This window comes from Biomphalaria glabrata, chromosome 5, assembly GCF_947242115.1.
Source record: "Biomphalaria glabrata chromosome 5, xgBioGlab47.1, whole genome shotgun sequence".
Lineage (NCBI taxonomy): Eukaryota > Metazoa > Mollusca > Gastropoda > Planorbidae > Biomphalaria > Biomphalaria glabrata.
In genome coordinates this window covers 556,256-688,961 of record NC_074715.1, presented here as the reverse complement: position 1 = coordinate 688,961, position 132,706 = coordinate 556,256, and the positions used below count along the sequence as shown (strand labels likewise).

At 35.2% G+C, this 132,706-nt stretch overlaps 2 protein-coding genes and 3 long non-coding RNA genes across 18 annotated transcripts in view; 3 read left to right on the top strand and 2 right to left on the bottom strand.

Annotated features, from left to right (window-relative positions):
- The first annotated feature begins 37,771 nt into the window (after positions 1-37,771).
- On the top strand, positions 37,772-43,567 carry LOC129926453 (26S proteasome regulatory subunit 7-like). The gene is made up of 4 exons (XM_056030580.1): positions 37,772-38,186; positions 38,759-38,868; positions 40,096-40,192; positions 43,262-43,567. Exons 1-4 carry the CDS (start codon positions 38,162-38,164, stop codon positions 43,486-43,488), a joined length of 459 nt encoding a protein of 152 aa, XP_055886555.1. The 5' UTR covers positions 37,772-38,161; the 3' UTR covers positions 43,489-43,567.
- A 2,318-nt stretch (positions 43,568-45,885) lies between these two features.
- LOC129926455 (uncharacterized) lies at positions 45,886-68,477 on the bottom strand. 12 transcript variants are annotated; one of them, XR_008778115.1, is made up of 15 exons: positions 67,914-68,115; positions 65,630-65,782; positions 64,665-64,809; positions 63,709-63,870; positions 63,033-63,139; positions 62,326-62,423; positions 58,110-58,161; positions 56,887-57,065; positions 56,442-56,595; positions 54,853-54,942; positions 53,919-53,971; positions 53,002-53,055; positions 51,841-51,898; positions 47,184-47,244; positions 45,886-46,657 (listed from the first exon to the last, which is right to left on the bottom strand). It is a non-coding gene; the product is annotated as an uncharacterized LOC129926455 (long non-coding RNA). The 12 variants fall into 12 exon arrangements; XR_008778116.1 differs by lacking the exons at positions 58,110-58,161; positions 67,914-68,115 and adding an exon at positions 68,361-68,477; XR_008778112.1 differs by lacking the exons at positions 58,110-58,161; positions 67,914-68,115 and adding an exon at positions 68,141-68,313.
- Positions 68,478-83,211: 14,734 nt separating this feature from the next.
- Positions 83,212-94,456, top strand: LOC129926484 (uncharacterized). 3 transcript variants are annotated; one of them, XR_008778163.1, is made up of 9 exons: positions 83,212-83,838; positions 85,510-85,727; positions 86,502-86,669; positions 87,436-87,606; positions 87,802-87,957; positions 88,995-89,083; positions 89,401-89,640; positions 94,057-94,188; positions 94,325-94,456. It is a non-coding gene; the product is annotated as an uncharacterized LOC129926484 (long non-coding RNA). The 3 variants fall into 3 exon arrangements; XR_008778165.1 differs by having other exon boundaries at positions 83,253-83,838; positions 85,510-85,644; XR_008778164.1 differs by lacking the exon at positions 83,212-83,838 and adding an exon at positions 84,402-85,192.
- A 2,373-nt stretch (positions 94,457-96,829) lies between these two features.
- On the bottom strand, positions 96,830-99,703 carry LOC129926155 (uncharacterized). The gene is made up of 2 exons (XR_008777810.1): positions 99,215-99,703; positions 96,830-99,089 (listed from the first exon to the last, which is right to left on the bottom strand). It is a non-coding gene; the product is annotated as an uncharacterized LOC129926155 (long non-coding RNA).
- Positions 99,704-119,658: 19,955 nt separating this feature from the next.
- The window catches only part of LOC129926467 (uncharacterized), a 232,390-nt gene continuing 219,342 nt past the window's right edge, over positions 119,659-132,706 (top strand). Inside the window, exon 1 of the mRNA XM_056030679.1 lies at positions 119,659-120,319. The gene's annotated coding sequence lies outside the window, so the exon portion shown is untranslated. The remainder of the gene's footprint in view (positions 120,320-132,706) is intronic.

Sequence of the window (132,706 nt, the reverse complement as noted above, 5' to 3'; positions counted from 1 at the left end):
GTCTTTACCAGGTTCAGAAGTCATGGGTTGTAACCTTCAGCCATTAAATCACCTAATTAAAGATGTAGTGAAAGAAGTGTATACTAAAAAAAAATGTATATGGGTTAAATACATTTTGTCGCATCATAACCTCAAAATGAATTTTTAAATTTTTTTTTTTTTTTCGACCACATTGTTCACCTGCGGTCACATCATTATTTTTCTTTTTTTTATGAAAATTAAACATATTGAAAATTTTTGCAGCCTATTACCTATGATATACTATCAATAAACTACATGTGAAAAATTATTAGTCTAAATTATACAGAACTTAAGATTTTGAGATTCTTGTGGACAACATGCACCTAAAAATACATTTTGAGAAAAACGCATTTAAAGTTTTTAAAATGATATAAAATATTTATTGCAACCATAAAAATGAAAAAAAAAGGGAATATTTACATAATATAACATAATAGATAATAAAAAAACTATTCATTAAAATGGTCCATTATTGAAGGCTAAAACAGCAAGGTATGTCGCCGTCCTTAGTTTTTAATGTTGCGAATTCTGTTTTGGGGCATCTTTGCCAAATGAGGGAATGATGGCGTTTTGTGTTCCCATTCTTGAACATGTTTTTAACAGATCTGTGTCTGTTATAGGAAATAACAGTTTTCCTATTTCTGATGTGATGGTCTGATTATGTTTTTTGTATGGCTGTTTTAGTGCCTCTGATCTCTTAAAGTGTGACACCAAGATGTAGTGCCATCAGGACACAACCTGTGGTTATGATCTAGGTCTGAGCTCATCATATGAAAAAATGAGCCCATAACAGCCAGCTTCATTTTTTTGAATGTCAGGAGCATTTTGGCGCAGAACTTTGGAATAGTTATTTGTAATTTTTTCAATTTTTGGCTTTGTAAGCCTATAATTTAGTTCTTTTTTGTTAGACATTTTTAAATTGTTCAAAGCATTAAACATTCTTTTTGAGATGTGGTTAATGCAGTCCTCTTTTAAGATTTCTACATCATATCCTGAGTTGGTAATGGCAGATGAATGTGATTTACTATCGCCATCACACAGCATCATGCCATAAACAAGTTTTCTGATGCCACAGAGTGAGAACAAATTTTGGATGCTGCTGCGGCCTCCATTGCATTTGCTGAGCCACTGAAGTTTTTTTTTGACACATATGCTTAGAGGCATCAAAATTTAGTTTGAGTTTGAATCACAAACACAGCAATAATTTGATAGGACTTCGGTGTCGATGACGAGTCCAGTATCAAAATCAATAACTGTGCCAATTCCTGAATGAGATGAGTGGCCCCTTTTATGCCAAGTCCCATCAAAAGAAACTGTAATAACAGGACAGCCTGTTGAACTTATTCTATCATCTGAAGTCAGAGGTTGTGAAATGTTTCTTCCATGCACAACAGCAGATGCCCTAATCATACATTCTTCACCAGCTTCAATTATAGCAGTGTTGACTATGTTAGCTAGATTGTTATAAGTATTTCTGTGCATGCAGGGCATACTCATAAGTCCACAAAACCTATCAAATTTAGAATGCGAGATTCCAGATTCTTTTAATGCAGCGACAGCGCGGACATTAATATCCAGATGAACATTATTACTTTTTTTTTAGGTCCAGTCAGGCCACAAATATGTTTCACAATTTAGGCATTTGATTTTAATCAAATGAGCCATGCCTTTTGATTGTGTGATGCACATGGTTAATTTTTTGTCGAAGCAATGTGGACAGCACAACAAGGACACCATTGTGGTCAATTCCATTGAATTCATCATGACGTATATGAAATCTTCAGGCAGCCTCTTATTGGTGTTATCAGCGTTAGTAATTGCAGTTAGAATTATTTTTCGTTCAGCTGCACCCAAAACAGAGCTGCAAACAAATAAAAAAAAATTAGAGGTTCTTTAAAAAAAAATTCAATAGTATGAAAGTACACGTCACATCTATTTATGTACAACATGAAGATTATTTTAAATTTTATAATGCATTTTAGGAATCATATATTGTATTAATCATCAAAAGTAAAAAATGTAAAGAGACATGTTACATGTAGATCTATATAACATGGTTCATACAACTTTTGTGAAAATGAATTCCAGACATTTTCCAGACATTTATCTTATGTTTTCCAGACTTACTAACAGTAAAAAGGATGGCTACCTGAGCATGCCATATGTGCTCTGGACTGCTGTATTCGTGATCTTGGGTTCAAACCCGGCCAATAACTAACCCCTGTCGTACTGTAGGAGGTTCGGACTAGGGTGTAATAATAATTTTCAATTATTAAGGAACATACGATACAAGGGGGAAAAAAAGTCACTAATCTTGTAGCACTTAGACTTGGGAAATTTAATAGGCCCTATATAGTTTAATAGGCCTAACTTAGTTGTAAAATCTTATTCTTAATCTCATAACTAGTCCAATAGTTTTATAATTTTATATAGATATTTAGTGGCTTAAACATTAGACACTAGTTAAAAAGTAAAGACTTATTTAGACTAGCCTAGGTTAGAGGGCCTACCTCTAGTAGGCCTATAATTCTATTGGAGGAGATAATTTTAAATAAAGATCTAGAGATAGATTAACTGTATTGAACTTGAAATTTAATTTGTAGTAGTGGCTTACTTATGTCTAATTCACAATAGGCCTATGCCTATGTGAATACTGACTTGTTTTTTTTAACGGGGTAAAAATTGATAATATTGATCTAAATCTATATCATAACCATACTAGATTATAATTATAGATCTATATGCTAAGTATGCTAGATCTAAATCTAGACTTAGATCAAGACTAAATCTAGTAGTAGATCTAGTATTCTAAGTCTTTTTAGTTTTTGAGTTTAGACTCAAGATCTATATTCTACATTGAATAGATTTGGGGAAAAAAAAAAAAAAGGGGGGGGGGGGGTAATCGTGCATAGATCGAGACTAAATCTAGTTGCAGACCTAGTAATCTAAGTCATTCTTGTGCTCTAGTCTTTTATCTTTTAGTTTAGACTAAGATCTAGATCTATATTCTATGTTGACTAGATATAATATAACTTGTTTTCTTTATTTAAATGGGGAGGGGGGGGGGGAATCGCGCATAGATCGAGACTAAATTAGGTACTAAATCTAGTAGTAGACCTAGATCTAGTAATCTAATTTGCGCATAGATGAAGACTAAATCTAATTCTAGACCTAGTAATGGAAGTCATTCTAAAGGCCTAGTCTTTTAGTTTAGACTCAAGTGCGCATAGACAGCTGCCAAATAATTAACCTAAAAAACTAGGGGCCTTCGATGGGAAGTTTTACCGATCTTATAGGCATATTCTATGTTGACTAGATATATTATAATATAATTTGTTTTCTTTATTTAATGTGTGTGTGTGTGTGTGTGGGGGGGGGGGTAATCACACATAGATCGAGGCTAACATTAGGCTAGTAGAAAACCTTGATCTATTAAGAAGTGGCGCATAGATCAAGACTAAATCTAGTAATCTAGTCTAGTAGAATTTAGAATTTAGTAGATCTAGTAGACCTAGAACAGATATAGATCTAGTAATAAAAGTCGTGCATAGTCATAGATCGAGACTAAATCTAGTAGTAGACCTAGATCTAGTAAACTATCTAAGTCGCGAATAGATCGAGACTTTTAAATCTAGTAGTAGACCTAGATCTAGTAAGTCATTCTTGTTGCCAAATATTTTTGGTTTAGACTCAAGATCTAGACTCTCTATATATATTCTATATTGACGTCATTGACGAGATATATTTGTTTTCTTTATTTAAAAAAAGAGGGGGGGGGGGTTTCGCCCATGCATAAATAAATCTAGGACAAAAACTTCCCGACCTTTGGTAGCCTAACTGAAATTTGATCGACCATCTAGATAATATAGAATAACACATCTTCTAATCATCATCTTTTTGAAGTAACGTCTGTATTATATAAGATAAGATAACAGCAGTCATAATAAACTAGTTACTAGTCTAGGACTAGATCTATTACTAAATCTGATTTAAGTCTACAGTACACCGTCTAGAAATTGGCTGGCATTTCACCGACATGCCATGGATTGCGCATGCTTTCACAATAGATAGATCTAGTAGGCCTATTAATGGAAGCCTCTATGCCCAACTAGATCTAGCAGCCTAGCGTTTTACCGGTTACGGCGCCTGAGGGCTGAATGACATCGGATTATTTTTTTTTTCAAATTCCAGACATTTAACAAAATTGCATCGAAAAGTAGCAATTTTCCAGACTTTTTAAAGACTGAAATCTGAATTTTGAAATTCCAGACCGCGTACGAACCTTGATATATCATATGTATTAGATCTTAAAAAAAAAAAAGACCAAGTTGAAGTCCTACAACTACATGATAATCTAGATTTAGAATCTAGATTCTAGACTAGATCTAGATGTCTAGATCTAGTCAATCTAGAATATCTAGTCATTCTAGTTCTATTGTGATCTATGTCTCTAATCTATACTAGATCTAAAAAAGGATAGATCTCTATGTTTGCAATCACTTTCATGATATTTATTTAATGTCTAGATCTATATATATATATATAGATGTGATTCATTGATATGATAAACACGTTGCGTTTGTCGAATTCAAAGATTGATGAAGCAAAGTGATTATCTCATTATTTTATGTGTAAGCACACGCTGGTCTAGTAAATAAAAAACTCTAGATTTAGACTTACCTTTGTAATTATGCATTTGTCTTTGAAGCATGTCTTCCTCTGGGCTTACAGTAACGTTTTTTCTTTCCAAACATATAACCTTTTGTTGGCATTTCTGAGTTTGAATAATGAATCGAGGCTTTCAAATGTTTACAGAAGAAGGACCGGTTCACGTCATGTGCGCATGCGTGTAAATTTTGTTGTCATAGTTACCAATGTAGCTTTGATAGTGCGCATGCGTAAATATGGCTTAGTGAGTGTGTATATGAGGATATAGGGAAAAAAAAGAGGTAGTGACGTATTTTGAAAGTTTATATTTATAGAATGAGAAACCATGCACATAATCGGAACTAGAAAAGTAGACCTTTGTATCGATACCATCTGTTAGGGATAAGAGCGTACATTAGCTTATCAACTTTAGCTTACAAAATGTTGATTTTTAACCAAAACATCAAAATTTTGCTTATACATCTACTTTTAAAATACAAAATTGATGTATAAAGCGCAGTTTTTTTAGTATTCTGATAGGGAATTCGTTTTCTAGACATTTTAAACTATTAAAATCAATTAATTTTAAAATATCGATATTTTTGACCTAGATCGATGTTTTCTCACTGTGCATCCCCCTTAAATACGCAGAAGTCCGATTTTAAAGATCCATCCCCAAAAAAAAAGCACAAGCCGATTTCAAATAGCCACTACAAATAACAAACAGGTCGATTCAAAACAGAAACTACGAATAATGTTCATATATGAAAAATGCACAAGTCTATTCAATCAGCCACCCCCAAAAGAGTAGAAGTTGATTCTAAATAACCACAAAAAAAAAAAAAAAAAAACAACATAGGTCCGATTCAAAACAGTCATTACAAAAATGTCGATTCCGAAAAAGCAATCACAAAAAAAAAAATGGATTACAAACAACAATTAATTTAAGAAATTTCTTGATTCGAAGACAAGCCTTATTAAGTCCTTAATTAAGATCATTCGGGAAATACCAAAAATAAAATACAAAAGCTTTAAAGCAAGCCTGCAGATTATCACTATAGGTTGTTCCAAGATTTCGAATCTGTCAACAACTGTTCTTACTAAGCATCTAGGAGGTAAAAAGAACCTGTGCAAGAAATTTCTTTTTAATAGGTGCGACAATGTAAGAGATTTCTTGGTTTTCGAAGACAAGCTTTATAATTTCCTTATTAAGTTGATTGGGAAATATCAAAAATAAAATACATAGCTTTCATAGCAAGCCTACGGTTTTTCGCAAATGGTGGTCCTAACGTTTTGATTCTTTCGAAACCCGTTCTTAGTAAGCATCTAGGAGTTAAAAGAAACCTGTGTACGAAATTTCACGTAAATAGAAGCGACAGTTTAAGAGATATCTTGATTTTCGAAGACAAGTCTTATAATCCCCTAATATTTATTTATAGTTGATTTGGGAAATACCAATAATAAAATACAAAGCTTTGATAGCAAGCCTGTGGTTTTTCGCAAATTGTGGTCCCAACGTTTTGATTCTATCGAAACCCGTTCTTAGTAAGCATCTAGGAGGTAAAAGGAACATGTGTACTAAATCTCACTTGAATAGAAGCGACAGTTTAAGAGATATCTTGATTTTCGGAGACAAGCCTTATAATTTCCTTATTAAGTTGTTTTGGAAATACCAATAATAAAATACAAAGCTTTGATAGCAAGCCTGTGGTTTTTCGCAAATTGTGGTCCCAACGTTTTTATTCTATCGAAACCCGTTCTTAGTAAGCATCTAGGAGGTAAAAGGAACCTGTGTACTAAATCTCACTTGAATAGAAGCGACAGTTTAAGAGATATCTTGATTTTCGTAGACAAGCCTTATAATTTCCTTATTAAGTTGTTTTGGAAATACCAATAATAAAATACAAAGCTTTGATAGCAAGCCTGTGGTTTTTCGCAAATTGTGGTCCCAACGTTTTTATTCTATCGAAACCCGTTCTTAGTAAGCATCTAGGAGGTAAAAGAAACCTGTGTACGAAATTTCACGTAAATAGAAGCGACAGTTTAAGAGATATCTTGATTTTCGGAGACAAGCCTTATAATTTCCTTATTAAGTTGTTTTGGAAATACCAATAATAAAATACAAAGCTTTGATAGCAAGCCTGTGGTTTTTCGCAAATTGTGGTCCCAACGTTTTTATTCTATCGAAACCCGTTCTTAGTAAGCATCTAGGAGGTAAAAGAAACCTGTGTACGAAATTTCAAATAAATAGAAGCGACAGTTTAAGAGATATCTTGATTTTCAAAGACAAGTCTTATATTCTCCTAATATTTATTTATAGTTGATTTGGGAAATACCAATAATAAAATACAAAGCTTTGATAGCAAGCCTGTGGTTTTTCGCAAATTGTGGTCCCAACGTTTTGATTCTATCGAAACCCGTTCTTAGTAAGCATCTAGGAGGTAAAAGGAACATGTGTACTAAATCTCACTTGAATAGAAGCGACAGTTTAAGAGATATCTTGATTTTCGGAGACAAGCCTTATAATTTCCTTATTAAGTTGTTTTGGAAATACCAATAATAAAATACAAAGCTTTGATAGCAAGCCTGTGGTTTTTCGCAAATTGTGGTCCCAACGTTTTTATTCTATCGAAACCCGTTCTTAGTAAGCATCTAGGAGGTAAAAGGAACCTGTGTACTAAATCTCACTTGAATAGAAGCGACAGTTTAAGAGATATCTTGATTTTCGTAGACAAGCCTTATAATTTCCTTATTAAGTTGTTTTGGAAATACCAATAATAAAATACAAAGCTTTGATAGCAAGCCTGTGGTTTTTCGCAAATTGTGGTCCCAACGTTTTTATTCTATCGAAACCCGTTCTTAGTAAGCATCTAGGAGGTAAAAGAAACCTGTGTACGAAATTTCACGTAAATAGAAGCGACAGTTTAAGAGATATCTTGATTTTCGGAGACAAGCCTTATAATTTCCTTATTAAGTTGTTTTGGAAATACCAATAATAAAATACAAAGCTTTGATAGCAAGCCTGTGGTTTTTCGCAAATTGTGGTCCCAACGTTTTTATTCTATCGAAACCCGTTCTTAGTAAGCATCTAGGAGGTAAAAGAAACCTGTGTACGAAATTTCAAATAAATAGAAGCGACAGTTTAAGAGATATCTTGATTTTCAAAGACAAGTCTTATATTCTCCTAATATTTATTTATAGTTGATTTGGGAAATACCAATAATAAAATACAAAGCTTTGATAGCAAGCCTGTGGTTTTTCGAAAATTGTGGTCCCAACGTTTTGATTCTATCGAAACCCGTTCTTAGTAAGCATCTAGGAGGTAAAAGGAACCTGTGTACTAAATCTCACTTGAATAGAAGCGACAGTTTAAGAGATATCTTGATTTTCGGAGACAAGCCTTATAATTTCCTTATTAAGTTGATTTGGGAAATACCAATAATAAGATACAAAGCTTTGATAACAAGCCAGTGGTGTTTCGCAAATTGTGGTCCCAACGTTTTTATTCTATCGAAACCCGTTCTTAGTAAGCATCTAGGAGGTAAAAGAAACCTGTGTACGAAATTTCAAATAAATAGAAGCGACAGTTTAAGAGATATCTTGATTTTCAAAGACAAGTCTTATATTCTCCTAATATTTATTTATAGTTGATTTGGGAAATACCAATAATAAAATACAAAGCTTTGATAGCAAGCCTGTGGTTTTTCGCAAATTGTGGTCCCAACGTTTTGATTCTATCGAAACCCGTTCTTAGTAAGCATCTAGGAGGTAAAAGGAACCTGTGTACTAAATCTCACTTGAATAGAAGCGACAGTTTAAGAGATATCTTGATTTTCGGAGACAAGCCTTATAATTTCCTTATTAAGTTGATTTGGGAAATACCAATAATAAGATACAAAGCTTTGATAACAAGCCAGTGGTGTTTCGCAAATTGTGGTCCCAACGTTTTTATTCTATCGAAACCCGTTCTTAGTAAGCATCTAGGAGGTAAAAGGAACCTGTGTACTAAATCTCACTTGAATAGAAGCGACAGTTTAAGAGATATCTTGATTTTCAGAGACAAGCCTTATAATTTCCTTATTAAGTTGTTTTGGAAATACCAATAATAAAATACAAAGCTTTGATAGCAAGCCTGTGGTTTTTCGCAAATTGTGGTCCCAACGTTTTGATTCTATCGAAACCCGTTCTTAGTAAGCATCTAGGAGGTAAAAGGAACCTGTGTACTAGATTTCACTTGAATAGAAGCGACAGTTTAAGAGATATCTTGATTTTCAAAGACAAGTCTTATAATCTCCTAATATTTATTTATAGCTGATTTGGGTAATACCAATAATAAAATACAAAGCTTTGATAGCAAGCCTGTGTTTTTTCGCAAATTGTGGTCCCAACGTTTTGATTCTATCGAAACCCGTTCTTAGTAAGCATCTAGGAGGTAAAAGGAACCTGTGTACTAAATCTCACTTGAATAGAAGCGACAGTTTAAGAGATATCTTGATTTTCAGAGACAAGCCTTATAATTTCCTTATTAAGTTGATTTGGGAAATACCAATAATAAAATACAAAGCTTTGATAACAAGCCTGTGGTTTTTCGCAAATTGTGGTCCCAACGTTTTTATTCTATCAAAACCCGTTCTTAGTAAGCATCTAGGAGGTAAAAGAAACCTGTGTACTAAATTTCACTTGAATAGAAGCGACAGTTTAAGAGATATCTTGATTTTCGGAGACAAGCCTTATAATTTCCTTATTAAGTTGTTTTGGAAATACCAATAATAAAATACAAAGCTTTGATAGCAAGCCTGTGGTTTTTCGCAAATTGTGGTCCCAACGTTTTGATTCTATCGAAACCCGTTCTTAGTAAGCATCTAGGAGGTAAAAGGAACCTGTGTACTAGATTTCACTTGAATAGAAGCGACAGTTTAAGAGATATCTTGATTTTCGGAGACAAGCCTTATAATTTCCTTATTTTAAGTTGATTTGGGAAATACCAATAATAAAATACAAAGCTTTGATAGCAAGCCTGTGGTTTTTCGCAAATTGTGGTCCCAACGTTTTTATTCTATCGAAACCCGTTCTTAATAAGCATCTAGGAGGTAAAAAGGAACCTGTGTACTAGATTTCACTTGAATAGAAGCGACAGTTTAAGAGATATATTGATTTTCGGAGACAAGCCTTATAATTTCCTTATTAAGTTGATTTGGGAAATACCAATAATAAAATACAAAGCTTTGATTGCAAGCCTGTGTTTTTTCGCAAATTGTGGTCCCAACGTTTTTATTCTATCGAAACCCGTTCTTAGTAAGCATCTAGGAGGTAAAAGGAACCTGTGTACGAAATTTCACTTGAATAGAAGCGACAGTTTAAGAGAGATCTTGATTTTCGAAGACAAGTCTTATAATCTCCTAATATTTATTTATAGATCTAGTATCCTATTTTTTCCGACATTTGGATATTTCCGGTATTTGGTTTCGCCCTTACCAATATAAACAACCATATTCATATTGGTTTACGTTCGATTGACGACTGCTGATAAAGTTTTCTGTACACTACGTGTGGACTTATTATTCAACTTCTAAATCTATATGTAGGCAAAAAACTTAAAAATAAATAGACCTTGTAGATTTGTAAATCTAGATCTAGAACTTATAAGACCAAGACTTAGCCGGCAAGCTAGGCTGAGAGTGAGAGAGGCCTTATTCCGGGCTATTAAATTAATGTGGCAATTCGATGATCAACTAAACAAATTATCATTTTTTTAGTCCTTGCCATAACTGATGTCTCTCAATCAAAACTTAGAAATAATTAGAAAAGTAAAGCCTATCAAAGCTTGCAATACACATGTGATCTAATTCTAGACTAGATCTATAGATTTATCTAGATTATCAACAGTTCGCTTTCAGTGGATCTGATTTCACTACTACTAGATCTATAAGTATAACTACTACAAGTTGTAGTACAAGATCTGATCTAGATCTATAGGAAAGGCCCATCAGCGAAATGGCATACAAAGCGAACACCTCCCGGTATTTTTTATCCATTCTTATTTATTTCAAAAGTAACTGCAGAACTAATAAAATGGTGTTACAAAGACATTTTTTTACATTTCCCACATATTCACTTTTGTTTTCCCTCAATAAAATAAAGCGTAGCTAAAGGTCAAAGTTGACATGTATGGAAATTTAATTCTCAAAACATTTCCAGATAAACGAGAATAGGTCCGAACTTAAGGCGATTTGCATATTATGCTTCTAAATTGACGAGGAAATAGTTAGCTAGAATAGCTAAGGCTATTCATTCCGTAGAAAAAAAAATATTATGGGGTGTTCGCTCAAAATGTCCTTTTTAACTGAAAACCTATTCAGCGAAACCCCTATTATAAGCTTAAAAAGCCATTAATAATAATTTAGTTACTGATTTAATCTGTTTTTCTTTTTGTCTTATCTATTGTTATTGTTTGTAAACTGAAATATTAAAATAATAGGCCTATTTTTAACCTTAACCCAACGTCTTCGATTTCGAAGATTAAGGATGAGTGCATCACTACGTGTTTCACATGACTACGCCCAGTTGCGACCAGCATATTTTCCTGCATTTTCTTTCCGTCTAAAATGTTTGACTCGCAGCTCTCCAACAGTCTCTCAAAGGTCATATGCTGGCAGCTACTTTCCTCTATGCCAGTGAGGGTGAAATGACGCTTCAGTTGATCTTAACAGCGCTTATACTGGATACGGGGGGGGGGGGACCTCTGTTTTGCCCTCCTCCTTTTTTTTTTAACTGTCTGGTTAACCTCTTGTTACTAATTAATGAGATAATTATGTGTATAAATGTTTAAAAGAAGTGCAGAATTAATTTTCACAGGGTTACCCCACCATTCTGAGATTAGGTTTTCAGATCTCCAACAGTTTTCCAGGAGAAAATATTCGATTTCAGGATAGGAAAAAACGCGAACTATATATTTAGTAATAAATATAAGAGTTACCATATAATATACATTTATAAAATTACAAGATCTCTCCTGAGCCTTTCGTCTCCATGCCCGAAAACCAAGCTGTTGTAGATCTGTCTCCATACATCATCAATCCATCACATTCGGGATCTGCCTTTGGGTCAATCAGCTTGTGTGTGTGGGGGGGATCGAGTTGATGGCGCTTAAGTGCACTGAACATAATTTCTTAAAAAAAAAATAGTTGAGTAACGAGAGTTTATGAAATGGAGAGTAGTACGACGTGGAGTAGCCTATAGGAAGGTGGCGTGATAGAATTTTGTAGTTTCTTTATTTCTATTAAGAAAAAAAATTGATCGCAAGTTTCGTAGGCTATATAGACATCAGTTCCAAGCAGAGAAAGGAGATGTGGAGCACGAGAAAGTGAAAACAAATTTAGGCTTTATGCCACAAGGAGGACAATAGTTATAATGCTTCATGGAAGAAGTTAGATGATAGAACTAATTGAAGCATAATTTCCTATATTTTAACATGCTATTTCGCTATTTTTTACGGCCTTTCGCTCATTATGACTCCCGCGAAAATTGCGTTAGCTGATTATGTCCGACCCATACTGCAAGTTGACTTGAATTATAAATTTAATAGCTGATATGGAAAAAAGAGTCAAATTTAGTTTTATAGCCCAATAGCTGAGGAGTCCGCAGATGTTTTCATTATAAAATTCTAAACTAAAAACTGGCACAAAAGCGTTCGCTATTGGTCCTATCCCATAGATATGTATAGATCTAGATCTAATTTTCTTCTACAAGATGACTAGTCTAGATTCTAGGTCTAGATCTAATTACCACTTTGATATTCACTTTGTAAATAAGACATCAACTACTCAGGTCAAACATTTGTTATTGTTGAAATAGATCTATATAGATCTATAAATAAATGTTAGCACTATTGTAGAAAAAAACAAACATAGAGTCTGTATAGATTTAGATCTAAATCTAAGTGATTTTTTTATCTATTTTTTTTTAAGAAATTATGTTCAGTGCACAGTAGAACCATCAACTCGTTCCCCCCCACACAGGCTGGGCCTGTTCTAATTCTATATACAATAGATACTTAATCTCTGGATATATAATATAAATAAAAAATAAATCACATTTTATTTTTTGTATCGGCAGTCTAGAATATAGAGTTAGATCTAATTTTTGATTTCTAATAAAAATGATGGTAAAAGAAATTATTTCGATACGACTTGAGTCTATTGACATTGCATTTATAAAGCTAGAATTTTTCAGAATCTATAAATAGTAAAACTTTCATTTTCTAAGACTTAAACTCTGTCCAACACAACATTCATCACATTTTATTTTTTTCAGATGAAGATGCATAGCGGGCTTCATTATATTGCTTTTGGAACAGAGCCACATACAGATTAATAAAGCCAGCTCTTTTGAGTAACAGGAAGGACTTGAAAACTACATATTAAAACAACAAGCAGCAAAGAAGAAAATTTAAGGCAAGTTGTTTTTCTAAATATTTTGATTTATTATTTAAAATGAACTTCATTGTTTCTTTTGTTGTATGCATAATACAGAACAGGCAAATTATGAAAATAATCTTGACTAGAATCTTTCAATCTAGATTAGATTTAGATTTAACTTTTTAGAACCGATTTCCACAGGGGATGGGAATGGGCAGGGTTTAAACCCGGAACCATCGGTAAGTCTGAACAGTCCATCACACAAAATGCATGACCAGGCAGATATCTTGATTTGAATTACTAAGATACTTTATAAAAAACAACAACTAGTTCTTGGCGTCCATTGTTATTCAAACAGTTACATAGTTACAAAAATTGATCTTGAAATAAAATGTTTTTTTTTTTAAATAAACAAGTTAACTTTAAAGACCTTACGATCTATAAGGCAGATGATGTAAAGGTCACCTGTTTCTGTGGACCACGGTTAACGAGGATGTCTTGGCCAGCACAATGAACAACCACCTTACTTTTCCCCAACTAATGTCAAATACCAATTAAACCTGGTTGGACTCAGAGGTATCCCAAAATTCAAAATACCAGTCTTTAACGAGATTCGAACCTGGTACTGCAGGTTTCACTAAGGGCCTCTTTTGAATGAATAGATCTACAATTTTCATACTAATAGATAAGATAATAATAATTAATATACAAACAATACTTCAATTCATTTCTTTTATTTCCACAAATAAATGAATGCATATTATGATTTGAATAAATATATCTATATATTAAATTATATAAATATTTCTCATTGGATAGCTTGGATATAATACAGGTACAAAAAAAAAATACACTGTCTCACATTTACACATATTTATATATAATTTAACTACTATAATTATGAATGTACACAAATTATTTTTTTTAACACACATTATTTCAAATATTCTAGGTAAACCAGCCTATTCTTCTTTTTTCTTCTTCATCGTTCTCATTGTTATGTTGGAGTGTTCATATGACTAGACCAGTACATGAGATGAACTGCGCAGTGGTTTCCAAATCAGGGAGCTCTCCATATAGTTTTCTTTCTATTGGGGTGATTTGGGGCCAATGTCTTATGCAGGCCTCTTGGTAGAGAGAGCAGTTTTGGAGGACGTGGTCGCCATTTTCTGGTGATACTCCACATGGGCAGATTTCACTGGTTCCAATTTTGAGCTTCCAGAACATGTGTTGTCGCATTCTGTTGTGTCCGGTCCTGAGTCGAAAGATTAGACGTTGGTCTTGTCGGGATAGCTTATAGTAAGCATCATCTTTCTTGTGATTTGGATGGAAGTTCGTCCATTTCTCATTTATTTTATCTACAATTAATTTCTTCATTTCTTCTGGATAGAGTGCAGAGTTTACTTGTGAGTTTGTTCTCCCACTCTTGGCGAGTGTGTCAGCCTTCTCATTTCCTGCTAGTTGTATGTGAGCTGGTATCCATTGAATAACAGTTTTTTTGCTGTTGTGGTTGAGCTTTGTGAGTGCTGTTCAACCAGCCTATGTATTAGCTGATATGTTTAAAATTCATCCCACAACTGCATCTAAGACAGGGGTGGGCAAATGTGGCCCAGCGGAATGTTTTATGCGGCCTGCTGACACCTACAGCAGACATGCCTATAGTCCCGCATTATGCGGAAATGGCCCGCAAAATCATCAAAAAAAGCTCACATGTTCCGCCGTTCCGCATTCACGATTTTTTGTTCCACCAAGTCTGAATTCCGACACTAAAAAAAAATTGCCATTTTATTATTATTTATTAATAGTGCGAATTGAAAATACTGAGTGCAAAATAAAATATATATAGGTCTGTGTTTATTGTTTACATTTCATCTACTTCCGGACCCGGTGTGTCCTAAATTTACGAAGAAATGGTTGAAGACTAGATCTACATCTAGTTCTAGACATAGATCTCTAGATCTACTGATCTAGTAGTCTAGGTCTAGATATTAGAATTAGATCTATTCTTAGAATCTAGTAAGTGCTAATTAGCCAAATATTTCATTCAAATCACAAATCCCTTTCTTTTCACGACAATGGCTCTACTACAGTACTCTACTAGAATTTACTAGATCTAGATGATGGCTAGATCTATCTATCATCATCTAGACTCTAGACCTAGACAATCTAGGAATCTAGTCTTAGTCTAGACTAGGCTACTAGATAGGTCTAGGTCACTAGACTTCTAGATCTAGAATCTAGACTAGATTTAGATTAGAATGAATAGATTTCAATAGATCTAGATCTAATCTAGTCTAGATAAAAAAACTAGATTGTTTTTTAGATTTTAGATGATTTGATAGATTATCATACTTTCATAGATCATGCTAAATAAGGCTATTAGATCTACTTTTCTTATTACATAGTCTAAATTAGTTTCTAGATCTAGAAGTAGGGCTAGCACTAGATAACTAGATCTAGAAGTAGGCTCTAGATCTATCTAGAAATAGACTTAGAAGGTGATAGATCTCTAGATTCTAGATTTCTATGTATCATTATGTAAATTTAGTTCTTAATAAGTCTATTATAGACTATAGATTTAGACATAAATATTTAGATCTCTAATATAATTATTATAATCTGTGTTCTTAGACATTGAGGACTTATTAGATATAGATCTAGACTAGTACTAGTAGACTCTTAAATTATTTTAGATCTAGAACTATATACAAGATCTAGTGTGACTAGAGTAGAGCCCTAGAATTAGAAAAGGATAGATAATCAAGTAGATCTAGAATAAACTAGACTAGATTTCACTAGATCTAGTCAATAGATTTAAACCTAGTAGTAACAAATAAAAATTATTTGTTTTTTTTAGTTTTTGTTCTTTAGGAGGGTTTTTGGGCCAAAGTCTTGTTCGGGTCTCTTGATTTAGAATGCACCATTGAAGGACATGGTCAGCATTCTCTGGTGATGGGCAAGTTTCTCTAGTCCCGACATTTAACTTCCAGAACATATATTGTCTCATTCAGTGAACAAGCCTTTTCCTTTGTGGAGACTAAACAAGCATTACTACTGGTCGATTTTGACTGACTGTAATTTGACAGCAGTCACAAGGATAAAAACTAGTAAGCTAGTTCCACAGTTCCGGAACATCATGCACGAGTGTAAAAAGTAAAATACTGCACATTAAGTACAACTGTATATTTGTCAGGATATTTTAATGTAAAATGACAACAGCAATTTGAAAAAAAAAATAGTAAAATTGGTTTAAATAATTGCTAACTCTTGTTGTAATTCCTTAACGTGAAGTGTGGGGAAAAAAAAGAAACGTGAATATAATACAGTGTAAATATGAATTAAAAGACATTCTACACAGTTAGCTTAGAGTGTCTCTATAAGTTGTATATAAATATGTGGCCCGCCATTCCCAATTTTTAAAATAATGCGGCCCTTGATACAAAAAGGTTGCCCACCCCTGATCTAAGATATTCATGTACTGTTTTGGATGTTATGTATGTCGACATATCCGATTTGATTTTCTGGCCCAATAAGGAGAGTCTCAGGCCCAAAAAATTTATTTGTACTTATGACAGGAAGATGACAGTAATAAATGACTGTTTTGAAATTTTCATTGAGAGACCTAGCAGCGTTAAAGCACAGGCACAAACCTATTCTTCCTATTAGCACAACACAGTAAAATATCTGATTGGAACTCATTACTTTCAATAAATGAATTAAAAGTATTTATACTAAGCTTTATAGTTTCTTTGGATTTAATAGCCTTTAAATTTTTATTTTTAGAAGTGATGTTGTTCACAAGAGAATCAAATTTAACTTTTTGTTTTTTAATGAGGGGATATCAATCTCAGAAACCTTAGTTGGCAACACTTTTTTAAGCTCTGATGGATTTATCCAGTAAGATAACAAGCCTGTAACTGTCTTACTCTCTTTTAGCCTGGTGTTGGCTTCCAGCATAAATAAAGTGTCTGCCACATTTCTTCTTCTTCTTCATCGTTCTCATTGTTATGTTGGAGTGTTCATATGACTAGACCAGTACATGAGATGAACTGCGCAGTGGTTTCCAAATCAGGGAGCTCTCCATATAGTTTTCTTTCTATTGGGGTGATTTGGGGCCAATGTCTTATGCAGGCCTCTTGGTAGAGAGAGCAGTTTTGGAGGACGTGGTCGCCATTTTCTGGTGATACTCCACATGGGCAGATTTCACTGGTTCCAATTTTGAGCTTCCGGAACATGTGTTGTCGCATTCTGTTGTGTCCGGTCCTGAGTCGAAAGATTAGACGTTGGTCTTGTCGGGATAGCTTATAGTAAGCGTCATCTTTCTTGTGATTTGGATGGAAGTTCGTCCATTTCTCATTTATTTTATCTACAATTAATTTCTTCATTTCTTCTGGATAGAGTGCAGAGTTTACTTGTGAGTTTGTTCTCCCACTCTTGGCGAGTGTGTCAGCCTTCTCATTTCCTACTAGTTGTATGTGAGCTGGTATCCATTGGATAACAGTTTTTTTGCTGTTGTTGTTGAGCTTTGTAAGTGCTGTTCTGAGGTTTTTAATATGAAGGGAATCAGAGTTTTGCAAGCTTTGGAGGGTTGTTTTCACGTCTGTTAGAAAGACAATCTGACTGTGAGGGGAACTTGGATGATTTGCTAACATGGTAGCAGCTAGTGCTAGTGCTTCCCTTTCTGCTCTGTGACTGTCAGAGAACTCTCCAGTTGCAATGGATTTTTCTAGTTTTCCTCCATCTGGCCATTCGATAAGTATTCCAGCTCCTCCATTTGTGGTGGCTTTATGGGATGAGCCATCCGTGTAAACTCTGATCCACTGATTGCTAGGGTAATTGGTATGTAGAAAACAGTTCACTATTTCCTTGAGCTCTGTTGGTCTGTAATCAGATTTTCTTTTTATGTTTTCAATATGGTCCCTTGTAGTAGGAAGAGGGCTTTCGTCCCAGGGTAGAGATTCATTATAGTGTATTGAGGATTCCAGAGTAATTTTTTCAAGTTGGTGTTTCTTTTTTAGGTTTAGAGATTCCTGTATGAAATTGGTCCTTTTGAGACGTTTTTTTGTGCCAGTTTTGTGGATTTTTGTTCTGAGTGGGTGCCTCTCCAAGGTTTCCAATTTAGTGAATTGGGAAAGGATTTTTATTTCTCTTCTTTCATCCAGAGAGATCAGGGCAGCGGTTTCCTCCATAGCTCTTATGGGTGTTGTTTTTATTGCTCCTGTCATTATCCTTTGACCAATATTTTGAACCTTGTCTATTTTTCTTAGGTTGGTTTGGGCTGCTGAGCCCCATGCTTTGGCACCATATTCTAGTACAGGTCTTACATAACTGGTATAGGTCTTTTTCAGGATGTTGTGATTAGCTCCCCAATCTGTGCCAGCTAATTTTTTCAAGAGGGATAGTCTCTGGATGCCTTTTCTCTGTGTTTTATCTATTTGGTTTTTCCAGGTTAGTCTCGGGTCATAGGTGACTCCAAGATAAGTAGGGCTGTCATTTTTATCTAAAGCTTCCAAATCTAATGTTAATTTTATTGTTTGTTGTTTTGTTGACAGTGAGAATATGGTATATGTGGTCTTTTTTGTGTTGATGGACATGCCCCAGTCTTTGGACCAATTATTGAGTTTATCAAGAGCATCTTGTAATCGAAATTTCGATGTTCCTACATATTCTTCTGTGCTAATTATGGCAAGGTCATCTGCATACATGCTGCTTTTAACTTTTCTAGGTAGGGTTTGATTTAGATCGTTTATGAATATTAGGAAAAGTGTTGGGGATAGGACTCCTCCTTGGGGGACGCCATTTTTTATACCCACTGTGTGGCTTCTTTGTCCTTGCATGCAAACTAAGGCTTTTCTATTATTTAGGTATTCCTTTATCCAGTTGTACATTCTTTGGGATATGTGATGCTGGATTAGCTTGAGCAAGAGACCTTGTTCTCAGACTTTGTCAAATGCTTTTTCTAAGTCAACCCACACATTTGTTGTTGGTTTCTATTCTCGAAAGCCGTCTTCTATTTCTTGTGTGATGAAGGCAATTTGATCTTCTGTTGATCTGCCTTTTCTAAAGCCAGCCTGGGCTTCGGTGAGTAGGTTATTTGACTCAAGGATCCATGTCTGCCACATGAGTGCAGGACTCACCAAGTCCAACTATACAAGAACAGTGGGCTGATAGAATAATACCATCTTCTTCTTATATAATACAGACGTTACTTCAAAAAAGAAGATGATTACGTCCTACGCGTCATGCATATTAACCAATGACTTAAATTCTGCCAAGTCCCTGGTTTTCCTGGCTAGCTCAGGTAACCCATTCCATTCTCTAATAGTACTAGGGAAGAAGGAGTATTTGTACAAATTTGTCCTAGCATATGGGACGAGGAATGTGCCTTTATCTTTGTGTCTTTCAGAGTATTTTATTAAATTTTGTTTTTGTATTTGAAGATTATGGTTCAGTGTTTTATGTATGATTGCTACTTTACTTTTGAGCCTTCTGTCCTGAAGGCTTTCTAAATTTAGTGATTTTACTAAAGGTGTTACTCTAGTGACTATTCGTTTGTTATGAATCTCACTGCTCTATTTTGTGTCTGTTCCAGTTTCTTAATGTTTTCTTGAGTTGAGGGGTCCCAAACGGAGGATGCATATTCTATTATTGGCCTAACCAAGGTTAAATAACATTTTAGTTTTATGTTCTTATTTGATTTATAGAAATTTCTTTTAATAAATCCTAATGCTTTGTTTGATTTTTTTGTAGTTTCATCAATATGTGGATTCCATGATAGTTTTTCATTTATTATAACACCTAGGTATTTTGCGTATTTAGCCTGTGTTACTGGTTTGCCATGAATAAGATAAGGGGAATTAATTTGTTTTAGTTTTTTTGTTACTCTTAACAACTGACATTTTTCTGGGTGGAAAGACATGCTCCAATTTGATTCCCATTTCTGTAATTCATCTAATTCTCTTTGTAAAATATCTGTGTCTTGTGTTGTTTTTATTGTTCTATATATTATGCAATCGTCTGCAAATAATCTGACTTTTGTTCCTGAAGTAATGCAATTTGGTAAATCATTTATGTAAATTAAAAATAGTAGTGGACCCAAGACTGTTCCTTGAGGTACACCTGAGTTTACTGTTATCGGTGTTGATTTAGAGCCATTTATTATTACAGTTTGTTCTCTCCCTATCAGAAAATCTTTAATCCACTGATGCAGTGGACCATTAATGCCGAAATATTTTAATTTTTTAAGCAAACTATGGTGGTGAACTTTGTCAAAAGCCTTAGAAAAATCTAGTAAGATAGCATCTATTTGTTCACTATTATCTTGACTTATTACTATCCAGGGCTGCAGTACATGCTAACCACTGAGAGTGAAGACCTATTAAAAAGAAAAAAAAATTATTTAAAATACCTGTACATATCAAGACATTGGTCTCATATACATGTAAATACCTTTGAATATCAAGATATTAACTATAATATAACAATATTTATTACTTACCTTTGCTAGTGGTTTAAAAGCCATAACATCTTGAACCCAACCATCTAGGAACTGGTTGTAAGCTGCTAAACTCTTGTAAGCCTGTAGACATTTTCAAAAGTAAAAATAGCAATAACATTTTAATAATAGATGTAGAACTCTTGTAATATAAAGAATTGGTTGGACTTCGAAGCATCCTAAAAATATAGAAATTCAAAACCCTAGTTTACACCAAAAATTCAATTGAGACTAGTGAAGTGCTTCAGCCGCAACAGCCAAAAGGTTTGGGCTAAGGTGTAATTAGCTTCAAATCTTAAAGAGCATTTGAAAGTTGTAAAAGAAACACAGATCTAGGACCATTAGATTTATCAACAAGTTACTAGTCTTGATGAGCCTAGTCCTAAAAAAAACTTTAAAAAGTCTTCAGCCCTAGACTTAGATCTAAACTGGATAGTAAAGTTTTCTTTGGTTTAGATGCTAGATCTGATCTATATAATACTAGTATCTAATAATAAGTAACTATTATCTGTAACTATAGTCCAAATATATCTTGTGCAGAGATGTGTTTAATGAGCGCCTAAAGGCAGCACTGAAAACCTCCCAGATACCCCATCCCCTCCGGTCCACCAATGAGATTGGACCATAGCGCTCTGAGCATGCTATAACTATAAGCATGAAAGTAGTGTTACATAAAAGCTAAATTTATTTATCTTATCAAGTGACCTAGAAGTGAAGACTAGATCTAGCTATATCTATTAGATAAAAATTAAGTTTCATATGCTTAAAATATGCAGCAACAGAGAGATGTAGATTTTAGATGTTATCTAGATTTTCTAGATCTATTCTATAGAGTCTAGATGAGATCTAGAATGATCTACTAAGCCTAAGCATTATGTAGGCTAGACTCTAGATCTAGTCACACTCTAATCTGAGACATCATCCAGATTTTGTATATAATATATCTATGATCTATGTAGCCATAGATCTACATCTAGAATACTAGACCTTGAAGGCTTGAGTAGAGAGTAGATCTCTATCACAATCTATGTAGGCCTACATTATATGTTACAACAATGTTGATCTAGCTCTAGACCAGTGTTTCTCAAACTTTTTTGTCTGCTGGCACAGTAAACAAACTACAAAAATTTCGCGGCACACCACAAAGAGCAACAGATGTTTTATAATAAAAAGGAAAAAAGATTTTGCCTGTTTTTAAGTATTATGTTTAATGTGAATGTTGTGCCTGTTTTTGAGAGCAAATGCGATCTAATCGAGGCTCCAAAGTCGACAAACAAACTCGCATTTCATCGTCTATTGTAAGAAGTCTCTCTCTTTTCTTAGATTTGATTTCAGTCAGTGCTGAAAATCCAAACTCACAAAACCATAAAGATGTAAATGGAAGAATTATTTTGATTGCTTTTAAATTGATTACAGGATATAACTTGTTGATTGAAATCCAAAACACATCCAGGCTTTCTCTGAAAACTTGACTTAAGAATTGCATCGTTTTTTAAATCATTGAGCTGCTCTTCTTCTTTAGTTGTAAAATTTGTAGCTTCATTGTTTCCAAATGGAGAGCTGACCCATTTATATTCATTACTTCAAACTGTTGAGAAGTAATGCTGCAATGCTGACTGCAGGTGTTTCAAAGTGTCCAGAATTTCGGGGGTGATTTCTTTATTTGAAGCACATTCATTGTAAGTACGAAAGCAGTCCTTTCGTGATTTTACTTTGCCACAAAGACAATAAATTTTAACCAAATGATTTTAGTTTTGAGGATGCAATGATGATGGTTTCCGATGGTCCTTGAAGACTTCAATTCAATGAATTTAATTTGTCAAATAAATCAGAGAGAAATGTCACCTTAACCCACCAAATCTCGTCATGAATAGAAAATCCAAAGTCTTTTTTTTTTTTTTTTTCAGCCTCCAAGAATGAAATCAGCTCAGCCTTGAGAGCCAACAAACGTTGGTGTGATACAGGAGACATTAGTAGTCTGAATCCATTGCTTCACAAAGCTCTGAGGAAAGTCAGAATGCAAGCGGTCGAGATTTGAGGAAGTTTACAACTTCAATCACTTGATCCAGAACAGACATCAAATATTTGAAGGCAAGAGCTTCTCTGTGGATCATGCAGTGAACAACTAATACATTTGGATTTTCTTGACGCACAAGAGTGAAGAATCCCTTTCTATTTCCCTGCATGGAAGGACAGCCATCGGTGCAAACGCTGACACAGTTTGTCTCCACTGTACTTTGAATAGCAAAATGTTTTCGTTCACCACTTAAAAATCTTCGCCTTTGGTTGTAGTTGGTAAGTCTTTTCAAAATAAGAATTTGTTGACACATTTTTCATCCTTTATGAACTGAATAAAAGCTAACAACTGGGCTTTGCACTAATGTCAGTGGATTCATCCACTTGAAGGGATCTGATGTTTTCGAAGTATTCCTTCGGTTGCCCTTTTACAGCTGGATGTTTTGTTTCCAAGTGTCTCTTCAATTTGCTTGGAACAAGCGCCTCATTCAACAGAGCTGAATTGCAGATCAGACAGAATGACAATGGAGAATCTTCAGGTCCTGAAGATATGAAACCATATCCGATGTAATCTTCTTTGTACCTTTGTTTGGTTCCATACTTTTCATTGAACGCTTTCGCAGTTTCATTCTTACCAACGTATTTCTCCATGGATAACAATGACTAAGGCTTAGTAATAATTTGTTATTATTAGCATACACATACAAAATTTACATGAAACACGTCGCTTATTATAATCGTTACCAATTCAAGAACTGCTGAGCGTCTGCTAAGGCGGCCTACATTTGAGTCATTATAATAATATATGTATAGTGGACAACTCCATAACCTGAAGAGCTAACACCCCTTTCCGTCATAATGTAGCGATCCACTACTATTACTGGTCGTTGCAAGTTGGGATGTCGTCACAAGGTAAAATAAAAATTTAATAGTACACAAACCTGTGTAACGCTGCACGTGTGGCATTCTGAAAACTCCTCGGCACACCTGCAAATCTTCGGCGGCACACAGTTTGAGAAACACTGCCCTCGACAATAATAAATATTGACTATTCAATCTGATTCTACATTTATGTCAAACAATATTATGAATATAGTAGTCTAGATATGTTAACTTAAATAGTTAGAATATAGATCTAGAATCTAGTCTAGATTAGTTATTAGTAGATCTAGATCTAATCTAGGTCTAACAATAAAATTGATTCGGAATACCTTGAACTCATCCTTTGTGATTGTGTAAGCACTTTCAGTAGAACAAGATTATAAGTGAAGAGATCTGGATAAGCACGCTGGACTGTCATTCGGACTTATCGATGGTCAGGGGTTCAAACCCTGCCCGCTCCCATCCCCCGCCGTCCTGCGGGAGGTTTGGACTAGGAAGTAATTATCTTCAACTCTGAAGGAACATCCAAAATAAGTAAAACCAAAACATGTATTTTTTTTTTTTTTTTTTTTTTTTTTAAAAAAAAAACACAAGGAGGGCAGCAAATCATTTTCTTTATTATGCTGGCTTGCTTTCAAAGTGTAAGAATTAGTATTTGTTTCTGAATATATCTTTCTTTGCTCGACTTATCCATGGTAAGTGCCTAAAAGCTTGTGTTGACTGTGCATAGAAACCAGATTTTTACCAACAATATGTCTGCCGTGCCCTGATCACATGACTATGTCTACCAACCTAAAGGTACCTGGTGTGATGGGGAAGGTAAAGGCGACTGGTTGTTGTGCTGGCAATCTCATTAACCATGGGCCACAGAAACAGATGACCTTTACATCCTCAGCCCCCTAGATTGTAAGGTCTGAAAGGGGAACTTTACTTTGATTTACTTTAGTGGGAAAAAAAAAGTTTCTTCTTCCCTTTTTTATTCATTAAACACTGTTTTCTTTTCACTCAAAGAACTTGTATGACTACTTTTAGCCTAATCAATTTGATGGAGGCGTGGTGGCTGAGTGGTAAAGCTCTTGACTTTCATACTGGGGGTCCCGGCTATGAATCCTAGTGAAGACTCGTCACCTCTGAGTCCACCCAGCTCTAATGCCCAATCCATGGTTCAACAAATTTAAAGATCTTACATGGCAGTATGAATAAAATGACAGTCTATAAAGTCAACTAAAATAAAGTGAAATTGTACAAGATATAAAATGGAAATATTAATTTGGAGCAAGTCACAACATTTTGAAATAGAAATGTACCAGCTACAACTCGCTAGATGCAGTGGATACCAAATCACAAAATTTTGAAATAGAAATGTACCAGCTACAACACGCTAGATGCAGTAGATACCAAATCACAACATTTTGAAATAGAAATGTACCAGCTACAACACACTAGATGCAGTGGATACCAAATCACATCAGTGTAACTGGCAACTCAGATGTAGACTTCTTGGACAACCAGGGAAGGCTAACACCAACCACCTAGCAGGCTGTGAGCTTCCATAAGCAAATTACATTTTGAAAAAGAAATTTACCAGCTACATCACTATAGAACACAGTGCTACATCATATGATTCAGCAGTCAATTCTACAGAAAATAGACAAAGTAAAAAAGTAAAACAAAAACCTAACTCCAAACAATGAAAACAACAACCTTCAAAGCAATGGAAGAGATCATTTTTTCCCTGGTTTCTCTGGACAAAATAAGAGAAATAATAATCCTTACTCAGTTTACTAAAATGGAAACCTAAGAGAGCTACCCACTCAAAACTTAAACCCACAAGTCTGGCACTCAAACTAATTGAAAAGACCATTTCATACAAGAATCTCAAACAAAGAAACACCACTTATAAAATATAATTTATGAATCAGTTAAACAGTGCAATGACTCTCTTCCCTGGGACCTAAGCTCTCTTTCTGGTATGAGACAGTATTGAAAACATAACCAAAAAATCTTATCACAATCAGAAAGATCTCAAGAAAATGATGACTATTTTTCTACAAATCTAATAAACCAATAACTAGTGGGTCAATTATACAGATGGATCATCTTAAGAATCCACCAGTAACAGAGGAGCTGTCTTATTCAATAAATGGCTCAATTAAGAAAGATTAGAAAATTTAATTGCCACTGGCGATCTCTCAGATGCACTTTCTAATGAATAAACATTTCTTTCTAATGTTTAAAAAAATCTGATGCCTCCTCTATAAAAAAAGTCAGGACAGCTCTTATAAATCTCAACAATAATAGCAAGAAAACTGTTCTTCAATGGGTCCCAGCACACTTTCAAATAGAGGAGAAGAAAAATCTGACACTGCCAAAATGGAAGAATAACTAAGCAGTCTTAAATTCCATGGGAGGTGCAGTGGCTAAGTGGTAAAGCACTTGGCTACTGAACCAGGGTGCATGGTTTGAATCCTGCTGAAGACTGGGGTTTTTAATTTTGGGATCTTTGGGCACCTCTTGAATCCACCCAGCTCTAATGGGTACCTGACATTAGTTAGGGAAAAGTAAAGGTGGTTGGACACATGACACCCTGGTTAACCATAGGCCACAGGAACAGATGACCTTTACATCATCTGCCCTATAGACCACAAGGTCTGAAAGTGGTACTTTACTTTTTCTTTTCTTAAATTCCACTATATCTGGAAGAGAAAAAGAAAAAAAAAGAGTAGTATAAACCAAAACCAAAACAGTTGTCACTCAAACATCAGGATTAAGGATGCATGTTACATTCTATCAGGACACGGTCAATGAATTATTTTTCACCTTTGAACAGGGCACAACATAATGAGGCAACACTTATTCTGGATGTTGAAACTAGTGAAAAGAACATGTGGCCTTGTTTTATCATGAGGCCCATACAAAATACTGGCCCCCAACAGTCCTTTAGAATAAAGATTGTATGGAAAGCTGCCTGATCTGAAAAGAATGGAGTTCATCTTCAATAAATATATATATATCTGAACCCTACAATTTATAATGAGAACACAGAGAAAAAAAAAACACAAACAGGATGTAATATTTAAGTTAAACTTTTGTCACACAGTCTCATATTTGTTTATATTGACTTTAATATTCACATTTATTCAAATAAAATAGCTGTATATTTTATACATTTATCCTTAAAATGTGGCACACTATTGGCCACTAGTTCAAATGTTTGATGTGTTTAAGGCTATATAAGGTTATAACTATTCCTTTGGCTCACATTGAATTAAAATCATACATTGTAATAATTTGTGTGTCTACATCCTCTTATTGTTTATTTGTGTTTTCAGGTGGCGATTTTATTGTTTACCATGAAGTTGTCTAATTTTCAAATTTTACTGACCAAGTTTTGTACAGTGACTGATCCATCTGCAGTTTCCGAACCAGTAACTGATATCTCAAAAAAATATTGCTTTACTGATGGTGTCTGGTCACCTCAGGTAATCTTTCTCTTTTTCTTTTAATATGTAAAGAATATTATCTGTATGTATTTTTTTATTTAGAAATGGATACTGTTTGTTTAAGGTGGATACTGTTTATCTAGGGTGGATACTGTTTGTCTAAGGTTGATGTGTTTGACCATGGTGGATAAAACAGAGCATGATCTTTGCAGAAGTTGTAGAACATTTTTCCACCATAGAATCCATACATTGAAATGAAAATGTTCAGATTTTATCCATGATCACCTGTCTGAAGATTAGGAACTAGATATAGGTCTTGAAGTATTACACTTAATGATCTATTTAAACAAATAAAAAGAACTCTACTGTTTAACCACAAATATTAATAAAATTTGGAAAGACCTTCACATAATCCTTGTTAATTTTTTATTACCTTTTCAATATGTTTAATTTGTTGATTTTTTCTTGAAAAATGTGTAGTTTTGGGTACTGGATAGACAACACTTATACCCACATTCTCATTATAAAATAATTAGTTTCTACTTTTGGACATTATGACAAATAATATAATCCGTTGGCTTTGTGGAGGTATCAAAATAAAAGGGAACTTGATTCAAGAAACACAAGGAAGGGAAAAGAGAAATCTATTATACATAAGTAAGAAGTAATGGGATGCACATTGGATATTAATTTTTAAAAAAGTATTACAAAAAGTAAAGTTTACCTTTCAGACCTTGCGATCTATGGAGCAAATGATGTCAAGGTAATGTTTCTATGGCCAGTGGTTAATGAGCAGGTCGTCATGTGTCCAGCACAATGACTAACCACCTTAATTTTCCCCACCTAAAGTCAGTTACCCATTAGAGTTGGGTGACTAAGGGGCACCCTAAAAATTCAAAATCCCAATCTTCATTGAGGTTCAAACCCTGGACCCCATGTTTTCCTATGAGGTACACAAATCATTTAGCCGCCAAAAAATCAAAATATTGATATAGAAGCGAAATGAAAAATGACTGAGCTTTTGGCCCATGACTTTGAAATGCTAATATCTATGTATACTTCTTTATGTTGGCAGATGATCAACATGATTTGTTCATTGAAAGACACTTGAAGGTGTAAGTTGTAAAAGGTTTTGAAAGACTTGCCAAAGCAAGGCATTCTTGACAGGAATAAACATTGGGAGCAGCTCTAGCTGACTCAGCTCAGAGGATGACATCACAGTTAATTGACATCTTTCTGTTAACAATGCATGGATTATCTTATCTTCTTCATTCTAGGGGAATTATGCATTGAGTGAAGACATCTTGCTGTAGAAGAGAAGAACAATTCAGATAGTTCACATGATTTACAATATGGCTTTGATTGTCTTATGTTAATGGCTGGTAAAGAACTGAAACATGTAGGCTGGAGATCACTTGATAGAAATCAAGGTAGGACTGCACTTTTGCACAGAGTAAAGTTGAAGCATGTAGTTACCAAGTGTAAAATAATATTCAAATTGCTATTAGCTAAACTAGTGAAACCTGTAATTTAACATACATTAACATTCTTTTCTTATTTGAAGTCTACTGTTAAATTTCAATTATAACATTAACCCTATCAAGTAATTTACAGGTCATGTTTCTGTCTATCAAGCTATTTACTTCTCATATTTCTATGTATTCTTCCATAAATTTCTATGAAGGAATTCACCCTTGAGTGGTATATTTTTGTCTGTATTTGCAAATACATATTTGTGTTGCTTTTTGTATTTCTGACTTGCAACTTCTGAATTGAATCTCCTTTCTTTACACAGAAATCTCTGATCTACATTGTATGAGAAAATCATGAAGTGGTTGTTGTCATTGATCCAGAAACTAAGTTGCAATCTGTCTTGATAAATATATCATACAGATTTGATGGTGGCCTATTCAACCCGAGGCGGCTTAAAGCAAAAACAAAAACAAATGCAGCAGTAATTAGAGACTTGCTATTTGCTGACCACTGTGCCCTAAATGCCTGCTCTGAAAACAATCTGCAGATCATCGTCAGTGACTTCTCAAGAGTATGCTCAGACTTTGGCCTTACCATCAATACGAACAAGACTGAAGTCTTATATCTACCTGCTCCTGGGAAAGCCTACTCGGATCCAAGCATTACTATAAATGGACAGGATATAAATGCAGTGGACAAATTCACATATCTTGGCAGCACACTCTCCAGAAATGGAAAAATCGATAGTGAAATCGACCTGCGTATCGCCAAGGCCAGTGCATCCTACGGCAGACTGTCTACAAATGTCTGGAACAGACGTGGTATCACCACAAACACCAAGCTAGGGGTCTATAGAGCCGTCATCCTCCCTACATTGCTATATGCCTCAGAAACATGGACAGTGTACAGTAAACATGCAAAGAAACTAAACCACTTCCACATGACATGTCTGAGAAAAATACTAAATGTCAAATGGCAAGACAAAATACCAGATACAGAAGTCCTTCGAAGAGCGTGTCTGCAAAGCATCCACACAATCCTGATGCAGTCCCAGCTGCGATGGGCAGGTCACATCTACAGAATGGAAGACCACCGCATCCCTAAACGACTCCTGTATGGCCAACTAAGCGAAGGAAAGCGCTCGCAAGGTGGTCAAAGAAAGCGCTTCAGGGACACCCTCAAAGCTTCTCTGAAGGCGTTCAGCATAGACCCAGGCACCTGGGAGACAGAGGCACATGACAGAGCATCATGGTGTCGCGCTGTGAAAACTGGCGCACAGGTTGCTGGGGAAAAAAGAACAACGCTGGCAGAAGAAAAACGCCAGAAAAGAAAAGCAAGGCCCACGACACTAGCTCCAGCTGGAATAACCTGCCCAGTGTGCGGCCGAACATTCCGGGCTCACATAGGTCTCACCAGCCACATGAGGAGGCATAAAACCCCAGTGAAAAGCCCTCAGCCCCCTGGATGACAAAGTGGTCATCATCGAACCACGATGGACGAACTATAAGTTGCAATCTGTCTTGGTAAGCAGTATTGAAGTTAGGGTGATAGCTTTCTTGGTCACAATAATTTAATTTGAAAATTAAAGTAATTTTTTTTGCTTTAGTAGACAGATTTATAATCATTAAACATTGTTTTAAATGTCTAAAAGATTAATTAAAACTTGTAAAACTGTTGTGAAATTATTTTCACTGTTATCAGTATTTTTTATTCCTAGATTTATCACTGCTTTTAGTTTCCTATATAATCATTGTGTTACTATTCAAATGTTGTGTAAACATAATTCTTATTACTATTATGCTTTACAAAAAAAGTGAATTATGTTCTTAAAGGCTCACTAAATAGTTTTATTCAACACTTCGTACAGTTGGAGAATTTAGGGGAACACTTAGCTTATTTTTTTAGGATGGATTATTTCCTTTTATTTAAATTAAACTATAAAACTAATAAACCATATTCATATTTAATACTTATTTTCAAATATATATCTAGACCTTCATAAAATGCATACAAAAACATGTGAAAAAATTAGGTTGATTAACTTTAATGAAATTGTATACTTGTATACTTGTATACAATATCAGGAATGATATTGGTCAAATGAATTGTAAAATGTGTTGTGGACTCAAGCCTGTTTTTAGACTTTGACTTTGTTACAACATAATCAGAAAATCCTGCTGCACTTAAATAGACTGTAGGAAACTGAAGTAATGATAGCTTGTATAACTTGTTTGAAATGTTATGGATTCAGAAAAAACTTGACCAGAGATCATTTAATGGATGATCTGTCAGAAACTAGATCAGTTCAAAGTCCATTGTGATGTTGTAAGGAAAGAATTTCCCTTATGGAGAAGGACTAATAAAATCAAATTGTTTTGTTTTCTGTTTTACTTAATAATTAATTCATGTACTAGTTAATTATTCCAGTAGTTTGTGGAACACCTAGTCAGGCTTTCTGTGGGAAAACAGTTTGGGAAACATTGACATACTATATGAAGCAGATAGTGACTCAAATTATCATATTGACAGCATTTTAACTTTATTTCTGTACAGTTGTAATAGAGTTTTAGAAAAGAACTTTGATACATGGCTCTAGCTTTAGCCATGCATTAATGAGTTTAAGTAGTTTTTTATTTTAGTTGTAGGCAGGGAGTTGATTGGTTGATGTCTCAATATACATGATCATTTATTATGGTCCGGCACTTATGCTGGGTAGGGCATGTATCCCGTATGGAAGATGAACGTATGCCAAAGGCAGTCTTTTTTGGTGAGCTAAAAGGTGGTTGACGTAACAGAAGCACCCCACAGAAACATTTCAAAGACCAACTTAGGCATCAGCTTTCCTTGGCTGACATAGAAGAGAGCACCTGGTTGCATGTGGCCTCAGAAGGATATAGCTGGAGGTCACTCACGAAGGCCGCAGGATGCATATTTGAGACCAAAAAAAAATCCGCTGCCGAGGACAAATGCAGACGGCGAAAAGAAAATCTGAATTAACCATCTGCGAACAATGGTTATGCTTGCCCTGGATGTGGCAAAATATGTAGGTCACTGCTGGGGCTGCGAAGCCATGGGAAATACTGCACTCCTCACTAATCTTTGGACTCCAAGACAAGCCTTATACATGATCATTGTTAAGCTCACTATCAGTTCATTATTTAGAATTTTCTTTAAAAAAAAGCATAAAAAAAGTTCCCCTTTCACACCTTATTGTCTATAATAATATAATATTAATAATACATGCTTTGTCCAATACAAGAAAAAATAAATATTAATTGTTTTTTATATTTTTTTTATTTACTGTCAGATGTTTAGTCACTTTGGGAGCAGTGATCTTGAGATTTCAATGCTAGATACTCTCAGATTTGAAAGCCGGTATCTTGGATATTTTCTTAGCTCCTCTAGATCAAGATGGCAAAGAACTTTATAAGGATAGGTCTCCCATCCATCACACAACATTCAAGCACCAATGGGTTTCTTTCAAGGAGTTGAAGATAAGGTTTGAATCAGATTTATCTTTTTACTACCTCTGGCATTTTTTTTATTCGTCTCATGCTAAAAAGTGATATTTTTTTTTGCAAATTAGAGGACAGAAGGTAATATCAACACTGGCACTGGTGTAGATGAGAGTAGCTGGCAACTGATGCTTTCTGAAAGAGACAATTAAGCTCTCAAGAAGGCAGTGGAACACACATTTAAGGCCAAAATAAAACCTGTTTTGAAAGACAGGTGAAAATTCAAAAGAAAACAATTGGATCCTTTAAGGACAACAGCTTTGTCTGCATCAGATGATGAAAAATATGCATGGAAAAAGAGGGTTTGCATAATATTGATGTGTAAAAACAAATGTCATAGATGACAATCTCAGCTCTGCATGGCCTATACAAATGTCTTCCACACATTAGGCTGATTGTTGACAAAGGGCAAAAGATTAGCAGCAAAATCTCAAGTGTGTTAATTGAAAAATAGAGTTAGACTTGACTCAAAACATTTTGAAAGAACTTGTAATGACAATATCAATGCAATTTCTGATTAAAACAGAAGGAAAGGCTGGATGAAGACTTGGAGAAAAGTTCATTTTCTAAATAACTCTTTTATGTAAATTTCATTGACCTTCTAGAATTTGAGTTCAGTCTATTTAACTATGTTTATTTTGTGCATAGGTTGTTCCCCTTAACGAAACTGAGATGAGGAAGTTAAAGCAAAAGGACTGCAATGTTTGTTTCAAGGTATGTTTTTATAGACATAACATTTACCATCCTTTTTATTTATGAAAGCAGTAAAAAAGTTTTTTTCTTTTCTTTGGAGGGGGGGGGGGGATTTTTTGTGTAAATCTGTTTGTGGTAAAAAGAAAAAAAAAGTTCCCCTTTCCGATCTTGTGGTCTATAGGGCAGATGATGTAAAGGTCTTCTGATTATGTGGCCTACAGCTAATGAGGGTGTCATGTGGCCAACAGAATGACCAACCACCTTTACTTTTTCCCCAACTTATGACAGGTACCCATTAGAGCTGGGTCTAAACCAGGATTCAAACCCTGGACGCTTGGTTCAGAAGTTAAGCGCCTTACCACTCAGCCACTGCACCTCCCTGTTTGTGGTAATCAGGCTATTTTAACTTGATAGGCTGGGTTCCAAAGGACTGTCAATGCCGGGGGTGAAAGTGGGGATAAGCACCCACTTTCCAAGAAATGCTCCCATGGCTTGCGCCTCTAAATGCCTCTGACAGTCAAATCCAGCTCCTGGCCTTCACGTGTGATTTTCTCAAAAATCCGGCGGAACCTGTTCTTACAAACTGACAGGAGAAGGGATGAAAGGCGGAACACTGGCGCCTCAAAACCAGTTTAGCTTCGTGTTGATGGGGCACGTCAGCCTAAATAACGCAACCCATCTAGGAGAAGGAAAACTCTGACTCCAAACCTCCACTCTGTGGCGATACTCCCCCGTGTGGGTATCGGGGCTTGGAAATGACCAAGAGAAATAAATAACCCCACTGCCTTTCCACTTGCATTTCACTAAGTGAATAATAGTGGACCTTCCTCCCCTCTAGGTGCTTTTTGACAGAGGTCTGGATTGCACTACACCAGACGGAGGTCCTTGTCTCACTACATTCTAATACTAGACATAAACCCATCATGAAGTGTTTTTTTTCTAAATCTGGTGAATGTGATATCGTGAAGGGGCCTCGATCCAGGATGTGACGATTCCACAGAGCATACCCAGGGCACAGTCCACTTTAAGCTTTCTACTGCAGAAAAGTTCCATTTGGAGAGCTCTATGGATGGTGGAGAATGGACCATTGGCCAACCCCACCTTGTCCCATGGATATTCCGGTTACAGTCTTCAGACCTAGATGTTTCCTTTTATGTCAGTATTGGAGAAAATTGCCAAGACCGAAAACTCCCTTAAAATGCGGGGACTATATATTTATATATTTTAAAAAAGCCTGAGGAAACACCCAGCCTACACTAAATGCCAAGGAATTTAACGAAAAATCCATACGAGCTCAGACATCGCCTCGTAAAAGTTCTGCGCATGGCAGTTTCTTCCAGGACTGCCTGTGATAAGTCAGCTACTGGAAAAAAAAAACAGACTAGCAGCAAACACCTAAACCTTTTGCAACTCAACATCTTAGGCCTACAAAACAAGACAACAAAACTCCAACACATACTCAAGAAGCATGATATACACATAGCGCTATTGCAAGAAACACTACTGCCCAAGAAAAAAATAAACATCACAGGCTACACACAGTACAGATGCCTTTGCACCAAATGCCAGGGAATTATGACCTTCATAAGAAACGACACACAAGCCATAGTAAAACAAATACAGAACAATACAGACATCGACACTCAGGAAATACTTCCTTGGAGAGGAGGAACAAAGTACACCATCAAAAACTACTATTGCCCACCATCATCAACAGCAGAAATAGACATACAACTACCACACTACACAAGGACAATAATAGCTGGCGACTTCAATGCACACACACCTTCCCTAGGCTACCCACACTACAACAAGCGTGGCAAAGAAATAGAGGATGTAACAAATGCCTCTAACCTACACCTTCTGCAAAACAAAACTACACCTCCAACTTTCCTCCACAGAGCACACAACACAACTAGCAGACCTGACCTAACTTTTATCTCTACAGACATTACCGACTCTTCTAAAATAACAGTACTTGAAGACATAGGTAGTGACCACAGGCCTATACTCCTCAATATTGGAATGCCAGGTAGATACCAATCCAACAAAACAACTAGATGGAACTATAAAAAAGCTAACTGGGCAGCTTTTTCACAAGAAACAGACACAAGACTATCAAGCATAATTGAGACAGACATCAATTCAACCTACACAACTATAGTCTCCAACATCTTACAAGCAGCAAAAAAATACATCCCTCGAGGCCAAGTTAAAAAATACAAACCTTTTTGGACACCTGAATTAGATAAATTAGTAAAAGAAAGAAACATGGCCAGGAAGACTATAGAAAAAAAACCTACTAGAGAGAACAAGACAACGTACAACAAATTGACAGGACTTATAAGATACAAAATTAAAACAGAAAAAAAGAAAAAGTGGACCACAACATGCGAACAACTACATCTAAAGGCCTGGACCCTTCTGCACAGGCTAGCAGGAAAGAAACAAATAACAAACCCCCAACCTATAAAAGGCACTGACGACATAATAACAGAAAACCTTAAAAAGGCTGAAACCTTCAATAAATATTTTGCCAGCATTAACAAGTCAAAGCCAAGAAAACAACTGGACCAGGCCTTCAGTAATATCTTAAAGAAAGAAGAAAAAGCTCCAACAGTCAACTGTCAGATCTTTGACACTCCCTTCACTCTACATGAGCTCAATACTGCCCTAAAAAGCCTCAAGTCAAGAAAATCCCCTGGACCGGATAAAATAACAAATGAAATGATTCAGGGACTAGGACCACAGGCCCAAAACTGTATACTTAACTTTATCAACCATACATGGAAAACTGGAGACATACCACAGGAATGGAGAACTGCAAACATAATACCCATTTTAAAGAAAAATAAACCACCTGGAGACCCAAAAAGTTATAGACCAATATCTCTAACATCCAACATTGGCAAAATGGCAGAAAAAATGATCAATAACCGACTTTATTGGTGGCTAGAAAGTACTGGCTCACTCCACAATGCACAAGCTGGCTTCAGGAAAGCAAGTAGAACAGAAGATCACCTCTTTCGTTTTATCCAGGACACAGTGGAAGGGTTTTGTGAAAACAAGCACACTACAGCAGTATTTATAGATTTGCAGCAAGCCTATGATAGAGTGTGGAGAAAAGGTCTATTTTTGAAGATGAAAAAAATGGGCATCCATGGAAAAATTTACAGCTGGATCAGGGCATTCTTAAAAAACAGAACCATTCAAACCCGATTCGAAGGTGCCATCTCTAGTAAAAAAAGTTTGGAAGAAGGACTACCACAAGGTTCAGCCCTTAGCTGCACTCTCTTTCTAATCTTCATGAATGACCTCCCGGACCTCATTTCGGTCAATAAGGCACTTTATGCAGACGACCTTTTAATTTGGACTACAGAGAAATATCCAGTGCTGACTAGATCCAAACTAAATAGAGCCCTCACAACTATCTCCACATATTCAAAATTATGGAAAATGGAAATAAACAAAGAAAAGTCAGTTTATTCAATCTTTAGCCACAGCAACAAAACAGCGAAAAGAAACTACATCCTAAAAATAGACTCTCAGCCAATAAATAAAGAAGAAAATCCAACATATCTTGGTGTAAAACTAGACCAAAGACTGTCTCTAAAACACTTTATGGCAGATTTAAAAGAAAAGGCATCACAAAGATTAAACATAATAAAACACCTAGCAGGAACATCCTGGGGAGCTGAAAAGAAAACCTTAAGACAGTTATACACTGGATATGTCAGATCTGTAATGGATAACTGTCTCTCCATACAAGTAGCTGCCAACAAAACCTATCAATCATCATTAGATACAATCCAAAACCAAGCCTTGTGGCTAATTAGTGGAGGTATGAGAACTACTCCCACAGCAGCCTGTGAAATAGACTCCAATATTGAACCTCTTAAGTTAAGGCGCAACAGAGCAGCATTTGAAGCTATTGAGAGATACAGAAGGTTGGAGGACGATCATCCAAATAAATTACTAACACAGAGAAATAGGAAAAACAACCAAAAAAAGCAAAGGACTCTGATCCAACTTACTGACGAACTAGCCCTAAAACACCACCTACCCAATAACATAGAAAAACATTTTCAAACATTACACCCGAACTAAACTACAAACAACCAACCATCAAAACACATTTACTAAATAACACCTTAACAAAAGAATCAAATCCACTGGAGCTCAAAGTAGGCACGCTTGAAACAATTGAAAGCTATAAAAAAACAGCTATCCATATTTATACAGACGGATCGGCTTTCAAAGCTAGCATCAATGCTGGTCTTGGTGCCTTCCTGGTCTTCCCTAAAAATAAACACTTTGAGATAAGCGCACCCTGTGGTGATTACTGCTCAAACTTCCAAGCCGAAATTGAGGCAATTACCATAGCACTCCAGACAGTGGAAAACAAATTATATGAAGGAGTGCAACCACCATCAGATATTGTTGTCTTTACAGACTCCCAATCTAGTCTGCAAGCACTTAAAAGCAGCACCTCAAACAGCCCAAGAGAGTTGACAACACTCATTGTGATAATCCACCAGATGATATCAAAATTAAATATCAATATTACACTACAGTGGATCCCTGGACACATTGGCATCATGGGAAATGAAAAGGCAGATAAGCTATCAAAGGCAGGGTCATCTATGGAACAACCAGATAGACCTGTTAACTACCTCACCCTAAGGTCAATGTTAGTCAACAATCACAAAGAGGAGTGGCTCAACCAATGGGCATCAGGAAACACAGGCAGAGCCATGTACAGAGAAAGGACTACGCCTAACAAACTGGACAGTATTAACTTCCTCCCCCGCAAAGAACAATCTACAATCTTCCAACTAAGAACAGGACACACACCACTATTAAATTACCACCTGAACAAAATAAACTCCACACAACTACCCCTTTGCAGACATTGCGCCCACCCCTTTGAAACCGTAAACCATATCCTCTTTGAATGCCCCTCCCTAATCCACCTTAGGCAGACCCTACTTCCACTACAGCCCAACATAACCATTACCCTGTACGGCAGTGCTGAACAACTGAAGAAAACAGCACATTTTTTTTCCTTGGCACAGTCTACAAAAGAGCTCACAGCTCAGCAGCAATAAAGCTGGCAAGAAGAAGAAGAAGAAGAAGAACTTGATAGGCTATAAATATAAGTGTAAAATATTTTTTAATGTGTATAAGATGCATGTCCAGATAAAGGTGCTACAACTGACCAACTTTAAAAATAATGATATGTGAAGATAAACTAAATCATGAATAGTGATGTGCCTTTAAAACTGTTTCATGGGAGTAAAACATCCAGACACAACAGAATGCAACAACAGATGTATCGGAAGCTCAAAATCAGAAACTGAAATCTGCCCATGTGGAGTGTCACCAGAGAATGCTGACCATCTCCTCCAAAACTGCTCTCTTTACCAAGAGGCTGTACATGACACTGGCCCCAAAACACCCCAATAGAAAGAAAACTATATGGAGAGTTCCCTGATTTGGAAACCACTGCGAAAATAATCTCATATACTGGTCCAGTCATCTGAATGCTCCAATAAAAAAATGAGAAGGAAGAAGAAAGAAGATTGTATGTACCATTTTTGTTTGTTTGAGGATGGGGAGAAAAGTGTTCTTAGAATTCAAACAAAAGTATGTGTCTTTATGAATTCAATGTAATTGATACTAGGCTTTTTGGGCTGAAAATAAAATGCAGGAAATTTTATTGGAAGTGCAGAAAAAAAAAAAAGAGTTTTTAGCCAAAATAAACACTGTATAGCCTGAGAACAAATCAGGCGGAAGAACCAAGGGTAATGCTAGTATACTATAGAAGTAGAATCTTTTTTTATGCTTGCAACTTCATTGATGCATAAGTGTCACAAACTGCTTGTTAATGTGATATGAAACATTTTTTTTTTTTGGTACACATATAATCACTCTAAAAAAATTATTTCTAAGATAGATAACTGTCTCTAGTAACCTGCTAGTGGACCATGATGAACCTTTTTCTATCTTGCTTTGTATGATATAAACTTTCCTAGTTTTGACTTTAAATTGTCATTCTAGTCGTGTCAGTTATGCTTATAGGCTGTTAGACAAAAATAGTGAAAACAAGAGTACATAACATTTTCTAAAGAAATTTTAAATATTTTGCATTTTTAGGGAAGCAACATGGCTATCAAAAAGCAGAGACGATACAAACCTCATTAGATGGAGAGTTTTATTTTGTTGGTAAAGTCCTTGGTTTTGAGCCAGCAGAGAAACATAGAAAGGTAATTTGTCAACATTTCAGATTTATCACTAAGAGAAAAGCAGAAAAGCTTTGATGGGCAGCATCTCTGTTGACCCAGTGATCCATCAAACTTATGGAACAAGTGATGGTGAAGATGTTCATTACAGTGCTTATGTCTGGCAACACTGAATGACTTACATTTTTAGTTCATGCTTTTCAAAATGTGGTGATGAAAGCTGAATTGAAGCCTTCATCTCTGGCCAATAGTCATGCTGTTTATTATTGCTAGTATTATTATTGCTTTTGATTAGCACAACTTCCATGCTCCTATAGCAAGCACAGTGCATTCTGGGTCAATAACTTTTGTTGACATATTGGGGGGGGGGGGGGGGGGGAGGATATCTGTGAGTCCTTCCTTTAGGCTCTCAGCAAGCACAACGTGGAATCAAATCAAAAATACCTAGTCTACAATGTGATTTCAATTGAAGCTCTCCTCACATACATAATCAAGCAGTTTATAGCTTAGCATTTATAAATTGTATAATGTGTTATGTTTATATGTGTGATTTGTTTTTATGATTTAAAGAAAGAAACTTAAGGATTTTAATTTTTATTCTTTTTGAAATATGTAAGGAATGTTAGTGTATTGTTGGCAACATTGTTGGTGTAAAAATGTATTTTCACTTGGTAGCCAAGAATGCTTATAACTGATATATAATTAATAATAACAATTAATAATAATAATTAACAATAATTTAATACACAAAATGTCCAAAGACACACAATTGTATTAAAAATGTCTGATATTTATGTTGCCAACAATTGCTTTATTGTTTCAATGTTATAGACATTGGAACCTCAGCATTAGGGTCAAATGGTCAGTGCCCCACCAATATTTTTTTTAGATTTATCAATTGGCTATGAACTAAACTGCATTAATTGGAAGCATTAGCTTTCTAAAAAGTAAAATAAAGTCTATTGGCAGATGATGAAATGGTCTGTTTCTGTGGCCCATGGTTAACAAGGTTGTTATGTCGCCAGCACAATGACCAACTGGCTTTTCTTTTTCTCTAACTTATATTAGCTACCCATTAGAGCTGGGTGGACTCCGAGGTATGCTAAAGATCCCGAAATTAAAATACCTGTCTTCAGAAAATTAAATGTTTAGTTTTTCTTTATGTTACTACAACTTTTTATTTGTTATAACTTTTTTTTCATTGAATATTAACATTTCATGAATTATTACATAACACTTATCATTTTGCAGGGCCGTACACATATATGTAAAATACATGCTAGATCTATGAGTGTAGAGAAAGATATTCATTATGAGCTGCTGGCTAGATTATGCCCAAACAGTACAGGTATGTATTCACATTATTATGTTTATATTTATGGGGTAATTAACAATGTTAAAAGAAGTGGGATGTGTAGCTGTTTTGGATAAAATCTCTTGGCTCCCTATCAATGGGGCTTGAGCTCAAATCTTACTTGAGCTTAGTTGTGTTTGCTGAGCCTCTAAATGCAGTACAGAAACCTTTTTACTCCAAGTTTCCACTAAAAGAGATTAGACCATGAGCATGTTATAAGCATGAAAGATGCGCTCTATTAAAAAAGTAATTAGAAAAATAAAGGAATACCTTGTAGTGAATGGAAAGAGCAAGGATATTTATTTGGTAAAAAATTAAATGACTCCAGATTAATACTGTTGTAACCCTAGTGGCGGACTGAAAGGGTTAATGTTTGTGCGGCCTACTGACACACACGATTCAGGCCAATCACACAGGTCAAGGGCTGGTGAACAAGGGACATTACTACTAATGCACGCAATATGACCAATGTTATGGTCATGTGACACAAAGCCTTTTACAGACGAGAGACAGTGTGTTAGAAAGGACAGTAGAGTCCAGGACAGCAAGCAGTAAGGACTGTGTGCTACGAAGTGAGTCCTCGAAAATGTAGCTGTAAGAGCTAGAGAGACTTGTAGTGATTAGTTAGGCAGTTCTGTAGTGTAGCAAAGCATTTGAAGTTACTGTAGCCAATTGTGTTTATTGGCTGTTGTTGATGTAATTGTAAATAAACCGCCACTTTGTTTATTGAAGCTCTTGTTGTCAAGTTGATGTTTTAGATGTGTTGTGTTGTTGGGCAGTGTTTGCAGAAGGCCTGATAGAGAAGATCATAACAATACATTAAAATCCTAAATAAGAACCCTTAAAATGCAAAGTAGCGAAACTTTATTGAAAGCTTATAATCAGCCACTACATAAAACATTCACTAACCCTAACCATATGACAATCAATGACTACAAAACATTTATGGCTGCCTTTTAGCCTTTTAAGCCAACAATCAGTTGCCTGATTGCAACTTGCTTAGAACATAAGACTCCATAAAGTTATTAGAGCTATTGAAACTATTTTACCAAGCTGGGTTCAAAGAAGTACTCAAATTTAATGTTGAGATATTACAGTGAGACTTTCCTAATCCTATTTGATGTTGAGATGAGACTTTGCTAGTCATATTTGGTGTTGAGACATTACATTGAGATTTTCCTAGTCATACTTTGATGTTTAGACTTGACTACTTTCTCTTTCTTCCATTCAAGTTTATACTTTCACTCAGCAGTCTAATACTTGATACCCTTTCTATTATTGACAAATTCATGTATGAATACAAGCTTTTTGATAGCAATTACTTCATTTTAATGTACATTAGCTTTAAAAACTGTGTATTCATCATAATGTAGTTACCACAATGATCGTTATTGTTTACAAATTTAATTCTCTCACAAACTATGTTCTTTCCTCTCAACAAACACTCTTAATGTTAATGTCTTGTCATCTACTCTTGATAATGGTATACAGAAGTAAACCTAGATTTCCATTTGAATCAACTTACATTAAAAGAGAAATTCTTCTTCTTCTTCTTCGTTCTCATTGTTATGTTGGAGTGTTCATATGACTAGACCAATACATGAGATGAACTGCGCAGTGGTTTCCAAATCAGGGAGCTCTCCATATAGTTTTCTTTCTATTGGGGTGATTTGGGGCCAATGTCTTATGCGGGCCTCTCGGTAAAGAGAGCAGTTTTGGAGGACGTGGTCAGCATTCTCTGGTGATACTCCACATGGGCAGATTTCACTGGTTCCAATTTTGTGCTTGCGGTACATGTGTTGTCGCATTCTGTTGTGTCCAGTCCTGAGTCAAAAGATTAGACGTTGGTCTTGTTGGGATAGCTTATAGTAAGCGTCATCTTTCTTGTGATTTGGATGAGAGCTCGTCCATTTCTCATTTATTTTATTTACAATTAATTTCTTCATTTCTTCTGGATAGAGTGCAGAGTTTATTTGTGAGTTGGTTCTTCCACTCTTGGCGAGTGTGTCAGCCTTCTCATTTCCTTCTAGTTGTATATGAGCTGGTATCCATTGATAACAGTTTTTTTGCTGTTGTTGTTGAGCTTTGTAAGTGTTGTTCTGAGGTGTTTAATGTATGAGGAATCAGAGTTTTGCAAGCTTTGGAGGGTTGTTTTCACATCGGTTAGAAAGACAATCTGACTTTGTGGGGAACTTGGATGATTTGCTAGCATGGTAGCAGCTAGTGCTAGTGCTTCCCTTTCTGCTCTGTGACTGTCAGAGAACTCTCCAGTTGCAATGGATTTTTCTAGTTTTCCTCCATCTGGCCATTCGATAAGTATTCCAGCTCCTCCATTTGTGGTGGCTTTATGGGATGAGCCATCCGTGTAAAATCTGATCCACTGATTGCTAGGGTAATTGGTATGTAGAAAACAGTTCACTATTTCCTAAAGCTCTGTTGGTCTGTAATCAGATTTTCTTTTTATGTTTTCAATATGGTCCCTTATAGTAGGAAGAGAGCTTTTGTCACAGGGTGGAGATTCATTATAGTTTATTGAGGATTCCAGAGTAATTTTTTCAAGTTGGTGTTTCTTTTTTAGGTTTAGAGATTCCTGTATGAAATTGGTCCTTTTGAGACGTTTTTTTGTGCCAGTTTTGTGGATTTTTGTTCTGAATGGGTGCCTCTCCAAGGTTTCCAATTTAGTGAATTGGGAAAGGATTTTTATTTCTCTTCTTTCATCCAGAGAGATCAGGGCAGCGGTTTCCTCCATAGCTCTTATGGGTGTTGTTTTGATTGCTCCTGTCATTATCCTTAGACCAATATTTTGAACCTTGTCTATTTTTCTTAGGTTGGTTTGGGCTGCTGAGCCCCATGCTGTGGTTATAAGAGAAATAAATCTGAATAGTATTTATTTAGAATCTTGTCATACTGATTATTTTGATAGCGACTCCATAGTGTCTGTGTTTTTATGCTTTTTTTCTAAGTTTTGAATTAATCATTTGTTTGTTAATGCATTGGTTAAAAAACAAGAGGTCTATTGTTTTTTTTTTTTATTTTTACTTTTTTACTTGCTTTTATCAATAGGAGCGGAAATTCGTAGTGTTGGCACAAAAGCTGGAATGTTTGCTATTAGGGTTCATAGGAAGATGGCTACAGAGAAAGATTTTCTGGAAGCAGTAAATAAAGTCATCAAAGCCTACGCCAAATCTAGTGCAACTCCTTGCTACATGACTTACAATGAAATCAATAGTAGCTTGATAGAAATGGCTACTAGAGAATCAGTACATACTTGTGTTTACTCACTGATCTGATTTTAAACTTAAGTGAATCATCGTTTGTATTCATGATGTTTTATTCAACTTATTAAATCATGGTATCTTTCTTATTAAATATGTTGTCAGTGTGGTTTTTACTTTTGTCAGTAATTTGTTACATCTGGATGTTCCTTTGCAATTTAAGATTATTGCATCCCAAACCTCCTGCAGGATAGCTGGGAATGAGTATGGGCATTTCATCTAGTAGGGTAGCTAATAGAATCTGAACATGAATGAACTAGATCAGTGTGCTTGATACTCAGGGCATTAAAAAGCAATGCATGAACAGTACCCAGATGTGGCTTAATATCAATTGATAAAGACACTAGAAAGCATTATGAAAATAATTCTTCAAAAATCAAGTGTACAGAAATAATTTTTTGGGTAAATAGGTTGGCATGTCTTGAGCTTATTTAAAACATAAAAATATATTTTTAAAAATTTAGACAATTAGGTTCCAAACCAAATTGTTGTCATTCAAGTTTGTAAAATTAGGCTTCTTATTACTATTACAATGGCTGCATTGTATATATAAGTACTTGCTTAAATCAATAAGATTTGAAGATTTGAGCATTTCTTGTGTATCAGTTAACAGTTAGTTGAAAATGTAATAATGCTGAAAAACGTGCTGCAAATAGTAACAGAGGATCTAGACATTTAAATATTTATGCTAAATAAATTTTAACTTTGGGATGCTGTGGGTGAGAGGTTAAGTGCTTGTCTTCCAAACTGAGGGGATCTAAGGGTTCAAATGTTGCTGAAGAATGGGATCTTTGATTCTTACGATGCCTGAGCCCCTCCTGCCCAAAGCTTAATGGTTAAGGCGCCAGTTACTCGCCTTTGCCCCTTCTCCTGTTAGTGAGAACATACAGTTCCGCCGGACTCAATATTTGAGCCACACATGAAGGCCATGAGTTGGACTGGTTGTCAGAGGCTATTCGAGATGCATGCCATTTGGAAGCAGTTTATAGGTAGTGGAGTGCTTTCATCCATTACCACTTCCGGCTATGACAACCTTGCTGGCTACCCACCTAGGAGAAGGAAAACTCTGAATTCAAACCTCTGTTGCTTTGCAGCTATATCCAATCATAGAAAAGGCTTTGGGAGTCAACCCTGAGGAAAAATCAGGAGCTGGCGACCCTAAGGCAGTTTGCAGCACCCAGTGCTACACTCTGGCAGAACCTGCGACGCCGCTAACCCCAAACTGTATCGGCACTGCCGTTTCTTTGGATACATCAGCTGCATGGAGAGGGAGGAACTGATGTGTGGGCAACATCGTTCCAACCACAGCTAATGCCCAGACATTCATCTCACCGAGATGATCCATAGGAGGCCATAGAATGATGCCTGAGAGTCCAACCAAATCTATTGGGCACCAGACAGTAGTTGGGGAAAGTAACGCTGGTTGGTCATTGTGGTACTTTACTTCTTACAGGGTCATTATCTGTAGATAAAAGTTGCATTGTATAATACGATTTTTACAATAGAGTTGGGTGGCTAATATGATTAAACACAATTAAACTTCAACTATAATTCACAATAGTGGACTAAACAAGAAGATGGAACATATTAAAACTCTTTAATTGTCTCCCCTACTTACTATTATTTTCTCTAACATTGAACTGGTACTCTTATGTTCAACATTCTAGGCCATTTAGAGTAGGGTCATAAATACAATTGACTGATGTTTCACAAAACCAATGTTTATGTAAGCATCCAATGTATACATCTCATGACAGTGACACATACATTATATAACAAATAGCAGTATTAACCTGGATTTTAATAGCCAAGATGTAGGTTTTGTTTCATTTAATTTTTTTATTTGAAAAATATTTTATTACAATATAATTATTCTACAATGCTGTCAGAAAGCAAACATCCCAGTCTACAACATAGTGCCTGTGTCTGGAGCTTCTGAAGCATTGGAAATAGTAGTGTGATACAGACATCAATTAGGATCTCTTCCAGACAGAACAATCATTTCAGTCAGGCTGGTGAGAGGAAGCTTTTATTTTTTGCTGGCCTATAGTTTTACAAGCCTTCAGTTCAACTCTTCAGAGTTTTGAAAAAAAGCTTCAATGAACTCAAAAACCTTAGACCATGTAAAATTTTATAAAAAGAAGAATTCCATCAAATCATAGCTATGTATACAAATTCAGCTTGTAAGTAAAATTAAAACTAAACAAAAATGTAAAATAAAAAATTAATAAAGTACAAATTTAATGAAACCTCTCTGGTTTTACACAAATACTTTAAAAAAAATCATGATAGAAACTAATGACATATACATGTCACCAACACAAATCATCTCACAAAAAATTACATTATTAATTCAATAGATTGTGCACACACAAAATGAAGAAGCAATAAAGTATAGCTCGGGAAGAATCAATTAAAATGCATTTTAGTATCCAATACTTTACAGTTTATATTTTTAATAATAACAAAAAGCTTTACGCAGTTTATAGTTTGTATGATTGTGAAATAGATTAATGTATGAACTTGGTTGTATATAAACTTTTTACATTGTCAATATCTATATGTTACAACATCTAATCACAGAAAAAATATACCAAGACCACATCATAACATCATTATCAAAAAGACAACTACAGTGGTATTTAACATTGAAATCATGTAAAAATTAAAAAAAGGAAAACTCCAACCTTAATAGCTAATAATCAACCTTTGCATAATATACACACTATCCATATGGATATTTACAACAACAAAAACAATCAAAGCTAGCTTTCCCAGTTCAGTGATTGGATTCCAAGGTTGACTAAATTACTATTTTAATATATATAGAAATTTAAAAAAAAAATTTTGCTACAAAATTTCAAACATCTTTTTTACTAACATAAAATATAAATTTTTAATGGTACAAAATACTAGACTGGTACAAAATAAAATAAAGTGAAAACAGAAAAATTTTCCTAAAAGAGAAATATGATAATTAATGAAATGGTGGATACTTGAACATTCAACTGTCTAGTGGATACTTGAACATTCAACTGTCTGGTGGATACTTGAACATTCATCTATCTGGTGGATACTTGAACATTCATCTGTCTGGTGGATACTTGAACATTCATCAGTCAGGTGGATACTTGAACATTCAACTGTGTTATTGCTTTAAAAGTTAATAAATGAAAATTTTGCGCTGAAAAATAATATGATACAAATATGTAAGTTACTAGCTATTTGAATTATATATAGGTATTAAATACATCTTGACACTATCATAATGATAACCATTCAATATGCCCATTTCTTTCCAGATTCAACAAATTAGAATCTTTCAAAGATAACAGAAAAAAAAAGAAAAGTTTTTACAGAAAACTGATTAGATACTTAAGATTAAAAAAAGGACTCCTTATGACAAGGCAATTATTAGTTGTTGAATATAAATTTAGCAAGTTGCAAAATACCATAAAATCTGTTTTTCTAGTTTTTGAGATCTAAACATGCAGTCAGATGGTCATACTACCACACAAAACTAATAGCAGCTCTTCCATTTTTGTAAGCCAGTAATAATAAGGCTTGTCTTAAGAGTCCGAAGATTAGCGAGGAATGCAGTATTTCCCGTGGCTACACAGCTCCAGCTGTGTCCTACATATTTTGCCACATCCAGGGCAAGATAGTAAAATATGTCTATAAACAACTTATATAAATGTTTATTCACAAACCTTCTATTTACTCAACTCTCCTTGGCAACTTTGACTTTGTTAGGTCAACATATGAAGGGGCCTTAAAAAAAAACAATTTACAACTCATGTTAAAATGTCATTGCATAATTTTATACAAACACTTATATTAGAGCTATTGTTAACTTTACAAATATATTATAGTTACTGTTGATGTGTGTTTTATATAGGTTGCACCAATCGGTGTTTGGGAGTAACATCCTTTGTAACTGTTGTTGTCAACCAATATGGCGTTAGATTAAACAGCTGATTTCATGTCTTATAAGTTATATCAAGTGTCTTGTTATTATTCGTTCATAAAACATGGTGGCAGCGGTAACAAGAACTATATTTAGATTTATAGATTCCAGGGTCTCAGTCTAGAATATTATTGAATATATATAGAGAGGCTCGGGGTTATTCAGTTACGGTAGATATACTATAGTGAAGTTTTCGTGGAAGATGGCAGAAGGTCTACTTAAACCACCAACAGAGTTAAATGTGACTGAAGGTAATGTCAGTGAAAACTTTCGCCAATGAAGAAGACAAGTGGAACTGTTACTGTTAGCAATAGGAGCTGAAGAAAAACCTAAAATCAGACAAAAAGCAATAATACTACATTGTGCTGGACCTCAGGCCCAAGAGATTTGTGAGTAGTTGCAGTATGATGAGAATGAAGACGTAAATGACCCGCAAATATTACTAAAGAAATTACACGACTATTACAACCCCAGAAAAAATGAAGTTCTGGAAAGTTTCAGATTTCGGAACATAGAAAAGGTGTCATCTTGTGATGTGTTCATTACGCAGCTTAGAGCTCAGGCTGAAAAATGTAATTTTAAAGAAAAGGATAGAATGATTAGAGACAAGATTATATTTGCCGTGGAGAAAAGATTGCAGGAGAGATTACTGAATCACGATGATCTTACCTTGAAGAAGTGCATAGAGATATGCCAAACATACAAGCAAACTGCAAAAGGATTGGCAGAGATAAATAAGGAAACTGTTGTGAAGATAGATAAGATAGAACAGAAGAAAAATGACAACAGAAACAACCTGCTGGTTTTGTGGAGGCAGACATGCAGTGAACAGAACAGCATGCCCAGCTTGGGGAACAAATTGCAATAAATGCAAAGGCAAAGATCATTTTGCAGTTAAGTGTAAGACTAAGAATAAAATACATATGCATAATGCAATGGATGGATTTGACCAAGAGGAACAATTAAACTCAATTAATGTGTTAAACATAAATAGGGACAGAATGACAGCACTATTCATGATAAATAGTCAACAAATAAGATTTCAACTGGACACAGGAGCAGATGTTAACATTATATATAAGAAATACGTTAAAAAGACACAAATTAAGAAGAGTGTTCAAACATTAACAATGTGGAATAATTCCAAATTAAAAAACGAGGGCACTGCTAACTTTAATAATAACAAATCCTAAAAACAAAAAGAATTATTTAGTAACATTCACAGTTGTAGAGAACCACTATCAATGCTTATTAGGCCATAAAACATGCCAAAGTTTAAGTCTGATCACATTAAATGAAGATAGATTCATATCACAAGTAAACACAATGGATTGTCATCTGGGAGATTTAGGTGAAACATCATTAACTATCAATGAGAACATAGCTCCGGTGGTATCACCTTGTCGTAATATACCATTTGCATTTCAAAAGAAAGTGGAAGCAGAAATAGAGACATTAGTAAAAAGGAAAATATTAATTCCTGTAAATGAACCTACAGATTGGGTCAGCCAGATGGCTGTGGTTCAAAAGCCAAATGGGGATTTAAGGATCTGCATTGAACCAAGACATCTAAACACTGCTTTAAAAAGAGAACATTTTAAGTTACCAACTTTGGAAGCTGTAATGCCACAGTTCCTAAATGCTAAAATATTTTCTAAATTGGACGTAAAGGAGGCTTACTGGCATGTACGTCTAGATGAAAAGTCTAGTCTACTAACTACCATGATCACACCATATGGGCGGTACAGATGGTCAAGACTTCCTTTTGGACTAAGTGTAATTGGAGAAATATTCCAGAAGAAGTTAACAGAAGCATTGTTAGGATTAGAAGGATGCATTAATGTGGCTGATGATATCGTGATTGTGGGATATGGTCAGTCCAAAGAAGAAGCAGAAAAAGATCACTCTGACAAACTGAAGAGATTAAGAGAGAAATGCAAATAGAAACACATTAAATCAAATGAAACGAAAACAGTATAGAAACAAGACCAGATAAGTTTCATGGGACACTGCATTAGTGCACAAGGCATAAAGCCTGACACAAAGAAGATCAAAGCTATTCTGGAAATGAAGAAACCAGAAAATAGCCAGGAAGCAAGAAAATTATGTGGAATGGTTCAGTATTTGTCAAAATTTTTGAACAATCTAGCCGAAGTGTCTCAACCATTAAGAGAACTAACAAAGAAAGATTGCAATTTTAGATGGACTGAAAAATGTGAAGAGGCATTCAACAAGATAAAAACAATGATTACCAATACTCCAGTTTTTTATATTCTACAACCCTGACAAGAAACTGGAAATACAAGTGGACAGTAGTCAACATGGACTTGGAGCTGTACTAATGCAAGAAGGACAACCAATAGAATTTGCCTCTAGAGCATTGACACCAACGGAAAAACGGTGGGCTCATTGAAAAAGAACTACTTGCCGTGATTTTTGGGCTAGAAAGATTTAATCAATATACATTTGGAAGACATGTCATAATAATAAATGATCATAAGCCACTTGCAAACATCTTAAGGAAACCTCTAAACCAGGCTCCAAGAAGATTACAAAACTTGATGTTAAGGAGCAATCGTTATGATTTCTCATTTCAGTGCTGACACATTATCACGACTGGGCAATCAAGAAGAGAAGCAAGATGAAGTTTTTAACATATGCCAGACACAAGTTGTGGACATACCGGATCCATTATTAGAAAGAATAAAACAAGAAACAGACTTAGATGACACATTAAATAAATTATCAAAGCTAATTATGAATGGATGGCCTCAAAGAAAACAAGATTTAGACAACATGATAAGAACATATTTTGATTTTGCTGATACTTTGGGACTTAGTAAGGACTTAGTAATGGAGTAATTTTGAAAGGAGAAAGAATAGTCATACCTTTCAGTATGCGTCAAGAAATGAAGAAAAACCTGCACACAGCACACATTGCATATGATGGAATGATGAGGAGGGCCCGACAGACGATATTCTGGCCAGGCATGGCTGATGAAATAAAGCAGATGGCAAAGACATGCACTGCTTGTCAAGAAAGAAAACATATGAACCAGAGAGAAACACTTATACAACATGATGAAGGAAATGTTCCATGGGAAAAAGTTGGAGCTGACCTGATGGAAGACAGTATCTAATTACTGTTGATTATTACTCTAATTTCATTGAGTATGATTATCTTTCAACAACAACATCACAAGATTTGATTAGAAAATTAAAAGGACAATTTGCTCATTTTGGTGCTCCAAAAATGTTAATAACAGATGGCGGTCCACAATTTAGTTCAAATGAGTTTTTGAGATTCACAAGGCGATGGAACATCAATCACATCAGATCAGATCCTGGTTATCCGAGAACAAATGGGAAGGTGGAAGCTGCTGTAAAGATAATGAAGAATTTAATACTGAAAACTAAACATAATGGTGAAGATCCATATGAAGCTTTACTGGAACTCAGAAATACACCTCGGCAATGTACTGGATTTAGCCCAGCTGAAATGTGCCTCAAAAGAAGTCCTCGGACATTGATTCCCAGCACGTCAAAGTGTTTAAGTGAACATGTTGTAGCTGAGAAGAAAGAGAATTATAAACGACAAGTAAAAAGACAATATGATAAGCAAGTTCGGGATTTACCAAAACTCCATCTAGGGCAAACTATTTATTACCAAAACCCAGGTCAAACAGGATGGTATCCGGGAATAATCAGGGAACATCCATCTCCAAGATCTTATAAGATCAAGGGAGATAATGGAGGACTCTACATACGCTACAGATTTCATATTAGGCCAAGGAAAACTATTTTGAAAGACACTGACACTGATGTCTATGATGGGAATGTCTTGGATGATGATGATGATAATGAAAGGCCAGATTTCTCTGATAACTGTTCTCAACATGCATCACAGTCTGAAGTAGTTTCTCATGTACCAGACAATAACTGTGATAGAAATATGCCAGCAAGAACTAGCACTCGAGAAACAAATAGACCTGTGTGGCATAGGGATTATGATATGTACTAAGAATTTTTATGACAATATTAATATGCATGTGGAAATATTTATTCTATATGTGTCACACTCTCAATTGAAATTTATTTTTTTAGTTGTTATAATATTTATAAAATATGATGAGTTATTAATGTTTGTTATTTTAATTGCAAATATTTCTGATATGTTACTATGTATTTTGTTAGCTATAGAAAGGGAAGGATGTTGATGTGTGTTTTATATAGGTTGCACCAATCGGTGTTTGGGAGTAACATCCCTTGTAACTGTTGTTGTCAACCAATATGGCGTTAGATTAAACAGCTGATTTCATGTCTTATAAGTTATATCCAGAGTCTTGTTATTATTCGTTCATAATAATAAACAGTTACTAGATCCTATCACAAACTTTTACCTGGTAATTTGGAGTACTCTTGGGAGTTCAGAGCAGACTGTGTGGCAGTTTCTGTCTTCTTCAAAACAAAAAAAAACATTTGAACTGTCTTATCCTCACTAAATATTTGTTTACATATTGAAAAAAACCAATAACAACCATTTTTAGCATACATTACATGATATAGTAGAGAAGAAAGGTTTGCTGATCAATTAACTTAGGAACTTAAAATGTCAAGCTTAAACTTGGTTCTGACACATAATAATACCTAGACATAGACTCCCAAATAGCTAAGACAGAATGAGCAAAAGTGTCTGGCACAGAGAAGCCATCACCATACAAACTTAACTAGAGGTCAGTCTAACTGTTTTCCTCTCAACAATTCTCTATGCTTTGAATCATGGACAGTGTATAGAAGGCATGCCATGAAGCTTAGCTCTAAATGATAGAGCATATGGACACCACACTATGAGAATAGGAGCACAAACTGCAAAGGATAAAAAAAAAATCAGCCTTGAAAGAAGAAAAATAGAAATCCACACAGCCTTACATTTACCCAGTATGCAGCCAAACATTCCAAGCTCATCAGAAAGGCACAAAAAAATGGAATGTGCAACCTACAGGACAGATGTGTCCTATGAATTATAATGAACGAACTATACATTAAATATGATGTGAGCTGTTAATAGATGTTTTATTTTAGATGATTCAGACAAGAAAGATGATGCCTATTATAAGCTATCCTGACAAGATCAATGCCTAATCTTTCGACTCAGGACTGGACACAACAGAATGAGACAACATATGTACCGGAAGCTCAAAATTGGAACCAGTGAAATCTGCCTATGTGGAGTGTCACCAGAGAATGTCCTTCAAAACTGTTCTCTTTACCATGAGGCCTGTACAAGACACTGACCTCAAAACACCCCAAAAGAAAGAAAACTATATGGAGAGATCCCTGATTAAAACCACTGCTCAGTTGATATAAAAATATTGGTTAAGTCATCTGAATGCTCCAGCATAAAAATAACAACGAGGAAGAAGAAGATGATTCAGATGATCCTTCAAAAAAGCCAATGAAGGTTTTGAAAGATTTTTTAGCCTTTAAAAAAAAACAACTACTGATCAAATACTTTTACATTAAGGTAGTAAAGTAAAACAAACAAGAAAAATGAGCCTTACCTGAGCTATGTAAAATGATGCCAAAAGATCAGAAAGTCTTACTGTGCTTATAAACTGAAAATCAAACAAATATTTTAAGATAATCTTAAATTAGCAATTGACTTTGTATAAGTATGGGTTGAAATGACACTAGAGATGTGGGACAGGTTTCATTCAGTAGGCTAGGCTCTATCATTTTCAATTATTCCAAGAATATTTTTTTTTCCTTTTTCAAAACCCATCATGAATGGACCTCATTCACCAATCGTAAACAAACAACATTTAGCCACGTGGTGCTCTATCTCTTCTATATAATTTACGATCTCATGTTTAATTCATGATGGTTGTCACGTGACAGTTTTTTTCGTTGTTTTATCAATAAGATCACGTGACTAAATGTTGTTTGTTTACGATTGGTGAATGAGGTCCATTGGACAGGTGAACATCAGGGCTCCGTTGAAGCACATTATAAAAGAAACTTATTTATCTGAAATAGGGAGCTAGCCTTTCCTGAGCTAGCCAGGAAAACCAGTGACTTGGCAGAATTTAAGTCATTGGTTAATTTGCATGACTAAATACATGACGTGTAGGACGTAATCATGTTCTTTTTTGAAGTAACGTCTGTATTATATAAGATAAGATAGGGAGGCTTTGTGCTTAGTTGAAATGCACCTGTACCAGAACAAATAACAATTTTTAAAACCAATTAAAACAAAAATGTTTTTTTTAGTACTTTTCATAAATATAATCTTTTTTTTTTTTAAACATAGTTGGGTTCTTTGGATAGATTAATTTAAATTGTGGGAGAGGTACTATTACTTCATGGTGTAGTAAATGACATATTGATTAATTATTTTGTCATGAGTGTGCTAACAATTAAGGCAAATGAGAAGCAACCTTTTTTTTAAAAAACTTAATTAAAAGAAAAAAAAACTTACTGTAAATCAATTAAAATGACATCTTTGGTCCCTCAAATTCAATCTCATCAAAACTGTAGAAGAGAGATGTTTCACAATTATTAAGTTATTGGCGCAGCTAATAGAACAATATAATCTCATTGACCCATACAAATGTTATTTGATTAAACACTTTTTGATAATTTGATAAAAACACTCATTTTTTTTATAAGAAAAAAAACTTTTGTCCCATAATAAAAACTGTTGATAGAAAAATTTTGTTTTAACCCAATATCTGTAGACTCTAATAGTAGTACTAAAAGAATTACTTGTCTACTTCTTCATCATTCTCATTGTTATGTTGGAGTGTTCATATGACTAGACCAATACATGAGATGAACTGCGCAGTGGTTTCCAAATCAGGGAGCTCTCCATATAGTTTTCTTTCTATTGGGGTGATTAGGGGCCAATGTCTTATATGGGCCTCTTGGTAGAGAGAGCAGTTTTGGAGGACGTGGTCAGCATTTTCTGGTGATACTCCACATAAGCAGATTTCACTGGTTCCAATTTTGAGCTTCCGGAACATGTGTTGTCGCATTCTGTTGTGTCCGGTCCTGAGTCGAAAGATTAGACGTTGGTCTTGTCGGATTAGCTTATAGTAAGCGTCATCTTTCTTGTGATTTGGTTACTTGTCTAAATGTTCAATATTCTAAGACAACTTTGTAATTCCAACATATAAGACACAAAGTATTTTGAAACCTCACTGTTTTAAAAATACATTTGATCTGAGTGAGATAAAGGGAAGTGAGACTACACAGACAAATCAATCATCTTTTCTTTTTAAATAATTTACTTTCCATTTCAATTCTTGGAATTCTATAAAAAAAAAGTACTGAGAAACTTGAAACAAAAATGTACAAACTTAAAAACAAAGCGTGTAAATGTAAAGTAAGAACTATTTTTTTTAAACTCATACCTTTATTTCAGTTGTTTTCATTCTAACATCATCTTCATTTATGGCTAATGCAGGCCAACTAACACTCAATAGAAGAGAGGCATCAGTGTTCTGCGATACAAAACAAAAAGTCATTTAGAAAAGTTCAAGGATACAAGAGTATGCAAATATCAAGAACGAGGATTCTTACACATTTAAAGTTCACAAGATTAGGCTTTGAGGAATATACATGGCAGCAGAGTAGTGATGTGCTTGGTTTCCTGATGAAACTGACTAGATCTCACATTATGCCATAAAAGTGCTTTACTTTCAACTAGTCCTGCTACATCTGTAGATTCATTTATTTGCAATGCATATGTACTGCATATTTCTTATTTTCAAAGCAAGTAACAATTTTTTTGATGGCTCATCAAATGGTATGATTTAATAATTGGTATAAGTAATTAACCCTTCCCCCCAATAAATGAAAACAACCTAACATAAACATAAAATTAAAATACATGATGCAAAATAGAGCCATGAGATTTATAACAAACAATTATTCACATTTGAGTAACACCATTGGTAAAGTCACTTAACTTAGCGATGCTTCTGAACTAAAGACTAAAAAGTAAAGTAGTAATAAAACATTAAACACTGAACAATAATTTGCAAATACAAAACACACCTAATAATATACTAAGAAAGACACAAAGATAAAGGCACATTTCTTTTTCCATATGCTAGGACAAGTTTGTCCAAGTATTCCTTCCCCTGTGTCATTAGAGCATTGAACAGTTTGTCTGAATTAGCCAGGTTAATCATGCAAAATGAAAACCATGTAGTGGACTGTGCAGAGACCAAATAATGGGATATTCAAAATAAATGTCAGTTCCTATTAAACATGAATACAAACTGAAAATAGAAAGAGTTGCTGTGGTTGACAATAGGAGATGTAAGACTAATAGCAGTTGTAGACTGAGTGATCTACAAAAATGTAGTCTCTCTGCTAGGCTGCCTAGTAAAAGTAAAGTAAAGTTCCCCTTTCAGACCTTGTGGTCTATAGGGCAGATGATGTAAAGGTCATCTGTTTCTGTGGCCTACGGTTAACAAGGGTGTCATGTGGCCAGCACAACGACCAACCGCCTTTACTTTTCCCTAACTAATGTCAGGTACCCATTAGAGCTGGGTGGACTCAGAGGCGCCCGAAGATCCTGAAATTAAAAATCCGTCTTCACCAGGATTCAAACCCCGGTCACCGGTTCGGAAGCCAAGCGCTTTACTGCTCAGCCACCGTGCCTCCTGGCTGCCTAGTACCTAAATTATTTTTTCTTTGGCCTCATATTACAATGGTAAAATGATTATAAAGAGGTGAATAAAATATGGTTAAATATAGATAAGCTCTGAAGAGGATACAAACAGATCTCCAAACTGGCCACAGCACCAGAGCCCATGTACTATGCTAATATCTTCGACCATCAAGTCCCCAAAAAGAACCTTTCAAGTTAGTTACGTTATTAGGACTCACTGTTTTGCACTTTGCCAAGAGTCTGCCCACATACTTTTTTTTTTACTTTTGTTATCTTTCCATTGTCATTTTTTTTTACAAAGAGGCTTTGTTCTTTGCTTACCTCAGAGTTTGATTCCCAGGGTAAGATAGTTTCAAATATTGTTCTGTTCCTGTGGTGGGCATCAATATTAACAAAAATCCCAGACCAGGCGGCTCCATGCTCACCAAATAAGTTACATTCATTGACTGCCTTACTGCTGCTCTAGCCATGCCAACTGAAATGATGTCAAATACAATAATATATTTCTTAAACATCTTGCATTTCTTGCTTATGATAAGATAAGATTATGTGTTCTATTTCATTAAATTAGATGTCAATGAATAAAAAATTAGATATCCAGTATTATATTTATTTTTTGGGGGATATCTGTTTCCATTGTTATGTTTTTTTTATACCATTGTTATATCTAGTAAGCATGCATCTCTATTCTTCCATTGTTTAAGTTACCAGCATGTATCTCCATTGTTATAATTATCAGGCTCTCTGTCCTTATTATTATATTTACCTGGCATGAATCTTTGTGCTTCCATTGTTATATTTCCTCTTTCCCACATCCCAGAGTCAGGTGTTCTATAAACTCATAGTCAGGTGTTCTATAAGCTCATAGTCAGGTGTTCTATAAGCTCTCTCCACATAAAAAACTAGATTCTGTATGAAGTTGACTTCATCTGTTGAATGAATCCCCTGAAATAAAAGTAGGAAGAATTCATTCATGCTTTTAATCATTATTGCTGCAATCATCAAATACAAATTCAACTTATAAATATGATAAGAGCGGCACAACACATTTTTTTTAAAATCAATGTTGCCTTTCATGATACTGTACCATTGTTAATTGGGAGAACTAAAAAAAAATCCTTTTCAATAAATACCAAGAATAACAAAAAAATTTTGTTATTGGTTATTTAAATAACTATATGAGTACAAGCAACAAGTACAGGTAATAATGAAAGTGCATGATGTAGAAGATACTGTGTCTGGCAGAGAAGGGGCAAAGTTGAACAACTGGCAACTAAGCCAGGTAATCTTCAGGTAGGAAAGGCTCATTAGCCTTAGCTTGCCATTCATCTAGAAGGAAAAAACAGAATCCAAACTCTGCTGCCTTGCGGCTGTGCCCAACATGGGAATAGTTTTGGTAGTCAAACCTGAGGAAAAAATCAGGAACTTGTGACCTTTGGGCAGCTTGCAGCACAAATGCTACATCATGGCAGAACCTGTGAAGTCATTAATACCAAGCAGTATCAGCACCTGTGTTCCCTAGGAAAAAAAACAACTTTTTATGGAGCAAGGGGAACTTATGTGGTCAACATTGTTCTGACCATAGCTAATGTCCAGGCCATCCTCTAATTTCCATGAGATGATCCCTAGTTGCAGGTGACTGATAAGGTCATTGTTATTGTGGGAGAAAAAAAAGGTTATAGTTCTTTTTCCCTCATTCTTATAATTAGAAATGGAGGTGCAATGGATGAGCAGTAAGCCCTTGGCTTCTGAGCTGGGTGTCCCAAGTTCGAATCCTGGTAAAGGCTGCAATTTTTAATTTCAGGATCTTTGGGGGCCTTTGAGTCCATGCAGCTCTAATGGGTACGTGACATTAGTTGGGAAAAGTAAAGGCGGTTGGTCATTGTGCTGGCCTCATGACACCCTTGTTAACTGTGGGCCACAGAAAAAGATTACCTTTTCATCATCTGCCCTATAGACTTTTACTATAATTAGAAATGAAAATATTACTTGCTGAAACAGTATTTCTATTTACTGGTAATCCTGGAGATATAGTGCAACTCTGTAATACAATAGAAATATCATTTTTTTATTCTTGTAAGACACACAAAGGTTCAGCAAGTTCAAGTTCCTATAAAATGTTGTATATCTTGAGCTATGCTAGGTAAGTATATTTGTTACATCTAAAGTGTGCTAAATGAAATAACATCTAAAAATATTAAGAATATTAAGAAACAGTTTCAGGTGAAATAAAATTTTCAAGCGAAATCCTTTAAAACTTTTTCCCATGTCTCTCTATGCTTTAAATAACTAATAACTTTTTCACAACTTCAAAACATTTGATGATTTGTACTGGTGACTGATCATTTCATCCCTGGTCACATCATCCCCAATCAATTCATCCTTGGTCACTTCGTCCCCATTTAAATATTTTTTTCTAGTTGTGTAACTGTGCTGTTAAGGCTTCGCCTTTAAGCCCTTGTTTATCTAATATATAAATATGTTTATTTAGAACACTTTTTGATATTTTGACAGTTATTATAGTGTTTATAGTGTTCCCCTCCACTCTTCATAAGTTTTGAGAAGTGAAATAATGTATGTAAATAAGTAGATATATTGAAATGCAGGCTTTGTATTTAGTTCTATTGTTTCTGTTTGCTATAGGGATGCCAATATTATCCTGCACATTTTGTGTTAATGTTATGAACAAATGCCAAGGTGTGGTGGAAGTAGGGGAAATCTCTTGAGAGATACAAGTACAATTAGAATAATTATGATCTTGCCGCTCTAGGCTTATTACTTATCAAAAAAGGTAAATGTGAGGTGAAAGTGATGGATATCTTTTGAGAGATGAAAATGATTAAAATACTTATGATCATGCTGCTGATAACTTTTCTCCTGACAGCCATCTTTTTTTATTTTATCTTTAATTGTCAATCATTCTTTCTTGAATATGAGCATGCAATTTCAAACCCAGATATAACATTTTATTTTTTCTAATTTCTAATAAATGCTGACAGCAAGAAATACGTAACACTGGCTAAGAAATTAAGAATGATGTACAGCAGGGGTGGGCAGATTACGGCACGCGGGCCACATGTGGCCCGCCGGAGTGTTGTATGCGGCCCGCCGACACTTACAGAAATCAGGTGTGCCCACAGTATATACAAATAAAAATGCAAATATATTAAAAATATATCTTTATAAATTATTGAAACTGTCTCATTATAAAAAGTTTCAAGTAAACGAAGATTACGCTTATTGGCTATACATCAATACACTCAATTCAAGACACTATCTCTGATCAGTATTTATTCAATGCTATAAAGAACTGTGTTGAGTGTTGGGTAGGCTTGGAACACGATGGCAAGTGCAACAACTGATGCAGCTCGATCTTTGACTGAGATAAACTCTAAACAGGAAAGTTTGCGCAAAGCTGCATAAAATTTCATTACACGGAAGGGGTTAAACTTTCTAGAGCTAGGGCTGTTAACCACAGGTATCACCGATTAAATAACACAACAGCCCAATGAATTCGCTAGCTTAGCATGGACTTAGTTACCAATATTTCTAATGAAAAGTGGAAGACAGATTTGGTGATTTTGTTATAGGTGCTAATACAATTGGTTGTTTGCATATGAAATGTTAATGCATGTTAAATCTTTTCAAACAAAGCTTTCCCATTTCTACAAACAAGAAAAAGAAAACAGGTTTTGTCATTTTCCTTTGCTGAAAGGTGGAACTATTTATAGTGAAATGATGAAAAGTACAACACTTATTTAGATTCCTTAATTGTGCAATTTATAAAAGCAAATTTTAAATGTCAAAAACCATTTTGCAATACCATCAGCTCACTAGAAACTGATTCAGCTCCAGAGGACATAACTCCAAGCAAAGAGAAGTTCCAGTCAGTACTTCCACGGGAGTCTTATGGGTGCCTGAAGCTGTATTTCCACATGTAAAAAAAACCTTGCTGCTGTTCACACTATTTGGGTACACATACATCTGTTCCTCTTCTTCGTCGTCCTCATTTTACATGTATATCTGAGATGACAGTTCTTCAAATAGACTCTGTTATATAGGACGGTTTTGGGGTCAGAGTCTTGTTCGGGTCACTTGATTTAGTATGCACCATTGAAGGACATGGTCAGCACTCTCAGGTGATGCTCCACAAGGGCAGGTATCCCTCGTCCTGACATTTAACTTCCAGAACATATATTGTCTCTTTTTTTGTGTGTGTGGGAACTAAACAAGTATTATCACTGGTCGGTGTTGACTGACTGTAATTTGACATCACTCACAAGGGTAACAACTAGTAAGCTAGTTCCACAGTTCCGGAACATAATGTACGAATGTAAAAAGTAAAATACTGCACATTAAGTACAACTGTATATTTGTGGGGATAATATAATATTAAAAGACAACAGCAATGTTTTTAAAAAATTGTAAAATTGGTTTTTAAAAGTTGCTAGCTGTTGTTGTAATTCCTCAACGTGGAGTGTGAAAAAAAAAAATAACGTGAATAAAATACAGTGTAAATATGAGTTAAAAGACATTCTGCACAGTTAGCTAGCGTATCTTTTCTAAGATGTATATATATATTCCCAATTTTTTTTTAATGCGGCCCTCGATACAAAAAGGTTGCCCACCCCTGATGTACAGCAATATGAATCAATGGATTGTCTTCTGTACCAACTATCAATAGCCTATCTTATCTTTCAATTAACATGCAAAAACAATTTAGCTCTATAAACGTTAGTTCTATATCTATAAATGATTTCAATTAACATGCAAAATAATCTTTACATTAGCTCTATATCTATAAATGTTAAATTTTTATATTTTTAATGACATTATATTCTGTTCTTAGTTAATGTGTCACACTTTTTGTCTTGTAAATGAAATAAAATGAAATACTGTTAATTTCAAACTTTTTACAATTATTATTTGGTGGATAAGAGCATGAAATGACTAGTGGATGAAATAACCAGGGGATGAAATGAACAGGAGATGAAATGACCAGGGGATGAAGTGAACAAAGACGAATTGACTGCGATGAAGTGACTGTGAATGAAATGACCGGGAACCATTTGTATCAGTCTTCTGCTGTTCTTAATGATCTTTAGTTCCTAAAGCTAATTATATTTATTTTCTAAATCTGTGTCATGCAAAGTGTATGAAATATTTAGATATGTAAACAAAAAAATATTCTTGAGACTCACATCCATATTTGTGTATCAGCTTAAAGTGTCAAGGCTCTACATCCATAAAACAATGATTTTACTAATGACTGCATAAGTATAGAGCGGGGGTTGGCGTGATATTGTTATTGTTCAACCATTCCAGTAGATTCCCACCCCTTGTCAACCTGAAATAACTATGAAAAGAAGGTTTTCCATCTGTCATGATCTTTCCCAGGTGAAAAGAAAGGTCATATTGTCTCTCACAACAGTTTTAATCTAGTCAACTAGACTCTCTGAAGTGTCTTTCAGAGTTGCACTAATATTATAGAAGAGCAATGTTAATTTCATTTCACAGTTCTTTAGTATGGGACAATCTTTCACAAATTAATCACAAGCTAAAGATTTGTTTTGTATTATTCTTACACTGTAAAACACTAAACTTATTATTTTTTTTGTTGTAGATTTAAGATTTTGGTTGATAATTTTAACATTTAAAGCTATAAGCTTTTCTTTTTTATATCTTATCTTCTTATCTTATACTATACAGACCTTACTTCAAAAATGTTATAAATAGGGATTGTTAGAGGGAAGCACTGATCATGTTGATGACACTTAAAGTATATAAATAATGTTTGCATCAGTCAAACACACCAGAAGACTTTTTAAAAATGATATTGAATTGCTCATGTTAATTAGTCACTTAATGACATAAGAAAATTGAAGACTATTTCCTCTCATCCCAAACCTCATGGAGGATGGGAGAGGATTGTGGCAGACAGATTTTAAACCCAGAGCCATCAGTCCAAAGCAGGTGTACAGTTAGCATAATTGTACTATGAAATTGGCTAACTTTGGCAGACTCATTTCATGATTGAAAAAGATTAATTGAGAATTTAAAGAACTAGAAATCATTTATTTGTCTCTCTGAGCATTCTATCAAGTTTTGTTTTTTAATTGTTAATCTACTGTTTAGTTTATGTACTTTTGTTGCAATGCTTAATGTCTTTTGATCCTGAAGTCTCTAAACCTAGTGTTTCACTGACCTAGTTGTTGGCCTCACTGCTGTTTTTTTTAAGACTGTTCTAGTATTGGTATGTTTCCTTGAGTTGAGGAATCCAAATCAAAGGTGTTCATTTCTTATCTGAAATAAAGGTTAAATAGCATTTCTATTTTTGTTCTTATTAAATTGGAAAAACATTGTGGTGGTGTTTTTTTTAAACTCCTGACAAATGACATACAAAAAAAAAAAATCCATTTTGATCAAACAGGTCTTATGTCTGCTTGGTGGCACATGATCTATTATCTACTCAGGGATGTAAGATATCCTTCATCAGGCATTTATCCTATATGCTCTGTATATTGCTGAATTGTTCACTTGTAAGGTACTTTGTTATGTGTGCAGCATAGTGTGAATGTGGAAAGGTGCAAATTCGTGTTGAAATAGGAAGAGAAGAAACCGAAAAATGGAGTGATTTAATTGACATATTATTGTTTGTTAATCAAGATTTAAGTCTTCATAATCTATTATAGATGAATCTGTTGGTGTATGATTAAGAGTCTCATCTGCTCGTAACATAACTAATTTACGGACTCGTTTTAGGATTATTCATTTTTAGATTAGAATCAATGTCCAAGCACTCATGCACTATCCATGTAACTTTTGCTTTTTACATTAGGTTACTAATAGTTTTATCTTTCTACATGGCTGTTTCTTTGGCTACCTATTCCTGATGACCAAGAAACAACTTACTTGCAAATGTTCATATTCTTTGCCTCTGTATGCTGGGTAACCAGTGACAAGATCAAATGTAGAGTGCAGGGCATATGCTGGACTTAATTGGATTTGAACTTTTCTACCTTTGAAAAAGAAGAAACAATTGTACTCAAATCTAGTTTAAAATCGATATTTACTTAACACACTAAAATATTCAGACAAAAATTATTCATTCAATGTATTATCTTCATTATTGTCAAATAGTTAGGGTTATGTTTGTACAATTTTCTATTTCATGTCAACTGGAAACATTTTAAATTTGAAGTCAACTAGAAAACATTATATACTTTTTGTTACCATGGACTTTTTACTTCACATTTAATTGAGAACAATGATGAATGTGCTTTTTATTTAAAGACACATAAGTTAATAATGCTATTTGATTGAGAAATATCTAATGAAAGATAACTTAATAATGCAGTCAACTATTGATTTGTAGAGAAATTTTATACCACCAATAAATATTTTTTTTAGAGCTGCACATGTCTTGGATTTCCAAACTAAGAAATGCATATTGTTAAGTAATTTACGTGCAGACCCTGGGACCCAGGAGTAATCCAAACCTAGTTATTTTATGCACTGACCAAAACAATATGATTTTAATATTGATATGCAATGATATTCTATGCTTGGTTGTAAACAAACTACTCACCTTATCTGCCTGTCATATCCAACATTGCACATGGAAAAGTGTTTGAGATGAACCATAGTCGCTCTACAACTGAAGGAGGCCAACTTGAATATCCAACATTGCTACATACCCATCATCAGCTTGGCCCAACTTACGATCCTGCCCTAGTCATCATCAATCTTTCTGGATAGAAATAATCAAGTAATTAATAATGTGCATACAAAGATACTAATTTTCAATTAGTCATCAAAACTGTACTAATTTTCAAGTCAACATGCACCAATTAAATATTAATAATGGCCAAAAAATGGACCCTAACCTTTAAAATAAATCTTTGTAACACAATCTTAAGGTTTAATTTTTTCCAAGTTATTTTGTTAGCTAAAATATTTATTATCATAGGCAACTGAACACTCCTGACATCTGACTTACAGTGAGACATTGACTAACAAAGGATTGCTATCTATTCTGATGAAAATCTGACTGAAATGAAATTATGTTTCATAGTTTAATAAAGAAACTTATTTCTGGGTAGATTTTTGTTTGGTGTTAACCAATTTATTTGTAACCATTGCAGTATCTTTACTTGGAAGACACTTTGGCCAAAAGTAGATACCAGAGGATCATAACTAAAACCAGTTTAGAATTAGGAATTATACACACTGAGAGTCAAAAAAGAAATATACCACCCTGATATGGAAAAAAAAAGAAACATAATTATAAACTGTTTTAACCCTATACCACATGTATCCCAAATGCTTCAATACCTATTAATTTTTTTCACACATAAATCTTTCCAGATGAAAAGCTTACAAATGGAGTTAATGCCACCTGAGGTTTTCATTTTATAAATCTGTTAATGCTAGGTGAGTTTTTATTAATATAAAAGTGGCAGACTTTGGAAAAAAAAGGCTGTAGTCCATCAAATATTGAATCTAGCTAAAAATACCAAACATGAAATGATAAAGCTGAAATACTTATAAACTTGAGCCAGTGACCAAACAGCAACTGCACAGTAAATAGAATCCTGAACATGAGCTATTCTATTTGTATTCTTGTCAGATCCAATAGAAGGAAAAAGACCTTTGATAGGACTCTGGTATCGCAAGATTTGATGTTTTACTGGAGATACAATAAAATTCAAAATAGGAACATTTGTAATCAATACATACATTTTTGAGATAAAATATATTAAATCATCAAATACTGAATTACAATAAATTAACAAAAAGAGTTAAAAAACGATGGGTGAACTGTTACCATGATTGTCCAGAGTTTCATACCCTGCTGTCCTAAAGAAGATTTGGGGTAGGATTTAATAATCTTCATTTATGAAGGAATACCCAAATGTTATTTTTTTAAAAATTGAAAATCATTTTTTGTTCTGCTTGAACTATTATAATATACCATGGGCATTTTTTATTGTCTTGAGCTTTGCTAATACCAGCAAGTGTTCATTTTGATTTCTTTATTACAGCAGCTTTCTTGTATACACAACTTTTGATGTTTTATTAGTTTTTCCTTTCCACTTTGATGTTTGTGCTCTGGACACTTGATCTGGTTGTTGACTGAATCAATCATGTCCCAATGTAGTCCAATTAACCTAAATTGACTGTACTAGTGATATTGATAACTACTAAATTTAATATTAGAGGAATAGAAAAGTACCAGACATAACGTACTGGCTATGGGGTTAGTAGCACTTTTTCATAGGAAAATTTTAGGGGCACAGACAGAAAGACAAGCTAAAAAGTGATTTTGCTAAGAAAAAAAGTCAAGTTTTTAATAAATGTATATTTTAAAAAATGCTATTTTCTCATTGGGCTAGAGCGAACTTTTGTTACTAGATCACAGTGATGTTTTGTTAGTGAGTTATGGAGATGTTTTGTTTAATGATTAAAGCAATGTTATTGTATGGAGCTTTTGTACATAAAGAACTTACAGAGCATATAAAAACAATCAAGTTTTATGTTCAGCATATGAGGTTCTTTTTCTTTTGTAACTAAATCTCCAATTCAGGCATCTGGACATTGTGTCTTCATTTTGTTCCTTTGTTTACTATAAACAACTGTCAATGAATGACTGGTTCAACAATCTGTACAAAAGAATAAGTCTAATGAAAGGAAATGGCATTTCAATATTCAAGATCATGTCTTAAAATCCTGAAATGTGACTATTAGTTAAAGTAAGTATCCATTTTATTCATGTTGTGTAAACAATAAAATATTGGAAAAAAGAGCTGCATTTATCTTTTTCTCTATTTTTTTAATGAATTTTCTAAACTCATGAATGTTGGTAAGGTTCACAGTTTAATCCTAACCATTAAAACAAGATAATTAACTCTGAACTTATTAAAAAACATTTTATCAAAACAAAATTTCTAAGGAAAAAAAAAATGTTTCCATATTTAATAATTAATATCTCCATCTCAGTGGTGCTTAAAGTCACAATGTCAAATTTTTTGATGGTATACAAAGATAAGAATTCATTTATTTTTACAAACTTCACATGTTGCAACTTAAACATTCAGACAACAAAAGAAAATTAATATATAATGATATACGCTATCAAGAGTAATAAAGTCCACTGTTCATCTTGACCAAGTTATTTAGTGTTTTGATATAACTTGGCTTGGCTACCTAGAAGGGGGCTCGAGGTTCGACACCCGACTTGGGCAGAGTTGTGTTTACTGAGCGCCTAAAGGCAGGACGGAAAACAAACTCCTAAATACCCCCCCCCCCCCCCCCCCCCCACTGGTCCACAAATGAGATTGGACCAAAAGAGCTCTGAGCATGCTATAAGCATGAAAGTAGTGCTATATAAAAGCTATAATATATATATATATATAACAGCTGAACCCAGGGACAATTAAACTTGATGAGAAACCAATGCAGTTTCTAAAGAACTAGATTTAATAGAAAGCTGTAACATATATTTGTGGGCTCATTTTCCTAAACTAAATGTTGTGCTCAGAGGACAGAGATTTTCATCTATTGATAATATCATCATCATATTTGTAAATAATATTTTTTTAAGGAGAAAGATGCTTAATTTTACACTATTTAGTTAACAGTATTAATAAAATTGAACACAAACAAAATAATTATTAATGAATGAAATTATTTGTTTAAATCATGTATGCTTTAACATGAGTGGGACTCAATGTTGTTAATACTTGTTATATTTGAGTTACATTCCTTTGTCATTGTTAGTTATGTGTCCTTTGTTGTGAACAAGCAGTATGATGTATGAATTAAATGTCTATGTCCCCACCGTTTGTGACAACTGTCACAATAACTATTTATTGAGTTGAACTTTGAGAAAATGAGAATTTCAAAGTGTAAGTAATGCATAGTATAGAGAAAGTAAAGTTCCTCTTTCAGACCATACAGTCTATAGGGCAGATGATGTTAAGATCATCTGTTTCTTTGGCCAATGGTTAACAAGCAGGGTGTCATGTAGCCAGCACAAAAACAAACCGCCTTTACTTTCCCCAACTAAAGTCAGATGCCCATTACAGTAGGGGCGCCCTAAAAATCATGAAGCTCAAAATCCCAGTTTTCACAGAGATTCAAACCCAGGACCTCAGGTTTGAAAGCCATGCGCTTAACCACTCAGCTACCACACCCCCCCTAAGTAATGCATATGGACATGAAATAATTTAAAGTTGAACAATTATCTCAAGTGTTTGATTACAAAATTAGACAAAAATTAAAGTCTGCTTTTCAAACTATTCAAAACAAATGCAGTCTGGTAGGTGGGGAACAGAAAGTGGTAGCCGTAGCAACTTCATTTTACCACTATTTGTAGATCTACACACTATAATCTATGTATCTTATCTTTTTGGTAAGAATCTCAACTGCATTTTTAATTGCACATCAAAATTAATCAAATTATGTCTGTAGACATCTAGAGCATTTTTCACCACCTACCACGGTAATTTATTAGCCCCATCACGGACCATGCAAGGGTAAATATCTACAATAAAATGTCTACATCATCATCATGGCAGCATGTGTCATGAGTCATGATGATAGATTTATGATTGTAGGTCAACTATTGTAGTACTATCAACAACATGATCTGCTATGGCTATGGCCACTATGGGTCTAGATGATTAGATCTAGATCTATATTTAGGCTGTATTTTAGATATAGATCGTTATATAGATGTATCTAGATTCTAGACATCAAGCGAGAGTTGAGATGCCAAAACATGGTAATGACCTGGTTTATTATTGATTATTGTTAATGTGTTATCTCGAACTTCGCCGTGTGCAAAAGAAACGAAGCTGCATCAGTCGAGAGAAAGAAGAAGAAAGCTACCCTAGGACAGATGTATAGATCTATACATGCACGAACTGTGTCAAACTCTGCCACTCCAGAATATAAGGCTTGATCAGTCACACCAAATTCTGCCCCATCTCAAAACGAAATCAAAGCCAGTGACTCACCTGTCTTCCCGACTCATCCATTGTCTTCCGACACATGAGGGGCCATATCTAGATCTAGAATCTAGCCTAATTATAACTTAAAATGCACGTGATTTGTTGGAGACACGAGGAACAAAGTTTGACCTAGATCTACATCTACATCTAGATCTACAATCTAGATCTACTTCTAGATCTATGTCTAGTCTAGATCTACTTTTAGTGAAAGCAAACGTGTACCTACACTAGATCTAAATCTAGATACTTCTAGATTCTAGATACTTAATACAAAGCATCTCATTTTGGTGTTTCAATCAATTACTTTTGTGTGTGTAGGCCTATTAATTAGCGTGCTTCGTATTTTGGATACTTCAAAAATATTGGATTGGATTTAACACGGATTATTGGAACAGTTTGGATTATTTAATACGCAAAGGTAAGGCACTTTTTTTTAAAGAAGAAAATAGATTACCCGACAATATGATACATGATAATCTGATGATGATATGATAGTACTTTAATTTAGTAACATAATAAATGATAGATGAATAGATCTAAGAGATGTACTATTAGTATTACTAGTTATTACTAGTATTAGTTACTATTAGTAATATGAGTATGGCAGTGAATGTCAGTGTACACTGACTACGTTGATTTGTCCCCAGGCTTTATATTGTCTTATTGTTTATCATGATCAGAACACCCCTTCTTTTCTTTGTTTTTTTTTTAAATTATAATAAACGTCATTTTAACGAACAATCTAACTTTTTTTTAAAGCCCGTCAGCCTCTCTTAGATTGAAAGTTCATGCCCCTCCCCCCCTCCCTCTGTTTTGCTCAATGGAACAATTTTTTTTTACCTGCGCATTGTAATTTCTCCCACACATTAAACTTTTGACTTGATTTGGAAAGATCAGCTTCATATATAATGCGCCACCGACACAAATTCATACACGCTCTCATATTTTTGGGCTCGTTAATTTTATTAGCACTTATTTAGGCCTACTTATCTGCTGCTCACCCCCACCACCAACAAAATGTTGGTCCTTCGTACACATTCCCTTTACCATTTCTTTATTTCACTTGATATTTTGTTTTCTAAATAAAAAGCAATATCAATTCGGTTTTATTCATTGTAATCGTTTATTTGACCCCATTTGAATGTAGCGAAATGACAATAGATCTAGATTATTACGCAGCACTGGCTGCCTAAACATCGTTTCCATCCTAACGCAGTGTAACGCAGGATGGCTGGGAATGGAGACAGGCGGGACTTGAACCGTGACCTCCGTGCCGCTTGAACCCGGAGCCAATAAAACCAGAGTCGCCTCTTCTGTCTAGACTCAGAGTCTAGACTAGAGTCTAGCTAGATGATCTAGTCTATTCAAGTGCTATTTGAGATGTTAACTTTAGTTAAGAGTATTCGGTTACATGTGTACATAAAAGAGCGGGGGTTAATATATAGCCTAATAGAGGAAGACCACAAAGAGGTTTAGTTGCGTGGCAAGGTAGCCTACGAGTGGGCCCAGGTATAAGAATATCTTGGTTGTCACCGCCTCCCCCAATAAGACGAATGTAGTGTGTGACAAAAAAAATGAATGTATTGGTGCATTTACCAAAAGACATTTTAATGCAGTAGCAGTGTAGCCCCCTTTTTTTAAAGATAAGATAATTTTATTGATCCAATCAAATGGAAATGTAAATGGAAATTCAGTTTGACTACAATTGACAACCTCAGCGTAACTACTTAACAAAAACAAAATGGATGAAAAATTCGAACAACATTCACACACGAAAATACATACACATTCACAACCAGCGCTTTATGAGTTTGACTTCTATGTACTTTAAAATAAGTAGGGCTAATTATATCAATTACGTTTGTTTCAATTAGGAGTCCAGCAAGTAATAGTGTCTTTAAAGTCATGTTTGTACAATTTCTTAACAGAATTAAACGACTTAAAAATGTTTCAAATTAATAAAGAAATTTTTATGAGTTCTATTTCCCATTATAGACATTTACATTCCTAAAACACTTCTAGGTGTAAAACTATTAAACATTGCTACAAACTAGTATCTGATTCGACGTTCATTATTTTAACAGTATTTAAATCTAACATTAATCTAATAACATTTATCTGGCCTTCTTAGAAGAAATGTCAGTAACTAGTGCTTTTGTCTGTTTCTCATCAAGTGAAGCCAAACTGCTCTTTATCATAAAAATTTGTAAATAACTTTTGTTCAATCGAAATTTCAGAAATTTCAATCGAATAATCGAAAAAAGTGAGACAAAGTGAGAGATCATATGCATTCTGTAAAAATGTTTCGAAAACTAGATGGTATAATGTAGCTATCATAAAAAAAATGAACAACCTGATCACTTATTGAACACAAAACTTGATATGTCTTTATGAAAGGCTTCTTAAATGAATTTACATCTCTGGCAATATCATCTGGATGAGACTAGAAGCATGTTGACATCATTCAATTCTTTGCGTTTGCTATTGAAACAATGACATCAATAGTTCGTTTGGATACGTTGATGTTGAGATTCTTCTCTCGAATCTTGAATTTTTTCTTCTTGTAATTAGTGGTAGGCTCATCAAATTGTCTTTTAACCTTCTGCAATTGTGTAGAGCAAAAAAAAAAAAATATTAACAGACCAGCTACTTCAGCAGCCTGTTTTGTTTTTTTTACACTCTGAAAGTCATTTTTTAATAATTTACTTCAGTCAAGAGCCTCTTGAGTTGACTATCTGATGTATGTATTTCTCGCTGCTCGCTATCCAACATTTTTGACACAACATTGATTGCTTTTACAATATTGTACTAGACAATAGGTAGAACAATATTATAGAATGTTTCTTGTTGTCCTCAAAGTGCTGCAGCTCGTTAAGTACCAGTTCTTTATTTATCAAACACAGCTGAAAGTCAGTTAAGATCTTTCAACTATTTGATGTGTAAGTGCTTTTTTAAATTTTATTTTAACTACAGGAAAAAAAAAAGAAAAAAAATTGAGCTTAAAGAAAATTGAATTATAAGCAAAGAGGGGGCGCGGTGGCTGAGTGGTTAAGCGCTTGGCTTTCTGGGGACCTGGGTGTCACGTCACGTGTGTCCATTAACGCACGACGTGTCCAAATAATGTCAACATTGGCAAGAGTGCAATGGGTCAGAAATAAGGGGAAGTAATTATAAAGAAATTTCTTAAGGCGCCACGACAAAAGGGGCGCAGATAACTGGTTCGATGACATCGATGTAACTCCAGCTTCCCATGGCCTCAATGTTGCATGCCGGTGAAAATGTCTGTTTTGGTAGCATTTGTGCGAACAACGGGTAGTGAACCTCGCCTCTCTGTTGTAATAGGCCTACTTATCCATACGTGCCCCTTCTCTTCATTTGGGGGGGGGGGGGGGGGGGAGGAAGCGGGACAACAATCCAAGGTCCCTGGGATTTCGAGTGTGTATCTGAATCTCATGGAGCTCACGGTTAGCTAAACTCTTTTATTTAAAATAAACTTGGTTGGGAAGACTGCCCATTCTTTTTAAGTAAATTACCATACAAAGAGAAACTTAAGGCCATTATTTGTTACAGTGATTGATATTAATGTATGTATAGTGAATATATTCAGATGAGTTAATAAAGAGACCAACAACAGCGTTCTAAGACCAGTAGATGACATGTCCAATCACATACGAATTAACATTGGTTTGGTGGAGGTGTCGCATGCTCTCGAGTTGGCCCCGCTACGAAGTCCTTTATAAATCACAGACATTATTATCTTGAACAGTGTAGCGATGCGTTGATTGGAATCAAAATGAAAAAAAAAAGTAGCAGAAAATAAGTAAGATAAAAAGCAACCATTGCTGGAGATGTGTGCAAAAAAAAATGTAAAATTATATTTTGAAATATTGCCAATAAGAATAATCTTCGTTTAATTTGAACTTTTTAGAATGACATATAGAGACAATGTTTCATTAGCCTCTTCCTCATAATTTATAAGAATCAGAACTTTCTAAAATGCATATAGATATGTAGAATTATTTATTTTTAAATATATTTACATTTATAGGTGGCCCACTTGATTTCTTTAGGTGTCCGCGGGCCGTTTAAAAGACTCATCGGGCCGCTTGTGGCCCGCGGATTGTAATTTGCCCACCCCTGAGCTAGTTTAATCCGACCAGATATTTTGAATAATAATCAACTGGTCCCTCACTACTGTTTAATATGTCTATTACGAATTATTCTATGACAATTGTTGACGCAGCGTGGCAAAACAATAATGATTAATAACAGTTCTGTGGTAGAATTATATTTTGCGCATGAGTATTAGATTATTTTACAAACGAATCAATCGTTCTATCAGCATCTCTGCTTTACATCGCCATTCAAAGAAGTAGACTTCCACAACACACAGATATCAGTCTTGTTATTAATCGCTCACATTTTATGATTAATTATTACCTTTAACAGTAGCATTTCGTGTTTGTTACATTGTTTTTCGCACGCCCATCTGTCACAGTCCAGTTTTAGAACCTCTGTGACATGAAGTGACACTCAGTCACCTATTGTAACATTCCGTGCGGGTAAGCACGAAGTTATGTGAATAAGTTAAAGGACTCTGAAATAAGGGTAAAAGTTAGTTAGTGAAGAACTCCAGCAGAGAGTGGATGTACGATTTTCTCTGTCTGTAATATGTACCTTAATGGATTTGATTTAATGTTAACTTGAGAGTTTTCTTTGGATTTATGCTTTGAACATTTCATTGATGTGATTACTTATTCCACATGGCATGGACAGCCAGTATTTATTGGTGTATATTTTGTGACGGCTGAAGTCGCCAGTATTTTCTGTAATTTATCCTATATATAATAAACGTTAAGTCTGCTACCAGTGTGTTCATTAGTGATTATAAATGTTGTCATTGGAGACTTTAGTATATTAGTAATGTTGCGCACTTGCAAATCTAGTGCGTCTAATAAAGTACATCGTTAAGAGGAGTATTATAGTCGTACCAGAAGAGGTACCTACAACACACGGACACACCCACGCCGCCACGCCTACAGACAAGACCAGGTAGCGACATTTGGTGGCCAGTATGGCTGTTAACTAACAGTATGGACCTACAACATTTGGCCTTTGGTGACCAGTAAAGGAGTCTTAAAAGGATCTCAATCGCCTCTATAGTAAACAGCGCAAGACTACACGTTAGACCGGTACTTTTTTCTCAAGATGGCGGCTAACTAAACAAGTACGAAATCCAGCCTGCCCACAAGATCCATTCAAGTAACACCTGCATCCTGAGATCCATTCAACGCCAACCCTGTTCCTAGATCTACCTTTGACACCTGTCCGGTGTGAAACCGAAAACAGAAGTCGACTCGATCCCTATCTAGAGTTACAGATGTCGTCTGAAAGAAAGAGCCATACCAGTCAAGACATCGCTTGATGACACTAATGACAGATTCACCGCTTCATCACTAGTGCTCGCCACTATTCATCATTGGCACACTCGCACCTTGATATGGTCGTACCTACTTGTGATCTTCCCAATCATCGTGGATTATTATTTTGGATTACTTGACAGAGCATTTGAGCATTTGAGCCATCTTATGGCATTGAACTGGATTATTTTTCTACTATCACTTTAATGCTCATAGTAACGTGTATTCTTAAATTGGATTACTTATAGTATACAAGGATTATTATTCTTAAATTGGATTACTTATACATGGATTATCATTCTTAAATTGGATTACCTATATATGGATTATTAGCGAACCACCCAAGCTATAAGAGGATTAAACTACACTAGTCGACAAGAAAAAAGTCTGTAAGTCATTACTAACAAATTAAATACATGCATATGATTATAAAGTACATGGATTTTGCTTTGATATAGCAGTAATTAAACTTGATTGTTAGTAGAGTTAGTAATTGATAACTCTTGGCATTTTTGGAGCCATATTTGGATGTCATTTTTCTAAGTGTTCTTTTAAGGGTGGCTGGAGAGGGACTATTGTATGAACTATTACAACAATCTATTAGGGTCTATCCTATTTGTTCTCTAACCTCTATAAGGCCCAATGCGTTTGAGGCTCTCCTTGTTGGTACGGAGGTCATAGAATATAGTGGGAAATTATTTATCTAGCTGTTGAGTCTTGTTTGTATTTCTGTCAGTGTACTTAATCTGTATCTATATTGTTGTTTGTTTAAAAGTCCTGTATCCACATATCCGTATTTCTCCTGTCACATTTCTACTTTTTATTAATTTCTTTAAAAGCAGACTGTGTTGTTCTCTATATTGTTTCTGTGTTTGTCCTTTTACTTATACTGTACATATATTTTTCTTTCTCTTACTAATTTACATTCTTTACTATTTTACTCTGGCACAACAGCACACATGTATAATATATATTGATATTTATGACTATTGAATTTGAATAGTTTATAATTGAGTAACTGAGTAAATTTTGATCTAGATCTATACATTTGTTTTACAATTATCACTATATTCTTTTATTACATTGTAACCATTGATTGAATTTTTTATATTATTGTGTAATATACACATGTTAAATAATTGACACACACTGTATTGACAAGTATAACACAGTACATTTTTTCTTTTCTCACTTAACTAACTACACAAAGCATTAAACATGTCTTCCTATGACAAAATTTTAGAGCTAGTGAAAGTCATGGAACTAGAAGGGGATGAGAAAAAGGAATTTATTAAAAAAGAATTAGAAAAGGCTGAAAAGAAAGAAAGGGAGGAAAAAGATAGAATAGAAAAGAAAGAAAGGGAGGAAAAAGATAGAATAGAAAGGAAAGAAAGGGAGGAAAAAGATAGAATAGAAAAGGATAAAGATAGGGAAGAAAGAGCTGCTGAAAGAGCTCATCAGAAAACATTAAAAGAACTAGAAACTAGACAAAAAGAACTAGAACTAGAAGCTACCAAAACAAATTCCAACATTAATACCCAACAGTCTACAACAAAGCCATTCATCTCCAAATTCCACAAATACAACTCTAAAGATGAAACACTTGAAAACTATTTAGTCCAATTTGAGCATATAGCCTCAACCTATAGTCTTAACAATGAGGACATGGCCAAACACCTACTAGCGAATTTGTCTGGAGAACCCCTCAACATCATTTCCACTTTAAATGTAGACCAAAAGAAAGACTATGCAGCAGTAAAGACTAGATTATTAGAACACTTTGGAAAAAATTCAGACTTTTATCGTAAGCTGTTCAGGGACACTAAATTGAAAAAAGATGGGGATTTCAACAGGATAATATTCGACATGAGGACTAACATGATAAAATGGTTAGAGCTAGCAAAATGTGACATCAAAGACCCGACACAAATCCTAGACATACTACTCATTGACAATGTCCTCAACAACGTGACAGACTTAGTATTTACCTTCCTTAAGGAAAAAAAGATCAAGACAGAGACTGAACTGATAACGAATCTAAATCTATTTAAAGACAGTCACCCTGGACACACGATTGACAAAAGAGACCTACACCAACTAGTAGCCACAGCAACAACATTCAACAACAACAACAATGACAAATTCAAATGGTCCAACACCAAGACTTGTTTCAATTGTGGGAGAAAAGGTCACGTAAAAAACCAATGCAAAGCTCCTATAAACTACAATAACAATTACAGATACAGAAGTTACACTAGTTTCCACAACCCAAACAGCTACAAACAAAACAACAATAATTACAATAATAGACCACATAGACTACACCAGAGTGCAAGTCCCAATGAAAGAAGAAGTTTTGCAGACAGTTACCAACACAATAGCTATAACAGAAACAGACAATCTAGGAGGGACACATACAACAATCAGTCTAATAACCATCTGCACAGAAATAATAATAGTCATGACAATAGAGAAGAATTAACAGCCTACATGCATTACAATAAGCCGAAATTGAACCTATACCCCTCATACGTAAATGGAATTAAAGTAGAAGCCCTCAGAGATACAGGAAGCAGTGCCATATTAATAAATTCAAAACTAGTAAAACCAGATCAAAAACTGCCAGAAAAGATCAAACTTACATATGCCAATCAAAAGAAATTTGATATTTGTGATACAGCCAGAATACACCTAGATACCCCATGGATAACTGGAGAAGTAGATGTTATTATTTTAGATACACCAGCACAAGATTTAATAATTGGTAATGTCAATGGTGTAAATGATTTAAGTAAAGAAGAAATTATAGAATGGGCAGCAAAAAAGGGTGAAATTTGTGAACTATCTGCTGAACTAGATACAAGTCCTACTACAAACCACTTGACTAATGATAACATTATTAGAGTAGAGAATTTATCAAGATACACTAGATGGCAAACAATTTTGGGAGAATTCAGCAATGTAGCACATGTTAAATGGGTAGATATAAGAACTCAAGATAGATCAAATAAAATTGCATTTGTACACTTAAACACAATAGAAGATTGTTATAGAATTATTAAAGCATTCAATAACAAGTTATTTAGAGGAAGATATATTAATGTCAAATATGAAAATGTTTAACTTCACAATGTAACTAGAAACAACCATTCTCAATAAGGTCAACCTGACATTTTTTCTACACATTTTTCAAATAGGTCATGACACTTTATTGTTACACTTTTCTTTTGGGTCATGATGACATTTATGCTTATGATCAATAACAGATCATCTATTTTCTACTCATTGTATTTTATTGTCAACTTGTAATATGACAAATGCCAGATGTGTTTATTTTGTGTGTATATATTATATTTCATTACTGATTGTGCACAGCAATGTAAACAATGAGATGTAAACAACAGTGAACTACTTGAACTGTTGACCTGAATTTTTTTTTTTTTTCATAACAACTCACAGATGTAAATATTGTCTAAAATTTTTTACACACCTGAATACTACAATGAATGTTTGTAAACATGGAAATTTGTTTACTATTGTACTTCAATACTACACTCAGACTATTTATAGTAGTCTTATGCAAGGGCAACCTTGAACTGGATTGACATGTATCTGAAAACTTTTTTTTTATTTTTCTTGATGATGACAAAACTTAGAATAATATTTTGACACAGCACATCACAGTTGTAAATAAATATGAAATTTTTTTCTGTAATCATTTTGAGTAAATTTACTCAGTGTGTCAAATGATACACATTGATAATGTTGTGCATCTACAATTATAGTAAAACATTGGATGTGGAATAACTTGTATATTTTTTCTCTTTTTTTGATATTCATTAGCATGTGATTGTTTGTACAAATTTTTTTCAGTACAAATGTATGCATAAAGTTTGTTAACACTTGATGGAGGTACTTTTCATTACAATTAGTGTGATATTTCAGTGATTTTGCTCTCAGTGAATCAAGTATATTATATAAATGATTTTTTTGGACTCAGTAATTTATATGATGTTATACATAATTACTAAGATTATATAAGATGATATGAGCAATTGGAGTGAACTTACAGCACTTGATAGAATATTGGACTAAGCTCATATATATTTGTACAATGGTATTAATGTAAAATATATTTGTCAAAGATTTTTGGTCAAAAATCTTTTTGGAGTGTGGGGCGTATGTCACAGTCCAGTTTTAGAACCTCTGTGACATGAAGTGACACTCAGTCACCTATTGTAACATTCCGTGCGGGTAAGCACGAAGTTATGTGAATAAGTTAAAGGACTCTGAAATAAGGGTAAAAGTTAGTTAGTGAAGAACTCCAGCAGAGAGTGGATGTACGATTTTCTCTGTCTGTAATATGTACCTTAATGGATTTGATTTAATGTTAACTTGAGAGTTTTCTTTGGATTTATGCTTTGAACATTTCATTGATGTGATTACTTATTCCACATGGCATGGACAGCCAGTATTTATTGGTGTATATTTTGTGACGGCTGAAGTCGCCAGTATTTTCTGTAATTTATCCTATATATAATAAACGTTAAGTCTGCTACCAGTGTGTTCATTAGTGATTATAAATGTTGTCATTGGAGACTTTAGTATATTAGTAATGTTGCGCACTTGCAAATCTAGTGCGTCTAATAAAGTACATCGTTAAGAGGAGTATTATAGTCGTACCAGAAGAGGTACCTACAACACACGGACACACCCACGCCGCCACGCCTACAGACAAGACCAGGTAGCGACACCATCTAACCGTTAGATTATGGATAAATATTTGAAGCGTAAGCTGACATTTGAAGAAGAGCAAGAGTGTAATGGAAATAGTGACAGTGAGCTGAGACACGATGACGTAAGAGAGGCCATACAGCGTAGGACAAAATGACGTAAATATGCATCTGAATATTTTCACGTTGGATTTCTACCGTACAAAGGCAACAGCTGCAATGTGTCATATATCTCGGTGCGTTATCGAACGAAAGTTTGATATATCAGCAGCTTTAGAAATATACTGTTTGGCCATTCTAAGTATAATCAGGTCGCCTGCTGTGCAGTGCCCCGGAAGTGGTCGGGGTCTTCTAACACCGTAAGGTTTGTAAGAGTTGCTGAACTGACAAGACTTCAGGCTTAGCGTGTTGAATCCATGACCTCCGTGTCGAAGGCGCCGTTCAATCCGGCTTAAACTAGATCAGTGGTTCCCAAACTTTTTTTGTCTCGTAGACCCCTTGCCATGTTCTCTGGTTTTCGGTAGACTCCCTGCTTAACTTATACTGCAATTTTGCAATTCACCAACAACATTTTTTATAAGTAATTTCTAACAGTTGTAAGTCGAAGGGTAAATACGTAATTTAAAGCTACTTAGTATATCTTTTATATTGATAAAATTCAAATTAAAATAAATCAAAATAACAATTGATATGTATTACTGGAACAACCAAGCATGTTGGAAACGTGTGTTGTTGTTTGTCGCAGGTTCATCATCCGTTGCTACGGATATTATGTTTCATAAAGGAATTTGTTGTACTATGAAGTAGTCCTTCAAACATTAAATATTAATTAATTAATTTATTTATTGGTCCTTAAGTACCACAGTAAAAGTTTTCGTAAGGAGCAGTTTCTCGTGTATTTCATCTTTCAAGTCTGGCTCAAATATTGGGTTCGCGGAACTATTTTCACAATCAGTAGAAGGGGCGAAGGTGAGAAACAGTCGCCTAAATCAGTAAGCGTTGGGCGGGAGGGTCTCATTAGCCTGGGCTTGTAACCCACCTAGCAGAAGGAAAACTGAATTCAAACTTCTGCTGCCTTGTAGATATAGGCCTACCCAAACATGGGAAATGTTTCGTCAAACCGGTGACCTTTTAGCAGTTTGCTGCACACAGCGCTACATCCTGCCAGAGCCTGCGAGGCCGCTAACCCCAAACTGTTTATCTCGTTTGCAAAGAATTACATTATAGGCTTTTAATGTTATAACTCATACCACTAATGTGCACTTAAACTGTATTGTTGCTTAAATAAATTCATTTAATACTATCAAATTTAGGTTTGTGGTAAACAAGTTTTTAAAACTACTTTAACAGTAGGTGAAATCAGTGTTTTACCTTTAATGTTTTCGCTATTAGGCTATAAGTAAATAAATCTTGTAAGACGCTCACAAACCGTCATCTTCTCTCTCTGTCTCATGTTGAAGAAAGATGTTGTGGGTCTATTTTGAACTTTTTCTTTGAGAATCTTTTTTTTTTTCAAACCTTTATCTTTTTATCATGATGACATCATCTCAAATGATCCTCCAACGTAATTGGTTTCATATCGTCATAAGAAGCCACTTAGGCAACCTCTTGTTTGATAAAGAAGGAATGAATCCTAGTTTAAAATAGTCAACGCTGTACAATCTACATTTCTTTTTGAACATTCGGGCGTGTCAATCTTCGTGGTTTTGATTCCGTAGACTGTGGTAATGACGTTTCCAATAAGTTAAACAATCAGTTGTCAACTATTTTAAGTTTCGGAAATTTTCGCTCCAGCCTTGTGTCCTTGACATCAAATGTGACAGTCAGCTTTCATCGGCTTTGTGGGCAGTCTTCTTAACCACTCAAGTGGAACCCTGCTCTTAGCATGTGTGTGTTGACCCGACGTTTTAGATTTGCAAAGAAAGTGTGTCTCTAAGGTGCAAAACATTTAACGACAATATGAAACAAAACTTTTTTAAAAAGACAGGTGTCTAGGTTTTTCTTGGTTCAGGCCGCAAGGAAAAGATTTCTAGGTTCATAAATCGGAGATTTTGGGAATTTTTATAGCAACAAGAAAATACGAGCGGCGATATTATGTGCTACCGAGCAATTCACGATAAGAGCCATTTTCCGGCGAATGGGTTAAAGTGTTTGCTGGCAGTTGTGGGGAAAATGTGGCTTGAAGTAAGAATGCAGTTAAAACAATGACAAGGCGAGTTTGAAAAAAAAAAAGGGGGGGGGGAGGGTATCGCTTTAAAATTTACGAATATAGCATAGCAACTCCGCTCTTGGTATTTGTTCGCGGTATATGTCAGGATTCCGTGTAAATATTTTGACTCACAATGACCCCCCGACCAAACTGCTTTGCTGCTAACAGCTAAACAAGAGACCTTGGAGAGGGCGTAATTTTACTGAGGCCATATGTTCCATGAGGAAGACAAAAGGATAATGTTGAATTAGTTATGAATGAATGAGGGGCAGAAAGATTCCACTGAACATTTAATACAATGACTGTTCAAAGTGAAGAATGATCTGTAAATAATGTGACAAGAGATTGCAACACACATTCATATCATTTATAGTACACGTGCGGGTCGTGCGTATCTCAGTAATACTATCCCTTAATTAACATGAACACGTATTACGTCGCCTGTCGGCCAAGCCCCAACATTGCTAGCCGAGCGATATTTCCACTCTGGCTCTCTGAACCAGCACCTAGCAGTACTTGCAGACGGAATGAATTATTTACACAGCGACGAGCCGAGGCGAGCAGTTAAACAACGAAGTTCAGCACCAAGCCCCAAAGACGGGAAAAAGAAGGACGTCATCAAACACTTAGCAACCAAGAGGGGTCACCAAATTGAATGCACACACACACATACACAAGAATTCGTGCTCACAGAATAGAGCCTACGCATCAGCGACAAAATGTAGAACTTAGCCGACATGAGGAGCCATCACTGGCGAAGACCTGCACCAGTAAGTTCAGTCATAATAAAGATTTATATGGCTCCCAAGCTGAAAAAAGAAGATTGGGCATCAGAAATAGACCTTTTTATCTCTTGCACTTGAAATGAGATTGTAACATTTTAACTTTGAGTGTGTCCATGAAATCTGTCATTAATTAATAATTTACATGCATTTATCACATCAAATCATCATTAGATTTAATTCCATTTTAATTCTGTGTGGCTCTTACTTTAACAAGCTATGCACAAGTTATTTCGTCGTGTTGAAATTGTGTAACTTAAGGTCACTATGATCCCGCGGTGGTATGTGTTGTTCACATCTGACAAAGAGAATTGCCAACTCGATATCGGACTTTTTGTTTTCACTTGCAATAACGTTTTGGTCTTAGCTTAGGTTACTACAATCGAGTTGTTCCATTGCAAGTCAAAAGTCTAGGTCAGTGATCAATGCTGGGGGTGAAAATAAAAGTGGGTTCCAGAGAGAGAGAGAAGAAAGGAAAGAGAATGATAGCGATCCGTTCCGGTTCAGTGTAACACAGTGATGCCCAAAATACGGCCCGCGGGCCAGATTCGGCCCGCGACCTGGTTCCATCCGGCCCGCCGAAAAGTCGACATAAAGTGCAGAAATGTATCTTGACCTACACTATGGCCCTCACTTTTGATCTGATTGGTTGCTATCATGTCAATTGTTCTTTTATGAAATGGGACTCTGTATGTAAAATCTACCAGAAAAGGTGAACTTCCCTTTTTTTTTTCGGAACATGATAATACGCTTACATATTTGTTTTATACAAAAAGTTTAGCTATTTAAACTAACACCATAAAGTCGGCATTATGAAACAAATATTCCGGCATTCTTGTTAAAAAAAAAGGGATAAACTTCAAATGTGCTATAGATGAATGTAAGTACTAGATACACTGGTTTCTAATCAAATAGTTTCAGGTCAATTTCATTTTTTTTATACTTTTTTTTGTGTCGGAAATAAAATGGCCCGCGGGTCGAATTAGGTTGGGCATCACTGGTGTAACAGATACTGGTATTGACTGCCAAAAATAGGTGGATGGTTGAAATGCGTCCAGTTTATTAGAAGTTTAAAAGGAGAGAATGTTCCGGCATAAATAGACAGTCACAGGTCGGTGTGTAATACTAGTTAAAAGATATTTACACTAATTAATTATTGCATAGGCTAACCAGCTATAAGCCTGTAGAATGAACGTTTTCACTGATATGTCTTTGGAAAGTAATATTGTCTCCTAAATTACGTGGCATTGTTGTGTCCTAGTTGAGTTAGAGAGTATGTTAGCTTTGGTAGATTATATTGTGTATTGTTTTTAGCGACGGTTAAAGGAGTGACAGTGACGTAGTCAGACAGACAAATAACGCAGGAGAATAGGCGAACAAGGAAGAACGATGTGGCGATAGCTTAGAACATGGTTGATTAGAATTAGAGATATTTAAATAACGACGGATAAGTAGACAAGACAGGCATCCCAAGTGTTAATGAATGCATCATTTATAGTAGTAGAAAGTCTTGAGTACGCTCATCTTATTAATTGTAATGTTCTTTGGCTAATGTACAATAGTTGATGAAATAGTAGTGGATTTGCATAACACCCAAGATACTAGCCAGAACAGAATGTGTGGATTCGGAGGAGTCTCTATCTAAGGGGAGGAGGACCACCACTAGGGAGCAAAATATCGATATTTAAAATTTAAAAATCGAACTTTTTTTATTTCATTATTTGAAAGTTTATCCATTTATCTACAAGTTTTGAACATTGAAATATGTAATTTTTAACTTTAAATATTGTTTTTAGTCATTTTTCTAGGGCATGTATAATGTTTATTTCATCTAATTCCGAATCTACATGTAAATAATACCCTTGGTAACGCATCGAATACTTTTGAGTAAACATATTCGATGGAGGCATATTTGGCATCAATGAAACCGTCGTTTCCTACACTTTCCTAAAATAACCGTATCTCCGAAATAATATAAATAGCGTTTCGGCTTTGAACGGAAACCCGTTGTCACCGAGAGTGTAAAATATATTTATTTATAGATTCTAGTATCTTATTATTTCCGACAAAATGATTGGTCGGCATTGGGCTTCCGCCCCTATCGACATTAGTTTGAACATAAACAAAACATGGTTGTTTACGTTTCATTGATGATATAGTTTTAGATGCTCTACCTGTCGACTTATTATTCAACTTCTAAATCTAGATCTAGCATGAAAACTAAAAAGAATAGACCTTAGTCTAGATTCCTCATTCTAGATCTAGACATTATAAGACTATTAGCCGGCAGGCTAGGCTGAGATGAGGCCCTATCGACATCGCTATTATTGATTGGACCTCATTCACCAATCGTAAACAAACACCCCTCAAGTCACGTGACAACCATCAGCTTACACCAACATGGAATCTATTGTTAGAAAACCACTCTTGCTTGTAAATTTTACTTTTATTAACTTGTTAGAATATTGCGATGTTATAAATGCAGCATATGCATGTGAAAATGATTACAGACACGTCATTTAATTACAATGTTACTGGAGTGATTAGCTACAATGGAAAGGTAAGCTCTTTTTAAATTACCATAGAATCTATGAGTATGACTCTATCTTTATCTTACTATCTACTGACTGTATAGACTATAGAGTATAGATCTATGATCTGTCTAGATAAGTCAATCTACTTAATTAAAGTTAAAGACTAGATCTAGTACTAGTACTTATTCAAAACTTATTGACTTATTTAAATGATTAGTTAGGCCTACTAGATCTAGGTCTAGATCTAGAATAGATTACCAGGCAGGCACTATTTACGTCTATTATGACTAGATCTAGTCTAGATTCTAGATTAATCTAGATCTACTAGACTTATACTACTTTTAGATCTAGACTCTAGACTAGTCTAGATAGAAATTCTAGAATTTAGTAACTATCTAGATTCTAGATCTACTTAGCTCTATCTAATCTAGATTTTTTTTTTAGATAGACTAGCTTCTAGATCTAATATAAATATACATCTAGATCTTGCTGTAGACTCTCGTACTCTAGACACTAGACTGACTTAGACTCACAAGATTAACTTAAGTTGATAGATCAAACTTAGAACATCTAGATCTAAACTAGTAAAAAAAAAACAACAACTAGATCTCTAATAGTCTCTAAACTCTAAATCTATAATATTATAATTTTAATCTAGACCTAGATCTGGTCCTGTGAATTGATCTTTGAAAATTTAGAAATGTTGAAAATGTATGATTATAGATCTACTAATTTATTAATTATGTAATAGATCTACATTATAAATAATAACATATAGATTATAAATTTAGCTAGTAATATAGTCTCTAGATCTACCTGGATCTAGATTACTTTGAGATATAGAATTATAGGCCTATGCTATGTAATTCTTTATTGTAGTTAAGACCTTCTTCACTAGATCTAGCTATATATAGATCTATACTTATAGTCCTAGTCTAGACTGTCTAGAGCAGTGTTTCCCAAACCTTTTCCTTCAAAACGGAACACTTCGCACACTATGAGTATTTAGCGGAAAACTTTTCTTATTTTTTAAAAAAGATTTATTCACATGGTAGCCTACTAATTAATTATTCCAGTAGTTCATGGAACACTTATTCAGGCGTAAGGTTCTACGGAACACATTTTGAGAAACACTTGTCTAGAGTGATTCTAGAGATTATTTCTGGAATAAGGCTAGGTCTAGAATTCAATATAGCATTTACTTATCACCTAGAATAGAGTGACAAGATTTATAATGTAATTAACACAATTTAAGTCATGAACATTGTAGGATCCAATATAATTCTAAACTGATAAATCTAGATGTCTACTACATTTTATCTACATTATAGATTTAGTTTAAATTAGAAATCACTTTGGAAACAAGACTCAACTACCCAGGTAAAATAATTTTTATTATTGAAATAGATCTAGATCTAACTATTCTAACTTTCGATATAAATGTTATCACTATTGTAGAAAAAACAAACATCAACAATGGATCTATTTTTTTTTACTGTACATAGGGCTGGGCTAATTCTAGACTATATTATACAATACACTACTTAAATTTCTGGATATAGATAAATAAAAAAAGAAATCACATTGTATTTCTTTGATATTATTAAAACTAACTTATATATTTTTATTTAGAAAAACTATTTAAAAAAAATAATTCACCTAATTTTTCAATCTTTTTTTTTATTTTTATTTTAAAGGTTCTTCGGCATTGATGCAATCAACTGAAATTTTATGGAAAAGATCAGGGCAGAAGTTTACACAGAGATAAACAACCTTGTCTGATGGAAACACCAGGTTGTTTTTGAGAGTTTTATTAACAGATCTGAGCCCAGGTATTGTCGTAAAACAGAACAATTCGTCGGCCTTACAGGTTTTGAACTACTTGGTTCTCTCCGCAGCCATGTTTTATTCTGAAGTAAGGATAGTTAGAATTGATTTACCTTGCGTTTAATGTTTTCAAACCCAATTCAATACTTAAATGATCCAGCGATAAACCCAAAAATAAATGACTTGTACGAATAGAATAGCGACTTACATTTAAGTATTATCCTTGAATAAATAAAACATAATGATGATAATAATCCACCATAGCTGGGCCTGTCTTAGATAAGTAGAGTCCCTAGGCAATGTGATTTGGTGGCCCCAAATAAAATAGAGGCTAGTCTCAAACTAAACTTTCCAAAGACAGAGAGATATTACTTCCTTTAGTCTAGTCTTGTAATCGTTCTCATCTCTTAAATGATTTCCACTACCGGTAGCCTACTTCCACTTCACCTTGGCCTTTGATGATAAGTTATCAGCGGCATGGTCATAATTATTCTAATCGTTCTCCTCTCTCAAAAGATTTCCACTACTTCCACCACATTTGCCTTTGATCATTACATCATGTATATCCCTTACAACCACAAGAAGCCCTGCAGCTAAGTACACACCCAGATGTACAACTCATCAAGAATGTGAAGTGGAAGAGGAAACACTATAAACGCATTTATAACATGTCAAAAAATATTTAAAAGCATTTAAAATAATCATATTTATATATTACATGAAATGAGGGCTTAAAGCCAAAGCCTTAACTGCACAATTAAACAATGAATAACAAAAAAATATTTAATTAGGGATGAAATTATCGGTCACCATTTTTTGTACCGGTATGTTATTCATTATTTATTATTTCTTTATGTTGCAGATTCCTTAAATAAGCCAACATGTGAGATAAATGGTTGAAGCAATGAAAAGAGGGAAAGGATGGACCCCTGATGGGTATGACTTTGTGGACAGCACACATTTTATTGATGCAAACTTTGATGATATAATGAAAAATCTGAAACCCTCAGCTATTCCTACAATATTTCAGGTGATACTTAATGTAGAAAATGTTAATTTTAGACTTCTATGTGAGTTTGAATTGGTTTTACATTTAACTATTTTAAAAAAAATGACTGCTCATGTATCCCAGTATAGTATTTGAAGCAAAGTAGAAATAACAGCAAGTATTTTCAGTATTGTCTAAATAAATGTTTGACTAGTATAATGAAATAACAACTGACATGAACTGATCTAGACTGACTTTAACTTACTTTTACCTATCCCTTAGTTTGTAAGACCGTTGCGGCACCATGCAAGATTTGTCAATCATCTTTCTCCATTCCTCTCTGTCTTTTGCCTTAGTTAGAACCTCTTTCAATGGATGTACCGTCCATTCTTTTATGTTGTCCTCCCATCGCTTTCTCTGTCTGCCTCTTCTTCTTTTTCCTGGTACTGTTCCCTGGTCTTTGCAAACCCCTAAGAGGCATTCAATATGGTAAATCAAAATGCACTGTTAGATTTAATATATTATTGTACTTATGTATATTTTATACATTTAGTGATATTGATATTCATATCTTGGACTTCAACTAAACAACAAAATGAATTCCAATTGTATATGTGATATTTTATTTTTTGTCATATTTTCATTATTAATTAAATCACTATCTGTATTTTTTCTGTCAATGCTATAGAATTAGAGATATACTTATGGTATCTGAATGAAAGCTTGCTTATCTAATTTTAATATATACTCCAGAATTTACTGTTATGCCTGAAAGGATTTTGTATTGCTAACAATTATTATTTTTCAGTGTCATAACGATGCAGCTTCCTGGCCAGTTAAAAAGAAGGAAAAATAAAGTCTTAAGGTGAAAGAAGAAATTGTACAATTCAAAGAGACTTCTGATATATTATAAAAAGAAAGTTCAATGTTTATGAGAGGAGTTATAGAAAAGCCAACCTCACCTAAAACAGTTATGATGGTAAATGTATTGACTCTTTAGTTTAGTGATAAGAATATATAATAATTTGCATAACAATCATTGATTCATGTCCATGTGGCACTCTTTTTATTTGTTTGGCAATAGTTATAGATAACATTTAGATCAACTGGTCTAAGATGGATTCCAATTTAACATTTAATATATGATTTTTAAAAATATATTTATGCTTTTCAGATTTATCTTTACATCTGTTTGAGGAGCCTACAGGAAATGCAAATTATACAGATGAAAAAATATCCTTCACAATAACATTGCACTTTTACAGTCCTAATGCGTATGAGTTTCTTTCTACCACGTTTAACCTGCCTTCAACCAGAACACTAAAAAGATGTATGTGTTGCTCATTAGTATTTGTCTTTTATAATTCTATGATATAATTGGATGATCACCAGGGATGAACAAATGCATGTTGTGATGGATCACCTGGGATGAACAAATGAATGCTGTAATGAATCACCAGGGATGAACAAATGTATGCTGTGATGAATCACCAGGGATGAACATATACTTGTCTAGAATCTCTTGAAACTTGAGGCTCTAGGAAATAATAATAATTATAAGAAGAATTACAATATTAGAGCAAAGGTTTATTTTAGCTCATATTATTAAAAAAGTAAGTTCCCCTTTCAGACCATGATGTCTATAGTGCAAATGATGTAAAGGTCATCTGTTTCTGTGGCCTATGGTTAGCTAAAGTCATGTGACCAGCACAATAGCCGTCATTACTTTTCCCCAACTAATGTCAGATACCCATTAGATCTGGGTTGACTAAGAGGGGCCTTAAAGATCCTGAAAGTAAAAATTTCAGTCTTCTAGGATTTGAACCTGGGACCTGTGTTCATAAGCCAAGTGCTTTACCACTCCCCACTGTGCCTCTCATATTATTAGTTAGGCTTTAAAAATTTCTTCATTGGAACTGAAAACTTGGTGATTCAAAGATATAACTATACTTGTTTACTTGTTTAATTAGTTAATTAAAGTGTTTCAATTTCACTTTGTTTATTATCTTCTGTAGATTATTCATTATTGACTAGGTCTATTTAGGAAAAAAATCCACTAGATTCAACCAATTCAGTGAAGCATTTCATGACACTTTTAGCTATTAAACAAATCCACTTACTTGCACCTGGTTAGAAACAGAAGTAGGCCACCAATTTCCTTCCTATTGCATGAAGGGCTAAGGATTCTTGGCCAAGGCATAATATTTTAATCATGATGATATGAAGGATTTGAACACAGGTTATTATAATAACAACATTAGTGTAAGTCAAGTTTACTTTAGCCAACTTAATGAAATTATGCGAAAAGTATCTTAATCTAGTTATTATTCCATAGGATGTTGGCAAGTTTACCTTCATCTATTTCAGTCATGATTGCCTTTATATGTGGACAAATAAGCCTATACAGTATTTCCAAGAATGAGAACTTTGCAGGGTAGAGTCATTTGACTTACAAGGTGAAGGTATTTTATATTTAATTTATGGATGTTTTTTTTGTAAAGCAAAATAACTTCAGGTTGTATAGACATACTCAAAAGAATTTTTTTTTTCTGCAAGTGACCTTAAAACTTAAAATAAATAAATTATGGCTTTTATTGGTAGTGTTTTAAGTTAAATACTTTGAAAGCTGATCACTAGTTAAGATGTTTAAGTTTACAAGATGATATATTAAATTAGCTAGATGATATTAAATTTACTAGATTTTACAGGAATTAATTTATTCCCAAATGTACTTAAAAATATTTTATTTGCTGACCAAAGACTTTTTTTTCAGCCTCTTAGAGACCACTGGGACATTGTTCTGGGCCGCCTTTGGTATGGGGAACTCTCAGGCACCAGCTATTAAAGAAGAAACAATTAGCAGTCAGGTTAATGGTGACTCAGAGATAAGAGACAGTGTGCTGCTGAAAGTCATTGAGGTGGTTGGCTACGTTTTGTATGGAGTTTACATTCTTGATGCTGTCGTGGTCCTGATCAACTTGTTCATTGCTGTGATGAATTTGAAGACATTTAGGTTTGTTTCATGTTATGTTAATCATTAAGTTAAAACTATTTATATATCACATTTCATTCAAATACTCTTTACCTATCAATTCATCAGAGAGGACCTTTTTGTAGTTTGTTTTACATATTAATTCAGGTTTGATGATTATTACATCCTAGTACAAACCTCCTGCAGGAGGCAGGGTTTGAACATATCAGTATGACAGTATAGAGTGTATGCTTCATTAATAGAAAATCATCCAAAGTTGTGGGGTGAAAGTCTCTGATGATTAAATATAGCATCATCTATCTTCCTTTAGAAGTGTTCAGTGCATTTATGAAAAAAAAAAAGATTCCTCTGAACCTTCGCACTGTTATCAGCAGTAGAAATCTTGGCTAGCTTGGACATGTTCATGGAATGCCACAAGGTTGACTTCCTCAAGACATTTTGTATGGTGATCTATTAGAAGCCAGGAGAGCCTTGGGTCACCCATTACTTCTAACTATCTCAACATTTCAGCACTACTTCTAACTATCTCAACATCTCAGCACTATTTCTAACTATCTCAACATGCCAACTTTGGATGAAGGAATGATTCCTTGCCAAGGCTGATTTGTTACAAAAGCAATATATAAAAATCCAAACCTATCAAAGTGGTAATCAAAACTATGGCTTATGAAGCAAATAATAATAATGGCAATGTCATTGCTATATCAGCATTGAAATTCAACACAGGCAAAACAAAGAATGTGATTCCAGAATTGATATGTCGTTCTTAGCTTTGTTCTAAGGCTGTTAGCCACTTGATAAACAAAAATAATATTGTATACAAGGACAGATTTTATAACAGTCCCACTGTTTGACACTTTAGCCAATGATTATGGAATATTTGCTGATGGAACTGCAATGGCTTTAAAAAACTTACAAAGTTGAAGAAAAAGCAGAGAAGTCAATCTGAATTGATCTATCATGGCAATACAGTAAGTCTTATTCTGGATGGAGAAATGACCCATTCATCTGTTCTCACCACAATCCAGGCAATATTCTTATTCCATATGCTAGGCCAAATTCCTACAAGTGCTTTTTCTTCCCTAGTTTGAATATAGAATGGGCTGCCTGAATCAACCAGGAAAACCAGTGACTTAGCAGAGTTTAATTCACTAATTAACATGCATGACTATATTGACACATGAAATGCATAGAACATAATTATATTCTTTTTTGAAGCAACATCAGCAATCTATAAGATATGAGGCCTTGTTAGGATGGACCAAAGAGCCATTCATTTTAGTTTTTCATCCAACACAAATGGGGACCCTAAAAAAGAAGAACTAAAGATGGAATATCTGTGGATGTGCTAAAACCATTGCTCTTTATTGACTTCACCAAATACATGGTTTTGATGTCAACAACCAGGTTTGCAAAAATGGCTCTTTCATCCTTTTCAAAAGAAAAGATAAACTGGGTACTTTATATTTATAAACAACTCTTGACAAAAAATTGAAACATATTTGGAAAATTGGTAGGCCAGTGATTCCACTTTCACATGTATAAGCAATTGTGGAAAAATGATTTTCTATTAAGAACTAGAGAATTGCAACTTGGCAGAGAAAACACTGGACTCAGAGAATCGTCATAGACAGCTTTTGAGGATTCTCAAAACTTAGTGACTTTGTTATTAGACCAAAAAGTTTTATTCTGCTGGAAATGTTCATGGAAGATGTACTCTGTATTTGATGAGCCGAGAAAGAAATGTGAATAAGACCAAAGGGGAGTAAAGAGAACCAACAGTAGAGATGATGCAGTGATGCAACTGAACAATAGATAATGAGTCCTCTATTTGGGAACCCTCAACTAAAAAAAAACATTATTGAGAAACTAGAATATACAAGATAGAGCAGTGAGATTCCGAACTAACAAATATTCACATTTGATTATAGTTAGACCTCTAGTAAAATTATTAAATTTAGAGATCCTTCAGGACAGAAGACTTCAAAAGTAAAGTAGCAATTATACAAAAAACATTAAACTATAAACTTCAAATACAAAAACAAAACTTAAAAAAATACTTAGAAAGACACAAAGATAAAGGAACATTCCTCATCCCATATGCTAGAAGAAATTTATACTCCTTCTTCCCTAGTGCTATTAGAGCATGGAATGGGTTGCCTGAGTCAGCTAGAAAAACCATGTGAATTGGCAGAGTTTAAGTCATTGATTATCTTGCACGACTAGATTGACCCTTGAGACACCAGAAGAATGTAATAATCTTGGATAAGAAGATGAGATACTGCAAAAAGATGGCAATAGACTGGGGGCTGTGAAAGCTCTTAGTTTATCTCATTTGCCAATGAACAGTCTAAGAAAGAGTGAAGGAAGGAGAGTCCAAATCAGTGGAAAGACAGTCTGAATTAAAAAACATGGGTTTAATTGTTTAGATTGGTTTATATTTGTATCAAACTGGTTGTTATTATTTTGATTTTGTTGAATTTTCTGTTTTAACTTGATGATTTCTCACTTTGATATTGTCTGTAATATTCTTCACCTATCTCTTAGTATGTTGGGGCATCTTACAAGGTTTGTAGATCTTCTTTTGGGGTGTTATTCAGGAAGTCTAACTTGCATCTGGTCACAGCTAGGTCCAAGGTTTGAGTCCTCCTTAAGACTTATCTATGTATTACTACAGTTTCTTCACCTTCTTCTCCCTGGGTGCTGCTATTATGTTTGATGTCATGTTTATTTCATCAATAGTCAAAGTAAGAAGTATTTGAGCCTGATATTGATTAGTTCTATACCTACTATTACTTAGTCATAGTAAAAAGTATTTGGACTTAATAGTGTTTAGTTTTGTTTCACTTTCAAATAGAATAGTTACTTATTCAAATTCATTTGTTAAGGTATGAAAGAGTTGAAAAAAACATGTAAATCTATTTTTTTAATGCTTTTGATATAGTGCATAGTTCATGCTTAGAGCATACTTATTTTGCTATGGCCCAATCTCCTTTTGTTGACTATTGGAGGAAGGGAACACATGGGAGGTTTACATGCTGTCTTTGGGCTTTCAGAAAACAACTCTGCTCGAGTCAGGATTCAAAATCGAGCCCCCATGGTAAGTGGCTAAGCTGTAGCCAAGCAGTGTAGGCCTGCCTCTCAGCCACACATGCCACAAATTTTGTGAATGAAAATGGGAAAATGGAACCTGCATCTGACAATGTTATTATAGAAACTCTTTTAGAAAATACTTTTTACTATGACTATGGGTGGCTGCCTGGATGTGCAGAAAATGCACGCTGGACTGTTGTTTGGAGTTGTTGATGGTCCTGAATTCATACCTTGCCCTTCCCTATCGTCCTCTGAGATGTTTGGATGAGGAAATAAATTATCTTCAACTTTGAAGTAACATTTGAAACATGTAAAACATTTTACAAACTATCATCTCTATTTTAAAAATGGCCTCGTTCTTAAATAGGGCACTTGCTAACATTGGATACTGAAGAAGTTACCGCACTACTACTGCAGCCTTGAGTTCAAATCACAGTATAGAATGCAATTTTTATTTAGGGCTTCAGGATGTTTCCAACCATGAGTTATGGATACATGGATGGCTGCCTGGTCGTGCGGTTTGCGCACTGAACTGTCGTTCAGATTTGTCAAGGGTTCAAACCCTGCCCACTCCCATCCCCCGTCGTCCTGCGGGAGGTTTGGACTAGGAAGTAAACTATCTTCAACTCTGAAGGAACATCCGAAACAATGTAAAACATTTTACAAAAACATTAACATCATTTTGGGATATTATCTTTCCTGAACAAAAAATCCTTATTCTATTAATTTTTTACTGTTTGGCTTAAAAGTTTTTAGGATAAGAAGAGCTGAGTCTGAATCTGGGACTATCAAGTTGACCACCATTTCTGAAAGTTAATTTAATTTTTTATTTAACTTACATTGTGATACCATGCAGTGTTAACTTGATGTGAATAGAACTGATGTAGGTCAGTGAGTTCAGCAATACAAACTTAACCAGCAGAAATAACTGGAATATGATGGCAAAGTTTCCCTTTCAGACCTTGCGATCTACAGTGTCAAGGCTCTTTTTCTTCTCTAATATATGTATGTGTACTTCAATGCTGATTACTAAATGTACCCAATTCCTGGTAATACCTTAACGACACATATAATGACAGAATAAAGTGTTGAGGAGATGGAGCGTTGAGGAGATGGAGCATTGAGGAGATGGAGTGTTGAGGAGATGGAGCGTTGCTTTCCTCTGCTATACTGTTTATTTTATTTACTATCTTGTTTGAGATCTAAATGATCTAATTTGTGATCTATATTATCTTTTTATGAGATCATTATTTTCATATTTGAGATCTCTCTTAGCTTTTGCAAATAGAATTTCAAGAGATGATGATATTTATATTAAGCCCTTCTTGCATTTATTTCTTCCAGAATGTCCAAAAGATTAGTCAGCTAAGGAGCCTAAAATGTTAGCCTGTTTACAAATATGAGATCTTCCTTGACTACACAAGTACCTTACAGAAGAAGGCTACTCACTTGTGTTTGGATATGTCAGCTGTTTTGGTAATAAATCAAGTGTTGTTTTTTCAACTATCTCTAATGTTTGTAGGTTCTAAAGTTAGAAAGTGTTGTTGTTTTTTAATGCCACATTGCCTGTCAAGTCTGTTTAGTTTTTATTTATTCTTTTTTTTTTATATAGTCCCTGTGGCCCTTTTCAAGCATGACAGATACTATTCTAAGCAGCTTTTTTCTCTGGAAATTATTCAACCACAGAGGCTGTGAGGGATATCTGAAATCCATTGCTTACTTGTCTAGAAATCCTTCCATCGATTGAGTGTACACAACTTTTAGTAGTCACTACATAACACTTAACATTGATGCTCAAGACAATACTGTTCATGAATGGTTTATTTTTCTTTATGCTGAGAGTGTCCAAGCAAGATAAGGTCAAAGGTTAATTGGACAAACAATAAACTTTGTCTTTGAATCTGAAATTGTAGAACTTGTAGAGAAAAACAACAACTTTGTGTTGTTTTTTTTTAATTTACCAGGTACCAGGTACCTTCTATTCATTTACTTTGACTGTTGCCTTTAAGTTAGAAATTAAGGAAAGATTTCTTTGAGCTATATTTGTCAATGACCATAGGCATTAAGAGAGTTGACACCTCAGTTTACTTTTCAACAAGATGATGTCTTAAAGAAATTAAGAGCTTTTGATGGAATTCTGTGGTTGAATAACATAAGGAATAATCACAGGATTCCATCAAAATCATTGCAATTTGAACATTGTTGGTAGTGTCAATGTTATTAAGTTTTTTATTTCTTGGTGTTACTACATTATTCAGTTACTAGTGACCAGGCAGTGTTTTATACCATGAATGAATATGTTGTAAGAGGTTTAAGGTATACCACTCAATCAATAATATCTTTGACAATAAAATATTTTGATCAAGTTTATATTTTTGGAACAGAATATGCTAATGTGTTAAATGTACATTTTTCTTTTTTTTTTGGAATAACAACTGATATTTAGTTTTATCCCTTTGTATCTTTCTACAGTAGATGCACTGTCATACTAAATAGAAATTTTTAAAAATTATAATAATTTCTAATCAAATTGTCTCCCTTTTAAAATCAAATATCTAAATGAATCATGCTACTTTGATTCTACACAATCTACAGGACTACCAATGTACATTAGTTTTGAACAAAAAGTTGCTATCTTTAAATAATTGATTAACTCATTTTGATATTTATGTATACCTTGTAATAAAAGTGGCATTCATTTTACAATTTCATTTTTTTTTTATTGTAACTGGTCTGTGTTAATTTCTTTTTTTTTTTTCAAATTACTTTGTATTGCCTATATGGGGAAATGGTATTTCTGGTGTTTCTTTGCTCAGCAAAAACAAATCAGGATTTGAACTCAAGCCCCCATGACAGTGGTTTATGCCAGATATCCAGCATTTCATGCAGTTTGTATGCCAAATTTGATACTCACAGTGCCCCAGTGCAGGTAGAAAGAGGAAACCTTGCCTCATTAATGTTTGCTGCTCCAGACTTGCTTCTCTCTATCTCAACTGATCTAGGAAGCACTACAGCTGGGTTTCAGTCCACTGCATTGGCTAGAGAGGATTTAAGTCTCTCAGGCTGCAACTTAAATGAAGTCTGATGTGATTTTATTCTTTAAAAGTTGTATGGATGTCTTTAAGCTACATAACTTATCCTAGTCCAATGTGTTGATTGACATAGTTACCAGGTACTGGTACTAAAAAATTTGCCACTTTTATCCTCCCCTTCCAGCAACCCTTAGATCTAGTTTTTCTAAATTTCTAGTAGTTTAATAGTGCTTTTCCATATGTCATTAAAAAGTTATGTTAAAAGTTAACAGGTTTCTTTAGCTAATTGCTTTGTAACAATATTTGTTTTTGAGCAAATTTTTAGCAAATCTCAAACTTTGATCTGATTCTATGGCCTCCTTCAGTCACAAAGCTGCTATGGATCATCTCATTTTCCAAACATTAGCTATGAATCATTTTCCTGACATTAGTTGTGGTTGCAATGATGTCACCCACAAAGGTATATATTTGAAGGAAAGGAATATGCCAATACAGTTTGGGATCAATGGCATCGTAGGCTCTGCCTAGGAGTAGCACTGTATGCTGCTAACTGAATGGTTGACTCCTGATTTTTCCTCAAAGGCTTTCCCATGTTGGTTTTAGCTGCAGACTTTGCAATCTGTAGGGCAGATGATATAAAGGTCATCTGTTTTTGCTTCCCATGGTCGGCACTATGACCAACTGTCTTTACCTTTCCCTAACAAATGCCAGGAACCCATTAGAACCAGGTGTAAAAGGTGCCTAATAGTCCTAAAATTAAAAATCCCAGTCTTCAAACCCTGGACACATGTTTGGAAGCTAAGTATTTCACCGCTCAGTCACCTCACCTCCAAGTGAATTATATAGAAGCTTTTCACTGTTTGCTCAACTTTCATTCTACAACTAAAGCAAGGTAATTATGTATTGTTAGGGACAGGGGTGGTCTCAATGCTGTCTGGAATGATTCAAGAGAATATTAGTATTATGTTAGCATGGCAGGGCCCAAGGTCATGTCTAGCCTTCACTAACAAGAAGTTAAGGTCAACTGGGTGGGTTGTATCTGTGCACCTCAGTCTGTGACCAAAGAAATCAAGAAAGAGAACAAATAACAAAATGATACTTTAATTCAAATGAGCAAAGCAGCAGTTACAAAACACTGCAGATAAAAAAACAAAAAAATTAGGAAAAGATCTAGTACATAAACATTAGAAGTGGCCATCATTTTAAAACAAACTTTAAAAAAACAAACTGCCAATTATTTTGACAGTTGTTTCAATTAGAAAAATAATGTACCATAATATATAACTATATATATAAAGTAGCTTTACATATAGAAAAAAAAATACAAATTCTGAAACTTAAAGGCAGTTCAAAGTACAGAATAATTAAAACTGACACACTCTGGTCAACAGTACAGGAAACAGCATTGCCCTAACCCATATAATAATAGGCGGAAGTATAAGCATACAGCTTAGCACTAGTTTACAAAAGTAGCAAAAATAAAAATAGCTCTGAGAGCATCAGTTCACAATTATAAAAAAATGCTTGCATGACCTGTTAATAAAGTCTAGGTCTACTGTTTGTTTTCTTGGTTTTACATGTGTTCCATCAGAAATAGAGATTACATCCTAGCCCTAACCAGGACAGTGAGTGTTCATACCAGAGACTATGGATAGTGGATACCCCCATGATCACCATTAGATAAGACAAAGTGAATTAGTATTTGAAAGTTTTAATTAGACTATGGGGATGAACTCAATGCTATAGTGAAGTCTGACAATATTAAATATTAATATAATCTTTGTTTATGAAACAATTTCTTATATATGATTTCAGACTAAAACTTAAAATGAATTCATAGCAACACACAAACACATTCATATTAATAATAGCATAGAAAATGCTAACAGTTTTAGTTTAAATATAATATAACATATAATTGATCTAAATAATGTTAAGTCACTATTTACACTATAAAAAGCATAGAACAAATTGTGCATGGATGTGACACTAATGAACATTAATATGATAGCACACAAAAGCAGGGGAGATAATAAATTGAATTAAAAGCATAATGTAGCAAGGCTTTGGTGTTGTGACTCCAATAATGATAATATACCACAGCCACTCCCTCCTCCAAAACAAAAAAGATAAAAACATTTCACTGAAACAACAAGAAGATTGAAGGGAAAAAAAGGAATATAAAAAGAACAATGACTGGACTGAATGACAAGATTTACCTAAATATAGAACAAGATACAAGTCAATTATAGTGATTCCACCCAAATAGTTATTACAAAGTACATCACTTGTACCTATATTAGAAATGATTGTTCTATTCATTGTCATCTGTTAAGTTTTCTGACTTTGCGACATTTCTTCTAATGTAACCTCTTTTTCTTCTTCTTCTTCTAGCCAGCTTTATTGCTGCTGAGCTGTGAGCTCTTTTGCAGACTGTGCCAAGGAAAAAAGTGTGCTGTTTTCTTCAGTTGTTCAGCACTGCCCTACAGGGTGTTGGTTATGTTGGGCTGTAGTGGAAGTAGGGTCTGCCTAAGGTGGATTAGGGAGGGGCATTCAAAGAGGATATGGTAAACGGTTTCAAAGGGGTGGGCGCAGTGTCTGCAAAAGAGGAGTTGTGTGGAGTTTATTTTGTTCAGGTGGTAATTTAATAGTGGAGTGTGTTTTGTTCTTAGTTGGAAGGTTGTAGATTGTTCTTTGCAGGGGAGGAAGTTAATACTGTCCAGTTTGTTAGGCATAGTCATTTCTCTGTACATGGCTCTGCCTGTGTTTCCTGATGCCCATTGGTTGAGCCACTCCTCTTTGTGATTGTTGACTAACATTGACCTTAGGGTGAGGTAGTTAACAGGTCTATCTGGTTGTTCCATAGATGAACTTGCCTTTGATATCTCATCTGCCTTTTCATTTCCCATGATGACAATGTGTCCAGGGATCCACTGTAGTGTGATATTGATATTTAATTTTGATATCATCTGATGGATTATCACAATGAGTGTTGTCAACTCTCTTGGGCTGTTTGAGGTGCTGCTGTTAAGTTCTTGCAGAGTAGATTGGGAGTCTGTAAAGACAACAATATCTGATGGTGGTTGCATTCCTTCATATAATTTGTTTTCCACTGTCTGTAGTGCTATGGTAATGTAACATAAAGTAGGTGACCACGGGTACTCAGCCTGAGGTTGGGAGGAGATCTGAATTTGAAGTAGCATTAGGGAAATGTTCATTTCTTTCAGACGCAGGTTCCCTCACAAAAAAGGCTCTAAATGATGGTAGAAAAGGAAACAATCTCTAATGTATCTACTGTGTCTGTGTCTTCGCCTCTAGGAATTGTTTTCCCTCTCAAGATGTTCACTGTAAAGAGAACAAAAATCAATATCAAAACATTTTCATAGTCAGTGAAACACAAAACTTGGCAAAGCTTTACTTAGAGGTTTAGTATAAAAAAAAAATTAATTGATATACATAGCTTTGCTTACCTTTTTATTCCATACATCTCTTGATCAATATTTTGGTTTACATTTCATCTTCATGTCGGTCTACATCTTCATCATGTTGGTCTTCATCTTCATCATGTCAGCCTACATCTTCATGTTGGTCTACATCTTCATCATGTCAGCCTACATCTTCATGTTGGTCTACATTTTCATGTTGGTCTACATCTTCATGTTGGTCTTCATTCTTCATCATGTCAGCCTATATTTTCATGTTGGTCTACATCTTCATGTTGGTCTACATCTTCATGCTGGTCTACATCTTCATCATGCTGGTCTACATCTTCACCATGTTGGTCTACATCTTCATCATGCTGGTCTACATCTTCATCATGCTGGTCTACATCTTCATCATGCTGGTCTACATGTACATGTCTACCTTTTCATCATGTTGGTCTACATCTTCATCATGCTGGTCTACATCTTCATCATGCTGGTCTACATCTTCATCATGCTGGTCTACATCTTCATGATCTGAAAATGTTCCAAAATTTAATTATGATAATGAATATATAAAACATTGGACTATGAAATCAGAGTTGTTAATTTTTTTTGAAGATAAAATTTCAACTTAACTATTAAAACTAGATCTATAAAAACTATATGAAGCTAAATGAGTTATTAATTAACATAATTGTTCTTTAAATAATTTCAATTAAAAACATGCTCAATTAGCATGCAATAACACAAAAGATAAAGCAACACAAAAAAAAGAATGAAACTTACAGATATTTGCTTTGCTAAATCAGTGGTTTAATAGCTTGCCCTTGGTTATTAGGAAAATTTTATGACACAATGACATTAAATTCAAAATTGTTAAATTCTACCTTTGTCAATGACTACTTGCCTTAAAGAATTATTGATACACCAATTTTTTTAGCGTTTTTATTTACTGTCTGCTTCTCAGAGGTAATAATTTCTAGCAATTTGTATGATGTTCCCTTTTTATATTACAAAGAAGAGATCTGTGTTTTGATCTGAAAAAAAAAAAGTTAAAAACTATTTATTACAACACTCCTGTTTAAAATATAATTGGTTGCTAAATTTTTTATATAGCGCTACTTTCATGCCTATAGCATGCTCAGAGCCCGAGTCGGGTGTCGAACCTCGAGCCCCCTTCTAGGTAGTCAAGACAAGCCAAGTTCAAGCGCACTTAGCCTCTCGACCACGCTTCCCACTAGATCTAAATTACATTTCTAGCATAATAAGGCACCATCTTTAATACAAAGGACTGTGATGGTTATAGATAAGCAGACAGTCTTTAATACAAAGATTATGGATGAGTGACACCATCTTTAATACAAAGATTATGGATGAATGACACCATCTTTAATACAAAGATTATGGATGAGTGACACCATCTTTAATACAAAGATTATGGATGAGTGACACCATCTTTAATACAAAGATTATGGATGAGTGACACCATCTTTAATACAAAGATTATGGATGAGTGACACCATCTTTAATACAAAGATTATGGATGAGTGACACCATCTTTAATACAAAGATTATGGATGAGTAGGCCTGCAGTATTTCACATGGCTATGCAGACCAAGTCGTCAATGCATATTTCAACACAAATGAACAACTTAAGACCTAAAATCTAAACTATAACCAGTTATGTTATTAAGGCCTCATTTTCTTTTCACAAATATGATAAGTACAAAGTAAGACTAGGCCTAGGATACACTTGATACAGGTAACAATAACACAACAATAGTTAGATGTTTACTAGATCTAGAATTCTCTCTCTATATATATATATAATATATATATTATATATATATATATATATATATATATATATATATAAAGTAAAGTTCCCCTTTCAGACCTTGTGGTCTATAGGGCATATGATGTAAAGCTGATTCTGTGGGTGTCATGTGGCCAGCACAACGACCAACCGCCTTTACTTTTCCCCAACTAATGTCAGGTACCCATTAGAGATGGGTGGATTCAGAGGCGCCCAAGGATCACGATATAAAAATCCCAGCCTTCACAGGGATTCGAACCCGGGACCCCAGGTGCAGAAGTCAAGCGCTTTACCGCTCAGCCAACGCGCCTCCACATATATATATATATATATATTGTTACGAATCTCACTATCCAGGCTCTCTGCAAACTGCACCATACACCACCAACTTAAAGAACTTGACAACTCAGGGCTCCAAAGTAACGTAACACTTTAATAGTTGAATAAGTAACAGCCAATACTGTACAATTGGCAACACGTACACTGTACAAATATCTCTCTTGTTAATAGCCGTTCCGCCGTATCGACTCTTGCACTGGCCTCTCCGTCTCGTTCCGGGCTTGCACTGGGTTCAACAGTTCAGGACTGACTTCACACACTAGGCTCGTTGTGTCGGACTCGATCGCAGACCAAGATCAAGACGCCGTTCGTCTCAACTGTACTTGACAGTACTCCGCACTGAACCGTCGTAATGCTCCGTACAGAACCACACCGCTGAACTGTGCTGTAGTCAACCGGACTGTAGTGGACCTTCTGTCGTAAACCTCCTTTCTGAACCTTCTGTCGTGAACCTTGCTGTATTGAGCCCCTTTTCTCAACCGTCTTGACTGCGTCGCCTCCGCTCTTAAATAGGGTCCCTACTAGGGTCCCTACTGGCCTTCTCGAACCGGACAGAACGCCGCTCGACGTTTCTAGGTGGTCAGATGACTACAACTCTCGTGACGCTCCTGAGCTCTGTTCACAACGTCGATCCTTCCCGGACCGCCGTCGATCCTTCCCGAACCGCCGTGTTGACACTCGTCTCGGCTGACCATCGTAGCTCGTCACGGTTGACCGCTCGTCTAGCGCTGGCCTGGGGCGATTTGCGTCGGCTGACTACACACACACCACTACCCCCATTTGTGCCACCACCAGGTTTATAACAATATATATATATATAATATACTATATATATAGATCTTTAGCTAGAAATATATAGTAATAAATATGTAGATCTAGGCTTATAGACCACTAGAATCTCAATCTAGATTAGATCTAGATCTATCTAGACTTCTAGATTCTAAGAGTCTCTAGATCTAGATGAGCCGGTTATCGTGACGTAAGCAAATTTACTTTATCTTAAAGGCCTATATTCCCTATAAGAGTGAATAGTCTAGATCTATATCTATAATCTATATTATAGTCTATAGTGTATAGTTATAGCCTATAGGGCCTACATCTCTAGAATCTAGACATAAATTAAATTTATTAATCATGTTATAAAAGTTATTTAATCTTTGACAGAATTACCATAAAGTTGATAAAGAATTAGTTGCCAAAGCAAGTAAATATTGACTAGATAATAAGATGGCATTACTAAATTTAAATTAGAGACATAGATCTATACACATACACACAATATACTAACCAGTGGTCGGCAAAACTCGTCATCCAAAAGAGAGAAATATAAACAATACAAAATTGAAGTTTGATCAGAGTTAGTAGCCCTGGAGACACTTTTATTTGAAATAATTAGGATTTAAAGTACAATCTCGCGACTACCGTTACCTTTGTCTTAGGTTGGGGGGCCTACATCAAATTAAACTTAGTATTATACCAGGGCCGGATTTACCTATAGGCAACACATGTTAGAACTATAACTTCCTCACAAGCTACGGTCTGCGGGCAATTTCTGTGCACGGATCAAAGGTTTGGAACTCACTCCCCATTGATCTCAGACAGACATGCTACACTAAATTCAAGAAGAACATTAATAAGACATATCTGTTTAAAACTTTTTATTTAGATTAGTTTGTGTCATTTTAGCTCTCCTGTTTATGTTTGTAATGTTATCACAGCGCCTTGAGCCTACATTTTTGTTTGTTAACTGCTCGAGTCGGGTGTCGAACCTCGAGCCCCTTTTATAGGTAGCCAAGCAAAGTTAAGTTCAAGCGTTCTTAGTCTCTCGACCACGCTTCCCAGATGTGCTGACAAAGGATCACTAAATTATTATGTTTGTTTGTAAAATGTTTTACATGTTTCGGATGTTCATTCAGAGTTGAAGATAATTTACTTCCTAGTCCAAACCATCCTCAGGGCGACGGGAGAGGGGAGCGGGCTGGGTTTGAACCCGGGACCATCGCGAACGACAGTCCGGCGCGCATACCGCACGACCATCCTCGTAAATAATCCCCCATCGTAAATAATTAATAACCATTTCATCAAATATTGACTATGTTTATGACGTTGTTGATCTTTTTTAAATTAGCATTACATGTTCGTAATAAAAATAAAAGAGCTGTCATCTACAGATCGTTCGTTATCACTGCACAGTGAATAGTGAATAATAAGATGACTTTTTTTAATCGGTAAAAATTGAAGCTTAAAATGTTTCTCTCTATAACCAACGAACTTTGTCATAGGGCAGAATATCTGCATCATAGATACACACACACTCTCTCTCTCGCTCTACTTCAATTAAAAATTCTTAAAATGTGCGAAGATAAAGATCACTAGATAAAATTCAAGTAAGCCTACTTTGCGAATTTCGGGAATTGTTTGCGCACTTAGTGATTCCTAATAAAAAATCTCGTGATATATTTTTTTCTTTCAAAATTGAGACAAATCACAGACCTATAGGCCTTTATATTAACACCAATTTCTTCCACCTTTCTACTGTTGGAATGTAAACTCTTATTTTCCTAATGGAATTAATTTTTTTTAAGCACTTAGTTATAAAATTTGCTAAATCTACCTCACGTATTTGTCATTCAATTGGAAATTAATCCCATAATTATTCTATTATATATGAGTATTGTGTATTGGAATGATTGCATGCCAAATGCGATCTTTAAATTAAGCGTAATGAAGGATGGCGTAACAGAGACCCCCCCCCTCCCCCATGCGCTATAAAGATCAAATGAGGCGCCATGTTGATCGAGGTGACAGAGAAAAACAACTGCCAGAAAAGAATACATTTGATTAGAGTAGCACAATGATCAAAATCACTCAGAAGGTTAAAAAGTAAAGTAGCAATACTACATAACACTAGCTGTACCATAATTTACAAACACGAAAGGTCATCTGTCCTCATCGAGAAGTCCATACAAGTCTTAACTTTTAAAACGCTGGTTGTGAAGTCAATAGAAGTCTAATTTATAAAACGCTGGTTGTGAAGTCTTTAGAAATCTAACTTTTAAAGCGCTGGTTGTTAGGGTGTATGTGTTCCGTGTGTGAATGGTGTTCGTATTTGCATCTATATTGTTATTGTTACAGTAGTTACTTGAGGTGGTCAAAGACAAAGACAGTTGTAGACAAACAATTTCCATTTGATTGGATCAATAAAAATTATCTGAAAGTTTTCTGAAAACAAAATAAAATACTCAGAAAGACAGCAGGGTAAAGCACATTACTTGTTCCACGTGCTAGGACAAATGTGTACAAGTGCTCCTTCTTCAATGGTGCTATTAGAGCATGGAATGGGTTGTCTGAATCAGCCAGGAAAAGCAATGACTTGGAAAATACTAAATCACTAATTAACTAGATAACTGGATTCTCAAAGGCCGTAATTTTCCTTTGAAGTAACGTCTGTAATTCATCAGATAAGACAGGCGCAGTCGACGAAAAAAAAAAAAAAGAACGTAGGCCTCAGAGAACCTGCTTTTTATGCATAAGTTGTGGCAAAATATGCAGGTCGCAACTGGGTCTGCTTTGCCACGTTAAATGGGGCATTCATCTTTAGTCACACAATCTTCGGAATCAAAAGCAAAGAGATGAGTATGTATAAAGTTACTATGAAGCAAGCAGCTGGTGATCTCGTATGATGTAACCTTTTCTCACTGCTCGCTGCCACAACCGTGACCTCCGTGACCCCACAACACACCTGACCAGAGATTGATGTGCTGTTAATGAACAGATGCCCACTGTTGCAATAGGCCTACTTATCCATTCTCGCCCCATCTCTTCATTTGTGTGTGTTGGAAAAAAAGAGGGTGCGAGTCAACACTACGAAATAGAGACGGAGGTCGATCTGCATGACTGGTTTAAAGTCCCCGAGATTGTGGGCACCTAGCTGGATCTCAGAATTCAAGGTCAGGTCTAAACTTGTATCAACTACATGTTATAATAATGGGGAAATGAACAAAAGTAAAACATGTAGGAAGCATAATTAGTCTTTTTTTTTTTTTTTTAAACTGAATTTGTGGAACTACTCAATGAAAGCAAACATGCTTTCTCTCCCTTGTTTTTATTATTATAAAAAGTATCATCTCAGACCTCACCATTTGTAGGTCAGATGATGTAAAGGCCATTGTTTTCAGGGCCGGATTTAAGTGAAATCAGCCGGGCTACAGCCTCTATACAAAAAAATATAACCGAATTATGACGGGTCTGAACTTTTTTTTTTTTTGGTCAAACATTCTATTTGTATTTTTGCCACCACAATCTTACGTCGGTTGGCAACATTGTCGTGATTAACAAGTGCCCGCTTGTTGAATGCTCATGAGTCTTTAATAATAATAATAATATGTAAATGTAGCTCCGGATTTACGGCAGTGTGACTACCAAAAACCTTACCATCCACAAAATCAAGACTGTAGGCTAACACTCTTTAAAACTAAAATATACATTTTAAATATTGTTTTTAAAATGAGATTAAATTAATTTCTTCTAAAATATGGCATCCTTTTGGATATAATTTAAGTACCGGTATTGTTATTCATAATAATCATATAAGTCTTTTTAAAGTTTGTAGAAAAAGTGTATGGGGCTTAACAATATCCTGCCCCGGGGCCTGCACGCAATTTAATCCGGCCCTGTCTGTTTAAAAAGCCAACGCTTAACGATAGTGTCATGTGGCCAGCACAACGACCAACCTCCTTTACCCGCCCCTTTTATGCCAGGTATCCATTAAAGTTGTGTAGACACAGGCGTCATAATTATCACGAAATTAAAAATACCAGTCTTCAGAAATTCTTGCTGAGAACCCTAGGAAGCCAAGTGCTTCACCACACAGGTACTTATCCCCCTCCCCCTTGTAGTTTTTAGAGCGGATAAAACAAAATGGAGCTGGGGTTGTAGCTCATAGTGCACCCACCCACGTTCCCCTGTGTTGACCAACTGACATTTATACTGTTACGAAGTGTCCAGTACGGTTGACCCATCGAACAGTTCCGTCTTAGTCTTACAGGTCTTCCCGCGCCACAGACGTCTGCCAGTCTACCATCACAACCGTCTATGAAGTAATCTTCTATGCTTGAGATTTTTTTTCTGGTTGCGCTACATCAGGTGTTCTCAACCTGTGGGTCGCGACTCCCTTGAGAGTCGATTGACGATTTGCCAGGGGTAGCCAAAGACCATTGAAAAAATTGATTGTTATTGTCTATTCTTCTATTGCTGTGTGTGTGCGGGGGGGGGGGTCGCGGCTAAGTGGGGGATTGTAAAAAGGGGTCGCTGAGCATAAAAGGTTGAGAACCGCTGCGCTACATCGAAGAAGGCGTAAGTCACGGAGAGTTCATAAGGCTGTCTTTCCCGAGCGGGTCCTTCGCGATCAGTGCAGAAGTCGGCTCAGTGCAAAACATCATGATTTAATATAGACCACGGCGACTCGTGCCAATAAGTTAATGGTCTGACCCACTGCTTTTTATTTTTGTAAAAAGAAACTAGATGCCGGCACTCAGTGATGGGTTGCCTTACTTTTAACTATTTATAAATTAATAATAAACGTTAAAATACAAGAAAAGTAATTTTTTTGCCCACATTGAAAAAGGTGCCGGTACGACGTAGCGGTGCGTACCGTCAAAAAAAAAAAGTAATGGTCATACCATATCGCCCCCTTTCCCAAAATAAACTATTCCAAATCAAATCTTGGCTTTTTGGGATCAAACTAAAAACAAATAATCTTTTACCTATAAATCACTGACTGGTATATTGTTAATTACCAACACTGATTGATTGCTACACTACTGATTACCTACAATTGTGTAATCATCCTCTTTTTTGAAGTAACGTCTGTATTAGATAAGATATGAAAGATACGAATTATTGATCGGTACATTACCAAGTAGGCTATTTACAATCATTGATTGTAAAGCCATAAATTATGAGCCGATTTTTTAAAAAATCTATTATAAACTTGTTATGTTGTCTCTGATTAGATATTCTAACCCCCCCCCCTCCCCCATCCCTAGCGGCGAGACTAAAACTTGACACCCAGACATGACAGGTAGTAAGAGTTGTCTGCGTGGGTGTGCAGACGTCTGGTGGCCTTATTCTTTTCCCTACGTGTACTAGCACAAGGTCAAGGTTATAAATGGTTGGAGGATTCGTTGCATACTTGGTGTTGCTTTGCAAGAGACATGGAATCTTTCCAACCCAATAATATTACGATACCGCTACTACAAGAAATTGTAAAAAAATTCAGATTTTTAAATATATCTATATTTCCCGGTGTTGAAAAAACGAAAACTAAATTTCTAATATGTAGCTTATTGTTATAACAATTAGATCTATAATCGCTTGCCATTATAAGATTCTAAATAAAGTGGATCTTGTTGCGCAACCTTATATTATCTTACATTTCAATATCTCAATCAAAACTAAAGTGTGCACGACCGATATTGAACTACACAATTTTACATCATACGTGTGTATATAAAACCCACAGCCAACACAGAGAAAGCAGCAAAACATATAACCGGTACTGAACATTGTGTATATACTTTGGACAAATAGTTCTGATGCCGTCCGACTAGTTATGGGAGATTTCAATCATCTATTGTTAGCTCAACACTTGCCAACATAAAGTCAATATGTCAATTGTCCCACAAGGCACGATAAAACCTTGGACATGTGTTATAGCAACATAAAAATGGCCTACACATCTCGATTGTTATTTCCCCTCGGAGAGTCGGACCACACTTACACCCGTGTACAAACCGGTTTTAAAAACAACAAAACCCGAAGTACAGTTCATCCAGTCATGGTCTGACGACGCTGTTTTACAGCTACAAGGTTGTCTGGAGCAAACAGATAGGGATATGTTTGTAAACAACTGCCCAGACAGATGAGCTTACCACAACTGTTAATTCGTACATCCAGTTCTGTGAAAAAATAATTATATCAAAGAAGAAAATTAAAACATTCAGTAATAATAGACACTGGATGACATTAAAATAAACATTCAAGTCTATTTATAAAGCGCTGGTTATGAGTGTGTATGTGTTTTTCGTGTGTGCATCTATATTGTTATTGTACAGTAGTTACGCTGAGGGTGTCAATTGTATCAAACTGAATTTCCATTTGATTGGATCAATAAAGTTATCTTACATATTACAAACGTTACTTCAAAAAGGAAAATAATTACGTCATATCACGTGTCAATCTAGTACCAAGTGTCTGCAGTCAACCCCGCAACGTGTCATACAGCCCAAAAGTATCTCCGTGCTTCAACACAGCCATCGCGTATGTCCATTAGCGCACGAGTTTCTCGTCAAAATAATGCCAACATTGGCAAGACTGCACTGGGTCGGAAATAAGGAAATACATTCAAGTCATTATAATAGGTTAATGAAGGCCTGCTGACCACTGTAAAAAAATATTATGGCAATACCACTATGTACTCAGAACTTTCAAAGTCCTTCATTCAGAGAACAGTACCAGGAAAAAGAAGAGGCAGACAGAGAAAGCGATTAGAAAACAACAAAAAGAATGGACGTGCCGGTCTTAGGAAGATATTTTATGCAAAGCAAAGGACAGAGAGGGAAGGAGGAAGACGCTTGACCGATCATGAGTGGTGCCCCAACGGGCTAACAAACCAAGGGAAAGGTTGAGGTCAATAAAGGCGCCACGACAAATGGTGCAGAGACAGCTGGTTCAATGACACCGAGTTAATTCCAGATCCCCCTGACCTTTAAGGTGGCGCCTCGGTAGAAATGTTAGTGGAAGCAGATAGGCGAACATCGGATAGTGAGCCTCGCTTCTGTCCGTTTTTTTTTTGTTTTTGTTATGTGTTTTGTTTATGTTTTTTTTTTACTCTCCATGTTGAGAATGAAAGGTACACCTGACACACACACACACCCCCCAGTCCCAGTCCAAAAAGTCCGACACGCCGTTCCACAAATGGGGCCGTCATCAGATACCCGTGGCTGGAGTGGCGGTCCCCGTGGTCTGTGAACGTGTGCAACTGGAGCTCCCACGCCTGTCCGTCAAATATAAAACGTATGTTAACTATGAAGAAGATTCAATGACAATTCTTTGAAAACAATAATTAGTTCACTGGAAAAAGAGTTTATCGACAAATGGCTCACGTGACAAATGGCGCGAAAAGCATACCAGGTCAAGACTACAACGAGAGAGAGAGAGAAATAGAGAGAGAAAGAGGGAGAGAGAGAGAGAGTGGGTCAAAGAGAAGAAAAGGGAGAGAAATAGAGAGAGAGAGAGAAAAGAGATAGATCGAAGGAATGAGATAGAAAGGGGGGAAGAGATAGAGAATAAGAGAGAGATTAAGGCTTAGAGGGAAAAAGAAAGAGAGAGATTGGAGCCCCACCACAAAGAGAATCTTTCGACACCTTTAGTCCATCGTACAAATATTCGTGTCCCTTTTGGTACTCGCCCAGGGTCCCGTGCAATGCTGAGACGCCATTGATTAATTGCTCTTGTAGCTATCTTCGTTTTTTTTTTAAATAAAGTTTTGTAGAAACAAAGGGAGGAGAGTAGAATCAAAGCATACCGAACGACGAGAGAGAGAGAGAGAGAGAGAGAAACACACAAAGAGAGAGAATAAGAGAAAGAAAAATATAGAGATGTTGACATTGTGTTGATGTGTTTGTATATAGAGCTATTCCCCTCGGTAAGCAAGCTCCTATTGTGTGTTATGTGTTATTAAAGAGTTTGATGCACCCAGCATCGAGTGTTACAAAAGAAAAGCTGAAACAAAACGGGGGAAAAAATATAATCATGAGAACGTGTGGCAAAAAAAAAAAAAAAAACACTCCGGATTAAGAGTCATTATATAATATAGACATCACATGATTCAGGGGAGGGGAGGTAGAGATGATTCTCCGCTCATTGCTTCCCCTCCATCACCAACCTCCATGGTTGTCGGATGAGTTTTTGAAATTGATAATTACGCGATTTGTGTACATGTTTAGTTACCAATGTAAATACGTTAGATTAAATAATATTATAAAATATTTATTATATATTATGTCGGAGAGTATTGGTGATAAATATAATCGCTCTCTCCTCATCTACTTTAACCCTTAAGAAGTGCTCCTGAAAAGGGAAAAGGGGGGGGGGGTAGTACTTTTGAAACGGGGAGGGGCGGTAAAGATGTGGATGATGATCGGCTCATAAACCTTTATTTCTTGTGAGATAGTCGCCTGTGTAAGGGAGCCTGACTCATTGTAAGAACTCTACCGCTGAATAAGCGCTGAATAAGTATTCATATGAGACCAATTTTCTCAAAACATACACACACTTATACTCACAAAATTAGATCTTCCAAGTAGAATTGTTCATTTTTAATTAATATAAAAAGAGAGAACTATAGATATTTGGATTACTACTGTATATTGTATATAAACTAAATACTTGTATTAGTTTATTAACATAAAAACCGAGACATATTGCCTATTGTTATAGCGATAACAACGATTGGTCTTGTTTAAACCTCGAAGTAACGCGCGTAATGTCCTTTAGCCCCCCCCCCCCCTTTTTCCACGCACTCCCACTAAAAGGAGAGGATTAGTCGTGGGTAGATGTTGAACATGGCCGTCAAAATTACGTAATGAGTCTCAAGGCTACACACTGGCGGTGTAAGGAAAGTAGATCAGCATATAGTACAAATGGACGTTTGGGGAGTTCAATTTTATAGGCTTTGCAGAGCTTTCAAAAACTTTGGTAGACGAATTTCAGTTTTAACCATCATAATGTTAATAACAGTAATGCAAATAATAATATAAAGGAAATGCAGATAGTTACATTTCATTGGGCAGTGTTGAAAGGGAAACAAGTGTTGTTGTTGTTTTGATCATATATATGTGTGTGTGTAAGTGTTTATTTAATAATGTGTGTATGAAACCTTTTTTGACTTTTTTATTTTTCATTCTAAAGAGCAAAAAAATTGTATGTGGTACTGAACACAAAAGGAATGGGGGAATATCATACCTTCTCGAAAATTGTAGTAAATAGGCCATAAATTAAATTTGGTTTATGATAGAGAAGGCGGGGTTAAATTGGAACATCAACAATCTGCTATAAGCAAACTAAGTATCTATAAGAGACCAATATTCCATTAAAAAAACATGACATAGAAATGTTTAACTCATCTGTCTTTTCAAAACATATTTGATCGTGATTTCTAGCCGTTTTACAATTTGCAGCCATATACATTTTATATAAATATTATATTACATAAATGTACATATATATTCAATAATAATTAATTACCACAAATAATATTTGAAGGAGGTAACACACCTATACACTCACACAATAGATCTTCATAAAGGAGCAACCCATTAACAATAGAAAGAAAGAGTTTTGATAAAAGAGATTAAGATTGTTTATAAAATATGAATACTAAGTAAGTTGATCAGTATATTTTAATTCCTATAAGTAACGAACATAAAGCCTTTCTCCCTATTCCCACTCTAATTTTGACATTAGTACAATGCTGTTCCCTGCCCTTAACTCCAGTGTTTAGCCTTGAGACGTCATTTTCACCACCTAGTTCAACATCTACCCGCGACAAATCCTCTCCTTTTAGTGGAAGTGCCTGGAGGGTGGGGGGAGGGCTAAGGAGGTGAAGAAATGAGAGGAGAATCATCATTTTATAATGGTTCTTAATCCGGATTCATTTTTTTCCCACACATTCTCATGATTGTCATTTTTCCCCCGTTTTGTCAGCTTTTCTTTTATATCAAGAAAATTCAGTTAGAGTAGTTATAGTTGCTTTTTTTATAGCGTCACCGATAGCCCATGGTCTAAGAATGAAATATACGTTAAAATGTTAAAATTATTTTCAAAGTTAAGGTTGCTAATTAAAGAGTGCCTAATTTTCCTTGTCAAAAAAAGTGCCAAATTATCCGGGTCCCTAAATTTCCTAAATTCTCTATAATGAAAGGGATAGAGAAAAAAAGAAAGAAAAAAAAAAAGAAAGAGAAAGATTGGAGCCCCGCCTCATAGAGAATCTTTTGTCACCTTCAGCCCATCGTACAAATATTCATGTCCCTAACGACACTCGCCCAGGGCCAGGTCCAATGATGAGACAGCCTCTGATTATTTGTCATTGTAGTAATGCTATTTTCATTTTTTTAAAACAAATTTTTGTAGGAACCAAAGGAGGATACTAGAAACAATTGCATACCAAACGATGAGAGAGAGAGAGAGAGAGAGAGAGACAGAGATACTCGTATTTCTAGAGTAATCTAGACATTAGATGCATAGAGATCATTGAATTGATTAAAATTTACGGAATTTTCAGGTTAGGTGCGAATCGTCTTCACTAGATTCACTAGATCTAACGTAGATCTAAATCTAGATACTATTTCTAGCTAGATGATTTACGGACTTTCCACGCGAAGTCACTCTTACAGTTAGAATAAGAAGATTTTAGGTGAGGGCTGAGGGAGAGCCCAGAGGGGTGTTGTCCACACATTAGGCTGGTAATTGCTCTATTTATAGACAATAGTCACTACAGACTAGATCTATCGCGCCTTCAGTAGTAACAAAGAAAGGAAACAACCATTTCTACGCTGCTAGGTGAAATGCTTGCTTGAGTCAAGGTCATCTTCAATCATGAGGTCGCGCTTCACAAGTGGGTGAAAGGCGGTGTAAACGCGTCACTGGTCAGCTCATTAATGAACACAGCCAGCCCGTAACGTCATGCGATCAGAATGCCAAGTTACTCTGTTCATTCAAGCGAAGCAAAACATTGCATTGACCGGAAGTTAATTTTTGTGATAACTTTTTTTTTCTCATGTAGGCCTAGACTCTAGAGATAGACATATTGTTTGAGACACGGAAAAAGTTTGACCTAGATCTAGATCTAGACCTACTTTGAGTGGAAGCAGACGTGTTGTTATTGATGTTCCTGGATACAAATATTTCTTGTTCAATCATCTACTTTTTTGGATAATTTAATGTGATTCAACTATTGGATATTCCTTACAACTTGGATTATTGAAATAGCACGGATTATTGGAGCAGATTGGATTATTTATTACTCAAAGGTAGGACTCTTTTTTTTAGAAGAAAAAATAGAAGAAAAAACTAGCATTGAACCTCGTAAATTTAAAATTCATTTGCATGACTATCTTTATAGATTCTAGATCTATTATCTAAATGTAGAGTAGCTAGGCAAGATACATAGAGTCTGCTAGCTTCTAGATCTAAATGATTTGTCTATAACATTAAGTATTGAAATCTTACAAATAGAGAAGAAATTATATAGTAGATCTACTGACTCATTACAGACTCTAGAGTCTAGATCTATCTATAGATTCTAGATGTAGATTTATTGTATATAGATCTATTTAGATATATAGATCTTTTTAGCATTTTCCAGTTTTCGTTTGATGCTCAATGAAATATAGATCTAATTAATGGTCTAGATCTATATATATATATATACATTTACTATTAGTCCATCTACTAGAATTTAGATCTTCTTCATTCTCTAGATCTAATTTATAGCTAAAAGGCAGATTTTTTTCTTCTATTTTTTTTTAATATAATCTAATGCATCTTACCTGTCCCAAGAACTTTTAATTATTTAAATGACTAATTATTATACGCATGCACTTAAAACACACATCAGGGGGCTTTTTCCGGCCCATTTTGCCATTCTATCCAACCCAATGAAACATTGACCCACAGTGAATGAGTCTGCTGAAGCTCGCTAACCTTGGATTCGACTTCTACTTTTTTTTTTTTGGAAAAAAGGGGGGGGGGATTGATCCATGAGTCGGTAATTATTTTTTTTTTTACCCACGTTCTAAAAATGTTTGGACATTACTGGTGTTCACTACAAAGGGGTCCCTGCTGTGATCCTTCCTATAATATTTTAAAATATTGGTAAGAATAATTATCGGTATCGCCGCCTGTAAAACATAAATGGAAATCATGGGAATGACACCCACTCAAATCCAAAAATTTACAAGTCTGGCAACTAAATCCTGCTAATAATAGCTGGTTTTGTTCCTGGATTTATTCCTTCCTATTATATGCTTAGATTTGGTAAGACTCCTCAGTGTTTAGTCTTTGATACAAAATGCATTGTAAGCAACTTGTATGCAAGAATAAAATGTGAAACTACTTAGTCTTATAATAATAATAATAACTGTTCTCACGCTGTCCTTGTTCCTATACTACTTATATTTATGTCCCCTTAATTTGAAGGCGGCAAATTTGACACGCATTATCTCAATCTCGACACGCCTGCTGCACACAGAATCAGAGACGTGCAGACGGTACTCATGAACTGACACGTCTGACCCAGCGGGTCATTCTCCTCTCACCCACTGACCCCATTTCAAACAGACCACAATTGTACTCTACATTTCAGCGGGAATAAAATGCTATCATAATAATTGCAGTGTGGTGTGGACTATATCAACCCACATTTTGTAGTTACGACGTTGTCACTTGATGCCACTTACAGTGGTGGGAAGGAGGGTCCATCTCAGCTTCAAGTTCTGTTTTTTTTTTTTGTTCATTTTTTTCTTCTTCCAAACAGCATTAGACTGTTAACCAAAGTTAAATTGTCTTTTGTTTTGTTTAAAACAATGTTTCTTTTCTAGAGGTATAATTTGAATTTTTTAAAATAAAGTGACAATGGACTTTGTAGCCATCTTCGTGTTAATTGGAAAATGGCAGAGGTTCCCTGTGTACGCGGCCTCCGACCGAGACTCTAGTCCGCGAGTCCGCAGCGACACTGTCACTGGAAATGACAGCGTCAAAATTGACACAAGACCCTCAGCCAGACAGAACACTTGGTTCAATCAGGCCGGTGAGAGGGAGCTCTTGCTCGCTTTTGCTGGCCTAGAGTTTCAAGAACCTATGGTTCAGCTCTACTCAAAATATTGGCGTAGGCCTATATGCTGATTTTTCAAAAGGCGACATTCAAACAGGAAATGCGAATGGACCTCATTCACCAATCGTAAACAAACAACATATAGCCACGTGATTCTCTATCTCTTCTATGCAAAATACGTAATCCATAAAGGCTGTCACGTGATGTGTTTTATCAATATTATTACGTGGCTAAATGTTGTTTGTTTACGATTGGTGAATGAAGTCCATTGTGTTCATCTTCAACCGCGAAAGAGGAGCTGTATATATCAAACCAGATTTTATTTTATATAAATAATAAGAGAAAATAGAAAATAAACTAGCATCTTCTCTTATTATGTGTTATTTAGTACAATAAGTTATCTACAGGTGGACGTCATAGTGAAGGCAGTGGTCACATCTTCGCGAACGATAATATTTCTGATATATGCAATATATGTCTAGTCTGTTAGTGCGGTATGCGGTCTGGACTGTTGTTCGGTCGTCTTGGTGGGCCCTTTTTATTCATTAAATTGTTGAAGTTATCAGCTGGAGTTATTGAATCTATCTCTTAACTGTTCTGTTGATTGTGTCTAGTTCTAACTCGCATAAAACATCTACATTTATCCACACATCAACAGGAATGGCGACTCTTCTCTGACTACAGGCTAGGTCGTCATCTTCGTAGTTTGCTAGATCTAGATCTACATCTGGATCAGTGGCGTAGCATCCATGGCGCGAAGGGGTTCAATGAACCCGGGCCCACGACCATTTAGGGGTTAACAACCATGGGCCAGGGTCGGATTTACCTCTATGCAACATAAGCTTTAGCTTAGGGCCTCCAAGAAATATTTAGCAGTTACATACAATATTTAGACTTATATAGGGCCCCATATCTCAAATAGGTTAAGGCTTTTTCAGCTCTAAATACGGCACTGCATGGCGCGTAGGGGTTTCATATCACTTGGTCCCATGACTAATGACCAACTGTGGCCTGTCCTACACTGTAATTTTGTAACAAATGGTTCAAAATTTAAAAGTTTCCTTAAAATATCCTAAACGTCATATCAAATATCATATTAACTTCTAAACATTAACCAGTGTTTTCACCTACAGTCATTGTAAGGAACTGCCTTCATCAGGTTTATTGTAGGTGACGGTGCGTTGGTGTGACAATTGGGTCCCAAACTCCCATTATTTCTTTTTTGTTCCTCTATGTTAATTAAACCGTTGATAGTTTTACCTTTTTTTTTTTTTTTTGCTTTTTTTTTAAAGTAAGCATCCTTTTTGTTTTCATTTTTCTATTATCAGAAATCTATATATAGGCCTAGACTTAAAATTAGATATTAAACATACAAAAGAGACATCATATTCTGTTACTTACGAAAACGTTAAAGCTGTTGACATTTTAGCTAATTACCATGACTGAATTAAGGAGAAGGCTTATAACAAAACTTTTTTTTTAGATAGAGCGATAATTACATTTATCATGGAATAGTGTCTTTCACTTGAATGGCTGCCTTGTCGTCTAGTATGTGCACTGGACAGTCGTTCGGATGGTCTCGGGTTTATATCCTGACACAGCATCAATGTTGTTTGTTTTTCAACCGTTTCGTCAAAAAAAAAAGGATAGGCCTAATAATGACTTAACTTCAGCAACAAGCTTGCCAAACATACATACAACATGAAAGACTGAGAACGGTGGATGATGCAAACAAAGAACACATTGAAGAAGTTGATAATTACTGGCTGAAAGTAATTAATCGCATAGTGAATGTTAGTTTTAACTTAAGCATGCAACAACCTTTCATTTAGTGGTCATCGCGAAGAGTGTCGTTTTTGGTGACACAAGTAACAACGACAATATCTTAGCAATAAATAAATTCTTAAGAAATCAAAAACATAAGCCTTTACCTCGACTCACAGATTCAAAGATATAATAGACCTGTTGGGCAATGCAATTTAAAAAAGAAATACTAAAGGAGATCCAATTTGATATCATGATTACAGCCCTCAAAGAGAATTACAAATTTATTAAAATTGCATTTTCTGAAAATGTTTTGTGAACTCCAATGACGAACTACCCAAAGAAATTGTAATCAGAGAGTCATTTTAAGGTTTTCATATTTGTCCGAACCAGAAGTCTTCAGGTTTGACTGAACAAATACTCTAAAGTAATAAAATATCACAATCTTTCTTTAAATTACTGACGATACCAAGGCCATGATGGTTTTCCAATATGAGTGGACAGTACAATAGCCTTCAGTTATTGTTTCAACAAAAGCACCCACGGGCGCATTATGCTCAGTGTGCTGACTAGTACTTAACCATGATCTTAAATGATCCTTTCATTTGGGGGGTGGGGCCCATCAACATATTCTTGAACCCGGGCCCACGAGTACCTTGCTACGCCACTGATCTGGATAAGTACACTACTGGAGGATTACTGTAGGATTACTGGATTAACATTTGTTTATTCATTGTGTCTACTTGATCTGGTCAACATTTGTGCTTGTGATTTAGAGTGTTATGGTCATCTGATCATAGGCCTGCGCAAACCAGAGACAGAGTGTGTAAGGCAGTGCAGTTCAAGACAGGACACGGAGGAGACCGGGATTGTGAGTCGACCATGAAGTCGGTCCTGGCGGAGTCCTCAAGTGTTATGTACGAGTCCAGGAAGAGATAGAGGCAGTATAGTTTAGTACGGTGATGTACAGTGCACCATTAGTAGCTGTTGATTGTGTTGCCAATTGTCTAGTATTGGCTGTTATCTATTTAGTTGACCATTATTAAAGTACCAGATTATTTGGAGCTCTTGTTGTCAGGTTCTTGTGTTGATGTGTTGTGTGTTTAGTAGTGTTTTACAGAACGCCTGATTAGGAGAGAGAGAGAAGAACGTAACAATATTTACAAGCTGACCGTTAGAGTCACCTTGTTGTGTTATTGACTGTTGCAGTGTTGCTGAGCTTGGAATCTACTAGATCTACACACGAGTGATGGAATGCCCTACTACCACACTGCGTGATCGTCTATTCAACCTGTGAGGTTGCTTATTTTATTCTTTAAAGAGAGAGTTGGACTTAGCCATTTTTTTTTATCTCTCTTGAAACAGCACCACCAGCTTGTCTTAGTATTGACATTTGTCACTTTGTTCCTGACCTGAAGACAGAAGCCAGCACCAACAAATCAACATATCAGCGCAAGTAGTACCGGAACCGTGGAACTTAACCAGGGGCCTTTTTTTGGAAAACCTTACCATATCACTATTTAAGACAGGGGTTCTCAACCTGTGGGTCGCCACCCCCTTGGGGGTCGATTGACAATTTGTCAGGGGTCGTTTAAGACCATCGAAAGTATGGCCTAATCTAAAATGTAAAACTTGACACATACATGTTTTTGTAACAACGGAAATTACTATTTTTTATTGTTATTCGAAGATAGATGTAGCAGACAGCAGAATCAGAATTCATTTCAAACATTTTAATTGTCGCAGCAGAACAAATTTCAACAGTTTAAGTAAATGCGCTTAATGCATAAGCCTGTTCGTGTTGTAAAGCTCTGGTATGCCGTACGTAAGGTCATGAGTCATTATTAATCGTCAATAATAATAAGATATAAGTGAATTTAAGGTTTGCCACTTTTTTTTTTTTTTTTTTATTATTATTTTTTTTTTTTTTTTAGTGACTTATGAGTTATTAAAAATTTATTTTTATTTCTATTATTTTTGCAACAATTTTTCCCTTAAGAACCTAAGACAAAGGACCTCCATCCTATATCCTTAGGAATTCTCTGGGGTCTGCTAGAGTCACAAAAATGTACATATTATGAAACAATTTGGTTTCTATAAAGTACAGAGCTCAAAGTAAGTATGTGTATGAAGAGCTTACAAAATTATTTCATTTTGGAATATAACTCATTTTAAGATTAAATTCATTATTTATTTTTATTATTATTTATTGTGATAGTGTTTTTGTTTTTTTTAACAATTTAGTAGTCCATTTGCTCCATTTTCATGAAATCTTGTCCTGTTTGGGTTGTCTTGAAAATTTATTAATTTGGTCAAAGGGATGTAACCAAAAGAAATTTCCACCTTGCATCTTCCAGTCCTAATTGTCTCTCTTGTTGAAAAAAGAAATTAATAAATAGTTTTAGGTAATTTTTAGTAATTATAATTTTAAAGCAAATAAATGATGTATTAAATACATACACATGCAAATTTTTAATAGTTATTACTTATACAAACACACACACCCATTACATTCAAAACTTATTTTCTTCATTGTTTAAACAGACTTTGTGAATTGATAATTTATGATAAAAATGGAACCTTCCAATTCATTGGAAGAAAATAAAGGAATCCTTGAGAAAAAAAAAATAAAAAAAATAAATAAATAAATAAAAAAAAAAATAAAAATTCCTTGATTTAATATATAACATATGTACATACAATGGATCAATATAAAATTACATTTGGGGTTAGCCTTTATAGTGTTTAATTTTAAAATCAACTATATTTCTATATATTTTATCCAAATCATTAGGGTTAAAATTGACATTATGATACACAGCTTTAAGTCTACTGTTCCATACTAAGTTTCTGTATTCTGATAAAATTATTAAGTTAAAATTATGTATCATCTTGTGTTTAGCTTTAGGCAACTTGTTTAAGAGAATAGATAAATTAATATTCACATAGGTTTCACAATTTCCTTCTAATGAATCTCTTACAGTATTTCTAACATTACTAAATAAAGAACATTCTAAATATAAATGCTTTTCATTGTCACCATTAACAGATTGACAAAATTTACAATATTTTACACCAGGTTTTTTCTTTGAAAATGGAGTCATCCCAAAGATAAGTCTGTAAGATATTTCTTTAGCTTTTGTTGCAATGTGTTTGTTATGAAGGTTAGTAAAAGTGTCTTTAAAATCTGTTATATTTAAATCTTTTCCCCATTTAATCCTAATAGCTAAATTTTCTTGTAACTGTTTTTTTAATGTTGTGTATATTTCTTTATATTTATTGTGTATTGAAGGTTCATTGCCTGAAAGAGTTCTTGAGATGGATCTATAAAAAGGATGTAAGTTTGTGCCAAAATAGTGTGGAATGTTGTTTTGTATTGGAATTAAATTGCTTAATCTCAAACCATAATAATATATTGTAAAAGGAAAATCATTTGGATTCTTAACTACTTGACCTATGAATTTTAATCTGAGTGCACATATTTTAGTTTTGATGTCTTGTAAATTGATCCCCCCATCCTCTTTGTTTTGAATAATTGTAGTATGTTTGATGTTTCTAAGTGTGTTTTTGAAGATGAAACTTCTAATTATGTTATTTAATTGAAATATGTATTTTGTAGGAGGTTCTATAATATTGGCTAAATAGACTATCTTTGGGATGACCAAATTGTTTATAAGGATGGCTCTACCAAAAATAGTAGAACCTGTGTGCTTGTACCTGTTAACTAAATTGGATGCCTTAATAATAATATTTTTCCACTGATCTTCACAGAAGAAAAAGGGATTACTATTGTATTCTATACCACATATTTTGATTTTATTTACAAGTTTAAAAGAATATTTTTCCTTAAATGTCCACCTCCCTACACCCATTATTGAGGATTTATTTATGTTAATTTTAGAACCACTGGCATGGCCAAAAATTGTAAACTTTTTAACTATGTTATTAATATCATTTTCAGAGGAGGGAAAAAATGTTGTGTCATCGGCATAAGCCTTAACTTTAACTACTGGGATGGGTCCCGGGATTTTTGTTCCTTTGATAGATGGATCTGACCTAATAGATTCTAGAAAAGGTTCTAGACAAAGGATGTATAAAAAGGGGGATAAAGGACAGCCTTGTCTAACAGATCTTTGAATTGGAAAGGATTGGCTTAAAGAATGGTTGATTATTAGTCTACTGCTGGCATTGGTGTAAATTAGTTTAATGCATTTTATTAAAAAAGGGCTGATTTTACATTTTTCTAATATTTTAAAGAGGAAATTATGGCTGACTCTATCAAATGCTTTCTCTTGGTCTACAGATAACAAGGCAACGCTAGAGTTTTTTTCATGACTGTACATGATAAAATCTCGAATGAAATGTGTCATTCCATCAATACTCCTGTCGGGGTGGGTGCAGTATTGGTCTTGTCCTACGAGTTGGGGAGTGAAGGGTTTAAGTCGTTTAAAAATCATTTTTGTCAGTTGTTTATAGTCTGTATTGAGTAGTGAGATGGGCCTGTAGTCACTTGGAGAACTGTTATCTGTTCTTTTTTTTGGCTAATAGTGTAATATATGCTTCGTTGAAATTTTTTGGAAGTTGTCCTGTTTTAACAGCGTCACTATACAGTCGCAGTAATAGAGGACTTATTAAGGGAAAAAATGTCTTATAGAATTCAAATGTCAGACCGTCCGGTCCGGGAGATTTGTTGTTTTGTGTCGAGTCTAGTGCAGTTTGGAGTTCGTCTAGAGTAAATGGGGTCTCCAAAAGTTCTTCATCGGTCTGCTTCAACTGTTTACAATATTTTAGAAAACATTCTTGAGCCTCCTTGTTTATAGGTTCCAACTGGTAGATATTTTTAAAATGACTTATGAAAACATCTTTAATTTTGTCTTCGTCTTCAACTTTTGAGCCATGTATATCAAGAACACTTGTTATGCATTTACTAGACTGAACATTTTGTTCGATCGACAAGAAAAGTTTGTTTGGGCCTTCTTGACTTAAATAGTTCCTGCATCTAACTTCAGCTCCTTTGTAGATGTAGTTATTTAATTCTTCAAACTTTAATGAGGCTTGAGTTCTATCTATTTCGTCCTCAGCGTGTAATAGTGTGTGCTTCAGTTTCTCTAGTTCTTGTTTTCTACGTGTTTGTACTAGTGTTGATATGACCTGACATTGTTGTTTTATTGAGTTTTTTTTACTAGTGTCCATGTTGTTGTTAGGTTAAAGTTTGGATTGTTTGTATCTTGTAAGCAAGAATTGAGTGTGTTTGAGATTAATTCTATAAAAAGAGGTATTTCTAGAAGAGAATCATTAAATTTCCAATGACTAGTTTTCCTTGTCTTTTTTTTAATTTTCGTACTTATCGTAACTATTATTGCCTTATGGTCTGAATATTCCAGAGACTCTTCTAGATGAGCTACCTTACTTATATGATACTCGGTTGGTACCTAAATTCTATCTAGTCTGGAAGTTACGGGATGAGCTTTATTCACCGAAGTAGTGTCCTGACCTGTGGGATTCACACTCCTGTATGCATCCTGTAACTTAAATTCACACTCAATGTCTTTCAAGAAATTATTAATAGTAGTGTTCATCTGTGAAGGAAGATTTACCGTTGTTGTGTACTGCTTGTCTAGTGTGGACGTGATGTAATTAAAATCCCCTCCTAAAATCAAACTATCCCCTCTATATGTGTCGTGTAATTTTTCACTCAAATATTCAAAAAATTCCCGTTTCTCTGTTCTTTTTGCTGGTGCATAAATGTTAGCCAGTGTAATTGTTTCATTTCTTGTTTCTACTTTAATGATGACTACTCTCCCTTTGTTGTCACTATACTTATGGACTATTTTAAACCTATCTGATACCTGAAAAATGGCTACCCCCCTGCATCCGCTACCATAACTAAAACACCCTTCCTTAAAACCCATGTCTGTTGTGTATGTGTGTGCTTTGTGTTCTGTACCTAAATTTGTCTCTTGTAAAAAAATAAAGTCTGGTTTATACTTTCTTGATAAATATACTACATATTTTTGTTTGTTTGTGAGTCCATGAATGTTTAGAGACAAAACCGTGATGTCCTCCATGATTTTATATTTAAGTGGGTTTGTTTGTAACTAAGATGTATGTGTGTTTTGGAGAAAATTGAAGTGATATTGGATACCTGTAAGAGAAAAAAAAGTCCGGTTTGCGTGTTTTAGTTGAGTGAACTGTGTATTTTTGTTAATTTTTCAGACTTCGAATGTTAAATGAAAGAATTGTAATGTCAGCCATGATTGTGTGTTGGTGGGTTTTTGCGTTGTGTGTGTGTGTGTGTGCCTACTATTTAAAAATGTTTATGTGTTTGGCGGTGTGTCAGGGTCCTCCCCCTCGTCGATTACTAGAGGTGCAGGAGAGTTGGGGATATCTTCCAAATCTTCCACTTCCTCTCCCGTTCTCCCCCTTTCCCTTCTCACCACAGTGCCTTCCCCCTGGTCATCTGAGGTAGAGGACAGAGAAAGAGTTCTTTTCCTGTTTGTTTTGTTTGGAGAGCTAGGCTCCGATCTAGCGTGTCCGGCAGTTTTCATTTTTTTGTGTGTGTTAGACCCTGTGCTACTTTCGCCTTTTTTTGGAGGGGAAAGGGTACCCCTCCCACTGTCCATACATTTTTCAGGTGTTGTACCTTTTTTTTTTGCTTTTTACTAGTTCGAACCCTTCTCCGTCTACCTCAGGGGGTATAGCCTTGGTCTGCCCTTTTTCATTATCTTTTTTCAAGGTTCGCCACTTATAAAGTTCATATAGGGTGTCTCATTGAAATACTAAGTTGTTAAATCTGTAATATGTGAACCAAAATGTGTACGTTTTGAAAAAGGTTGAACAGTGCATCCATAAATTTTAATTTTAATACGTAAACTTTGTATAGAATACGTAACGTATTGGAGAACATGAACCTTGGATGAACTTCTAATGGTAGTAGGGCAGAAAAGCATGGGCCTCTCGTTGTGCTCTGGTAAGAAACTCTGTTGTGGGCCTCCCATAGTGCTGGTAAGAAACTCTGTTGTTGAACGTAGTGTCTCATAGCCTCCATGTAGTTCAAGTGACCCTTCAGTTGTCTCCTCGCAGCATTTGGACACTCTCGTAAGACATTCACCAATGTTTCCTCTGTCTGCCCCATCAGTTTGTATGTCAATTGTAGCGAAGTTATTTGTGTCGAATTATCAGTGATGCCATTTGCTAATGCTTTGCGGACAAAATTTCATCAAACTTTCCAAATTACTTAACATCCCATTTGCACATGCCAGAACTCCAATGAAAGTCAAAAGTGAAAATGTTTAGGAAACAAATAGTTTATTGAACTCATTAATATAGATGCAGCGAAAAATTTCTCTATTACAGACATCTGGATCAAATGTTTGTAGTCTTGTCCAATTTGTCTGTGTTGCATTTTCTTCTTCAATTTGCAATAATACATTATTTGCATAACAGTCTGTTCATTATCATGTCTAAATACAGAAAAACGTCACATGTGTATGCAATGTGAATAATAGGAATTAGAAATAGTAAGATAAATAAATGCATATCTTAAAGAGATATTATAAAGAGAATATAATTACAAATTGTTTCATGATTAAACATAAAGCTTTGGCAATGAAAATCAGATTTACTGTTGGGGGGGGGGGTCGCGGCGTAGTGAGGAATTGTAAAAAGGGGTCGCCGAGCAAAAAAGGTTGAGAACCGCCGATTTAAGAGGATAAAAAGGGGTTCATTCTTATGTGCACTGACCATTTTTTTATTCTGAGCTTCAACTCTTACTGGAAGCAATCATTGATGTAGCAGATAAATATGGAGCAATCCAATCAAAAAATTCTATAGTTCAACAACCAACAAAGTATTGTAGATGTTAGTTTCAAAATATTCGCGTATGACTATATGATGATTTTTCAAAAGGCGACATTCGATCAGAAATACAATGACTGAGAACGGATCTAAAGGCAACAAAAGTTATTCTTAAAGAAAATAAAAGTGGACATTTGCATGTTTCATATGCCACTAAGGCTTTAAAGAATATCTTTAAATCATTTAACAAAGCCTTCCACCGTTTCTTACCATCTGCTTATCTATGGCGTATGTGAAAAAGGATTTTTAAAATTAAAATTAAGAACTTTTTGAGACAAAGGAACAAACGACACTTTCACAAAGCGGAATTTTATTAAAAATGAGATCGTTACAGACATTAACTTGAAGTTAGCGATACGTTTTCAAGTTTGAAATCCAGAAAAAAAAAGACATTTACTTATGATTGCGTTGTTGCAAAATTGAACTATATATTAATGGCAATGTTTTCGATTCCAAAGATTAAGGATGCGTGCATAATTTCACATGACTACGCAAACCCAGTGAAATGTAGATAACTTGTAATAAACAGCTGAATTTTAAGGTTTAATATACACGCATTTCTATAGCTGTTGACAAATCAAATAACGTAGGTAATTATTGTTATAACCATATTGGCAGCGCGAAAGGGTTAACTGTAGGTTCAGCTGACACACGTGAACTCAGGCGATGGAGAAGGGACAGTACTACGGTTACACGCAAATATGATGAATGTTATGGCCATGTGATCCAAAGCCTGCGTGGACTAGAGCGTGACCTCCGTGACCCCGAAGGCGCCGACTAGAGGCACAGTGTGTAAGAAGGCGGCGGTTCAAGATAGGACACGAAGGAGACCTGGACTGTTAGTCTGGCTATGAAGTCGGTCCTGGTTGAGTCCTCAAGTGTTATGTACGAGATAGAGACAGTAGAGTTTTGTACGTTGATGTACAGAGTAACATTTTAGTTGTTGATGTGTTTGTTGCCAATTGTCTAGTATTGGCTGTTATCTACTTATTCACTCATTATTAAAGTACCAGATTGACCAGAGCTCTTGTTGTCAAGTTCTTGATGCGTTAGATGTGCTGTGTTGTGTTTAGCAGTGTTTACTGAAGGCCCGATTAGGAGAGAGAACGTAACATTATAAACTATATGTATTACCGCGCAACAAACAAACGAAAAAAAAAGATTTTTTTAAAGGAGGCGGGGTTGACACCCTGAGCTGACCGCACCGGGTGACACCCACCATAGTGACGCCACTGATATTTACCATTATATTTAGTTAACACCTAGTGTTGTGAACTCCTGACATGGCTTTGACATGGACATATAACTTTTTTCTTCCAGGGATTAAGAAAGAAATATAAATTTAACAAAAAGTAATCAGAATATCTGTGATTATAGACAATGCATCAAATGTTAAACTATTAAATATACACAAACTGCTTTGTACAGTACTTAAACTATATGATTAGACTTCAAAACTCATGCCTCTGATTACAATAACGATCTCCCAAGGGTCGTAACTGTACTTACAGACCAATGAAATCATAACATAGAAATCGTTATATCTTACAACCAAGTGCTATATATAAAGCTGTATACAAATACAATCGTCACACCTAGAATATGATAAACGTTTTTTTTTCCGCCTTGGAGGAAAAGTCCTTGCCAGCTATCCTTCGATTTGACATATGTGAGAGTTTCTTTGAACAAGCTTGAAGAGTGCAGTCATCTTGGTACATGTATTTGCGGAGTTGCGGTCAGTGTTAGCGCTCGATAGAATAGCAGGTTAACGTCCACCAGTTGACGATAGAAGAAACTTAAGAAAGTTCTTCACTTGCCATTGTCTTGAGTCAAAATGTTGATTTGTATCGACGGAGCTCTGGCAGCAGCAAGAAACAAAATACGAGCAGAAGCATCATGAATGAACTGCGTTTACTGGGTATTTTGGTGATAAAACTGCAGATATCTCTGGCACTGAATAGATGTGTTTGAGCATTGGTTTTGTTAATGACGATTGTATTCGAGAAGAATTCATTTCTTTTGTCGCTATTGTTAAGAGGGACGCACTGCCTGTGTCTAACGTCATTGTCAGCCAATACATTGTGTACATTTTACACATGAACAAACTACTCGGCCAAGGCTACGATGGCTGCCCCGTGATGGCTAGCATTTAGTACTATGTTCAGACAAGGATTGTTGAAAAATATATAAAAAGCAGCCTTTGTCCGTAGCGCGTCTCACATTCTTAACTTTGTTATTAATGACCTGAATGACGTTTCAGATATACGTATGCTGTCAGTGTCATGAAGAAGATTATCTATTTCTTCCGCAACAGTCCCAAGCTAGAGCGTTTGTGCTAAATTTACCTCTTTTGTGTGAGACACGATAAACTGAGAAATACGAATTCATTCGCAATTTAAGTCAAAACTTTTGTGTCGCGTATCTCAAAATAACGGCTGTAAGTGAAACCAGACAAACTGCATATGTGTAATCAATGCATATTTCTCGTGTGTTTCTGATTTTTCTTTTAATTGTCCTCAATTATTCATCTGTTCTTTAATCAGTATCCCTGATGTTGCATTCTGTCCAACTTAGCAAAGTTCAACAACACATCAGCAGTCACATTGATGACATTATCAAAAACCAACTTGACCTTGCTGAGGTACACTTAAGGGATGGCATCTTGAGGAAGGCGAGACTGCTGTCAGATACACTTGGTATTGGATTGGTGCAGCCGAGAAGTTGCAGTCGACAGACACACCGAGCGAAAACCACATGTTCGGATTTAGAGAGTTATTACAGAACACAGCTTTACACTCCGTATCTTGATTCGTTAGTTTCTTCATTAACGTCTCGCTTTTCTAGTAATAATGCTCAGTTCAACTTGTTTTGTCTACATCAGGGGTGGGCAAATTACGGCCCGCGGGCCACATGCGGCCCGCCGGAGTGTTTTATGCGGCCTGCGGTCACCTACAGATATATAAGGTGTGCCCACAGTATATACATGTAAAAATGATATATAAGGATATATAAGGTGTGCCCACAGTATATACATGTAAAAATGCAAATATATTAAAAATAATTCTAAATATCTGTATAAATTATTGAAACTGTCGCATTATAAAAAGTTTCAAGTAGACGAAGCTTAAGCTAATTGACTATACTTCAATACACTCAGACTTCACTCAATCTAAGACACAATCTCAGGCCAGTATTTATTCAATGCTATGAAGAACTGTGTTGAGTGTTGGGTATGCTTAGAACAAGATGGCAAATGTAACAACTGATAGATCTCGATCTTTGACTAAGAAAAAGAGTTTGTTTGTTTGTTGTTGTTTTAATGAATATCCCAACCATAAACTCTTAACAGGAAAGTTTGCACAGTCCTGCATAAAATATCATATTATTGTCTCATAAACTATTGTGATCTCGTCAGTTCCAACACGTACTCAGAGATTTAGAAACAAAATATTCCGATGTATCCGTTGGCTTAGCATGGCTTAGCAAGGCAATGAGAAGAATATAAAATCTCAAGGAAGAAATATTTATGTTCCTTGAAGGACATTGACTGTGACTTTATTTCTAATGAAGAGTGGAAGACAGATTTCATGTTTTACGTGGCAGCTATAGCAATGAGTTGCTTGCATTTGCTATGTAAGTGCATGTTAAATCTTTTCAAACAAGACCTTCGAATTTCTCCAGGCAAGTAAAAGAAAAAAAGATTTTGTCATTTTCCTTTGTTGAAAAGTGAAACCATTTCTAGTGAAATGGTTAAAAGTACAAAACTTATTTTAAATTCCTTAATTATAAAATTTTTAATAGCAAATTTTAAGACGCCAAGAACCAGTTTTCAATACCATCAGCTCACCATTTAGCGCAGATACTGATTCAGTTCCAAAGAACATAATTCCATGCAAATTATGACCTGAAAGAGAAGGTCCAGTCAGTTCTTCCACGCGAGTTTAATGGGTGCCAGTAGCATACATTTGTGAACAAATTTTTTTTTTTTTAGGAGACTTAACAAGTGTAATCAAAGGTTGATGTTGACTGACTGTAATTTGATAGCAGTCACAAGAATGACAAGTAGTACCACAGTTACGGAACATTACGAACGAGTGTAAACAGTTAAATACTTCACATTAAGTACAACTGTACATTTGGGGGTTAAAGGTTGTGTTGTAAAAAGACAAAAGTCTTTGAGAATCGTTCATGAAAACGTTCTTCAAAAGAAAATAGGTAGCCGAACATATTGACCTGATTCAATGGAAAGTCTCTCTCCTCTTTTTTACATTGCGATGGCTGTGTGTCGATCAGCAAAAACATTTTTGCTTTTTTAGAAGAGTGGCTTCAACCGTTTGGCTACCTACTAAGTTTGAGTTCAAAACTCGAGTTGTGTTTGCTGAGCGTCTAAAGGAAGGGAGCTTAAAAACTCTCTCCCATAATCCCCCCCCCCCCCCACACACACATACAAACGAAGTTGGACAAGAGAGTACTGAGCATGTTATAAGTATGAACGCTGCGCTGTATAAAAATATTTCAGATTCTTTTATCTTGAGGAACTCTGAGTAAAATAATATTAGGAACAAAAAAAAAAACGTAAACACGGTTGGTGGTTGTGCCGGCCACGTGACATCCCCGTTAACTGCGGCCTCAGAAACAGATGACCTTTACATCATCTGTCTCATATATAGCCAGGTCTGAAAGAGAAACTTTTACTTTCACGAAAAAGTAATCTTTCTGTTCTGAAAGTTATTTCAAATTACAGGTAAAGTGGTCGAACAATAGAACATCGTTCAAATCATTAGTCCATTTATGATCTGCATGATCTGTCCTTTGTGTTCCTTATGGAACATAGGGCCTAAGTAAAAAACACTGCATTTTCCACCGTCTCTCGTTAGTCTTACCAACTCTTTCCTGTCTTCTCAAGATTCCTCTAGTACAGCGATGCCCATCTTAATTCGGCCTGCGGGCCATTTTCATTTCCTACACTAGTGTCGCGGGCCACATCAAAGAAAAGGTAAATAAATTGGATAGTGGAAGTTATTGATTTTTTTTACGGAATTCGGCTTAATTTCTCTACTTCAAATGTAAACAAAATTGTAACAAGCTTTATTACTGACTCATTTTCTTGTTTCTTTTTGGTAAATATTCTACAAAATCTTTCAATCTCTAGGATTAGTTTAAAAATCTTTTATTTGCCGTTCAAATCAAGAATGACGTCATATTTGTTTCACAATACCGTTTATCTATTGTTGTTTTTTTTAAGTATCAAAAATTTCTTTATAAAACGAATTTGTTGGCTTATTATCATGTTTCACAAACAATTAAAGATCCATCTACTTTTCCTGGTAGACTTAATTCAGAATCCCAGTCATTAACAACTAAATGTTAACGGTCATGGTACCGATCCTTCAGAGAAATAGTGAGGACCCTAGCGTAAGTAAAGATACATTTTTTTCAACCTCTTTTTTTTTATGAAGGGAGGATTTTCTACACTTTGTGCCGACGTTTCGCCGGGCCTGATAGAACCACATCGTGGGCCGGATCTGGCCCGCGAGCCGCATTTTGGGCATCACTTCAATAGTACAATGTGTCACCATGTTTGTTTGTTTTTTGTCTTCCTCTGCGTCTTATTCTCAGGGAATTGTAATTTAACACCTGTCTAGCTCTGTTGTTGACATCTTTTCTTAGGGTGTGATGGTGGTGACTTGTAGCACCAATCTGCTGGTTGACAATTTTAACTTGTAAAACTTGAATATAACTTCTTTATGAGCAAAACTAAATATAACTTTTATTAAAATTTAGACCAAATCAACTTGTGATGATGCACAGTAATTTGTAGTAGACTTTAGTAATAACATAAAATGGCATTTTAAACAAAATCTAACTCGCTACAACAACTGGTCAGTTTTCTGTTTCACGTTCTGGAGTCGTCTGTCCTAACTAAGACCGCTGACGACAATGCTACTTATCTTGCATCATTCACTGCATAACTAACCATTACCCGCCGTCACCATAGAAACACACACACACACACACTCCATAACACCCCAATATAACGCATGTCTTATTCTGTTGTTGGCATCTTTTCTTAGGGTGTGACCAATCCATCTCAATTTTTTTTTTAAGATCTTCGCCTATATTCTCCGTTCACTTGTTCAATTCATCTTGATTAGTTATTTTTGTGTGTTTCAAAATAATATATAAAGTAATGTATTTTCTAAATACTATGACAGCACTATAGGAAACGACAGAGTACACAAGATGAATGAGTTTACATTTTAAAACTTCGCCGGGCGTCTGATAATCCCAGCATTAATGCGACAACAATAAGGTTTGTGTGAGAACGGTTCATGTCCCAAACTCTATATTTTGAGATCACTCTTGAATTAGAATTCACCTCTCTCTTCACACCGCCCTTTCCTAACACTTTCTTTTCTCTCCCTCTCTCTTTCTCTCTGACTCTCACACACACATAGTAATAGTTAATTATTTCCCCTCAATAAAAAAAAACCCAACAAAACTATACGCCCTTTCTTTCTATAAATAGTTTTAACTAGTTAGGTTTTAAAACTTAAACTACTACTGTCATTCTATATTTTTGTTGAAGATGATTAGATTTTTCAACTCAAGGCAAAGTTTTAACCGAGATGTAGTTTTAAAAAAGATAATTACATTTTTTTAAATTAATGGGCCTGCCTGTTTGTAGTGATGGGCAAAAGTTAACTAAAAAGTTAAAAACGTTTACTTGAACTAAAAAAAAATTAGTTAAGGCCATTGTTTAAGTAGCAAAAAAAAAAATTTAGTTAAAATCGTAATTTAATTATTTTTTTTAAGTTACTAACTAAAAAAGTATAATTAAAATTTGAAAAACTTTTCGACATGTGGTCAGGGTTGAAACGCACTCCCTGTTTTCTGGTCATGTGATATCAATAACTTTGATTATTAAAAAAAAATGATGCAGTTAACTATTTAGACACATTTGAAGAGGGTAAGTAAGATCCTGGTAGAAGTTATGGGAGTAAATATTTGCACTTGAAAGTAGCAGTATTATAAAATGTTAAACATGTTTTACCAAAAGCTTCTATGCAGTCGGCTATTATGAATGAGGTTGTTCCGAATTTTTTTGTGAGCCACGTGGAGGTGTTTAATTTCTGTTTCTAGTGGGAATCTGATTAGTGGGTTAGGTCAATATTTAGTGGTCTTAATCAATTCATTTGCGGCGAACATATTTTTTTAAACTGCAGGAACATCAAGTACATCCTTTTATAGTCTTAAGACTTATTATTGAGATCTATTAAGTCTCTAAATCAACAGCTAGGCCTATATAGATATAAAAGCATTAGGGTAACCAACTCTAGACAAAAAATCTTAATCCACACCCTCTCTGACCATAAAGTAAAAAGACCGTGTCCAACTGATTTTAACAACCTGGTCAGCTAGACATACACATGACCACATGTAGGCCTAGTGTACTGTACGTGTGTAGTCGATAATACTGTAAGACTACCCTGCATTAAGCCTTATGCAATAGTGTTTGCTTAATGTGGAGAGGTCAGACAAGAAAATAACACACTGGCGTGGCTAGTCAAGCATGTTCAACAATCTGTACACTAAAATAGTTATACACCCTCCCTGCCCAGAAAGTAAATATACAGTGAGTCCGACTGATTTTAACAACCTGCCATATAGACGTACACGTGTAGGTCTATATAGTGTACTGATTGTGCAGGCCATAATGACAAGATCACCCAGTTTTTTTTCTCTTGCGCGCGTTACGGTTATGCAATAGTGTTAGTTGTATTTTTAGTGGTCAGACAAGAAAATAGCACATCGGCATTGTTAGTCAAGCATGTATTTTACACTAAAAAATAGTTATACAGGTCAA

What these genes read in the sequence shown, in the direction of transcription:
- LOC129926453 (XM_056030580.1), top strand. Translation starts at nt 38,162, where the DNA reads ATGAGAAGGAAGAAGAAAGAAGATT. An exon ending in CAGCAGAGAAACATAGAAAG is followed by an intron (nt 38,869 to 40,095) that starts GTAATTTGTCAA and finishes ATCATTTTGCAG; the next exon opens with GGCCGTACACATATATGTAA. An exon ending in ATTATGCCCAAACAGTACAG is followed by an intron (nt 40,193 to 43,261) that starts GTATGTATTCAC and finishes TTTTATCAATAG; the next exon opens with GAGCGGAAATTCGTAGTGTT.